Source organism: Pezoporus wallicus, unplaced genomic scaffold, assembly GCF_028554395.1.
Source record: "Pezoporus wallicus isolate ANWC-B61680 ecotype Strahan unplaced genomic scaffold, APGP_CSIRO_Pwel_v1 contig_7506, whole genome shotgun sequence".
Taxonomy (NCBI): domain Eukaryota; kingdom Metazoa; phylum Chordata; class Aves; order Psittaciformes; family Psittacidae; genus Pezoporus; species Pezoporus wallicus.
In genome coordinates, this window is record NW_026637546.1 from 2,770,667 (window position 1) to 2,914,845 (window position 144,179).

Genomic DNA, 144,179 nt, shown 5'->3' on the forward strand with positions numbered 1-144,179 from the left:
GAACACTTTTGAAGACTCTTGGCAGAACATGAGAAAGTTAAAACAGGCTCACAGTTACCTAGTCTTATTCTGTGAAGCTTGATGATTGTAAGGTCTAGGTAATCTCATTCCAGACATTTTAACATAATTACATGTGTCCTATGGAGTTGGTATTTCTGTGGTTTAGATATAACTTTTGAACATGATGCTTACAGCAGGTGTTGTTTCCCAGGCATTCTTATATGCACAAGTAGCCTCAGTATCCTCATCATCCTACATCCATTTGATGAGAATAACCTAAAAGGACACATTTGCTTGTTTTAAAAGACTTGCTTATGTACTCTCTCAGAATTTCTATCTGAGACTTTATTGTTCTTGTGTACAAAGGAAATCAGTGAGTTGGATCCTGCCACAGACCCCGTGTATTATACAAAGATTTAAATCCTTCATGGTGTTGGTTTGAATTTTTTAATCTTTTTTTAGTAGCAAACCTTTGTAGGAGATGAATTCACTGTTGGTGTAGTGCCTGGTGCGTTTACATCTGCAGCCAGTTTTTTAAAAAGAGAAAACAGTTTGTGAGTGAAAAGGTGTCACATGATAATAGGCAAGGCCTTGCAAGTTTCACATTCAACAGTGAGGGGAAAACAGATTTCTTAGGCGACCTGTATTTCAAAAAAGCCTGTTGCTTCTCTGCTCAAGATGTTGATTTGAATGATTTGGTTAAGCCCAAGTGAAGTTGAAGGGCTTGAACTTGGAAGAATGTGTAGTGTGGGCAAAGCTTCAAAACTTTCTTACTACAGTCAGTGTTGCATTTACTCTGGTTATTGATTTGCATCTTCAAAGCTCAGCATTATTTTAGTCTAATAGAGTTTAATTAGAGATCTGATTGCTGCTGAAAGTAGTAAAAATGAAACTGTTGATGATTTATTTGAGCTAAACATTTTCTGGCGATTTTCCCAACCTCCAGGGCATGTCTGAACATGGTTTTGCTTTCCTACCTGAAGAAGGAGCCACTTGGCATGTCAACATATGTATATTTTGACTTAAAGAAAAGACAGTAGTTTGGAAATACAAAAGACAGCTTCTGTCTTTTGTAACAAGTCCATGTGTTAAGATGTAAAAGAGATAATACATTAAATTAGAAAGAATTTGAAGTGCATAGTTGGAAGATAGCTAACTGATCACTTGGGCTTTCTTAAAGAAATGTATTTAAGGCTTTAGTCAACAGGCAATTTCCTTTTCAGAATCTGCTTTCATCTGTATGTAAACTCAGAATTTTGCTCAGATAGAATTACAAAGCCTCCTGACAGTCCACATCCAAATGACTGGAAGAATCACTGGATTTTCCTTAAAGGACTAATGGAGATTCAGTTGTAGAAGCAATCTTTGCCTATGCTGGCTAAAAGAGTAGAAGATTTCCACTAGTACAGTTCTCTAGACATCTTTTGAAATTGATGGTTTATTGCCATAAATAACCACAATTTCATATGCACATATCACAAGTATTCTGGACAGAAAAATACTTGCAAACTTTGTCATATCGCAATAAACAGATAGGGGCAGGGGCTGGCAGCCTTGAGACAGTGTCTCACATAGCAGTTGTCAAGCACACATAAATGTTTTTTTTTTTTAATTTGGAAGTAATAGTTTACCAAAATATCTAAGCAGATATTTCTATATACTCAGTAGCTTGCACGAAAGGCCAGTATGCTTACGGCATGCACACACACACACACACACACACACACACACACACACACACACACACACACACACACACACACACACAAGTCCAACCTATCGTGCACAAGCCTAGACAGAACTTGTGTTTCTACATCAGAGTATTGACATTTCTCAGCTAGAAATATAAAAATGAAACTTTACAGATGACTATATGAAAATTCATCAGATTTGGAAATTTGCCTTTAAAAATTTCTAAAGCAAATTGTACATGTCAGTTATTCATATGATTATTGAAAATAGGTAAAATCCTCAGTAAGTGTTAATCAACTGCCAGATTATCATGCAAATGAAAGCCGTGTGCATATTCAGCAGAATCCTAAAATTTGCCTACAGGATAAAGTGAAATCCTATGACTAAGGTACTTCGTAAAGACCTGTTTCTTTTTTGCTCAAGAACATTTCAAGAACTGCTGGGGGCTTTTGAATTCTCCTTTACCATTGACATGGCAGATTCCATACAGTTTCTATAAAAGCAATAAATAAAATTATTTTATACTGCTGCTCTGAGCAGGTCCAATGAAGACATGGTTTTGCAGGAGAGCTGTGTTGTCTAAGGGCAGAACAGTTTTAAATTTTCTAGAGTTGCTACTTCTTATTTCCCACCAAATAATATTAATGTGTGAGCTTCTAAAATGTGCATGAAGTAATCCAGTTTTTCATGCTAATGCATCTCAATAAACAGACTATAGAAATGAAAATACATTTAAAACACAGGGCTACCAGCCCATCCAAATATAAAACATTAAATTTTGTCCATGATCTTCAGAGCACGTTTAAACAAGGCGTCTTTAGACTACTTGTCATTTTTTTCCTCCTAGTGTATCCTAAATGTTCTACATATAGTCCTGTATGAAAAATAGGCTAAACAGAATAAAAATAAAAATAATAAATAAAAACCCAGTCTATTGTTTTAAAGGACGAAAAGAAAAAAAATCCTTTAATCATTTATTACTACAACAAGGTTCGTAAGAAGATAAAATCTCTTCAGATCTTCATTCTTTTTCTAGTGTTATAGTTACACAACAACTACTACCATGGAATTAGCATCACATTTGACTGATTCCTTGCAGGGGGTAACGCTTTAGACACCTCTTTTTAAACCAAGACAGTTGTCAAGTCTGGGCTGAATTCTGCAGCCATGTGTCCTCATTCTCCCTTGCAGTGAGGCAGGCCCCAGCCCCAAATCAGCATCTCTGCAGGCAGGGTGGGACATGAAGACACACCCTGTCTGACTGGGACACAAGCACATGGCGCCAGGCAAGCCAAGAAACTGCACGAAGCTCATGGGGTTTTATGTTAAACTCACTGTTTAGGCAACCCCTTATCATGAACAAACATTAGACATTTGAAAAGGGATTGGGTGAATCCTGGCTTTGTTGAAGACAGTAGATCGGAGATGTGGTTTTGTCTCACTAATTATTACAGAGCTAGGCAATTATGTTTAGTGAAACAGACATGCATTTATAATGCCAAGGCTCACAAATGTCAAACTAACTCCACCCTTTCCTCTTTAAATACATTTCTCTTTTATTCTTACTTGTGGTACAATTACTTATTCTTTATAGATAAACACATTCCAAAGGAACTCATGGCAATGGTATTTATTTCCTGTCTTGATTTTTGCATGTATATTTATTTCTCTTTGCAGATGCTTGTCTTGCTCTATTCAGGCTGTGTCCTATGTATTAACATACTCTTAGCTGCTCTCCTAGTTTAGCAGTATTTGCCCATAAAGGTAAAAGGAGCTGGAGAGAGGGAAGCCTGCCAATTGCACAGCCAAAATATACTCAGTCACACCCTGGTAATGGACTGATTTTGGAAGGATTGCACAGACTCCACCAGGTTTTGGTACCACACCCCCTATCTGATCCACTTACTTCAGTAAATCCCAAAACCATGGAAAGATGGGTCTGACCTGTTAATGCCTGCAGGCGTAGCTGCCCATTCTACCCTGATCTGAACCAACAGATTAACTCAGAGTTTCTGAAGCACGTTTTCTCAACATTATTCATTTAAGACTAAAACCCAGCTCCTGTGAAGTTAATGGGAGTTATGCCAGTGAACGTCAACGCCCCTGCTATTTTATTCCTTGGCTTCCTAAACAGGAACTGCCAATCATGCTGTATTACATAGTAATTTTATTAGGCATCTAATCATGCTTTCAGTGGAGACAAGTTATCCTTTGCCTTTGCTGGCAACAAAATCAGGTGCCTTCAGCAAACCACTAAATTCTCTACATGTTTCTTTTGTTGGAAGACACAACTCTAAATGAGTTCAAACCGTTCTGAATTCAAATCATTCTGACTTCTGAACTGAAAACCAAAAACGTTATGCCATCACACATATGTAGTATCATACACCTGTCTGCAAGTGTATTTTCTGACTTTGTTTCCCTCTTTCAGGACCTAATTATGTACCCATTTCCTTCTGAATAGCAAAGCCTGTATACTAGACATTGGTAGACTCTGTTATATCATTCTGTACAAATAATATGAAGTGTCAAGAAAGCAAAATAAAAAAAGAAAAAAACGCTTCGCATTTTTCATCAGAAAAGCAACTTTAGCATTATAAAAATGTGTAGTTATCACTTCAGAATCTTTGCCTAGAGGAATGTATTTTTGACTGAGGTGTCTTTCCATCTGATTGTTTAAGAAAATCTACATATGACAAAATATATGGTTAATGGTATTAGGCAATCTTCCTAAAATACTGGCACGTTGGCACAGCAGCTCTTGGCAGAGCTGAAAGGACTAGAGATATACGACTTTAAATTGTCTTGCTGTCTTTGTTTCCCTTTCTTCAGTTCCAGCTACAGACAAGGTAAAAAGCCACCTCCAAGCTTCCTTTCACAGTGTTTATGTTCAATAGGCTTCAGAGAAGGAAGGCAAAAAGAATAGCAGCACATGTGTGCTAGTCTAAGAACACAAAATGTGAGTAGTTCAAGTCTCCACCATCCAGGGGTTTGCTTTAAAGCCATTTTGCACTATCGGCATCATTAGCGGCAGTTCTAAGCACAGGGTGCCATTGGACTGCACATTCCCCCTATCCACACAATTGACTTGAACTTGAAGCTGGTTTTCCACTAACTCTTCAGTTGGCCAAACACAGTGTTGAATATTGACGTTGAAAAGACGTTATAGATTAGCATAGTCTACTTCTGATACCATTTATTCATAGCAGTACTATGAAGAACATTTACACAAAGCATTCCAGGTAATACAAGTAACTAACGACCACAAGAAGCAGGAGTTAAATAACATGATCTGAGCACTTCTTCTGACAAACTAAACTGCAAATACAATACACAAGCCTTAGAGCTCAGTGAACAAAAACGATTACTTACAGACCGTCAAAAAAAAAAATAAAATCAGTTATCTGTTACTGGGGTCTGTACAAAGAAAATATTACTGTTTAACTGCAATCAGAGCCATTCAGCAGTTCTTACAATTCACAGTTCACTTCAAACGTATTGTTTGGTGGTTTTTTTGAAACTTGATATTTTGTAAGGTTTTCTTTATTGCTTAAAAAAGCTTTTCTCCAAAATATTTCACAATAAATCTTGACATTCTTTTCAACAGGTCTTAGTATACTGAGCAATACTACTTACAAATGCCTTTTGGTTATATTGTGCTAGCTCTCTGGATCATGAACAGTGATTAGTCACACTGAGACTCTCCATATGCATAGCTTTCAGATCACTCTCAGCCTCCACACCATAATTCTAAATTAAATTATCACAATAAATTAAATGTTCACAGAACGATTAGGGGCTTCTGGAGGTGTGTGTATTGATAACTACGCTGCTTATGCATTACAGGATTTATCATTTATTTCAGGAATACACAGAAAGTTTAAAATATTTAAAATCTAACATTTTCCATGTGTAAAAGCACTTTTAAATTTAAACTCCATAAATTTCATAGAATTTACTCTGTACTTCCCCATTAACTGATTACATTAAATTTGAGAGCTGAGATCCCTCATCTAACCAAAGTATATCTATTATATCATTATAAACTATATCATACTATCTTCTTGATTGTGTCAAAATCATAGAATATTGGCTGGAAAAGGTCTAGTCCAACCTTTTGCTCAAATCAGCAAGTTAGATCAGAGTGATAATGGTCCTTTGAAAATCTTCAGGCAAATTCTGAGAAATCTCCAAGAATGGAAGATACTCACTTCCCTCAACCCACCGAAGAGGGTCAAGCGTATACTGCCCAGGATGCTTTCCACCCGTGTCACTGTAAGGTCACACTGGTGATGCAGGTTTAACCTGCTGTCTACCAACAGACACAGTTCTTTTCTGTAAAGCTGGTCTCTCACAAGTCAATGACCAGCTTGTACCAATGCATGGGGTTTTTCTGCCTTGGGTAGAGGACTTCACAGTTGATGTTGAAATTGTTTCTGCTTGTTCCGTGGCTTCAAGGCTCCATGGGTTTCTATACATACAGCTTATGTAAGTATTTCCTAATTTGATCCTCCTCTACTATGGGAAGTGTCTCTGTCCTCAAAACTTTGTTGGTAGTCAGAGAAACCTTATTAGAACAGAATAGAATAGAACAGTTCCAATTGGAAGGGACATACAATGATCAGGTAAATCCAACTGCCTGACCAATTCAGGGCTGACCAGTAGTTGCAGCATGTTATTAAAGGCATTGTACAAATGCCTCTTGAGACATCGACAGGCTCAGGGCGTCTACCACCTCTCTAGGAAGCCCGTTCCAGTGTTTGACCACCCTCTCAGCAAAGAAATGCTTCCTAATGTCCAGTCTAACCCCTCCCTGGTTGCAACTGTGAATCATTCCTGTGCATCCTGTCACTGAATAGCCAGAAAAAGAGATCAGGACCTCCCTCTTTACCACCTGTCCTCCTCAGGAAGCTGTGGAGAGCAATGAAATTGCCCCTAAGCCTCCTTTTCTCCAAACTAGACAAACCCAAAGTCCTTAGCATGAATATGTCATAGGACATTCTTTCCATCCCTTTCACCAGTGCTGTTGCCCCCCTCCGGATACATTCAAGGACCTTGACATCCTTCTTAAATAGTGAGGCCCAGAACTGCACACAATACTCCAGGTGAGGCCACACCAATGCTGAATACAGGGGGAGAATCACCTCTCTTGGCCACCTGGTCATGCTATGTTTGGTGCGCACCAGAATGCAGTTTGTCCTCCTGGCTGCCCGGGCACCCTGCTGACTCGTATTGAGCCTGCTGTTGACCAGCACTGCAAGATCCCTTTCTGCAGGGCTCGTCCCCAGCCATACTCTCCTAGTGTATACTTTTGTCCAGCATTTCCCTGTCCCAGGTGCAGAATGCAGTATTCGTTCTTGTTAAATGTCATGCCACTGATGATTGCCTAATGGCACAGTTTATCTAGATCCCTCAGCAAGGCCTCTTGTCCCTCAAGAGAGTCAACAGCACCTCCCTCATCAGCAAACTTACTAATGGTGCATTCAACTCCTGCGTCCAGATCACTCAATACCAGCCAAACTTTGGTCTGCTAATTCTATCCCTGCATGCCCAAGTGATGCTTCTATACCATGCCCAAGTGATGCTTCTATACACCTTCTTGGTAGTATATCCTGTACTTCCCAGACACCTCTTTTTTGTGTTTGATCTCAGTCAGATGGTCTTTGTTTGACCATGATGGTTTCCTGCGCTGCCTGTTGTATGACTTGAGTATTGCGATAATCTTATTGGCCAATAAAGATGTCAGGCACAAGCAGGTTGAGTCTGCTTTAAAACAGAGTTGGGGTGAATTTAAAAAAATAATGGTTGCAATCTGGGCTTTGAAAGCACACTAATATTGTACAGAACCACTTTGTGTTGTCCCTCATATCTGAATTACACATTAAGGCTGAGACATACTAGTGCCTTAGTCCCTCTCTGTCAGGTCTATAAATCATAAGTAAATCCATATGTGACAGTTTGCTTACTACTACAATCAAGAGGTTGACAGAAACACTTAGAATCTTGATCCTGAATGTCAGTCCTTTTTATCTAAGCCATGGTTTCCTTTTGCTTTCCTCAGTCTTGTTACTGAACAAAGCATATACAGCCACTCTTTATTGGAGACTCAAAATCAGAGGAGATACAAATCCAGTGAGAGTTATGGAAAGCAGAATCTTAATGTTGGACCTGAATTCAAAGATGCCTGGTGGGAGGGATGGATGGATGGAGAATACACATGAAAAAGTAATCTTAAGTGCAGTATTCTGGGTCTCCTGAAGCTTAAGAGTATAGGGATTTAGAAGAAATATAAAAGCAAGCTGAAATAGTTGAGACAGGAAATGATTCAAGAGTGAATAAGAATTTCAGCAGACCCAGGACTGAAGCAAGGAAGATGCCTTGCTGCGCTGTAGAGATTGTGAGAGGTCAGTGACACACAAGCAAACTGTAAGGAGGATGACAGACTTCAAAATCAGTTCAGGCTCAAGGATGGCGTCAAGATATTCGGCCTTCACTACTGCAGAAGATAATTAAGCAAATTGTTGCATTAGTTGGAGTGTTGTAGTCCTCTTACAAAGTTTAAAAAAAAAAATGTAAGATTTCATAGCTGCCAAAGAGTCTTTTGCAGGCTTTCCCCTCCTTTCAATAAAAGTTAAGTGGAGGAGGGATGCAGTGGAAGAACTATGGTGGTATTCTGGTTCTGACACCTGTCAAGGCTGTCCTCAGTGCACTTGCTCTAAAACAACCTATAACGTATATTTAGAAATACACATGTAGAGGATTTATTTGTCTGAAGAGATACTGCATAGAAAAAAAAAAAACACCAAAAAACAAACCTGTATGAGAGGTTTGACATTGACAGCTCTTCTAAGGAGCATGGAAGAGGAGGGCTATAGCAAATGCAGAATATTACAGGATCATCTTGTGTAGACAAAGCTCAATGGGCTCAACAGAAATGGGAATGGTAAATGAAAGAAAATCGTGGGTGCCATTCTTGAAAAGGCAGTCATGGTTCAGGCTGAAAATAGTAAAAAAATTGACAAAGGGTGGAGAGGAGAAAGCAGCTCAGTTACTTATTTCTCAGGGCTAGTTGGAAAGTGATGATGATGAAAGGAAGGTGGACAGGGTTCAGTGGAATCCCTTTCCCACTTCGCATGGAGGTATTGGGATTTGCAAGTAAGTTCACCTTACTTGAAAATAACAGTTCACCTTACTTGAAAATGCCATGCAAGACTGTAAAAATGGAGACCGTGCAGCTGGCTTTTATGCAAAGCTGTTGTCTTAATGAGAAAATGTGAAAGGCTAAAGAAGAATAAACGTAAAAGAATAATTATTTCATAGACCTGTAAATGTAACAGAACACAGTCCTAGAGAAGAAATAAACAACTCTTAGATCAAAAGATTCATAGATCACCTTCACTGGAGGAATAAGTAGAAATTTATTAGCTACCTTTTTTTTTTTTTTTTTTTAAGCCAGTTCACAATATGTATACAGCTTAATGTCAACTTAAATTACATCTACGGTTTTCTGACAGATTCATTTGCTTTTTCAGGTTTATGTCTAACACACTGACAGTTTCTAATCAATAGGAGACAATTCCCTTTGAGAGTTATTAAAATATACCTTGCATTTAAATGCAATAAAAACCATGACTGAACATGCCTCTGTTCCTCATAATACGTAAATACCACATCTGGTCCATAAAAAACATGCATTATACAGAGGTTGTATGAATGCCAGATACGTATTATTACATGGAGCTGTTTTATCCATCTAGTCTAATTTCCAGATGTTTTATTACTTGTAGACAAGAGTATTGTCAAAACTGCTGCTGGAAGTCCATTTATTTCAAGAGTGCAAGGGACAGGGCTAGTAAGTTAAGCTACAGGAAATGTTTGTGATACAGTTAATGGCAAGTCATGTGACTGAATCATCAGTGCTATCATGTTTAAAGAGATGCACTTAAAAATTCAATTGCAGACTAAAATTTCAGATGACTGCATTTTAAATACGCACTTACTTATTCTTCCAGCAGTAAATGGCACATAATTGCAGGTAATATTTACAAAAACCAGAGCAAGCAACTAATGGAAATGAAATGGAAACCATTTAGTGCAAAAGTTGCAGGTAACTATAACCATATCCAAAAACATATCAAGCAGTTAGCTAAAAATTCTGAATATATTGAAAACTAATATCCTTTAATCCTCCGATTTGGAACTGGGCTGTGGGATTTTTCTCAGTGTTTTTTGTTTTGGTTTGCTTTTTAGGTTGTTTTTTTCTCCGCAAAGAACAGAAATGTGTTTTCAAACATTATTTGAAATTATAATGACAGTTCTCAAGGAGCCATATGGCATCTGAAAAACTTGTTTGGGTCACCCACAGAAGCAAGGTTTCTAGTGCAATAGTTAAAATGTGAGGGATAAAAAGGCGTGGAGGTGAGCGCATAAAAGAAGGAAAAGCAGCAGACATTGTGTCATGAAAATGTTGTTTCACCAAGATGTCAGAAGAGACTGAACTAGGTTTAGTTTGAGCACAGCAAGGTAGAAATGAAGCAATTTTAAGAATGCCGCTAGGAAGTAGGCACTAACAAAAGGTTTGGACAGTATCCACTAGTTTTCCATGTAAAGAAAGTACATTTTATTAAACACAGGATTTGGTGTGGTGGAGAACAAGCTATACAGAGATGTGAAGGTCACCAAATGAAAACACACTGATTTTTAGAATATTCAGTGTATTAATGTGACTTTTTTGATTTTATCCCTGAAAAAACATAGAATGACTATAGTAAGATTACTTTACGATCCCATTCAAAATGGCATCATAATGTGATCTTGTAACTTCAGAAGTAACAACCCCAGACTCTTTTCTGTCCTGAAATACTTCCTATACTGTCACTGAAAACCTCAAAGTTCCTTTCCTCAATTTACTGTGAGTCCTGTTTCAGATTACATACTACTTCTCACACCTTACCTTCTTTTTCAGTAAACCCCAAGCAGGACCACATCCATTTAAAAAAAAACCCTAACAACTCAATGAGCAAGTAAAGGAGAGCAGTCCTAACTGTTCTCAGAAAAACCTGGCGACTATAGTCAATGATTCTAAGGTGGACTTCGCAGTTAACTGATTAAACAGATTAATCAGATTTACTAAATACCAGAATTTAAACCAGGTTGACACTATATTTACTAAAACCCTAGAAAACATTTCCAAACTGAGTTACGTAATGGCTAGGAGGGTAAAATGAATTTCATTTTTATGAGCACCACAACCCCATAACTTGTATTTACCTTAAACTGAAAACAGACTATAAACAACCCAACTATAAACAACCCTTAGATATGACTCAAAAAATAGGAAAATATTCATCATACTGTCCATGAAAAATATGATGGCTACTCCACTATCACTTGAATTCCTCAGAAATCAAGTTAGTATGATCATCAACCTGTCATCTTCCTGGACTTGTGCAAAGCATTTGACACTGTCCCACATGACATCCTTGTCTCTGAATTGGAGAGACATCAATTTGATGGATGGACCACTCGGTGGATAAAGAACTGGCTGGATGGCCGCACGCAAAGAGTTGTGGTCAATGGCTCAGTGTCCAGCTGGAGACCAGTAACGAGTGGCGTCCCTCAGGGATTGGTGTTGGGACCGGTCTTGTTCAACATCTTTGTCGCTGACATGGACAGTGGGATTGAGTGCACCCTCAGCAAGTTTCCCAGTGACACCAAGCTGTGTGGCTCGGTTGATAAGCTGGAGGGAAGGAATTCCATCCAGAGGGACCTTGACACGCTTGTGAGGTGGGCTGATGCCAGCCTTATGAAGTTTAACCATGCCAAGTGCAAGGTCTTGCACCTGGGTCGGAGCAATCCCAGGCACAGCTACAGGTTGGGCAGAGAAGAGATTCAGAGCAGCCCTGAGGAGAAGGACTTGGGGGTGTTGGTTGATGAGAAAATGAACATGAGCTGGCTGCAGTGTGCTTGCAGCCCAGAAAGCCAACCGTATCCTGGGCTGCATCAAAAGGAGCGTGACCAGCAGGTCAAAGGAGGTGATCCTGCCCCTCTACTCTGCTCTCGTGAGACCTCACTTGGAGTATCATGTACAGGTCTATGTCTTCAACATAAAAAGGACATGAAACTGTTGGAACAAGTCCAGAGGAGGCCACGAGGATGATCAGGGGACTGGAGCACCTCCCGTATGAAGACAGGCTGAGAAAGTTGGGGCTGTTCAGCCTGGAGAAGAGAAGGCTGCGTGGAGACCTCATAGCAGCCTTCCAGTATCTGAAGGGGGCCTTATAAGGATGCTGGGGAGGGACTCTTCATTAGAGAATGTAGTGATAGGACAAGGGGTAACAAGTTAAAACTTAAACAGGGGAAGTTTAGGTTGGATATAAGAAGGAAATTCTTTCCTGTTAGGGTGGTGAGGCACTGGAATGGGTTGCCCAAGAAAGTTGTGAGTGCTCCATCCCTGGCGGTGTTCAAGGCCAGGTTGGACAAAGCCTTAGGTGGCATGGTTTAGCGTGAGGTGTCCCTGCCCACAGCAGGGGGGTTGGAACTTGATGATCTTAAAGTCCTTTCCAACCCGAACTATTCTATGATTCTGTGATCAGTAACACACCCTGCATCTCAGGTTAAGGCCTGTCCTGCTGCAGCCATTAGCCCTCTTCTCTGAAGACAGCTCCAGTGAGCTGTCATATGCTCACTCCATATGCTAATCGATATGCCTTATTGATAAGCATTTCAGCAGGCCCCTTAAGCCAGTCAGAAAACGTGTGGGTTAGTGCAATGACAACTACAAGATCAGGACATCTAGAATTACAGATTGAGTGGCACAGCACAGGAGATTACCCCTTGTAAATATAAGACCCCTTGGTGGAAGTGAACAGCCAGCTGAGTGGCTTCTCATTGTGGTCTGGGGCCAAAGCCAGGAGGGTTCTTATATCCCTTCTCAAAATGATTGGGTATAATGATTGAGATAACTTTGATAAGACTAACGAGGTAATTAATAATTCTCACTGATTGCATCAGTCTAATCACTAAGGCATTCCCTCCCCTCTTTCAAACTCTTCATTCTCTCATAGTAAATGGAAAACAACCTGGATAGAGAGCATGCTTGCTTGTACAAAGGAGGACAGAACACTCAGAAACATTCTGTGTAAAAACACCACCAAGAAGAGAGAGACAATGCACTTGTGCAGTGTTGGAAGAAAAATATCCTGTGCGTTCTCTGCAATGTTTCTGTGTTGGAAATGGGTAAAGGTTGGACTTGATGATCTTAAAGGTTTTTACCAACGTAGTTGATGCTATGATCCTATGTAAGTGAATTTTTCCTTTTTGGATCCCACAAAGAAGCACTGCTTAAATTAATAGACTCTGCATAGCTCCTGCTAAATATCCTGACATCTTTAGGGATCAAATGTGTCATTTAGAATATGTCTATAGCATATCTAACAGAATTAAATTAAACTTGACTGAGTACAGCAATATAAACACATATTAGAGAATTCAAAACAAGCAGCTTGTTACAAACTTCACAAGACTTACACTTCTATGCTCAGAATGAATTTTTTTTCCAAAGCTAAGAACATAAGGACTATAGATACTAACAGTAGTGTTTATGTTAGGAGGTCTCCAAATACTTTGCAAAGGAGACACAGCTCTCCAAATATAACATGCTAGCCAAAGACATGCTAACAAATTCACAAAGATAGAACAATCCCAAGCTAAACCAGAACAGCTGCAAATTATATGGCAGGTAGAACTTGCCTCATCCTCCGTCTTCAGAGTAATTCATTCACCCATGTCCCACTATCAATTTTTATTGAAAGCATCTGCAAGCTCTCACTCCAGTGCTTTATTGTCCAAGAGAAAGATGAGTGTTGTTAAAAACAAAACAGTATCCTTAAAGTTCATCCCTCTGGGGATCTTTCAATATACAGTTACCCATATTACTGTCTAAAACAGGGTATTCCTTTTGCAGTTCTCATGAAATCCAAGGAGAAAAGGATATCATCTATCGGATATTTTTTGGACCAGGAAATGTGTCTGTCTTATATGTACCCTGGGTCCTGTTTGCATACATGCTGTAATCCTAACACATGTTCTTGTTTCATTTCAGAAGGACCAGTGAAAGAGTTTGTATCTACAGGCTTCTTTACTGCTCCTTAAAGCATGACTCTTCTGTAATCAAAGTTCATGATAAAAATTAAATTAGCCTAAGGAGGTTAATTTATACATCCTTCTGCCATATCCCCTATCCACTCCACCCTGCATTAAGGAGGCTCTATTTGACATTGCAAAAAAAGGCTTTAAATTATTTTCTTCTTAATAGACTACCCTGCATGCAGTTTGCTGCTTCTCAGGATCACAGTCCTGTTTTAAAATAACAGCAAATCTGTAAAAATTTGCCTGCAGTGAACAATGCACCAAATGTAGTTTGGGAGCACACTAGAACACATTAGTGAGGAACACTATATGATCTTTTGGATCTCCTGATACCAAATAGATGGCATAACACAAGCAGCCTCAAACATTTTCAGAACACCTCTGCCTTTCCCCTTTTGCTAATCCCTTTCTTGGTAGGTGATCTGACTGTTGTTGAGCCAGCACTTGACTTACAGGACTTAACCTCAATGGACCACTGAGTGACACAACCTTTTTCTTCTCTTTTACTTTCCCTACAAGACTTACTGCCTGTCTGGCACCACGTAAACACAGCAATAGGTCTTCTCCATGTCCAGGTGAGCTTTTCTTGCATGCTACTTACCCCAGTACGCCAAGACAGAGCCACAGTGAAGCAGCAGAGAGACACAGCTAAACCTAGTTAAAGGTGTCCAAGGAGGGCAGAAGACAGTATCATTAGGTATTGTGTGCAATCACTTTGATGTCACACACATTTACATCTTAATCACTGCATATACTTAATTTAATTGTAGTGTATAACAGATCTGCTGCAGCTGGCATTATGTCTCAGCAGCATTCATCAGAATGTTGGCAGGAAAGGACTTTTGCACAGGGTGGACTAACACCAACACCAGGTGAGGTCAGCCACAGCTTTACCTGGCCAAGCCTCAAAAGCCCCACTGTAGCCTTTCCGGTGTGTCCCTCTGCTGCTCCAAAGCTACCAGCCTGTACTGATGCACAAGACTATTTTATCCCTGCACACTTCTCATCATGAGTTTTCTGTTAGTCTGATCCTTGAATTTCTTGAAGTCTCTCTGAACTGAGTTCTGCTTATAGGCCTGTCATCCTCTCCTAATAAATTATACTGTCCAGCAATTGGACATCTCATCACAACAGGCCTATATAGCCCTACATAGCCCTCCCTAGAGAACTGCAACTGCACCTGAAACCACTGTGTTTACTGGGGACCTAGCACAGAGTAAAATCATTAGGAGAAAGAGATCAAACCCCTAAGTACCCAACAACTGAACTCATCCAAAGTTTAAGCAAGAAGGAAGGCAGGAAGAAAACAAGATCCGCTCAGGTCCTGAGAAATAATAATTCTCTTTCTTGCCTCTCTAAACATACCTAGGTTAGCTTTTTTGCGACTGGAAAATTCTTTCAGTGACCTTGAAGCACATGGGCTTACCCCTGTGCACTGAATTTTGCCCAGACTCAGAAGCTGGAACACAGTTTACTATTATCCTCTAATCTGTAATCAGTAAATTTGAATGTTAAGAATGTTAAGTACTCCGAATACAAGAAATCATTAAGTCGGCATCTGATTTGCATGGATTTCTTCAGTGACAAAACAGTATTTACCTTGCCATATATGCACAGAATGGAGGAGCTCGGCTTCTCTAATCAGCTAACAAAAGGTGCAGACGAGACTAACTGCTGTTCTATCACGCCTGTAGTTCCACTTTCAGGGTTATGTCCCTGGGGATGAGAGCCAAACGGTGATTCAGTGAGAGCATAGCACCACCTGCTGCCAAAGACAAGGATTCAGAACGGAGGAAAAGCTTTTGCCCTCTTCCCCTGTAATATTGCTAGAGTTAATTTTAAAAAGGAAAGCGAAAAAAGCTCTCTGTATCAGCTCTTCGATTATTAATGAATTCTCCTACATATAAAACTTGCAAGGGTTTTAAAACTCAGATGTTGTGTGTTTCTTAGCCATTTCAGTTATTCTGTCATGTTTATATTCAGTGCTAACAAGGTGCTTTTCTAGAAAACAAATCCCTTTTAGAGCTTATACACACAGGCAGTTTTGCCTAGTGTAAAGCAAAGGAAGTAGAAGGATCTGTGTTTTCAATGTGGTTTTTATTACAGTGATGCAACAGATAAGTGACTAAGGTGCTTCGACAGTAATTTAACCTCAGACAAATGTACTGTAATTATATTTGTGTGGGTCTGCCTTTGGTTCATAATACATTAGCAGGTGCCTTCCTGTACCGCACCTCTTCCTGATTCACCAGCCTGCTCTTGTGGATGCGCTATGCTCTTTCGGGATCTTAGAAGCCTGATCTCACCTCTCTGAAAAACTGCTGCTGTGCAGCTGGGTGTATTGGGTTTACATGGCAAGGGGTTGGTATAGGGGGGATACAGGGGTGGCTTCTGTGAGAAGCTGCTAGAAGCTTCCCCAGTGTCTGACAGAGCCAGTGCAAGCCAGCTCCAAGATGGATGCACCACCGCTGGCCAAGGCCAAGCCCATCAGCAGCAATGGTAGTGTCTCTGCGATAACAGATTTAAGAAGGGCTAAAAAAAAAAATAACAAAACTGTGTAATGCCAATTGCAGCCACAGAGAGGAGTGAGGATATACAAAAGCAACAACTCTGCAGAATCAAGGCCCGTGAAGAAGATGATGAGGAGATGCTCCAGGCGCTGGAGCAGAGATTTCCCTGCAGCCTGTGGTGCAGGCAATGGTGATCCCCCTTCGGCCCATAGAGGTCCATGATGGAGCAGATCTCCACCTGCAGCCCGTGGAGGACGTGACGACAGAACAGGGGGATGCCCGAATAAGGCTGTGACTCCACGGGAAGTCTGTGCTAGAGCAGGTTTGCTGCAGGACTTGTGACCCTGCTGGGGACACACGCTGGAGCAGTCTGTTCCTGAAGGACTGTACCCCGTGGAAGAGACCCACACTGGAGCAGTCTGTTCCTGAAGGACTGCATCTTGTGGAAGAGACCCATGCTGGAGAGTTTGTAAAGAACTGCAGCCCATGGGAAGGACTCACATTGGAGAAGTTCATGGAGTACTGTCCTGTGAGAGGGACCCCACACTGGAGCAAGGGAAGAGTGTGAGGAGTCCTCCCCCTGAGGAGGAAGGAGCAGCAAAAACAGGACAACTTTACTTAGCAGAAGGCCAGAACTACTTGAATGTTTGGGCCGTAGTAGTGAAAGATCTGGAAATCTTCAGGGAAGTGGCCACAGAAGCATAAGAAACTCTCCTTCTGCATGAACAACCAATATTGCTCTGTGTTCAAAACAGTGACTCATTTGCTGACTACCTTGCTTCTAACCCAGGACTGCTCTACCATGTCCTACCCTGCCAAACTGTGTGTGCAGTGATGGACAGCGGTCTGAGAAACCAGCAAGTAATGATCAGGCACAGATCATTACTTAGACTGTACAACAGCCCTTACTCGCTTCAGTCTTTTCTCCTTCTGATATCCTGTTGCAATCACTGCAGACAGAACCAGGATTGATAAAACTAAAGATCCCGGAGCAATCTACTTGGAAGCAGCAGCCCCTCACCAGAACAAGAGAATCCATCAGTCTGACATCCCCAAACCTGGAGTCAGCATCACTCCAAATCTCACATTTCGTAGACAGCTGTGAAGCAAACAGACAGATCAACAGAAAAGCACAAGAGGTTTTATAGCTAGCCAGTAGACATTTCTGTATCTGGCATATGCTGGCGCTTTCGCCCGTCATGTTCTTCACACTTTATAGGGGCGTAGATGCTGAAGCCACAGACTTGCCTCAGTATCAGAATCATTCAGATTTTATTGTATTCAAATAACACAGCAAACACCAAAACATTAATCAGACAGTAACACACAGTGAGGCTGGCATCCTAAACCACAATTCCCTTTACAAAGCAATATGTATATATTATGTATACTGTGTCCACAGTTTGCTTTGTAGCTGGTTCACATCCTTACACTCATCATGTACCTGGCATGTGCATCCATTCTGTACTTGCTATTGTTTGAAGCAGCTTTGGCTTGTGAGTTTTCTTCAAGTTACATCAGTTAAACATCCTGTTTTGGTTAGTTCTCATCCCTAATTACCTATGTGTGGCAACATCAGTACCAGCATTCTCAGTGTGTAGCTCACACACAGCTCCTGTTTAATCTTCTTCCATTTTGAAATTCTCTCCAAACAACAAACATACTTGAAGTCAACCAGTTCTATACCCGTAATTCAGCCACTCTCTGGTCACACACAGGATTTCTGGGCTGTAAAGGTTTTCCAGATTTCTAGATCTAATTGGTGCCTGAACACCCCTGATATATACAGGGTGTTCTTAAAATAAATCTGTACAAAGTGGCCAGGATAAAACAGAAGGTACGTCTGGCAAAATCTGGACATACAATCACCATACAGAAGATCATGTGTAAAATAGATTAGGAATTTATTGTGCAGCAAAAGAGTCCCTGCTAGAAGTTTATTCTATTTCCAAACTGCATAATCTTCACAAATTTCCCCTATAGGAAATTAATGTGAGCAGCTACTTTAGTATGAAATTGTCATCCTACCTTATTCAGTCACAAACCTCCTTGTAGGCAAGGTACCTCTGCTGAGGTACCCATGCCATTTACCTACAAAGCAAGCTACTGCATGTAAAGATACAGGCTCATCTGCAAAGGATATATATACTACTCATACTTAAATTGTATGTTCTGCTACTGACATAGTGGAACAGATGAACTGCTTACAACATCGGTGAAAACATTTACTTGTAAGTTAAGTCAGTTTCAGCTAACTTATGAATTTAGCTTAGCTTAGCTTGGGTGTGAAGCGGGTAAATTGTCACGTGGTTTCCATATACTGGGAAAACCACACTCTGTTAAACATGATAAATTTCATTCAAAAATTAATGTACTGGCCTTGTACTTACTCTAAAGATGTCTTCAAGAGACACCAATGTGGAATTCCCAGTCTGGTGTCAATTCACACCTTAGTTTAGGGGCCAGTAATATCCCCATATGTTCACCAGACTGCAGTGGTCACAGAATGTTACTTGGCTAATAGTAAGTTGCTATTTCCTCGCTACTGCTTTGTTATTTCCCAAGTACAAAGGAGAGTTAGCTGCAGAGAATACATAGTACGGTTCTTTGCATACCTGGAAATAATCCTGAGAGATCTCCAGTCACTTTGAAGTGATTGCTATAGCCACAGCAGAATTGGAGCAACTGAGACCAGCTTTACCACTTCCTCCTATAAGACACTGCTGTCAAGCCCTATTCCACCCTTTTATTTAGCAAGATGAACCTTTGAGATGCCTTAATGTCTGAAACTGCTTTTGGAGTTTTTTTCCTCCTCTTTAACATAGGGATGTGTGTGTGAAGGAATCTGTACAATTCTGTTGCAAAAGCCAAGTTCAGCTATAGCCATAGCACGTTTTATTTTTCACTGTAGCACTTTTTATCCCTTCTTTAGAACACCCAGAAGAGAGGGTTAGGCTGTAACTAATGGACACTTAACTTTAACCTTAGAGAATGGAAAAGCCACTCTGATAGAACCAGGGGATGCAGGTTCCTTATCTGAATAAGGATTCATGTTTCCACTTATGAGTTTTTAAAAATGTCTGTAAAAATGCATAATAATACTTCTAGCACTCATTCACTAGGCTTCTAGTAGAAGCACAGCTTTGTCATTTCATAAGCTATGAAGCTGTGTAAGTCTTTACAGGCATAGATAAGAATGTATTCCCATTCTACACAGTTTACAAGCTAAGCAAAAAGTCCACAACAAAAAAGAATCAAAATCCATTCCTCTCAGAAGCATGAAATCAAACTTATAGGACAGGCCAAGTAAAAAGAATGATGGATTTTCACATTCAAGATGTTAAGTTGGTACTGGGGCATAGTGATCTTTGAGAAATACTGTCATTGGTTTCCTAGGTTGTCCTATGAGTTAAGGGTATGAAGTCATAAACAATTCACAGACATTTTAAAACAGCATTTGCTAATCACAGTACAGTGTAGAAACATAATGGTACCTGTTATCACTAAAGTCTTAGCTATCACTTGATGTACCAGCCTACCTATAATTTAAAAAAGAAAACCAAGCAAAATAATGACACTTTGTCCCACTCTAATGAGCATGTAAAACACGGTGTACCTCTTACCTGAAATGTGCTTCCATTGTAAAAGCCTCCTTACACAAGTGAGGTTAAAATGTCTCAGCTGAAGTGTTTTCTCTGCCAGTGTTCCTAGCTGTTATGGCCTTATTTCCTTATTTCTACAGATAGCTGCAAAAGACTCCTTGCTTCCCAGACTCCTGCTTCATCCACATTTATTCTATTACATATGATCTCGCCTCTCTCCTCCACTGCCAAAATCCATATCTGATTCTCTAAAAAAGGCAAGCTAGAGACAACTAGTAATTCTGTAAAAGACAGAAAAAGTATTCAAGAATTAAATCCCACAGTGCATATTCTTCAGGAGAAGGAAATGACCGTGCCACATCCTGCCACTTACATGTTCTACTAATAACTTACACTAAGAAAGGCCTTATCTTTCGGACACCTCCCCATAAACTAATAGGAAGTAACAACCACGTAAAATACATTCCATTGGTGTTCTACTGTCCTCTGAGAACATAAGGAACCATTTCCTCTTCCAGGGCACATGGATGTGTTTCTATCACTGACACAAGGGTTTTCATTCACATGGCAGAGGGGGCATGCTGTGTTTGTTTGGGGAGGGGGAAATGTAAGAAAGCTCTTTGGGTGGTCATGGGGTGTGGTTGTGGGGTTCATAGGAGACAAGGTAACTACAACATGCTGTCTGGCCATGGAGCCTGTCATTTTCTTGCCTTTAATAATAATTTAAGTGTGGCTATTGCACATCACCTGTGTGTGCTTGGGATCTTCCAGGCTTTGCGTTCATTCCCTAATGAGAAAGTTCAGAGGGAAAGCACAAACATCAGCCTGTTGCTGTCTAACCTCAGACTCCATTCCACCTCTCTGCAATGCTAGTCCAGCCTCTTTGTTGCTTTTGAACTTCCCCTTGATATGCCTCTTGGATCAACTAAAGCTTTTAAAATTTAATTATTTATTTTTAAAGAACATTAATCACATTGATGTTTCCTCTCCTTGTGCACACATGGAAACAATTACAGTCCCAGCTCTGCTGTTTCATCAGTCTGCCATGCACAGTGAAAATCCCACTGAAATAAGCAGGCCTCTGAAGATTACATACTAGAGGACTGCAGTCTGCAGTCAGATTTTCTTCAATTCTAAAGCTCCCTGCTTATCCTCTGCTTCTTTCCTGTGAGCTTAGAACCAGGCCCTAGATACAATATAAAACTGGGTTACATAATAGTGTCTAAAAATACTAATGCAAACTCAGATTGATTGTGGTTATTAAAGACCACCATTGGGTTTCCTCAGAAAATGAGGATAGCACATTCATGCCTGTCTACTCCACCCTTCCGCCCTGAAACATTTAAATCCCAGTGAAAAGGCTCAAGCAAAACTGCCTGTGAGGTAGCTGTCTCAAAGATACTAGTTCCACAAGTTTGTCCGGTATACAAGTGGGTAAAAGAAACTATATTCATGGACTTACACAAGGAAAGACTACCTGCTCCCTTTATTCATCATCAGAAAATCTACCTAGAGAAGGAAAAACAAATGCAGAAATTACTTAATGAGTTTAATGTGCACAGAATAGCTTATTTAAAGACTGTCAATAATAAATAGGTATTTATTAGGTAACTAATAAATAGGTGTACTTAACTGGTATAGAATAGCCTTGCTCTATCAAAGCTACGACCACTAAAAAGAGAACTCAAAGCAAAAATCCTTAGTGCATCTAACAGCCACCATCAAGTGTGATGGCCAGGCTGGTTAACACTTATTTGTGAACAGCAGACTTTAGTATCTTACAGCTCCCAGCAACTTTGGTCACTCATCTTTGCCTTCTACTTCCCCAGCAGAGTTTGTTGATCTCTCATTTGTGCTGAAAAAACCTATGAAATAATCCCGATTTTCTAAATATGCCTAAAAAGATGACTAGAAGAAGGCAACATGAACAGTTGAGTAAGCACAGTTAAGAAGACAGTCACACCATGCAATGGGAAGGGTGTGTGTTAACAGGCAAAACCCTCTGCCATTACTTGAACAGCAAAGTGTAGCAGCTGAAGGGAATGAATCAAAACACCCTGGTTTTGTTAGTCACTGTGTAAGCTAAACTGCTAACCTGTAAATTAAAACCACTCTGTTAATTGTAAGTTAAGATGTTAGTTTATGAATTGGGACTGCTCTGTTCAGAGCAAGATGGGCCGGTGCAGCCTTGGGATATGTATAAAACAAGGGTAACCTTTGAAGATAATAAGGGCGGAGTAACCAAGATGGGGCCAGTTCACACAGTGCAGCCTGGCCCCTCAGAGGGCCAGAAAAGACTGCACTGCCATTTCTACGTATCTCATAGCATGCTGGTGTGCAGGAGTGCATATATGCAGGCATTATGTGCGGTGTGCCTGGCTGGTATCACGTAATACAGAATTGCTTTTTTACTTATAGCATGACAAGATTAAGTAACATTCTGCTATGTATAGCCTGCATCAGACAGCTTGATGGATGGGCACATCCAGCTGTTACCACAAAAGACAGTCGAAGAAACTCTGTAGGACTCGATTTGTAGTTTTATAAAGCAAGCATTTCTTATTACAGCACTGGGCACACACAAGAATCATTTTGCAAAGGTGAGCATTCCTGGAGTCTACAAGCAGCATCCATATATACAACAAACTTACGCATATTTACAACTTTTCTGGGAAATGCTTTACATATTCACTAGATTTCCTGGAGCTAATTGTAATATTTACAGTTTGATTACACATGCACTTTCTTGCTGAGTGGTGGTCTCGAGGGGTCTCTGGTGGTTACCTGTAGTCTTCCTCACCGTGTCCACTGATTGACATCTGTGCTTGTACATGTGCAAAAGATTCTTGTGAATTACTTAATAACTGTGTCCGTGTTTCAGGTCACTTTGTTCTGATTTGTTCCTTATCTTGAAGAACTGGCCCCGTCTATCTTGGTCACTCCTTTCTTATCTTCACACCTGGCTGACTACAGAGGGGTGAACTGGCCCCATCTGTCTTGGTTACTTCTTCCTTATTTTCAAAGGCTATCCTTGTTTTATACATACCCAAGGCAGCACCTGCCCATCTTGCTCTCACCAGAGCACTCTCAGTTGACATCTTAGCTTACAATTAACAGAGCAGTTTCAATTTACAAGTTAGCATTTTAGCTTACACAGCCACTAACAAAACCAGTGTGTTTTGATTCATTCCTTCAGGTGCAGTTCATGGGTCTAAACAAGCCTGGCATAGTCCCAACCATCCTCTCATCCTGCAGTTTATTCCCCCTGTTCCTAGTGTGCCATCACTTTTTTTTTGGCAGGGTGTGAGATTAGATCAGCTTCCTGGACCTGCTGAGTCCAGGATCTGGATCACATAAATCGGATTGTGTGACCAGGAGCAGCGCTGGGGACAGCCGGGACTCACCTCTTAAACGGCTGTGCAGCCCAGCCCTGCAGTGATTCACTAGGTGAGCAAACTACCAGCGTCTCCCGGGGAGCCTTCCTGGAGGAAATAAGAGCTGCTCCCACAAACTCTCAAAGGGACATAGGCTGAAAGAGGACAAACCCTACCTACTGCTTTTTCGTAATTCTGCAGCAAAGAGTGTTCTTTGCAAACAGATGGAAACTTCATTATGGAGACACTCTAGTTATTTTATTTTATTTATTTTATTTTATTTTTTAAGAGGCTATTTTGTAACCTAGACCATGTGACTATAGAGTTACCCTTCTACATTGCCCAGGGAACGATGGCTGACCAGCTCCTCAGTCACACTGCAGTTAACAGCATGCAGGTTTCAGCTCCCCCATCTCTAGGGGTTGAACTGGTGCATCAGCCAAAGCCACAGCCATGACACCTCAGAGTTTGCATTAATCGTTCAGTTAGAGCTGGCCTAAAGCCTGAATTCCTCCCCACTGTGCCTTCTAGCTTTCAAAAGCTTGATTTGCCTTCTGAACACTTCACAATAGCTTTCCAAAATTTGAATTGAGATATCAAAACACCTAGTTTGCTTGGTTAAAGTTGGAAATACTTCACTGCAACTCAGACTTCTGTTTATTCATGCTATAGCTTATAACACAGTCTGCAGCCTGTTTAAAAGTGATTTCTCCCGAGCCTGAATTTGTATCAGTACAAGAGATGTGTTGATTTCCCCTTCACGAGAGCGTAGCGACCTCTCCACACAGAAATGAAACCGCTCAGAATTTCGGGCCCAGCGCCGCTTTCTCGCTGCTCCCCGGGCGGTTTCACGCGAGGACCGAACTGTGTCCCTGAGCGACGAGACCCCCCGAGGGCCGGCCCCGCTCCGGCGGCAGGTACTTCGCCGGTGGCTCGCAAAGCCCGCCCCCTTCTGCCCCGTGCTGGCGGAGGAGGGGCCGAGCTTCCTTTCGAGTCTGTGGCCGCTGCTGGAGGAGCCGCCGCTGCTGTGGTGCTATGGGCAGAGCCATGGGTTTGGCCGGGCTGTTGATGGGGCTCTTCCTCGTGTCCGCAGTGCTGGTGAGTACCAGCCTTCGCCACGGCGCCCCGCGGGCCGAGCCCGGGCTAGAAGCGGCCGAGTGGGGGGACGCTTCGGGCGCTGGCCCCGAGGACTCGCTGTGGCCGCTTCCGCAGTGGGTCCGCACCTCGCGCCGTCAGCTGCAGCTGGCCCCAGACCGCTTCCAGCTGCTGCACGGCGCCGGCTCCTCGGCGGGGCCGGCCTGCGGTCTGCTGCAGGATGCCTTCCGCAGGTGAGTGGCGGCGGGATGCGGGGTGGGGGGCTGCAGGCGGCGGTCCGGCGGCGGGAGCTGTTACCTCGGGTTTCCCGCGGCGCCTGTGCTTCCCCGGCAGGTACTACGAGTACATGTTCGGACAGTCCCGCTGGCGGAAGCGGAGCCGCGGGCCGCTCGGCGGCCGAGCGGAGCCCGAGCTGTTGCAGCTGCAGGTGGTGATCGAGTCCCAGCGCTCCGGCTGTCACAGTTACCCGCACCTCGGCTCCAGCGAGGCCTGTGAGTACCCCGCACAGGAGGACACCGCGTGTCGATCTCCTTCCACTGCTCGCATCGTCAGCGCTTGTGCCCCAGTCGTGTCCGGTGTAGAAGCCAGCAGATGGGGTGTTTTTAAGGAACTGCAAACCACAGGCTCACGGTGGCGTTCAGGAGCGTTTAACAATAGTACCGACCGGAAGACAGGTCTTGCTCTTAATGCTGTGGGAGTCTCAGCCCGCAATGAATCATAAAGCTGGTTAGAAGGGTAGCCTGTGATTTCTGCAGTTTAACTAGGATTCAGTTCATTTACCTGCTGCTACCCTTCCTAGTAGCTGTCATTAAGAATCAGAGGTATTTTGCCATGCGCTGCCCAGTTATGTATGGTGAGATCTATTTGTAGTCAGGAGATCATCCCTTCTCTCAGTACAGGGTGTTGAAGGCCGGATTTACTTATTAATCTGCTGTCCTTAGAAATAACTATATTTGAAAGCTACTACAATGGCTCATGTACATGGTATTTCTGTTAAGTCAGGAAAACCAGAAAATACTTGTTGAACTTTATACTCGTCTTGTAGTGTTATAAATACACTTTCTATCAGCAGATATAAGAAAGGATTTAAAACAGGGCGGTTATATTGGATTTGTTCTGCTCTGCTTCTTTAGTTCTGTGGCTGAATTCCAGGCTGGAGAAGTACTGTAAAATCAAGTCCTAGTCGCCAAAGAAGTTTGACAGAAATAAGGATAAATTGAGTATTTCTTTTGGTCTGGGCAGGTTAGCTCAGAAATCAATGTATTCAACTCATCTAGTTCTGTCCTGGGTTAATCTTCTGTACTGTACAAGGTAGTTGTTTAGTATCCAGGATACAGATCTGTAGAAAAAAAATCCTTTTAATCTTAAGGTCATACATCTGTAGCAGGATTAATTCCACTAGACTTGTAATAGAATGTATTGATTTTAAATTTACTAAATCTTTTTTAGTCCATTTAACCAAGTTGTTGGGTTTTGTGTGCAAGTTTGTCGTGCATTTCAATGCAAATGAGGTAGATCAGCAAAACTGCTAACACTTTAGAATTTTTCTGCCACTGGTTATTATACTGGTTATATCTACTACTAATTGAATTTCAAACAGGTTTGTGAACTTTAAGCAAAACTGGTTCTTCTCATCTGTTAGAGAATCTGTCAGATCCTGTGGTTTTTAGGTTCCACTCTTCGGAACACTCAGTTTTTCCCTCTGCTGTAGAAAAGGAGTTTTCTGTTACAAATAACATAAGAGTTTTCCTCATGTAGTAAGATGAGCTCTCCAGACTTCAGCAAGGTTTTACTTTTCTGTTTGCTCAGAGGACATATGCTGAAATATGCAGTTATTAGTCATTTGCTGGATTGAGCAAGTTGAGAGTCTGTGGGTGAGAATTAAGGGGCAGGCTGGCAGGGGAGATACTGTTGTGGGTGTCTGTTACAGACCACCGGATCAGGGTGAGGAAGTTGACGAGGCCTTCTACAGGCAGCTGAGAGCGGCCTCACAGTCACAGGCCGTGGTCGTCGTGGGGGATTTTAACTTCCCTGATGTTTGCTGGAAGGACCACTCGGCAACCCAGCCACAGTCCAGGAGGTTCCTCCAGTGTATGGATGATAACTTCCTCCTGCAAATGGTGGATGAGCCGACCAGGAGAGGAGCACTACTGTATCTCATCCTCACTAACAAGGAGGGTCTGGTTGAAGCAGTAAGGGTTGAGGGCTGCCTTGGTTGCAGCGACCACGAGATGGTGGACTTCAGGATCTTGTGCGGTAAGACTAGTAGAATAGCAAGTAGAATTGCAACCCTGGACTTTAGCAGGGCAAACTTTGGCCTTTTCAAGCAATTGCTAGGGGAAATCCTATGGGCAAGGCTGTTTGAAGGTAAAGGGGCCCAAGATAGTTGGTTGACATTCAAGGATTGCTTTTTCCGAGCTCAAGATCGGAGCATCCCGACACGTAGGAAGTCAAGGAAGAGGGCCAGGAGACCTGCGTGACTAAATAGGGAATTGCTGGGTATGCTCAAGTGGAAGAGGAGAGTTTACAGGTCATGGAAGGAGGGGCTGGCCCCTTGGGAGGAATATAAGGCTGCTGCTAGAGGATGTAGGAAGGCAGCTAGGATGACTAAGGCCTCCTTAGAATTAAACCTGGCGAGAAGGGTCAAGGACAGCAAAAAGAGCTTTTTCAAATACATGGCAGACAAAACTAACACCAGAGGCAATGTAGGCCCACTGATGAACGGGATGGGTGCCCTGGTGACAGAAGATACAGAGACGCCAGAGTTACTGAATGCCTTCTTTGTCTCTGTCTACTCTGCTGCAGGCAGTCCTGAAGAGCCCTGTACCCCTTCGACCTTAGATGAAGTCAGGTCGACGGAGCGGTTTGCCTTAGTCGATGAGGAATGGGTTAGAGACCAGTTGAGCAATCTGGACATCCATAAATCCATGGGTCCAGATGGGATGCACCCGCGGGTGCTGAGGGAACTGGCGGAAGTCATTGCTAGACCACTCTCCATCATCTTTACCAAGTCTTGGGAAACGGGAGAGGTGCCTGAGGACTGGAGGAAAGCAAATGTCACTCCAAAAAGGGCAAGAAGGAGGACCCGGGTAACTATAGACCAGTCAGCCTCACCTCCATCCCTGGGAAAGTGATGGAACGCCTTATCCTTGGTGCCATCTTAAGGCATATCAAGGACAAGAGGGTTATGAGGGGCAGTCAACATGGCTTCACCAGGGGGAAATCATGTTTGACCAATCTCTTAGCCTTTTATGAGGAAATAACACGGTGGATGGATGATGGCAGAGCGGTGGATGTGGTCTAGCTTGACTTCAGCAAAGCATTTGACACAGTCTCCCACAGCATCCTCACAGCTAAATTGAGGAAGTGTGGCCTGGATGATCAGGTAGTGAGGTGGACTGCGAACTGGCTGAAGGAGAGAAGCCAGAGAGTTGTAGTCTATGGGGCTGAGTCTAGTTGGAGGCCTGTAACTAGTGGAGTGCCTCAAGGGTCAGTACTGGGTCCAGTATTATTTAATATATTCATCAACGATTTAGATGAGGGAATTGAGTGTACTATCGGCAAGTTTGCTGATGACACTAAGCTGGGAGGAGTGGCTGACACGCCAGAAGGCTGTGCTGCCATCCAGCGAGACCTGGACAGGCTGGAGAGTTGGGCAGGGAATAACTTGATGAAATATAACAAGGGGAAGTGTAGAGTCCTGCATCTGGGCAGGAACAACCCCAGGTTCCAGTATAGGTTGGGAAATGACCTGTTAGAGAGCAGTGTAGGGGAGAGGGACCTGGGGGTCCTAGTGGACGACAGGATGACCGTGAGCCAACACTGTGCCCTTGTGGCCAAGAAGGCCAATGGCATCCTGGGGTGTATTAGAAGGGGGGTGGTTAGTAGGTCGAGAGAGGTCCTCCTTTCCCTCTACTCTGCCCTGGTGAGACCGCATCTGGAATATTGTGTCCAGTTCTGGGCCCCTCAGTTCAAGAAGGACAGGGAGCTGCTGGAGAGAGTCCAGCGCAGGGCAACGAAGATGATTAAGGGAGTGGAGCATCTCCCTTATGGGGAAAGACTGAGGGAGCTGGGTCTCTATAGTTTGGAGAAGAGGAGACTGAGGGGTGACCTTGTAAGTGTCTATAAATATATAAAGGGGGAGTGTCATGAGGATGGAGCCAGGCTCTACTCAGTGGCAGACAATGATAGGACAAGGGGTAATGGGTACAAACTGGAACACAAGAGGTTCCACTTAAACTTGAGAAGAAACTTCTTCTCAGTGAGGGTGACAGAACACTGGAACAGGCTGCCCAGGGAGGTTGTGGAGTCTCCTTCCCTGGAGACATTCAAAACCCGCCTGGACACATTCCTGTGTAACATTATCTAGGTGTTCCTGCTCCTGCAGGGGGATTGGACTAGATGATCTTTTGAGGTCCCTTCCAATCTCTAGCATACTGTGATACTGTGTGTGTGACTCCTTTTCTTAATAGAGATGGCATGGATGAGCCAGTGACTGTATCCTATAGCAAGAATATTGAATATGTAACCAAAGTACAAGTTATCTGCCCTTCTCCCTGCTGTCTTCTTGCCTGTTTATGTAAAAAGTTTCAAGTAGTCATTAAAAAACTTGTTCCGCACTCATTTAAGGTATATGTTAGAGGTACAGAAAAAAAGTCTGCTGTCTCAGAAATAAATCCTGATTGAACTACAAATTAGCACAGAAAGACCTGTGGAGATTCCAGTAGTCTTCTAAGTTCTCTTTTCTTTCTCACCCAGAAATTCCAGTATAAGCAATCTGTGCTTAGGTTAAAATGGAAACTTGAGGTACTTTCTTCATGTCCCTGAATGGCTTTTGTCTGGTAACTGAGATAAATGTTTTAACTGTATAACTTATCTAGCTGTTCTTTCATTCTGAGGCAGACCAAATAAATCACTGAATAGCAATTTAATCCTTATTTTTTTTTCTCTGCCACTTTGAGTGTGCAACTCTGGTCTGTTTATTATTGCTTTGATGTTTAAATAATAATCTAAACCTATAGATTTGTAGATAGAATTTATTTTTTTATATATATGTATGTAATTTAAAAAGAATGGATTTAGAAGTTATTTCTTTCTTCACTAAAATTCTAAAATTTACTGAATCACTTTAAATGGAAAACCAAAACATTTTGGGTTTGGATTTTGGTGTTGTTTTGTTGTTTTTTTTTTTCATACAGTCCTTTGTACTGTACTTCAGTACTCGAACTTAAAGGAGGACTGTTACGGACACCTTCAGATAGCATTCTTCTTTTAACATACCTTACTTGATCTTGCTGCCCTGTATATATGCTCGTTAGATTGTAGGGTCTGTTTTGGGCTTTGTTTGGGTTTTTTTCCTCTTTGTAATTAGACCATTATACAAAGCACCTAACAATATTACATGACAAGCTATATCTCTAAAAAATTATGTAAGCAGAATCCATATAAAAGGAAGGTAAAGGAAGTAAACTTTGCATTAGGTCTGGCTTAGTTACCCAACCCTTATCACCTACGTCTTAAATGCAAAACTATTACCTGCTGTGCTTCCATTGAATAACAGAATATTTTGGGTTGGAAGGGACTTTAAGAGATCATCTGGCTCCAATCCCCCTGCTACGGGCAAGATCACCTTCGCCTAGACCAGGTTGCTCAAAGCTCCACCCCAACTTCTTGAGGTTTGCACTGCCCCACCTCTTGAGCCTGTTGAGGTCTCTCTGGATGGCATCCCTTCCCTCCAGTGTGGCAGTCTCACCACTGACAGTTAGGTTAAACTTGGCTGGAATTCTGGCCTGTGTGCCATTGACATTGCCATTATTAAGCACCATATTTGTTTTATCATTTTACTGATTAACTCTTGACTCTCTTGACTAGTAGCTTGCATTATTTCAGGAGCACATAAAAACAGCTGCACAGTATCACCGTTAAAAACAGCATTGATTAGAATTTAAAAAGTAAATGGAGATGTGGCACTTGAAGGATTTCTAATGCCTGTTAGCATCATCCTGTCAGTCTGTGCTTTCGTGAGGAATAACTTCTTTCTTTTCTTTAGATCATTTAACTGTAACTGAGCCTGTGGCTACACTGAAAGCAGATGAGGTATGGGGTGCTTTAAGAGGTAAGCTGATACTTTTCCTATAGAGCTATTTGTTTTGGGTTTATACAAACTCCATGGTGGACAAGACCCAGCTGACCACTGAGCCTTGCCCTCATTCAGTCCTTCATGGGAAGTATGCTTGGGCAGAGAGGCTGGAAGGGTGCACATACATGTGTTGGTCACACCTTCAGTCTGGGTGCTTGGCATCTCAGATCCAGTGGCACACTATCAGGCACTTGCTGTGCCTGAAATCAGTCAGACCAATTAAATCATGGGTGCTAAAAAGCTCTCTGATCTACAGTGTGAAAAAATTATTCTTGACATCACCTGACGATTGAACATGGTGGACACGTCACCAAGAAAACCATAACTCTGAAGTTTCAGTCTTCTGTGCTTACTGGAATGTTAGTCCAAATTAGCAGATTTTTTGTGCTCAATTAGAAACTTCACCAGTTGCAGAGATGACAGGAATAGATGCTGACAACACCAGAGATTCCTGCCTTACACTCAGTAACTTCCATACTGTTCAAGTGTTGATTTGGAACATCTGAGCTATAATGCTAATATTCAGTATTTGTGTATAAGGTAGAGTTTGAATGGTTCTCCCTTCAGAATTTAACTGTGGTGCTTGAGCAATTAAGGAAACTGCTGAAGAGAAACAATCTCAGCTACATTCTTTCTAGCTGCTTGAATGCCTGTAAATATTTATGGTCCTGTTTTTAACTAAAACTTGAAGGACAAGTACTGTGTTATACTCCAGATCTGTTTCTTGGTTTTCTTATTTCCCAGGTTTGGAAACGTTCAGTCAGTTGGTTCATGAAGATGACTATGGAAGTGTAAGTATAGCTATTAAACCACAGTCCTGATAAGACAACCACATTCCTTATTAGGTGCTTTTCTAGAAACAGCATAGCTACTAGGTTCATTAAATATTTTTTTCAGAAAATTAACTTTGGAAAGCTGTTAACAGGCTGAAAATTAAGTATGATGAAAATAAAATGGGAGTTCTAATTTTTAAATCTTGTTCTCGTAGTTTCTTGTCAATGAATCTGAAATCGACGATTTCCCAAGATTTGCTCATAGAGGAATCTTACTAGACTCTTCAAGACATTATTTACCAGTGAAATCTATTCTCACAAACCTGGTAAGTGGGTGATTTTATATCATTAATAATAAATGCTTTTTGTTGTGTTTTGCCCATTGAAAGCAGCTGGAGCTGGTGTGAAAGCAGAACCTGTCTCCTCTGGCTGACTTCTAAAAGGACAGCTTGAACTTTGCTAAGTGAAGGTCAGAACATACACTGGAGAGCAGTTGGGTGTGCAGACTCAGGATTAGTAAATCTGTAAAGGAGGCTGGGATTTGTGGTACCTTGGACTTTCTTTATTTTCTGTTGCCTAAACCAGCTCAGATATTTCCTGGGAGCATGTTTTGAGACATCTGACTTATCACCAAGCAATACATGGGAGACCTTGCAAGCCCGAGCTTCAGTGCCAGTGGCTGCAGGAAAATTCCAATCTTTTCAATAACCAGGTTTTGGTAGTCCTTTCTTAGACTGCTAAGATCAAGCCAGTAGTTCAGTAGTACAGAGCGAGGGGGAAAGTTGGAAATGTTCACTGAAAGCTACTGCTTTCTTTCACTGCGTCCCTTCAAAAAGAAAAAAAAACCACAACCAAGCAACAGACAGACAAACAAAAACCCAAATAAAAAGAGCTTAAGTAAGCACACTGAGAACTGCATGGTCCCGCTTTGATGCGAAGGTGATAAATTTGTGTAATCATAGCTTTGGGGCTTTTTGTTTTTTATTCCCCTTTTCTGCTGTTGAAACCCTTGTTGCAGGGCTTATTTGGTGGGTTGAAATGAAGAAACCTTTGAGTGTTGGAATATGCAATTTCTTGTCTTGTCTTTTCCAAGATGAAATAGTGTCAGAAATTTCCCTTTCGTGTTGCAGAACTCTACAGGGCAGGCTTAAGATGGGCAGAAAGAGAGTGCAAGTAAAACCAGTCTTCATTTCTGAGGTCCTTGAACTATGCTCAGAACTTGGCCCTCCATGGGTGTTTACCACTTGTATTTTCCTTTAAGATCAGCTCCTGTTCAGCAGGTAGTGTTTTGCCTAGTGTTCCATTTGCAGGGGAGGGTGCTTCAAAGCGTCAAGTAGTTACTTGTGTCAATATTTGTGGTCTTTTCTAAAAGACAGTGCCCAAAGAATAACATTACTTTTGAGACTACCAACCACTGCTGTGTTTCTGTAACTGTTGTTACTGTTTTGTTTCCTTAAATTATGTCTGTGACACTTAATACTTTTCCAGAGTTACACTTCATGTCATTTTGCTGATTTCAGAACAAGTGTGTGTTCTGAACCTGTACCTGCCTGAATCCAGACCATCCTAATAAAAAGTAGAAGTAATCCCTTCACTACATGTAGTAATTAGATGCTTAAGGCAGCAGTTCAAGTATATTTCTTGTTTGTGTTCAGCTGTTGTACTGTATTTCCAGGAAGGGCATTGTCCTTGAGGAAGGTGTGGCTGAGGTGAAGGTTAGGAGATACAATTTTCTATGTGGAAAGATGGTATCTGATAGAAATGCATGAAGACATCTGGTAATTAAAACTTATGCTGTCTCATAAAACAGACAAGATAATTTTGGGGGAATGGACAAAATAGAAGTCTTTGTTTGGATTTGATGGGGGTTCTTGTAGAGATTTGTCACTTCTTTAAACACAGTTTGGTGAAAAAAAAAGAATGAGTAGGGGTGAAAAGTAATTGTTTTGTGGCAAGGGATTGGAAGCAACTGTGTTGCAATTACTCAGTCATGAGCAATGTAGAGAACTTACTTTGTCTGCATGCAGCACACAATACTTGCGATAACTAATAAACCTGCATGAATCAGGGTATGTGTAACTGTCCATCTGGAGTCATAATTCTAAAATAAGTGTGTTAACATTTATCTTCAAGGTCAAAAAAGGGTAGTACTGACAGTGTCTGACTGAAAATACAAGGGGAATGCTATCTTCTGCAGGGAAAATGCATGTTTTATTTTGCATGCATTTGAAATGGATTCTGCAGAAGCCAGTAACGGGTAGGGATGTACCAAATAGTAGGAAACTCTCTCATGCTGTTTAGTTTTCAAGTTTCAAAGTTTTTAGGTAGAAAAGTTTAAGTTTTTCTGTAAGTTGAAATGGTGCAAAGAGAATTACCCAGATATGTTCTGAAGTGGAAAAAATTAATAAGCATTTGTAGCAGATCCCCTTCTACCAGCCAGTGTAGCATGATTGTTGACAGGAGTGGTGCAAATAGACGGCAGAGGAATGGAGCCATAGTACTATAAACAGGCTCATGTATTTTGGTGTATGCTTCTAGGATTTGTGAAACATGGTATGCTTTTTCTTTGGGTTTTGTTTTGGTTTTGTTTGTTTGTTGGGGTTTTTTGTTGTTGCTTTAAGCATGCAGGATATACTGGGACAAGACCACCATTTTCATATAGGTTTTCTGTGAGAGTGAGGTGTTTAACTAGACTGTGTTGTATTATTTGTTACAGGATGCCATGGCTTTTAACAAGTTCAATGTTCTCCACTGGCATATAGTAGATGATCAGTCGTTCCCTTACCAGAGCATTTATTTCCCTGAGTTAAGTGACAAGGTGAGCAAACATCATTGGAGCAGGGTGGGAGGGCAGAAATCAGGCACGTTTCATCAAAATAAAATGCAGAGCCTACCAGAATACATGCGCTTTGGCTGATAATGAAGCAGTACCAGAGGATCAGTAACCAGCAAATCCAAGTTTAAGATCCTACCCGGGAGTCTGTTGGACTGTGTTCAACTCTCCCTTGGTGGGTGCATGGTAAATGACCTTCCTAACTCTTCTTGTGCAAATCTGCTGGTGACAGTGATCCTTGGTGTTTGCAGGTCTTCAAGCAGTAGTGGTGTGCAAGTAAGTTGCTGTGGTGAACACTGCTTGGATTTCTGTTCTTTTATTTAACTGGTAGACTTCCTGCCACTCAAACAAATGTAAGAGATTTTCCTGTCAGCTCTAGGTTTAGAACCACTGCAGTATTAGTACTTTTGCCCTGTCTGAGATCTAGTTAACTTTACAAAACATGTCTACAAAAAGTCCAAAAGTGAGAGATTGTTTTCTAAAACATTTACAGTGCGATGTATCTCCGTATTTCCAGATTCACAGCAGATTTTGTTAATTACTGAAAGCTATCATGAGGTTCTTGTTCAGTCATGGTACAATAGTAGCCAGATCAAGCATGAATAATTAAGTATACTGAGTCTAAGCACAAGATTTGTGATTCTGTTTTAAAACTCTTGCAGGAGTCTGACCCTCATGAAAATTATGTAGGTAATGCTTGAGCAGATGCCATGAATAATTTTATAATTTGAAATTGTAAATGTTGCATGGTACAGGCACATTATTTTTCCTAGTACAGGGCTGTGGAGTTCTGTCCTTTTCCCCACTGACAGCTGGAGAGGGAGGTGGCCTTTGTCTTAATAGTCTCTTGAAAGGCTTCTTGTTTACCGTTATCTTTTTTGAGTAACTCAGCTGTAGAAACTGTTTCCAGATAAATGGAAGCTTAAGATGCTATTAATCATGAGGAGTCACGATGTAGTTTGGCTCTTTGGCAAGCATCTGTTTCACCAAACTGTAGCAGAGTGGCTCATTTGTCACATTTGTTGGCTGCATGGGAATGGAATAATGCTCAAATTCAGAGTCACAAAACAAACGTGCCCTGATGCTAAATTGGTCACTGTATCAAACCTGACAAGCAGAGGTGTTGGAAGAAGACACTATTCTTTCCGACTCGGCGGAATTTTTCCATTAGTCTTGCATGTCATGTAGCAAGGGCCCCACATTTCAGAATTGATGATGCGGAGGTAGAAGGGAAAACTAATTTGCCTCCGTACAGAAGAACTGAAAAATGTGTCTTTCAAAAAGTCTGATGGAATAGAAACTAGCTTTTCTGTTTTCTTCAGTAACTGTGAGCAAAGGAGGACAGGATGGCCTCCTCAGGAGATTTGGTTTAGTGTGGGAAAAGGGGTTAACTTTAATGCTTGTGTTTTGTTTTTCTCACTAGTAAACTGGAAAGTTCCCTCAAGTGCAGTTGCACGTGTGATAAACCAGAAAAGGACAACTTGTAAAACTGCTCTGTTGTCTAAATTATAACACTTCAATCCCAATTTTATGAACTGCTGGTATAACATTCTGTAAACTGCCTCTAAATGTGTTTACAGGGAGCATACTCCTATAATCACATCTATACTCCTTCTGATGTCCGTCTCGTGATTGAGTATGCCCGGTTAAGAGGCATTAGAGTTATCCCAGAATTTGATACCCCAGGACACACGCAATCTTGGGGAAAAGGTATGTCCAAAAAAGTATTAATGGTTAAGAGATTGTGGTAAGTGGGGTGTTGCAAGCAAATAAAATGTTGAAAACCAGCCTTTTAAGTGCTTCGAAGGCCCTGGATAAGAGGCAAGCAAGGGCCAGACTCAGTGATGGTCATGATATTTATGTGTTAGAAGAGCTAAGGTGAGTGGAGAAAGCTGACACTTCTTGTGCTGGATGTGTGTGTGATGCACAGATAATATCCTGTCTGCCTTAGACTTCCTGTTGTTGTTCTTCCCCATCCAGTACTCTAGAGTAATAAGGCAGTGGCTAGAAATACTGAGTTGCTGTCTCTAGTATAAAGATTTCTGCTTTGGAAAGGTTCTTTCGAAGTGGTTGATGTTTCTAGTACTAGTTGTTTCTATTATCATATATTCTGTATGATCATATTATCATATATTAATCATATATATGATGTATAGCATATATAAGATCTATATTATCATATATTCTATCATATATTCTATGATGTTTCTAGTACTGATGTTACTGTTACTAGTAACCTGGTAATCTGCCAGTGTAAAACACACAGCAAAGTTGGATGCCTCTTCACTCTGTCTTCTGGGTTTCAGAGTAATACTTCTTTTGATAGAGAACTGAATCCTGAAAGTGGTGGTGTTTAAGTGTACTCAAGGACCAAGCACTTTTTGGCCTTAATTCAAAGCACACTGACTGTGATTTCACTGCAGTTAATCTAAGATGGTTTTGACCAAACTGGAAATAATGAAGATTTTTCTAGCACTTGATAGCTTTAGCTTTAACCATGGGGTAAATCTTGTGCTCATCCAGTGGGGATGTGGCTACAATGTTGGAAGATGCCTCAGGCTCTTTCTCACGAATTTAAAATGAGAAAGAAAGGTACAAGGCAAAAACTAAATTTGCTGAACATTCTTTCTAAGACTTCATCTCATGTGGTCTTTGCTATTATAGAGCACTAAGAAAAGTCAGCAGCTTGCCTGGTGATACATGAGATTCTACATTCATATTGAGAGTAAGGTTCAGCTCCCTTGCCTAAAATCAATTGTTCCTGATAGCTTCTTGTAGAATAGCTTTTTTAACATGTTGCACAGGAGCCAGGCTTGGTTTTGCCTATGAACCTGGGTAACTATGCTTTGCCTACGTTTAAATTCAAGTTATTCCTGAGAAGTCTCAAGGCATGTGAGGATGGTAGTTAAAGCAATCTACCACTAGGGCTCTGTTTGGGGAAAACGTGCTCAGAGTAGGAAACAAGCAGCCAGGAAAGTGCTGCTGCTGGAACCACAGTTTACCAAATAAATTGGACTTCGGAATCTCCAACCTACATATAATAAACTTTTTCCTATTTTGTTATCCTGGCTCATGTTGCTTCACATATCTTGACTCAAGAGTCAGTGCTTAGTTTTGATCTCTGTCTAACCTTCCTTTCTTGTGTAAATTCCTGGCAGACCAGGGTAGCACATCTGTCTCAAGCCATATAGCTCCCACCTACTTAGGTGTTAACAAAGCAGAGTAATAAAAAGAGGAGAGGCCTCTGGAGCACACTCATTTTATTTGGCTTCCTTCTAATTGGCTTCCTTCCTAGATACATTAAAGGTTTTTTATTCAAGTAGTCATCCAGAAGCTTTGTTTAATGACATGCTCCATAAGTTAATGTGTGTTAAATCACAGATCTGAAAGTCAGAGTCTTGATTTCAAGTTAAAGGGTTCTTCAACTTTTGTCAGGTTATTTCATCCGACCTCTACTGATTATACTTAGAATAGGTGAGCACTTAAGTCATGAATAGTAACCTTTTAAATATAGGTAGCTGCCTCTTCCTGCTAGCAAAGTTTGTATACAAAGTACTGAATGGAACTGAATATCCTCTATTAATTGTTTCTATTAGGTCAAAAAGATCTTCTCACTCCTTGTTACAATGAAGAACAGCCAACTGGGTCCTTTGGACCTGTAAATCCGATTTTGAATACAACTTATGACTTCATGACTAAATTCTTCAAAGAGATCAGCAGTGTATTTCCAGATGCATACATTCATTTGGGAGGAGATGAAGTGAACTTCAGTTGTTGGTACGGTGACAATTCAAAGAGTAAATATATATAATGCCTCTTAGACCTGCCTAAATGGACCAATTGTGGAACTCAGTTGTGTGAAACAGTTTTCACTGCTTTACCCAAAGATCCCCACTCCTAGTTCTGTAAGTATTTACAGGCAGAGTGCTTGTGATCCTCAACAAGCAAGGATGCTGTGCAGAATTTTGCTTTGGCTAGTAGCTTCACAAAGGTTCAGGTACTCCAAAGGATTTCTTTATGAAAATTAACTTGGCAGGAAAGAGAACTAGCATCATAGAAAAGTACTATATAAGATAACTAACATTTAAATGCTTTGTTTTAGAGGAAAAGCAGTTCTTTCCATTGAGTTCTGCCTTCCAGAAAATCTGCTAACATTAAGTATTACAGGACTGACTCTTGTGTGCTTGTATAAGTAGTATGGCATATAGTAATAGGGTTCTTCAATTGGTTGTAGATTTTTACTACTGTGGTCGTAGTTTGAATATTGTAGAGTCTCTCTGCTAGAGTAACTAATAATACAGAATTTGGAGCAGATCTAATTAGATGAGTATTCAAATTGATCTTGTTAATATTTGTATATTCTCTTGAAACATCAAACCTGAACACTAAGGAATTGCTTTAATTTTTAAAAAGAAAATTTCTGACAAATGCTTTATCAGAAAAGTGTTGATTTGCTTTTGGGGGCATTTTCCCAAATGCTTTATGTAACCCCCTCAGATCCCCTGGTACTATCTATAGCTGCTCAGTTCCTAGATCTGCTGGCAATCTTCACGAAAAGTCACAGAGAAACCAGGAACCCCAGAGCTCTTAGGAGTTTGAAGCAGCCTGCCAGAGGCTGCTTCAGCACATGCACTCCAGCAGTTCCACCAGAGAAGGAGGACTGTTGGATGTATTTCAGATGAAGATGAAACTGTTTCAAAAAAAAACCCTAAATCATGTCAACCTGCTGCTCTATTGTGCAATCCAGGCAATGGTGTGCCTAAGGCATCAGCTAGTGTGCTGTAGGTAGGTGGAAAGGGCTGGGAAATCTGGTTTAAAACAAAACAAAATTATTCTGTCTGCTTTTAATTAATTAGTTTTGTTGTTGTTATTTAAGGAAATCTAACCCTGATGTGAAAGAGTTCATGAAGAAGCAAGGATTTGGCATTGACTATGCTAAACTGGAATCTTACTATATTCAGAAGTATGTTGTTTTTTTAATTTTTGCTCAGCTTTTCACAGCCACTGTTTGAGGGTGGTGTTGAGGTGCAGATACTGAAGCTGACATAGGTTAGCCTATATTGTTTTCAAAAATTGCTATGCCACTTTCTTGTATTTTAATACACTGAGTGTAAATTTAACAGCTTTAAAATGTGGGACACAACAAGGATAGGTAAGCTAGTTCTATGCACACTCTGGATGTATTGGATGTCTCAGACTGTATCTGCTGTAATGTTGGTACATTGGGGAGGAAAAGTCCTAAGTTTTTTGCAGCCATTTAATTCTCTTGGTCTTAAATAACATGTGTTTAGACATGTGTATGAGTTGCTGGTAGTTCTGAACATCAGTTTGTGTTACTGTACAGACTATCCTTATGCATGGGGCCACATGCTTTTTGAGGCAGAGCACAGAAAGCCAAAACCAGAAAAAATATCTTTTTTCTTGGTCCCCTGTACAGTGCTGGAAAAGGCCTGATGTACTTTAGGGTAGGCTATATTGCTACTTTGTGTGCCCGTACCGGTTTCATTGAAGTTCACAAACGTGATCTTATTTCTAAATTCTAGGATTTTGGACATTGTTTCCTCCTGTAACAAAGGATACATAGTCTGGCAAGAAGTGTTTGATAACAAAGCACAGGTAAGATGGGAAGATAAGATACTCTTGCATAACAGCAATATATTGTCAGAGGCTTCTGAAGCAGACTATTAAGTAGTTATGGTTGTGTCTGTTAGAGTTAAAGCAAGTCTACTGACTGTAGCAAGTGTCCCCAGGTGTGAGGCCTACCTTAAAATTATTTATTGAACATGTAAAATAGGCAGAACAGGAACACCAGCTTTAAAGGTAGACAGAGGTAGCACAATATGCTTTAGAGCATCAAACTAAAAGGTAGGGAAGTTTCTATAAGCTGCTTTTTTTTTTCTTTTCCTCCTCATGTAATTCTGCATCTGCACTAGTAACATCAGGTGCTCAGCTTTTCAGAGCTGATCATATAACTGGTCCATGTAGGAACCCTCTTAGGGCATTAACTGTTTATAGTATAACCTAGGCCTCACTCTAGTGTGAACTCTATTTAAAACCAGCAAAGAGCTAATCAGCTTTAGACTGGGGGAGGGGGCAGAAATGACAAAAGGAACTTCCAAAATATGCCTCTCCAAAACAAAATACAGAGTTTTGAAATCCATCATCCTTTTCCCTGATAACAGCAATTAGGATTGTCTTTAATGTTTTGGGGTTTTGTTGTTTGTTTTTGTTTTTTTTTTCACCTTTTAGCTAAAACCAGACACTGTAGTTCAAGTGTGGATGGAAAACAACTATGCTCATGAACTGAGCAGTGTTACTGGAGCTGGGTTCACTGCTATCCTGGCAGCTCCCTGGTACTTAGACTACATTAGTTATGGGCAAGACTGGAAGAAATACTACAGCGTCGAACCACTTAACTTCCCTGGTTTGTTACTTTTTTTTATATACAAGTTCTATGAATGAAAGTCTTTGGTAAGGTGTAAATGGAAAGAGTAAGGCTAATTAGAGTGGTTGTGCAGTCACTATGATCTGATACACTGCCATCAGAGGACCTTAAAGTCAGCTAGAACTCTGGAAAATTCTCAAATAAAAATGAAAACTGCAACTCTCCATTTCCACTCAACACAGGAGTGTTACCTTCCTCAAGAATCTGGCACTGGTGCTTGTATGAGGCAGGAAGCTGGTCTAGTTGGCCAGATGCATCGTGCATTAGGGGCAGAGTTGTGCAAAATGGCTGGTAGACAGACAGTGAATTCCTGAGTTAGCAAGCTCCTGGAGTCTCGGGCTGTTCTAGAAAAAGATGTGTTCTCTCCCTCTGGCTAAAGCTGATACAAACATCTTAACGCTTTTCCTGGGGGTTTCATTTTGTGCAAGGTAGGCTTTCAAAGCGGATTAGGAAGAACACCTGACTTCTTAGCTTTTTCAAGGAATGTGCTGTGTGTGATAGAATGAACAGTTTAAATCAAGACTGAAATCTCTGAAGAATGTCAGAAAGCTGAGGAATGTCTTCAGAGGATAAAGGGTAAAATCCTTTCCAACAAACAATGTAAACTGATTCTCTGGACAAATGGCCCAGTAGTTCTTGCATTCAGTAACAAGACTACCGGAACATCAAGTTAGTGCTCAGGATAGATATTTTATATGATAAAACAAGTAAGTGAACGTTAATCCTCTCTCAGTATTGGAAAATGAAATTGTTGATATATGCCTATTTTTTTTTGGCAAATAGAAATGATAACTTTCTGCTTTTGAATTCAGGATCTGAAAAACAGAAAAAGCTTTTAATAGGTGGAGAAGCCTGCCTATGGGGGGAATTCGTGGATGCAACTAACCTCACACCAAGATTATGGTATGAACTGCTTTATCATTAGATTTTATAAAGACAGCTACAGGAAATGTTAACTAATCCAGCAGGACTGTATGTTAGTGATAACAGTGCTCTGTGCTGAACCTGAGCAGGTATGAATATTGATGCTTCTGTATATACAAGACCTGGTATTAAGAACTTTAACCCATTCTTGGTTGCAGACCACACCTACTCTGAACCTTAGTATCTTTACAGGCCTCGAGCAAGTGCTGTAGGAGAAAGACTCTGGAGCAGCAGTAATATAACTGACTTAGAAGATGCCTATAAAAGACTGACTAATCATCGATGCCGCATGCTCCGGTAAGATTACTAGCTATAGTAAAGCTTGGTTCTCACACCTTATAGGTAAAATGGAGTTCAAGTACAAGCCTAAACTACTGGCTTGGAAAGGAAGGGAGGAGAGCTAGCAGTCTAATCTGGCTAGGTAAATGTCATCCCATAGGCGGTTTTGTATCCACAGAAGAGGAAGAACAGATGCAAAACAGTCTAGAGCTCCTGTTTTAACATAACTAACATTTTCAGAACCTTTTCTTCAGTGAAATTCTAGAATCCGTCTCTGTCTCCTTCAAGGAAAAACACCACCATAATCGGGATTAGGGTTTTGTTGTTTTGTTGTGGTTTTTTTTTCAGACAAAAATTATATTAAAGGGTATGTGGGAGGAGTACACAAGACAGGAGAGCTATTCTTTCATGTACTGCTATATATAAGGGACTGAAAAGGGTGGAGAAGGAGCCCCTGATAAAATTCTTTTTTTTTTCAAAAAGTCGGTTCACAATATACTCTTCTCTGTAGTTCTTTCCCAAAAGTACCTAGACAGGTTACTGGTTAATAATTGCTAGTGCTGTCTTCGTATGCATGCAGTTGTAGAAAGAAGTGATTTCTAAGTCTTAAGTCCAAATCTGACTCTGCTTACCAGGATGGTGCATGTCTTGATGGGGCTTAGAGAAAACACTGATCCAGCTGAACAGTGAAGTATATGGTGGCTGTACCTCTAGGATTAGGATTTTAAAGTGAAATAAACCATACTGTCCCTGGACCTGGTTAACTACTGCTGCATCTCCATCTTCTTGACTGGTATTGCTGTATAGGAAGCTTATACAGGTGACTGTAGCTGTCCTGGTAGTGCTAGCATGAGAGATGCAGAATGGGGAGGCAGACTGAGGACTACTCCTTGTACTTGTTGCATACTTTTGCCTTAAACTACTTCCTGGTGCTAAAACTGCTTTGCTGGCAGTGAACAATTCCTGTTATAAACAGACTATGTTAATAAAAGGACATGTCCTCCTGAAAAGGATTCATTCTATATTGGCTTTGAACCAGAAAAACACTAGAGAAACCATTTGCTTTCCCCAATGAAATGAGCATTCCTTGGAGCCACAATTCTGTTGCCTTTCATATATATGGGGCTTCCTTAGCACTGTGTGAACTCAAAAGCTTATTTAATCAGGCTGTTGTAGCCTTAGAGCATGAGCAAAGGACTGTGTCTCTACTGACATTTTCATACACAGCATGTAAAGACTGTGGCAACTGCAGCAGTCCAAAGAATCTTTCAAAAAGAGAAAGATACAACTCTGTCTTGCTCTGCAGCTGCAGACCAGGGACTGAGAGAATGGGTAGGTGGAACTTTTGTAACAGCTAGATCATGGTCACAGGAAGAACAGTAGCTCTGCCTATCCAAGTCTGAAGCCACTGCTGTTGAAACAATACCAGCTACTGTTTTCACAGTATTCTGATCTAAACTCAGCTTCCTGTAGGAGACAACAACCCAAATTGCAGAGAAATGATGATGGGAGAAGGGAAACAAAAAGGCAGACTTACATGCTGGAGGCCTAGGCAACAACCTTGTCTTTTACTGAGTTTTGCCTTGGGCAAGCAACCGTTAGGCTGAGCTATTTCATTATTCAGTTTCTTCCATTGCAACTCTTAAGTGCAATTTAAACACCAGCATATATTATCCTACACTGTAGCAGTTGGGGTCTAGCTCATTAGAATTTCAACTACAGTTACTGTAACTGTGAAACCTGTTCTTTCACTATACTATCTTACTGCACCATCACAAGCTACAGGGTTTTTTGTTTACTTTTTAAGGCTACATAAGAACAGAATAATTTATGATAATGTAGCTGGAAAAAATGATGTTCACCAAAACTGCCTCCCTCTGAAAATGAATGCAAATTATGTAATTAGAGCCACATATGAAGGAAACATTATAGGTAGGGTCTGCAGAAATTTCAAATGTCACTGAATTCATATTTCACATTCTTATGACTTCTCAGTGAAATCAATACACTTTGCAGAACACGGACACAACTAGCTGCTGAATTTAAGCTTTTCAACCTGTTTTCTAATGTCCTGGTACATCTGATTGAAACAGAACTGTACATAAGTGAAGTACAATAAACAGTAGAATAGGGCCCTTTTTCATGCTCTAAATAGGCCATCTGTTATTTCTTGGAAGTAGTTTTGTTTATACAAAGATTAAAATAGAGTGCCAGTATCTCTCTTCCTTCCTACACAATCAGCCAGTTGTTTGAATATAATAATACATATTCTACTTTATTTTAACAGCCGTGGGATATCAGCTGAACCTGTGTTTGTTGGATATTGTGCCCATGAAGCAAGGGGATAGTAACTGCTGCAAAGACTTCTTGTTAGAGCCTGAAGTGCCTCTGGGGTATGAATATATATATATATGTACATGCAGTTTGGTATTTGAACCAAGACTTAAGATTTTCACTTTTAGAATAAAGCTACATGACATTCTTGTTGGAGTTAAAATTATGGTTTTTAGCTTTCATTAGAAATGGGGATTCTTCACTGTGAAATACTGAAACCATGGAGTTACCAGTTTCTTTACATTCTAAACCTGAGGGAAAATAAAGCTATGACACTATTATGTTATTTAAATAAAAAGCAAACTGTCTTTTTATTTCAAAGTATCTTATCATTTGCCACTTTTCTATGTAACAAGATAATTGTAAATCAGAACTTTTTACACATAGCAATTCAGAGCCATTACAGCTTAAATCACTTATTTCTAAAGGTCAACAAAAAAAAATTGAAGGCAGAAGGTAGGGATCACTGTCCTAGGAGAACTCTGCCTTTCTTGTATTTTTTTGCACAGGTGTTACTGAATTTGCAGAAACACCCTTTCCATTTACTTGCTAAAGCAAACTTGGGTAGAAGTTACACCCAGTCCTGAACTCTGGTTCAAATTTGTTTCTAACAATATAGGAAGCAGCACTTACAGTTGTACAGTTTAAAATGCTTTTTAATGGTATTTTTTTCAACTGAAGACAAGTCAAGATACAGACTGCCAAAACTGTAGTTATTTCACTTACAGGGGTATGACTTGAGACTTACACTGAAGTAAGTAAACTTCAGGAGCTTTACTTAACTCCAGTAAATACACAGTCCTAATGGCATATTAAGGTGCACTTAATGCTCACTTCTGTGAAAAGGATTTGCATCACTTCTCATTACAGGTATCTGCAAGATAAGAATCTGCAAAGCAGCAAATTGTGGTTGCATATCTGGTTCAGCTGCTTTGCAATTACAAGGCTGTACTAGAAGAACATAGTCTTTTGAAACCTTCCTTGGACATTTAAAAGCACAGTCTGTTCACAAGGCTGCTAATTCATCATTCACCACAACCAGCTGGTCTCACAAGAACATACTGGAGTATATAAACAGGCTTCTGAAAATATTTAAGAGGGAGGACAGAAAATACCTTTATTGTTCTACAGAGTAAAGCAGTCACACCAACCCCATCCTCCTCTGAAGCAGTGCACTTTGTTCTTGACTGTTCAGGGCTTGGTAACTGGCAAGCTCCAAAGTGAAGGTTGCTGAGCCTGATGTTAGAGAACGCAAAACTGTTGAGTAGCCCTGGACAAAATGGAGAATATACATCGCTCAGGTTAGGATAATGGGAAGGTAAGTTAGCACAAAAGATGCTTAGGTGAGAGAAAGACAGAAGTATACTGCAACATACTAGTAAGTTAATTTGTTTAATATTAGTGTATTAAAAGCGCAATATATTAATGAGTCAATCTAATACACTTACAAAAAAAACTGTTCTCTGTAAAACCTGTTTCAGTACTATTTACTAATTCTCTGACTTACAATTGAAAACGTGCTGGTTTAACAACCTGAATCAGGCACAAAAACAGTACTCCATTTGTGGGCGCTTGCTTCAGACCTTCAGTAACTAAAATACTTTACTTTAAAAAACATTTCAAACTTCTTCACCCATAACAACAGGAATAGTGAACTGAATCCTAATTATTTTTAAGAATATAAAAAAAGACCAGATTTGTGTTTTACCTTTAGTAAGAAAATTACATACCATCATTTCTGCTAGTGGAACAGTAGCAACCACAACTCTATTATCCTGACGACTCTGGATTTCCTGAACACTACCTCTCCGTTGTGCAAGGTCAGCAAGTGCTGCACTGAGGTGATCTTCACTTACTGTGATTTCTAGGTTCATTAAGGGCTCCAGTATTTGAATACCAGCTTTTTTCAAAGCCTACATGGACAGAAGGAGAGTTACACTGAAGCCGTTTGTGGTAGTTTGATTTTTTTTTTTTTTAAATAAGTACTTGTATAACTAGAGCTAACACTGCCTCCCACTTTCAAAAGCTGTGAAGGCACTGGTGAGGGCATTTCACTGTCAGAGAACAACAATTACCAGATACATATTTTCCCAGTAGTATATCATGCTGCAGCATCGTACAGATGGCATCTGCCATCTTCTGCAGCAGCTTACAGTTTCACTGTACCTTTTGCATGCAACGGGAGACACAGGCTGATAGCATTGTATGGGAGGTGTCAGGATGCAGTGTCAGTGATTGCACTGTCACATCTATATCCTGAACTGGGAATCCAAGCAAAGGACCTAGGGAAAAAAGAAGGGGGGGGGGGGGGGGGGGGTAGGGATCACAAGAAAGAAAAAAAACTTTTTTTAACTGCAGGGTTAACTCAATTATAAGGGATGAATTACAGAGTAGGTTATCTCCCTCCAGCCCAGGACTCTCAACCATACCAAAAACCTGTATTAGACTGGATGGGAGGCCTGAACCACATCTGAGAAAAAGCATAAGAGTTTTTTCCCTACAGAGAACATGGCCAGATCTATTTTATTTATTTATGGGCTTTTTAAGTACTTAATGGCATGAATTTTAGGCTGGAGATGGCACAATCCTGAAGTGTCTTCAGGAAGCACAAAAAAAGCACACAGTCGAGAATCATTCTACAACCAGAGATGAGACATGCTTTCCAACTCAACACAGCAATACTGGAAAAAACCTCCTCATGCCGCTTCTTATAGAGGCATTCTTGTTTATCAATTCACTGCATAGTAATTTTGCTATAAGGGAGAGTTCCTTGGCCACAATTTCTTAAATGCTTTCTATTTTTAATCAAACATAAAGGATGCTTTTAGTCCTCTAGAAAACCTATACTTTGCAATTAGGTAAGGCTTTTTATTGTACCAGATTTAACATATTTGAAAATTAAAAAAAAAAAAAAATCAGTAATTTTATTACATTGTGGTATGTACATGTTGATCTCAAACTATTTCTGTTACATCACTGTGGTTTACATGATATCATAAAGTAAACACCTTATCTCTTACACCAGATTAAAAAGCAAACCAAAAGAACCCCAAATTCAGTGTTGAGTGACTGAGAAGAAATCAACCATAAAACCAAAGGCATGCTGTCTTCCATTCCTGGCACAGGGAAAAAATGTTTGGCAATTTTTGTAGTAAAGGAAATACCATTTTCCTTTCCATCTAGTGCTACTACCTGTTAGTTTTCAAGCTACCAAGGAGTCTTTCCTCCTAGAAACGTAATAAATTGCTTCTTACAGAAATGTCAGACCAATATAGCTGTCATAAAACTTTCTTTACCTTGAATGCATGAATTTGTGATTCCGTTTTCTATAGCTCCCTGGACTTCTTTGGGCAGTTCTTCAATGACACCCACAGCATACTCAATGGCAGGTTTTGTGGTTGCTCTCTCCCCTAACCTAGGCCTCACCTCTAACTCTGCAGTTACAAAATGTCGTTTATCTCCTACTGTTTTGTCCAATACATCTGGGAGCGTTGGGGGGAGAAGAAAGAAAAAAAAACATGAAACAGCCATTTGGAAACAACACTAATACATAAAATTCATCTGACAGTTACTCATAAGAGCATGTAAAGTATGGCATAAAGTGCCAGAACCAGAAAAAAGATGTTCCTTCCATTCACTTGTTTTACCTGTAGCTTGGGCAGCATTTAGGATTGTTTCTCTGTACGCTATTTGAAGAGGTCCCAAATAAGTCTCAATTCCATATTCACGTTTGATTCGGTCATGAATGATCTCTATGTGCAGTTCTCCCATGCCACAAAGAACAGTCTAATAAGAGAGTTAAGAGAGAAGAGGAAAACCATGCAAAACTCAGGTTTTAATATAAACTCTTTACACAAGGACTTGCATGCTGGTAATAGTCTCTCAGAAATATTTCTAATGCCAAGGTGCCTACAGAGAAAACAGGACTGCTTTAGATCATCTGACATAAACACCATGTAAGTGACAGGGTTATTACCACCACTGTGACCACTACAAAAAAGGTTATTCAATAGTAATTCATGCTTTTTTAAAATACAGAGCTGTCACAAACACGCAGAGCACAGGATAACTTCCTCTTCTCGGTAAAGGACTAGTGGACAAGGCTCCATTTTAGTCTGATGCACAGAACTTTGTAAATACATGTTATGAACAGCAAGTCCTTTCTATTCAAGAAAACCTGAGTATGTAAATGAACTAACTGAAGAGCAGTCTTGACAGTTCCAAAATAAAGCTTGGTTAAAGGCAGGCAATAGAAGTTTCATCTTACTTGTCCTGTGTCAGGATCTAGCTTCACTTTTAAGCTTGGATCTTCACGCTGAAGGCAGCTCAATGCATTATCCAAATCTGTACATAAATATCAAACATTATGTCTACAGAGACTTCGGTAATTTGAGAATCACAATGAATGTATAAACATCACTTTCTCATAAGGTCAAATCTTATTCTCAGAAAAAATCCAAAGGACACTAGAGAAGCATAGATTTCGGCAAAGTCAGCTCAAATTACAAACAACTTGCAAATTCTGATTCTCTCCCAACAAATTAATTGCATGCTAAGGAGTACTTTCATTTGACCATTGAAAATGCTATTTTTGGAGTGGTATTTTGTACTTGTATGAAGAAAGAATGGAGCCTGTGCTTGATCAAGTCAGTAAAAAGTACTGCTCCCTATTTACAGATAAGAAAAATTGTCAACTAACTAAGCATGACAGTAGGAAATGAAAGTGCTTCAATCTCTTCTGTCAGAATGAAGAACTACTATTTTTCTAGACACAAAATCTAGAAAAGTACTAGTACTGCTTGACATGGCAATAGTATATGGACATGTCCAGGATATGGACAACCATGATCTAAAATATACCATCTGTGCAGGACACCAAACAGGGCCTTACTGGATCACAGACTGATAAATTTGCGCAACCCATTCATGTCAAGCAGGTGAGAATATGGTTATGCTCGAGTACCTCATTTGTAGAATATCTTATCATATTCCTAGGTAGCTATGTTGTACCTTGTTGTTTGGCCATTGAAGGAGGTTCAATTGTACAGAAGAAGACGGGGTCAGGGATCTCCACGCCTGCCAGCAGAAGGCTCTCTATGTTACTGCTAGATCTTTTCTCTCCCCCAGCATCCCTTTCAGCTTGGCGTGCTGCAGCTACCGCTGAAGCCTTTGATGACACTATGGTATCTCCAGTGGCACTCTACAGATCAACGCTCAGTCACCCAACAGACACAGGATGGGGAGAGGAGGGAATATGGAAAAACAAAACAAAAACTCCCAAACAACACCCCTCCCCCACAAACTAAAACCACAAACCCTGACCCTTTCTCTTCCTCAAAACCACTTGTGCTAAACTCCACTTATACACTTATTAATGAACAATTATTGTAAACAATTACTCTTCAAATAACTAAAATAATCTGGAAGAGGAAAATCTGTGATCAAATTTAGACTAACCTTTCCTTGCACAGTTCACTGCACTTTAAAGTCTAACTTACCAGTCAAGATACAAAGCCACAAAGAACAGCACTGCTAAATTAAAATCTGCTTACGCATGACAAAGTTGATTACATTAAAAAAAAATCTGTGCAGATGAGATCTATGCAGCCTGTTCAGACAACAAAACACCGAATTGCTAAACTAACAGAAGCAAACTTGAAACAAACTTACTTGAACTCAAACTGTTGCTTTTGAGTAACTTATTTTAACATCACCCTCCTTCCCCAGAGATCTCTCCATGGCATTACAATGTATTTGAAGAGCTACAATATACATCGAAGATCAGAACCCCACTAAAACACAACTTGAGTTTTCATTCCTTTCCACATAATCAGTACCGCATCTCTGAGGTCAATTACTGACATTTGTACATTGTAATATTACATTTTAGGGGGAAGTACATGTACAAGTACTTCAAATAAAGCAAGTTTACATAAGTCACAATAATCATGAACACTTCTGAGATAAACCACCACAGAAGTAGAAAGGACACTAGTGAAACAAGCTCCCTTAACATAATCAGTATTTTCCATTACCTGTTTCAACCCAACAGTAAGGGCAATGTTGCCAGGCATTAGTGATGGTATTTCAATTTGCTGATCAGCAAAAGGCAGGAGCAGCCGGCTCATTCTCTCCCTGAAAATGAAATTCTTGTATTACATGGGACTTCTAACAGACGTTTGAAGGCTACATTAAGTCACACCTCTGTCTTACTCACGTGCAACTCTTGTTAATATTATAAACAGCTGACTGAGGTTTCAGTGAACCTGAGTAAACACGAATGAAAACTAGCGGTCCACGACATTTATCATGGAGAACTTTAAATGCTAGGGCACATAGGTCATCCTTGTACCATTGTCTGCAATATAAAAAAGTAGGATTAATCCACTCAAACTCACATTTACCTATATTTCCACTCATTTAAGAAGCAACAGGTTTCTTACTGTAACAGAGGCAGGATTAATAAAAAAATCATAATTTATACTAAAAAACATTAACCTAAGCAATTTCAGCTCCAGCAAGATACACAAAATATCATGTGGCTCAGCCAGTACTAAAGATGATTCCTAGACCCCAGTTTCGTAAAATGGCAGTATACTGAGATTAAAAATAGACTTTAGAACTCCAAAGTGCAAGTTTGATAACTGGAGATAAATGCACACAATTCCAGTAAAACTGAGCAAAGAAGGGTCATTAGTCAGGTGTGTTTTTTATATCTGCACATCTCTACTGTTATTTAATAAACAGACCAGTAAACATTTTTAAAGATATGGATGCTTTGTTAATATTTTTCATTTTCTCCTTTTATGCTTTCCTACTATGCTATTTATGCTTTTTCCTGACCCTCCTTTCCTCCCTCTACTTACAGAAACTCATATGAACGCTCATTAGGTGCAGGCAGGTACATAGTAACAGCATCCAGTAACGGCTGCACTCCTTTGTTCTTCAGTGCACTGCCACAGAGTACAGGTACTGCTTTCTGAGCTAGCGTGACTCTGCGGATAGCAGACTGTAACTGCAAAAAAAGAATTAGTTTCTGTTAACGTGAACTACAGTTTACCCTTAAACTACATTCCAGCTATCAGATATTGCTAACAAATCCCCAAAAGTTAAAAACCGTGCCTGCAAATACAACAGCACTCATCCAAACTCCTGTTACTGCTTTTAATGAGCTGCAAACCACAAACCAAATTGTTCAGGTTTCTAAACATTTCATGCAGATCTGCACCTGTTCCTGTTCTAACAGTCCTTTTAATTCAGAATGTTGTACCTCACCACTTTCAACATGCAGTGTCTGAAGATCTAACCATTCACAGAAGCCAAGATGCTACTTTTGTTAGTAAAAGTCAGCAGCTCAGACATGTACTGCACTGAGTCCACCTGGAAATTCCATTCACCTTTCCCTAAACTCTTTTGCAGCAGTTTAACTTTAAAAAAAAAAACAACAGACAAAATAACCACACAACCAAGCAGCCACCACTCCTGAACAAAGGTACCCTATTTTTAACATTGTGCCTAGCATGTCTAAGAATCACAGTTATTGCATTACTGTAAAAAAATTAAAGTAGTAAGCTTGACTGTATTTTCCTAAATTCAGTGCTGTAAATTCACTACAAAAGCTGATGCAATTTCTTTTTTTGTTGATAAAAATGCACATCTGCAAAATCATCAGCTGCATGTACCAGAGGAATTAAAAAAAAAGCCCTTCAGGATAAGAACCAGCAAAAACTTTTTTACGAATAATGTAAATAATGTAAAAATTACCTTGTCAGCTGGTATTAAGTCCAAATTTTCACTGTATTCTCCTAGAACCAGTTCAGCAAATTCATCATCCAGATCTGCAACCTTCAACAGAATAGTTCTTTATTTGGCATACAGCAGTCTCACAGACAAGTCACAAATCTCAGTTGTTCAGTATATATAGCTAAAAAGAGCAGGAACGAAGCCTTTAAAGACATCATAGATCATATACTCAAACCATAGAAAAATATGGGAATGAAGGTTCCAAGAAAGTATGGGGATGGGGGAATGAATTTGAAAGCTGCTGTCAGGCAAAACATCAGTGGGAGTGAGAATGTTTGTTCTCCCTGAAACCGAGAAAAACCTGCAGCCATACAGTGACAGCTATGCAGGGTACAACTGAATGTATTTCACATCCGCAAACAGGGCAAAGTCTGAAGTAAGCAGCAAGTAACCTCTGTGAGCTGGACAAAAACAGACAAGCTTTCAGGGCATTTTAACACCCCTCATATCAAAGGCTTGTAGGTCTAAGAGCTCACCTGTGTTTTCAAACTGTACCGCCAAGGCTGACAAATAAAACTACTCCTTTGCAGCGTCATAGGCCAAGGACAAGCTACATGCAGGAAGGCATTTTGCCCCCTCTAGTGGCTACGACAGCAATTGATCAAACACTGTATTGATACACAGCAGGGATCAACTAGGAAACAGCTCTGCAGAAGTCAACCAGAAGGTCCTGATGGACAAGTGAGCATGAGGCAGCAGCTTTCAGTGACAAAGGCTAACTGACCACCAGGCTGCAGCACCAAAAGCATGGCCAGTGGATCAGGGCAAAAGGTTAGTACCCTCTACCATGCACTTGTGAAGCTGCATCTGAAACATTGTCAGCTTTTAGGGTCCCCAGCACAAAAGAGACTGACAAACTGCAGCAAGTCCAGTGGAAAAGCACCCAGGTGGCTGGATTGCAGCCAGAGGCCCAGAGAGATGGGTCTCTCTAACTTGGAGAGGCTAAGGCAGGATGCAAATGCTGCCTCTTACTACTTGTAATGGTGGGGTGGTGGGCCAGAAAAACAGAGCCAGAGTCTTCTCACATGTACACAAGGAAAAGAAAAGTGTCACTGTCACAGGTTGCAACATGGTAAATTCCCACTGGATAAAAAGAAATGATGTTCTGCTACAAGAATGATCAAGCACGGGGAAGGCTGCTTAGACAGCTTGCAATGATCATCCTTAGGGATGTGAAAACTCAACTCAAGAAGACCTGAGAAACCTGATCTAGCACTGAAGTTAGGCCTGCTTTGAGCAGGTCAGGAGACACCTCCAAAGGTCCCTTCTACGCTATTTTTGTTACTGGTCTAAATAACGGGTGTAAATATATTACGCATTTACTTTAGAACTTTACTTGTTCTATTAAAGTATTTCTGGCATCCTGGACTTCTTGGAACAGGTTGGGATCATCAGCTTCCAGCAGCAGCTTTTGCTCAAAATATTTTCCATCATCCAAATCAGAAGTAGGTTTCCAAATTATTTGTTCCTTAGTGACCACATCAACCAGTCCTCTGAAGGTCTTGGCTTCCCCAATGGGCAACTGCAAATAGAGTGGAGATTTTAGACAGCTGCAAAGCACTAAGAAAGGAGGCCTATTCAAAAGATAGCAAGTAAGCATTTAATATCTAAGCTTACCTGTAAAAGCAAAGGTTTTGTCTTCAACTTTTGTTTGATACTCTCAACAGCATATGTAAAACTACGTAAAAAAAAGATACTAAGTTACACAAAACATAGAAAAATCAGTTTATCATTCCTTATTTACTGCAAAAATGACCATAAAAATATGCATCTGTGTAACCAAAGATACATATAGTAAATATAATTGCCTTACTCTACGTTTAACAGAAAAACTTTAACTGGATTAGATGCATTCTCTTACAAGATTTTTAGCAATGATTAAAGTAACTGTCCAAATACCTTGCCCTGCTTTTGTCCATCTTGTTCAAAAAGCATATTCGTGGTATCTGATGTTTATCTGCTTGTCTCCACACTGTCAGAGTTTGGGCCTAAAGCAAAAGGCAAAATGGAAACATTAGTGCTGACAGCTGAACTATACACTCGCCAGTATCGCTGAGGGGCTAAGTTCAGAGTACAGGAGGAAACTGTGCTGAAAGTGCTGCAACAACCCCACATCCAGCAGCACAGATGAACTCCACAAGCAGCTTTGTCTCATCTCATCTCTCAGCTATCACTACTCCCCCTCCCTTGCTAAGGGCACACAGGCATATGGGAAGGGAACATGGAGAGAAACTAAGCCTTACAATGGATAAATATGGAAAGAACTCAGTAATGTAGAGACTAAGGCTTTATTGATAAGCTACTTAAGCATACACAGACAAGCATTTCTGTGGCTACACAAACAACAGTAAAAATTGCTGTGGTTTTGGCTAGTAATTTGTGTACTGCTGAGCTATTTAAGATACACACTTTTGTTTTAAAGTTAAAACAGGCATATATGAAAATCAGTTCAGATTCAAAAACAGTCTCTTACCAATACATGGAAATTGTGCAAGAATTTCCTACACAGTTTCAGAAAAAACACAGCAGATCTAATTGGTTTGTTGTTGGGTGCAGGTGCTGTTACGCAGCTCAGGTTCACATATGATGGCACCTAAATGCTTTCCAATAGCAAGTTAAACCATGTGATTCACACTATCAAGAAGAGTTCCCTCATCAAGAAAAAAGGCATCTCCCATGGAACACAGCAATTTTACAACATGTAACTTATGTATAGGACTGAACTACTCAAATATCCCATGCTATAATGTCAAATTCCAGCCTGTCTCCACCCTTTCCGTACTACACCTCAAAGGGCATGTTGAATAGGCCACTGGGGAGTGAGAAATTCTCTATGAAAATTATTTTATTTTCTACATGACAACTGAAAATGAGAAATGAACAGGTATTAATTTCTTTCCACTGGTGGAGTTAGCAAGAAGCATTCACCTCAATGTCTGCACAGCACAGCAACAAAATAACCATCTCACCAGATATTAATGCAAATTCCATTTAGTTGTCCCTTATTAACATGGAAATACCGCTACACTGAAGGACTTTAAATAAAAAGCACAGCTTCCTGAAGCTGAACTTTGATCAAAGCATCAAAAGAGATAATGCAGAGCAACATCTCTGTACTATTATTATTTCGGTCTAAATCATTAGAAAAAACAAACAAAAACACAAAAATGGATTATTTTTACCTCAACACCAGCTGAAGCATCAAATACCGCTACTGCTCCATCCAGCACTCTTAAACAACGCTCAACTTCCACTGTAAAGTCCACGTGACCTAATAAACAAACTTCCTTTTATACCATCATAATTCAAACTGGTAACATCAACAGGTGATTACATTTGCAATTTAATCATATCAAAACAGCCCTGTCTTCATTTGCAGAGAAATCTACCATCAGTCCTTGAAAGACACAAGACTGTTACATTGCAATCTCAGAACTGAGAGCAATTTAATGTGGAAACGTCTGACCTCACCTTGAAGAAGCTCGATTAGGCACCATTAAACAATAATTAGCCAAAGCTGAATGGAGCTCAGTATAGGCCTTTTTACTGATGCAATCAAACCAATTAAATATTGCACCATATTTAAAACTAAGACACTCTACAACAACCCACCTAATCTACTCTTCCCTAATAATACGTGTACTGCTGAAGTGCAGTACCTGGGGTGTCAATCAAGTTGATTCTGTAGTCCTTCCAGTCGAACGTAACAGCAGCGGACTGAATGGTAATACCACGTTCTCGCTCCTGTACCATAAAATCTGTCACTGTATCCCCATCATCAACATCTATGAACAGAAAGCAGGATTATAGCTGGTAGATAAATAATCCAAAACCTGAAATTGTCACCTGATCAGATGCCAAGAGAGATTTGGAAATGCTATCCCTTTTATATATGTACAAATGATGAAAACTAGCCTTTTCCAAAAAATGGTCATGTCAGCTAATTTAAGCAGGCTCCCTTCCCAGGGAACAAACGCTCTCTAAGTTAAAGGCAAGCAATTCCAGCAACGTTTTCATTGTTCTTAATCCTAGTAACACCACACTAAAGTGAAATCCAAAAACATGAACAAACTACAGCTAAAAAACCCCAAAACAACCCAAACCAAAAAACCCACGAAAAAAAAAAAACAAACAAAAACAAAACAAAACAAAACAAACACACACCAAAAAAAAACAACAAAAAAAACCCAGACAAACAAACAAACCAAACCAAAAAAAACCCAACCCAAACCAGCTGCACTCATTGTATGGAATGTGACTTACATCTTGAAATTTATTAATTAAAAGGTAATTAAGTTAAAACTAAATTTAACTGGAATTCCGCCCTCCCACGACACCCAGAACAAAGAGGAGGTTGTGGTTCTGTTGGTTTTGGGTTTTTTTTTTTGGTGGGTTTTTTTTGTGTGTGTGGAAGGGGTTGTTTTGGGATTTTTTATAAAAAAGAAGCAGTTCCACATTTTTAAACAAGCAGGAAACAGACCACCAAGTTCAACTGCTCCATAAGCCTAACATCTACCATTCCCATACACAGTAGAAAATGCGGAATTATATTTAAAAGGCCAAAAAGTAGCACAAATGGAGACTTGTGTGACTCTTCCAATCTTGAAGAACTTTGTGAGAATTGCTGATGCAAGGAATTCTTCCTGTGCTGTGGCTTTCAACAGGAATGGCTACTTTTTGTTAGTCTAGTTTCTTTACAAGTCAAACCAGAACTGAAAAAACAGCTTACCAGAACAGGTGATGAGCATCAAGTAAAACAAGGAGATCCTCTAATTATATGTTGAATAAAACACAGTCCAACAAAAGTAAAATATGAACCTATGATCTCTCAAAGTACAACTGCCTTTGAACATAATGAAATGTGTATTAGCATCTCATTATATTCCAGCACAACTCTGGAACATACTCTTACCAGTAACCTCTAACTGCACTGCAAGTTACTGTATACTATTAAATGACATTCAGAAAGTATTTCTAACCTCCAAGGGTTCTTATGTATCCAGAATAATACAGCATTCTCTCTGTTGTGGTAGTCTTCCCTGCATCAATGTGGGCCATAATGCCAATGTTTCGGATTCTGCATAAAACAAAAACATTGCTTTTACTGTGGCAATTTTTTATTCCGTGATATTGTTATCTGCATAAGCAATTAATATTCACTTAGAATAGCACACCAGATTAACATTTTTCTTCTGCTGCATATTTGAGACAGTGTACTTTCTGAAATAGAAGCAGCCCCTCCACCATCTCCTCTATTCCAACCACTAACCCTTGATGCCTGAAACAATCCATCATATACACACCCTTTACTCACCAGCAACTTCCAAAGTTGCTTCACTACTTCCCTCCATCACAGGCTTGCCATCAGCCCCCATAATCACTGTTAATGCTAGCTGAATTCGCCTTCAGGACAGTAATAGTCTTCTAAGAGAAATTCACCCCCAAGCCATTCCTTTGGCAGCTCACCCTCTAATTACCTTGGCCTCCTTACTAAGGCCCTCATCTAACACAGCTGAGTGATCCCATGAACACAAAGTTCCCTGCCCACAGCCATTGTCTAGATCCCCCAACATCCCTTACCCCTTGTTCAGCTTCCTGCACCCATCATGGATTTGGAGCTTCCCTAAGAGCCCAGTTCTGGTTCTGATAATGTAAAAAAGAGGCAGTCCAAGACCCCTTTGACACCAACAACCACTCCGTGTTGAAATGTCAGAAGAGTAAGGTAAATAAATACTAACTTCAATGTAGAACATGCACTTGAACTATGCAGGTGATAGGCATAGCAACAACCTATGAGTTTTCATCACATCAATTGCTCTGACTGCCAGTTATACCCAAAAAAGAAGCCAGCTTGACGTACCTGGATATATGAGGATTAATAACAGAACGCAGAGACTTAACATCTCCTAGAGACAAATAAGACAACAATTTTTAAGACTTATCTCAATGCAGAAATCATTCTAACAAAATTAAATATATTTAAGAAAGCTCCTAAAAACTTGCTAAAACAAAGATTCAGATTCAAATTTCTACAGATACATATTTTCAACAAATTGCTCTCTTGCTCTTACAAAAAAAAAAAAACCAAAACAACAAAACTCTTCAAAACAGTTGTAATTCAGAAACAATAGGAAAAAGCCAACACCTAACAGTACCACCAGCACAGCAAAATCTTACTCTGCAGGAGCAATAACAAAACTTGTCACAGTTCAACAACTGTAATGCTGACATTCATCTGAACCAGCTATAAGCAAATTTCAAAAGTCATTTCTCCTTCAAACGCTGAAGCTAGACAGCATAATCCTTCAGAAGAAAACACAAACTGACCTACGCTAAGAAAACATGGGAGTGCGTTTTACATTAGTGTTTTCTTAAAATGTATTTCCTTTCTCACACGCTATTTAGTTGGAAAATCAGCTGTCAGATGTGGGTGGTGGGATAGAAATAGCTAACAAAATGGATCCAGGCGTTATCGCCCTGGTCCAGATTAAGCCTAGGGAACAGTGAAGAAAACACCAGGTGTTAATGCCCTGGTCTGGCCTAAACCTTGGGAACTGTAAAGAGAACAATCAAGAGTAAAGATCAGTTAGCAAAACAAAGCAGGTGGTTTGCAAGATAAAGCAGGATGTGCATCTCAAAGACAGACCAAACAGTAGTTTTGCTAAATTGGGATGATAAGGGAGTAAAAGAGTGGAAAGTTACTGCTTAGCACTTAGTAGACTATAAAAGGGATGCGAGATGCGAAATAAAGGTCTTCAGATTTCACCAGAACTGGAGTCCGTCTTTGAAACGTCACAGACAGGCTATGTTTTTATGAGACTAATCCATAATTCAGTGACTTAAATCATTTAAGTGGCGTTTCAGAAAGGTGTCCTGCTACTTTATCTTTAGTACATCAAACTGAACTCAACAATATTTAAACTAACATTCCTTCACCATATACAATAGATCATCCCTCTTACCAGAAAGACATTAACAAGGCATCTTAAAGGTTAACACTTTGATGAGGAGAAAGACTGATCTTAGGAGAAGCATGGTATCAGGCTGGAAATTCACCAACACCTACCACGGCCCTAAATAAAACCTGCAAATAACACTTCCTTTTTCCCTCCAGTTTCTAAAATAGCCCATAAAATAACACATTAGTACATTGCACATTTCTTGCTTGCCTAAATCATGATACCTTCTTGTGTATGGAATGAAGCTCTGCCTCCATGTGACACACTGAGATACTCAGCACAGCAAAACAGAACATAAATACAGTAGGCAGCAATGACATTGCAGAAACAACTACAGAGAAACAGTAATACATGGCAACTGAGACTGTGCTGACATTAGCTATTAAGAGTAAGTCTTCTCAGGTCTGTGACTGTAGGTTAAAAGCTTTTGCTAAGATACACAGTGCTGAATTCATTAACATTTTGTTTTTAAATAAGCTGGTTACCCACCAGTAACCAATATTTTCTTCCCATCTCCACCTTGAAGTAAAGAAAGTGCGGAAAAAGAAGCCCCTTACTCTAACACTAGCTTCTATCAATTCATTTCCATTCATTCTCAGTGTAGTTACTCAAAAAATAGAAAAAATCCCTTTTAACTGAATTTTTGTTTTCCAAGTATCTTATTCTTTTTACTTTCTTTTATCCTGAAAAGAAAATACATTAATGATAACGTAAAAATTCCATTTAATCAGGTTCCTGTCTTTGTCCCCTTGCCCAAGATGCTGGTTATCATCAGTTACTTGATAACTGATTAGTACTCCAGGCAACTGGACAGGAGTTCCAGCACACTTCAAAACTGACCTGACTTCTTATATATCTGTATCTTTCTGTATTATTATTTTCTAAAAGCTTTATACCATACATCTGAGAAAAGAGTAGCAATACAAAACACTTCCGTCCTTAAACCTTTTAACTGCTTTCATTGTGCTTCATACACCAAATTCTATAGATAATGACCGGAAGAATTCAATAAAACACAATACAGAAAGTATTCTTACTCATTTGTTGAGTAACACTTACTATTAAGAAAATAATTTAAACTTATACCTGGTGGAGAACTGTAGCTTCTTAGACAGCAGTTTTGCTGTACCACACTTATGACTCCCATTTTTGTGTTCCTGAAATATGTGTGCTTAAAAGAGAGAAAAAAATCATACAGAATATTTATCATTATAAATGTTACTTCGTAGCTACATATTTGCCTGTAGAAAAATAAACTAAAAAACCCTAAACATCTATAGGATTGGATACTCTTGCTGGCTACTTAGATAAGCTTAAAATACCAGATATTTGGAAGCAGAAGCATGAAGGCAGTAGCACTGAGATTTAAACCAAGTCCAATCCCAACATTATTTTGCAAGTCTAGTAAAAATCTATGATAGCATCAAAACATGCTGGTAGCCACAATATTTTAAATAGGTCTAATTATTTATGTAAATAATATAAACTTAACAATGACAAATGTGAGGTAGTCAAAATCACAGATAACTAGAAAAGTTTACAGAAAAGTTACAAATTCAACTTCTACCCTCTGACTTCTGTCACACCTAATTCCAACATGAAATTATAAATTCTGTTTGCAGTTTACTCAGACTAACCTAAGTATTTTGTTTGCTCACAGATTAAACATCAAAATTTGGGAAAAAAGTTTACCTCACTGCATAAACTTGATGACTTCAATGTGTTCACTGAAAATTTCCTTGTAATTCTTAACATCCTGGCTCCTGTTTCTAAAGCTGTTCCCTGCCAAGATAAGTAAACATTATACAAAATGTTTATGACAAGAAATGGGTAACTGTATTACTTCCATATATATCAAATATAAAATTTCACTGTTTTTTAAGTTGTATCATGTTACTGTTCTTCAGGTTACTGCTCTGCAGATTAAATAGATGTTATCATCTGTAAAAGTCTAACAGATTTTAAGTAATTATTGATCTACATCATTAAGCCTTAAAAATGCAGCATAAAAGCATGTCCACCAACACTAAATATGTGTCATAAAGAAATTAGCAAACAGTAAAGCAGAAAAATTAACATCAAGAGTTCACACTCACACTCAGATAAACTCCAGAGTATGGGTTACAAATCTGTGAAGTGCAAACAGCTCTTCTGATCTAGAAGGAACAGACGATGGGCAAGGAAAACTACCTATTTGGGACATAAAAAAAAAAAAAAAAGCCAAATATTAACCACCGTAAGTTTTTAAACATTGCCCAAGCCACTGTGATACAGAGCCCAAAACCAGCAGCTTCAGCCGCATTCCTAGCTGGCTGCTGCTTATTTTGGAAAAGACCAATATCCGATGCAAAGGGTTAACCAATATACAGGGGGGTTAGGATTAAGCCACTTGTCTGACAATGTTACTGCTCGTTCACGCTTACTGTACTCGCCGTGTATGCTAGAACAAGTCGTAAGGACATGGCTATTGTTAAGAGGCAGGGACCGTGACTTGGTTCCCATCCTTTGGACGCCCAGGCCTGCTGAAATTGGCTCTGCGCTTTGGACAATGACCAAGCCTCCGGGGAGCATACGTAACGACTGGAGATGAGAAGTTCAGGGTCGAGAAAGACTCATTTACTTCATCTTGAGACCATCACCCACGATTATTAGGAGGCACTGCGCAGGCGCAAAGGACTTCTCAGCTCATTATAATACAAAGCGGGGATAAGACACGAATAGGTATAGGCGTGTTGTGCAACCTCATGCCTATGTATAACTTCAGAGGATAAACGCAAAGGGGAAACGATGCTGAGGTGCTCATGCCTTTGGAGGAGCTATTCCCCATGCGCCTCAGAGCTGAATAAAAGCATGCCTACTTTAACGAGTTGTGGAGTCTATCCTAGTATAATGTCCAGTTGCACCCCCACCTTACCTTACGAGCCACAACACACTCGATCTCCAGAGCCGCAGCCGCAGGGCGCTGACCCGCGGGGCCGGACGGCAGCCGTGCCCTCAGGCTGCCCCTCGCCCGCCGCCGAGCCGGGCGGCCGCTGTCCCGCTGCGCTCCGCACACCGACAAGTCGCTCCCGGCCGCGTCAGTCCGCAGGGCCCTGCCTCCGGCCGAAGCGCCTTTAACACGGCCAGGGCTGGGCTTGCTGCGCGCGCCCACTCCCGGCCGGAACAGCCTCCATACCGCCGGAAGGCGCGCTCCTCTTTCCTTTCCCCGCCACCCAACCGCCCTCCTACGGTTCCGTCCTCCTGCCCTGACCCGACAGGCCCAATCTGCAGACAGCGCTGCTCCGGCCTCCGCCGCTCCCTTTCCCTCTCCTCTGGCCCTGACAACTCGGGCTCTTAGCCCTCGGGGGCCGCAAGCCGCTTCTCCGCCAGGAGGAACCAAAGCTCCGCTGAGGAGCGTTTCCAGCCGGGGCCGCTTCCCCTCCGGCCCGGCCTTTCCGCTGCGGAGGAAGCTGCCGGACGGAGAGCTCGGCGTGGCGGGAGGGGCAGAGCCATGGTGGGAGCTGGGGCGGCTGGGTGGGGAGGGACGGCGGCCACCGGGCGCGACGGGCCAGGGGTGAAGGTGGCCGAGCTGGCTCCGCCGCCCTGCGCTGAGGGTGCCGCCGCCAGGCCGCGGCCTCCTCGGGCTCCTCCGCGTGTCGCAGCGGCGCCGGGTCTCGGCGAGGGTGCGGGATCAGCTCGGCCGCCCGGTCTTCGCTCACCGCGCTGCCTTGTGCCCACAGCCGCAGAACGAGTACATCGAGCTGCACCGCAAGCGGTATGGGTACCGCCTGGACTACCACGAGAAGAGGAGGAAGAAGGAGGGCCGCGAGGCTCACGAGCGGTCCCGGAAGGCCAAGAAGATGATTGGGCTGAAGGCCAAGCTCTACCACAAGCAGCGGCATGCCGAGAAGATACAGATGAAGAAAACGTGAGTACCAGCCTCTGTGGCGCCGTACGGGCATCCTAGCATTTGAAGGATGAGGCGGGACAGTAATAGCGTAACTAAGAACCAGTACCTGTTACTTGGTGTATTTTTAAATGGTGCTCAGGTTGTAGAAGAGAGTGGGTTTTGCCACATTGAAGACATTTCAGGTTTCCACTCTTGTCAGTGGATGTTAACAGTTCTGCTCGTAAAAGCATTCTTTAAGATAGGTGTTAAATAGCAATAGCACTGACTAATGTAGTTAAGACAAAAATATGAATGCATTTACTTGGGTTTATATCAAGTGCTGTACATTACTACAGCAATAGGCAGCAGGCCGTTTTCTAGCAGTGTTAATACAAAACATACAGTAACATGGACAGTATTTCATCAGAACATGAGGCTGGTTTTACAGGATAAACTACAGTATCAGGCATAGATAAACAGATGCATTTTCCTGAAAAATTATTATTAACTGTTATTAGAAACTGAAATTTAAGCTGTTAGCAATATTAATTATTTCTAATGAACTCAGTAACTATCCACCATGTTGCTTTGCTAGTTTTCCAAGTGTAGACAGTAATTTTCCTCTGCTATTTGTAAAGGTGTTGGATTTGTTAACTAGTTTGTACATCTTCTCCCCCCTCCCCATATGGCCTCAAAATGAAAAAACACAACTCCTATGCACATATATGCCTCAGATTTGCAAGCACTGCTATCCAATCTGAGGAGCAATTTGTTATTTTTTCTTGGAGAGGAAGGCTGCAATCTCTCAAAGTACTTGGCTGCTTGCTTTAAGTGATTCAGAAATTCCTTCATAAAATGTGTATCTTATGTTTCAGTCTTAACAGGAATAGACAGGCTTTTATGCACTGTGGAGCCTGTCAGTTGTTACATTACATGAAATTACTCTTTTACCATGAAAAGAATTTAGGATTATTCCTTAAGTATACATACGCACTTCTTTACAAATGTCTCTTGAAATTTTCAGCTGGCACAAGCTAAATTTATATCTAAAAATAAGTGTGGTTTTTTTTCCCTATTTTGATACTGTTTTTCTTTCATTGCAGCATTAAAATGCACGAAAAGAGAAATGCAAAGAAAAAGAACGATGAAAAAACACCTAAAGGAGCTGTACCAGCATACCTGCTGGACAGAGAGGGCCAATCCCGGGCTAAGGTTCTATCTAACATGATCAAACAGAAAAGAAAAGAAAAAGCCGTAAGTAATTGTATTAAAATTCAGATACTTAGAATTACTTGTGACAGTGACCACTTTGCGTGGCTGATACTCAGGTGACTTACAGCCTATAAGAAATGTCTAAGTAAAACCTGAAATATTGAGCAACTGAAAAGTAAGTGTATGCAGTATCACAACATTAATAACTTTAAATGCTGATTAAAATAAATTGGCTATGAGTTGTATAAAAAGTCTGGTCTACCACTACGCTTTAGGGTTGTTTTTTTTAATTCTTTGGTTATTCCTTCATTTAGCAACCTAAGACTGTTGACTGTTCTAGGGGAAATGGGAAGTTCCTGTCCCAAAGGTCCGTGCACAAGGAGAAACTGAAGTTTTAAAAGTGATTCGTACAGGAAAGAGAAAGAAGAAGGCCTGGAAGAGAATGGTCACAAAAGTTTGCTTTGTTGGAGATGGCTTTACCAGGAAGCCTCCTAAATATGAGCGATTCATTCGACCAATGGTAATGTCCTTGAGCCTTAAAACATGTTTAATTCTTTGACTTACTGCTTTGAGTTCCTGTGGGAGGAAGCTTTCTTCTATGATAATGCACTTGATTACTGTTGATGTAGAACACTTCTATTAGTTCCCTTGCAGAAATCTAAACTTCTGATAACCTGAGGGTAGGGAGATGCCCCTGCAGCCACAGCCTATGCTGAAATACCTCTGCTCATACTCCCCTAACTCAGGTGATGCCAGTAAGTCAAAGCTGCAAGCTCTCAAATTAGCACAGAAGGCTGTTAGCAAAGACACACTGAATAGCTTTTAAAGTTGGAGGCTTCTTTTTCAAGCTGCTATGGTTCTGTCAGCTGTAAAAGCCATCTCTCTTCCAGAATTCCTTCAGTTTGGCTTGTTAAGTAAGCTTGAAGCACAGTCGTGACTGTACACAAGGGAAATGCTGTGTCTCCAGCCTGACCTTTTCTTACACACCTGCAGAACAGTGCCGGGGCTCTAGCAGCCTGGTGGTGTACAGGAGAAAAAAAACTGATTCACCAAGACACTGTCTTCTAAAGGTCTTCTAAAGTACCTGTTCCTGTTTTCTCACAGGAATCAGAATCACTATGCAGGCTGCCTGTTGGATCATACCTCATTACTATTTTTATGGTCTTACATGGAAGACTAGATTTTTAATATCATGAAAGATTTTCTGATATTTAATGGTGAAGTACCCTTTACAAAGCACAGGTCACTAGATAGTGTTATAAGAGATGGGCATTTCATATTTTACAGCATGTGAAAAAGATTTTTCAGCTTTATAAGAAGGAAAAAATTTTTAGTCTTAAAACCCTGTAGCACTCTTAAATGCATTACCATAACTACCCCATTTCTTAATGGAACAGAAACCATCTGAGATAGCAAGCATTATTCTTATACTACGACTGAAAATGGTCGTTCTGAAAACATATGTGGATAACTTTATCTTGTTATTGATCCGTTTTTTGAGTAAATCTGGTCTTACATAGTAAGCAGACAGCATTCTATGTACTAACTCATTTCATTCTTACCAGTATCTCAAAACATAGGAAACTGAGAATATAAATTAAACTAAGATTAGTCATGAGGCCTTAAAACAAATACTAACTCATTCTAACATTCCTTACGCAACAGGGCTTACGTTTCAAGAAGGCACACGTGACGCATCCTGAACTTAAAGCTACTTTTTGCCTACCTATCCTTGGTGTAAAAAAGAATCCTTCTTCTCCTTTGTATACCACACTTGGTGTAATTACCAAGGGTACCATCATTGAGGTGAACGTGAGTGAGCTGGGCCTCGTGACACAAGGGGGCAAAGTTATATGGGGTAAGTACTTTTGTATGTTTTTAGGTCTTTGTTGCCTGGTGTATCATTGAGCCCACAGCCTATAGTCATACGATCTTTGCTAGGTGTTAGCAGTTGTTTCAGCTACGGCCCAAGCCTATGCAGCTCTAAAAATGCAAGCTTTAAGTGTTAATCTTAGGCTTTCCATTCACACTTTCAAATTAAGGGAAGTTCAGAATAAATATTCTGCTTGTTTGCCTGTGTCTCACACTAAGCAATGCTGCAAGTGTATAAAGACGTAACCTTGTAACTATGAACAATTATAATGTTTTCAATGGAAGTTCCAGGTAGAAGCATCTTCATAGGACCAGGCTGTGAAGGGTCAGCAGAGAGGTTGACTTGGACAGTAGCAGAACCTGTGTTGGTTTACCGTCCCCGCCCCATCTACCCAGAACTCTAAATGATCCATTCATAAAAAACAGCCTAAATAAAATATTTTGGGAACCTAAGTTTGCAGCTCAGCAAAGATAAGATTTAGCTTTCAAAATGCGTTTCAGGTTTGTAACAGGAATTCCCTTAAAAGAGACACATGGACTGCACTTGCAAACATGGACATTTAATTCCCTTTTCTCTCCAGGGAAATATGCACAGGTAACAAACAATCCAGAAAACGATGGCTGCATTAATGCAGTTCTGCTTGTTTAAGTTGTGTTTGATACTAAACACTGGACATGGGCTCCTGCAAAATCAGTGGAGTTTCAACAAGTTTGCAAGATCTCTGGAATCTTCAACCATTCAAGAATGTTGACCCCCACCAGCTGGTAAAGAACTTAAAGATGCCATAAACAACTGCTCGGGTTTTTGTATTTAGTATGTTTGTTCAGCTGAATGCTGTCCAAATAAAAGGATGCAATTTTCATGTTTTGCTAATGTGGTATGGATTTGATCTGAACTTTAGTGGTGTTTTTACAGTAGCAGTTTCCTGGCTTAGATATATTGTATAAATTCTTAATTCAGCTTACATTTCTAGTGATAGGAAATACAACCACTGTCTCACATGATGTCCTACTGTAATAGCTGAAGGTATAGAAGAATATATTAACTTGTACTCTGCTTCTGGGAAAGCAGAAGAGCTGGATGAATGCAGCTAGAATCTTCCTGCAGTCTGACATCAGAAATTAAACACGCAGTTTGATACTTGCCTTTACGGAAGCATGGGCTATTTCCTACTCCATCATTACCTCAACATCTTTCTCCCCTCTGCCTCCATGGCTGCATTAATGGAAAGAATAAGGGCTGGAGAGTTCAGAACTGTAGTTCTAGGTAAGAGGAGAATAGTTTCATAAGTTTAAATATATGAAGGGGTTTTAAGATGTGAAATTTGAGAAAGGTATGACAGTCCTGATCCTACTTGTAGCTATTTTGGTGGCATTCAAGAAAAACTAAAGATCACAAGCATCAACTGATCAATATATGTTTAGCTTGTGTCTTTGAAATACAAGAAACAAAAGCTGCTTCTAAACTGGAAGCTTTTGGTGATTTATATAACTGCATCAGTAATATTCGTGTCAACAATTTGGTAGCAGACAAATTCAGCACAATCTATGACTACAAATAAACATACTTGCCTACTTAATACTCCGACTCTTAAATAGTACTTCATGCCAAGGAGCTTTTTAACACAAATTCCACATCAAATTAAAGCCTTACAATCTTTCTCTGGTTTATGAGGGCACTCCAACCTCTTAATATTGTAAGAAGGAAACTTTCAAAGAAAACTTTCAAGATACTTCAGAAGCCAGAATATGAATACATTGGCATTGGGGATTTTTGTATTAACATGAGTTCAAGGTTAGAGGTGGTCACACTTGCAATAAGTAAATTGAGTGGCAGATTATAGAATCACAGAGTAGTTAAGACTGCAAGGAATCTTAAAAGATGGTGTAGTGCAAGCCCCCTGCTTAAAGCAGAGTCTGCTACAGCAGGGTGTCAGGGCCATATCCAGTCAGGTTTTGAGTATCTCCAAGAATGGGTACTCCACCACTTCTCTGATGTTTTCAGCTGATCCAGTGTATGACCACTTTTGCAATTTAAGACATTTTATGTTTAAGTAAAACCTATATTCTAGGTTGTCCTGTAAATGGGCACCACCAAGAGTCTTCGTCCACCTTCTTTATACACTCCACCACCTCCTCTCCCCCACCTGGTATTTGTACACAAAGATCAATCCTCCCGAGCTTTCTCTTCGCCAGTCTGAACAATTGCAGCTCTCAGCCTCCTGTATGACACATACTCCAATCCCCTAATCATCTTCATGATGTTTCAAATCTCAGATAATGTTTCAAATTTCAAACTCTGGCCAGTAAGTCAAGATAGGTGCTTTTGAACCAGCTTTCTTAACTTCTCTTACACTATATAGAGGCAGTACTTTAGCTATACCTCACCACCTTCTCCTCTTAACAGGCAATTTTGTTAGTTTGACAAGTTACCCTAGTATAAACTTAATAACTTGCTATGATTTTTATTTCTTTGTAGTGACAAGAGATTTGAAACTAAGAGAAGGCTGCAAGCCAGTAAGTCATTTGCTTGGAGAGAGGGCATTTGTGGAAACATAAGCCTCCACTGAAGTTCTTGTTACTTTAGCCTTTACTGAACATTAACAAGTCACATGAACAGAATACTTCCATTTTGTACAGCTGTCTCAAGAATGTTACTACATTTGTGCTATAAATATGTGACTTCTTGGCTGAATAAACATTGCTGCACTTAAGACATTTTAATCTACCATGCTGGGGCAGTGCATTAACAGCATTTCTAGTCGGCTTGTATATAGCAAACTGCCTTAACAACTGTTTATGTCATCTTGCATAGCTGGTATAAACAGCAGAACATACACTGTAAACTTCAGAACAGCCTATTCTACAGCTTTTATTAAAAAAAAAATGATCGATAAGCTAACTAGGTACAGGGAATTGTTTTAATTGATAGAATACATTTCAATTAATAATCTTTTAAGCTTTTAAAGCTCCTTGGTAGCAGGCAGATTGCAAAATCATGGCCATTCTAAGAAAATCGAACCACTTCAAAAATGCCTCCTGTATAGGAGAAAGGACTCTTACTATAAACCAAGCAAAAAGTAATCACAAAATATAAGTTTAATTACTACTTCAAACATTTCAAAAGCTGCCAAGACAGTACTAAAGAAAAGGAAAAACTGACAGTAACAAGACTTCAGTACAATACTCCAGAATAGTAATACAGCTTTCTTAAGATTCATAAACAGCATATCACTAGTTTAGAAAACATCTACCACCACTTGGAAGTGTATCCTTTTGGAAAGTTTCATAATGATCACTTAAAGCAGAGAAGCTGCAACTTGGGCCTATCTGTTGCGATGTTTAACTAAGTAGCATTCATGACATGGTAAATGACCAATTTGATTACTTCTGCAAATGATGCTGTATAAGGAGCAAAACAAAGGTCAGACGTAATTTCAAATTACTTAAGTACTTTTGAAATAAGACTTGAAATAAGACATGTATACACTTCCACATAAAGGGCTATGAAACGTAAGAACAGCAAACAAGAACCCTACATGAAATGAAAACAGACCAAAAGATAATAATGAGAAAAGTAAATCCTGTTAACAAGCAGTAAAAGACATTTGAAAAAACTCTTGTATTCAAATCCAGACCATTTACCATTTAAGTTTAAGGCTGAAGTCACAAATTCTTTAAACTCTATTCCTAGGCTAAATAAAGCTCAAAAATAATCCTCCTTGCTTTCACTGTACACATGTAGTTCCACAGCATGTTGTAATCTCATTTGGTACAAACCTGTATAAAATTGATGTTTTAAATATTGGTTGCTGGTGCAATAAGATCTTAAATTCTGTGAGTTTGATGGCAGCAAGACAGTTAATGGATCGAAGAAAGAAATCCTCCAAGCCTAAAAAACATTTTTTCCCCAAGGTAACGTGCTTCAGTCAGTATGGTGGTCAGGTATGTTCCCTTGTATTAATGGAACAAATTATACACTATTAAACTACTGTTCCAATGAGACAGTCAATACAGCAATAAAAACTTATTTAAAGTCAGTATTCTGATTTTGCTACTGTATTTACTGCATGACTGATGCCAAAGAAGTTGTTACAAACTGCACCCTTTAGTTCAAAGTATGGTTGCTACCACAGTTAGAACAAATGTCCAGTTTTCAAGACTGTACTAGTTACGTGAATTGCTAATTGCACCCAACTGCCTACATTCCATATGTGACAGTCTGGCCATCAGCTACGATTTCGGGTACCCCAGATCTACAAAGATACCTACTCAAGAGTATACCTGGAGATGTGAATTTAAGTTCAGTACTTAAAACTGACTCACTGAAATGCAATCAGAAAGCTGACTGCTCATACTAGAAACCAAGACTGACCTAACCTAATGATCCTGTTATAGTATTTGTGTCTTCAAGATGCAAATATCTTAAAGAAAGATAACTGAAATCGGCTCCAACTTAGCCATGAAAAGTAAAAGCCAGGTGAGTGACATTACCTTCTCATGAACAGTTTTCCAACCTCAGAGAACACAATCAATGAACGTATGTATCGTTACCTAGGAGTAATCGAAATAACTAGGACTCACTTTTCATAAACGAAAGAATCCTTAACTTTTTGAAAGTGGATACATTTGCAATTGAACTATGTGGCAGATCAATCTTTAGTGAAGTCTGCTCTAAAAATGGACGGTAAGTCACAATACACTGTATACAACCACACTTTAAGCCACCAGCCCTCACAATTGACGAATTCTTCACAATGCAATAGATTTGCCACCGTCTTCAGTTTTTGGTTTTATGTTTGTTTTTTTGTTTGTGGGTTTTTTGTTGTTTTTTTTTTTAATGCAATACATCTTGGCAGTAAAAGAAAACCCATACAACAGAACTTTTGTCTTATGTGTTTTATAGAAAATGCTGGATTTTAGAAATAATTAAGGTTCACTTGAATATGTTTACGATCATGAAAGATCTTGAACATTTATCAGTCAGTGGCTTCATAAGGAATACCTGTATGTACATTGATAGGAAGTTACAGCTACATGCAATAGTTAAAGAAACCCAGATTTAACTCATGCACCCCCTGAATCTACAGTTTACATATTTTAAAAAAACACATTTTTTTTCCCCTACAAGCTGCTCTTACCAGATTAAAAAGGGGCACACTACTTCACCAGCTGAAAGAAATGGTATGAATCTATCTTATACAGTTAAAATATCTTATAAATACAGTTAAACTGTATAAGCATAAAAACCAAAACCAGGTTCTTGGATTAGATTCAGAGGGATAACAGTTAAGACAGCATTGCAACTATTCAAGTGAACCCTGTACTCATAAGTCCTGAACAGCAATTTCTAGACACCTCTGGTTTTGAGACACTGTGGGAGACTAGTTCACCCCTCTTAGCAAAGACATATAGCATGACAAATAGTGCTGTGATTTCCTGTTCTCTCAACAGGAAACAATAGGAGCTTCCTTTATTGAAAGAAGGACTTTGCCCGCTAAGTAGTAAACTTACTCTAGGTGTGACAAGTTAAGTACATGGTTTGCCAGGAGAATCTCTCAAGGGGAACATGCATGAAAAGCCTGTTTATATTTCTGTTTGCTTACAGCAAAGTTTGGTTGCTGCTGTTAAGGAAAGCTGTGAACTGAAAAGCTACCATTTCAGGGATTACACCCAAATTAGAAAAAGGAAGTGGGAATCAAAAGTATTCAGAAGCAATCTTCTGCTAACTCCTAAAGGCAAGCCAGCATTTGCTGAAAACACCAATATTCACACCAATGAATGTCACAACCACCTGATATGCCAGTGTTTACAGAAGTCACACTTGGCAGACAATACATTAATAGTTATCCCACAGGACCAGCCAACTATTTGGAAAACAAAGCACTGCTTCTGTTCAGACAAAAAAGAAATCAAAAGTTGTCATACTCTTCCTGTAATGTAACCAGTATTCAAGTATCCACTCAACACATGCAAATAGTTAGGAAGGTAATGTATGTACTGGAGCCTATACTCCACACACTCTGAAAAAAGCCTTAGACTTACTCAGATGCTTGCTTTGGAACCTACCAGTAATTTACTGTGTAGGCATCTCTTAATCCCCAAGTGAAAAAATTTCATTATCAGACACTGTGCTGACCATGCCTCTACTGACACAGCTGTTTCAAGCAATTCTTACAAAAGACACATGCTGCTTATGTTGTTTTTATCTACTGAGTTTTACCACCTTATGTATTTTGAGACCTAGATTTACAGGATATTTTTCTTTCAAACTCTTGTGAGAAAGTCTGTGGGGAGGGAACAAGCAGCAAGGAAGGATTTTCTTTTTCTGCTTCCTCCCAGAGGAATGGGATGTTTCCTTATGTTACTTAAACATAATAAATGCTAGAGTGATCTCTGGCCTCGTGGAATTTAGGGAACCTCAACAGGGCCAGGATTTCAGGCTACATTTTTTCTTGCACGACTACTACCTCAAATAAGCCAACTGTTCCCTTTGCTAGCATAACTGTATTCAGCATGTATCCTTTATGAAAGGAGGAAACAGGCTGTTTACTTCCATAATCTGAAGCTCAATGTCTAGTATTTAAAAATTCAAGAAAACTTCATGAAAGTTGATAAATCCCCAAAGGATGTCCAACCCTGAATTTTAAACGTGTGTCCCATGTCCCATATGGTTTAGTTAAGCCCTAGTGTTTTACACAAAACAACTTTCTTATAAATAGATGACAATCAGTATTCCGTTTCTAAAGTGGCTTTCCTTTTTTCTTGGGTGGACCTTTGTAGCTTTTCACCTTTCTTCGCAAGCTTCTCCGATCTACAACAGGTACCTCAATTTCTGCTTCCTCAGAGCTGCTGTCAGCAGCCCGCTCTGCTCCTGTCTGCGTGTAGTGATCCATCTGCTCAGTCTCTTCTGACTGCTCTTCCAACTGGCTCTTCTGTGCTTCCTGTCCAGAAGGCTGCTGAAAAGAAACCCCATCAAGTTCAACCATTATCAAAGAACTCTGACTCAGGGCAACAGGGGCCTCCTGTGAGTTGTGCCCTGCTTCCTCATTTTGATCTTCCAATGAGGAAGCTGTTTTGGGAGAGACATTTTCAGAAACAGACTCTTCTGCTGCTTCAGTTACCATGGAGTTGGGCAGGCCACTGTCAGAGGGCTCTTCCTTTGATGCTGAAGCAGCTGTATTTTCAGTGGCAGCCTTTTCAGGTTCTTGCTGTTCTTCAGTGCCCTCCTCTTTCGATGTACTTTCTTCAGTCAGCATTTCTGAATCACCCACAGTTGCTCCCTGTTTTCAAATTCAAATTATTCAAAGGATTACTCAGGTACAATAAAAACATTCTGAAATTAATCCCAGGGTGTGGGTGGGAAGGCAGTTTTTATTTTGGACATATACAATTATGATTTTGGTAGTATATAATAATCTGCTTTTGCACTATAAGCAAAACCCAATAAAATCTCTTTCTAGAAGGGTATTTTACTATTAATTGCTTGCACACTTCAGGGTGAAATTGCTAGACAAAATAAGGATGTGGCTTTTCACTCATATCTAACTAATATTTTAGTGAGAAAGCTGTTTCATTACTGTCAAGGCAAACTGGAGCAACATATCCTTCTTTTTGGTATCACATGGATATTTGACCCACTTCTGCATATCAAAACAAACGTTAGTCTATTCTGTTCAAAGATTCACATCATCTGGTCTAATAATTACTTTTTCCAAGAATTTCATATGATGGTGGGGGCTACTCTGAAAGAAAAATTACTTCAGATTTTGTTTCAATTTTCTCACCTTCTCCGATATAGTGTCTTCTGAAGGCTTTGCTGCAGACTCAAGGATTAACGGAACAAACAGCATTAAGGGTTCTTCTTGACTCTCAGACTGCAATTTTGATTCACTATTTCGATCTTCATTTGCTGTTTCCTCTTCAACCACAGGAAAAGTCTTATGAGTTTCTTCTGTTATTTCACCATTTAGAGGCTCTGATAGAGTTTCCTAAAAAAAAAAAACACAAACACAGACAAAAAAAAACAAACAACAACAAAAAAAAACCCACACAAAAAAAACCAACCACAACCACCCACCATTTCTACGTCAAGATTACAGTCAGCCATTGTTCCCCAAATATAGTGGATGTATCTGTGATCTAAATTTGTAGAGAATTAATGTGAGAAGCAGATAGCTCAGATACCTAGATATGTGTACAAAGAAGGCAGAGTTTAGAGCAGAGTAGCTAATGTAACCAGTTTATTAATCTGGTGGTGTCACCTGCACTAAATTTCTAACCATAGGTTATAGCATTAGGAGCCAAGCCAAGCAGTTTTTAAGCATCCCACAAGTACACCTACTGCAGTCATTCCTTGAACCCAATATAGTGTAAGATTCACTTTCTCATCCATCAGAAAGAACATGCCCTAGAGGCATCACTAGGCACAAAGGGTACTTGGATTTAAATTCAAGCTGTTAACAAGGTACAGATAAAAGTTGCATTTAAACAGCAAAGGAGGCAAGCTCTATGTGAAGAAGAGCCAACAGTAGTAACCAAAGCATATCAGCTACTGGCTTTTTCAAAGACATTTTTATTTTTTTTTAATAAATCAGAAATACTGGATCAGATCTTGACCTTACTCCAGTTCTCTGGAATATGCAAGCAGGAAAATCAATGAAGAAATTATGTTGGTAGACAAGCTAGAAATTATGAGGATCCTATGAGCTCTATTTTTCAAAATAAATATAATGGAATATTCCTTAAAACTAATTCCGTATTAGCCTCAGTTTCTCAGCTATCTTTCTCAACATAACATCAATACGAAAATCAAGGAGTTGACAGTCACATGGATCAAAGCAGCAAGGGCCATATTTAACAGAAACTGTAGCTGTATTGCAAACTTATCTGCTATCACTATGACATCCAAGCTCACCTCCTCCTCACTCCGCTTCTCAGGGTTTGATAAATGCAGTTCTGCCTGTGATAAAGACTGGCCCTCATTTTCATCAGTCTTTTCCTCATTCTTCTCAACAGTATTCTCAGATACTTCTACTAAACCTTCAGAGCTTTCAGATGTGTGGGCAGGAGGTTCCAGCCTGCAGCAGGTATTAAGATACAGCTTTTAATCTTTTATATTAATACATGATTTTAGTGATCTCAGCAGGGAAATTCTTTCATGACCAATGATGAAATGCTGTACCACATGCTTGCCATTCAAAATAAGAGCCCAGAAAACTAAATGCATCTAAAAATGACTTAACTCATTAGGGAAAAAAAAACCAGCCACTAGGAAAAATTGCTTTGCCAATTAAAAAATGAAGACTTCTATCTCATGCCTGCGAATAAGATGAAAGTCAGAAATTTGTTTGTTATCTTAAAGTTAGAAAGCAGTAATCCACTGCATATTTGGAAGCCACAAAAAGGTGAGAAAGAAAGCAACTTCTCCCACCCCCACTGTAGAAATAATTTAAAATTATGGAGTTATAAAAGCAAATATGTTTGTATAATTATTGAATATTACAAAGAGCATGACCAGAAAAGATTTAAGGCAATAAATATATCATGTCTGAAGATTTAACGAGCCCGAGACTGAATTAGCAAATAGCTGAAGATGAAGCTCTGATGCACGTGATAGGTAGGAATACCATCTCAACATAAAACTTACATTTAGTATTACATACAAGCAATAGACTTGCAGGAGGCTACTTTACCATTTCATAGTAAAGGCAGTATTGGAGGGTTTTATATCAGATGTCAGTCTTGAGATGAAGGCACTTTACAGGAGAAAGTCCCTGACGTAAAACCCTGCTGTATTTGCTAACATGCATGAAAGGAGAGAACCAAGCTGATATCCTGCCTTGTTACCATCAGGATTTCCCTTAGATCTGCTCATATGCAGTGTTACATATCTTACTCAAAGGAGCTGGGGCACCTCATTGGCTTCATTTTGCAAGTCCCAAAATACTAACATTCAACAACAAACAATCTCAAATATCAACTAGCAAAATAGTAGTAATAGGACAAAGGATTTTTCAGGCTGTGGCAGTATCAAACCATGCCATTTGGCCTGTCTGAACCAGCTTTGGGCAGCACACTGACAAGTGTAGGACATCAGTGCTGTATCTTTGCAGATCCACAGAGGAATTCAAGCACAAAAATTAGGCTGTATCTAGCTGAAGACAGCTTCACACAAAAAAAAACACCCAAACCCACAACTACTTTTAGTTGAAGAAGGCTAAGTGAACAAGTTTGAGGGATTTCCTAGAAAATAATCAGGTTATCTTCAGTTCTTCAAAAGAGGCTTTTAGTGTTGAGTTTTGTTTTTTTTTTTGCAAGTGAACAACAAAGGCTGAGAGACACACACACAGTGAGGATAACAGTATATGTCTATGAAGAGTATATACTCACACAGGAAAGAAGCAGTAATTTATTTATAATAGCCAAAGTTCTGCTTTCTGGAAGACATCACAAATTAGTACTACAGGCCCTGTCTTGTATGAATTGTTGCATGCAAGCAGTATAATTCTTCATATCCCCAGCTGACCATTTTACACAGGATAACTGGAGATGACTTCCCCACTACCCTGATGTAGGTTTGGATAGGATGGTTTTAAAAATCAGAATTTGTGTAAAAGGGCTTTACTTTGAAGACAGGTGGCTTCCTATAACTTTTGTTACTAAGTGACAAGCAGTAACCAGCTCCCAGACTAAACAGTTGTACATGTCTCCAAAGATCACACATAGCACTGTGGATACCTGTTCAGTTATATTATCACAAGAAACTATGCTGCATGAACACAGATATTTTTACCTTCAGGCAAACTAAGTTCTAACAGAACACCCTCAACCTTCACTGTTATTATTTCCAGTATTTGCTGAGCTTTCAGACATACAGTTTGGTACAATCACTCTTCAAGTAGTATCTCTATTTTCTTTCCCACATCATGCATTATTTTTAGTTATTTTAAAATCAAGCAAGGACAGTTAAGAAAAAAGGAGAAATATTAAGTAGTCCACTGTGAGACACTGATGTAGCTTATGATGGCCCAAGCAACGAAGTAAGAAATCAGTAAAGTACAGGCTTCTCTACCTGCTTTCTGACACAAAAGCGTTTTCCTCGTTTCCTTGGGAAGTTCCAGATTCCTGCCTCATCTTTCCTATCCTGGGACGTTTTAAATGACTGCTTCGAGTTCGAATGGAACCAGGAGCTGTGTTAGGGTCTTTGGAAGAAAAAAAAACACAAAACAAAAACAAACAAAAACACCACCAAAATAAAACACCAAAATAAATGCTAGTGAACAATGCAGTATAAGATCTGCATATAATTCTTCCCCCGAGTACTTCATTAAAGCTGAGTGCAAGTAGAACAGCATTTCATTGTAGTACTTCTTTTCTGAATACGCATGCGTAGCGTCTTTAGCAAGACTCATAACAATTTTATCCAAAGTCCTCTGAAAGGTTTGAGTTGAGCCCCAGAACCTTGGAGGAAAGTATGTTTTTATACATTTTGCAGATGATTATGTGGAGATTGAAAGCAGTAAAAGAGCCTGCTAACCTATTAATCCACAGTAATCACGATCCTGGTAATCAAGGTTATTTTTACCTTCAGATGTGCTTGCATGGACATCTGTTGATTCTTTACCTTTTTGAGATTCAGACTGTGAAAAAAAAAAAATAAAAGCTAATGTTACTCTAAAACTTCCTGAACTGATTGAAATACCTTCATCTCTCTATCTGCATCTTTCTAAAGCACTCTTTTGTAGTAAAGATCCTATGGAAGAGCAGCTACAAGCATTCATAATTTAAAATACTTCCATGTATTTATTTTATCTCAAGAGATTTTTATTTTTTTTAATTATCTTTATTACAAGGATGGTTTTTTTCTGCATTTTACTTCTGGCCTCAACACATAATTCAAGCCTCCAAAGTAACATCCCATTATAAACAATGATGCCAAACTTTTTTTCCTAACCATTCTATTTATAGCAGGTGCCCACGTAATTAAATGCTAGAAGTCTTTTTTTTGTTTCCCCTTTCAGTATAAACACAAGGGCATACACTACAGTATTTGACAAAAAATAGCAGGAAAGTTTACTTTTTACATTTGTATTCTATTTTTTACTGTGGCATGCAACAGAATACAACAGTTCATACATAAATAAAGAACAAACAGCAAAACCAAAACCACAACAAACCAAACAGAAAAACAACCTACAGAACTGGGTGAATCAGCAGTACTGCAGGTTATATGCACAGCCAGCACAAGACTCTGTTTATTTCAGAGTTCCCTCTCCCTAGAGTTCTTTTGCCTCTTGTTCTTCCCCACCCTCCCAATGCTGCAATTTTTTTCCTGCAAGTAGCTGAGGACTCAGTGGTCAAGCACTTCATACTCTAAAGTGGATACAAAGCTTTACACATTTACATAATGATATGCACGTTGCTCTCAGCTGCTGGAAGTAGTCTAGAACTGGCAACAATCAGCACCCATAATGCTGCTGCATTTCCAGCCTCACTTCCAGTGCCACCCAAGGAGGCCAGCAGGAAGCAGCCATATCTACATTCTGCTGCTTGAAGTAGTTTCAAGTGGGTTTTAAATATGTAAGAATTTGTAGACTAATGACAAGTTATTCTAGCATCAAAACACATAAAATAAGCACTAAGTAAAGAGCAAAAATGAAAGTTGGAGAATAGAGTATTTTTTCCTGGTGCATGAGAAAGTAGGGTATTTTTTGTTTGGCGGTCCAAGAGTTTTCAAAGCATTGCAGAACTGCTGGTAGACAGTGCAGATGCCAACAAGAGAGCTGTCAGCAATTCTACCAAACTATGAGGAGTTGAAGCACTTTGGAATCTACCTTCTTTCTCTTCTGGAAGAAGGTAGAGACAGGGCTAGAGTTCCTAACTCACAGCAACAAAATTCCTAAGAACTACTGTTCTTCTGCTATCTCCTCCCAAGTATATCAGTTATCTACAACCAAAACATGCATGTTTGTCCTGGCTTTGGCTGGGATAGCATTAATTTTCTTCCCAGCAGCTGGTGCAGTGCTGTGTTTTGGCTTTAGTCCAAGAAGAATGCTGGTAACACACCAATGTTTCAGTTCTTGTTAAGCAGTGCTTACCCTGATCAAGGACTTCTCAGTCTCTCATGTTCTGTCAGTGAGGAGGGGCACAGGAAGCCAGGAGGAAGCAGAGACAGGAACCTGACCCAAACTAGCCAAAGGGGATTCCATACCACAGCACATCATGTCCAGTATATAAATGGCAGGAGGAGCTACCCAGAAGGGCAGACTGCTGCTCGGGTCAAGCTGGATATCACTCAGCAGCTGGTTAGCAATTGTATCATGCATCATTTGTGTTTATTTGGGCTTTTTTCCCCTTTCTTCTTTTAGTGTTATATTTTCTCCCTTTGTTATTTCCCTTATCATTATTAGTATTATATTGTACTTTAGTTATTAAAACTGTTCTTATCTCAACCCGTGGGTTTTGCATTCTTTCAATTCTCCTTACCATCCCACCCAGGGTGGAAGGAAAGAGGGGGTGAGCGAGTGGCTGCATGATGCCGAGTTACCAGCTGGGCTTAAACCACAACATGTTTTAGATCATTTTGCCAATCTGATCATTATTGGAATCCAAATCGAGAAGTCAGTAATGATGGTCAAGACACTGTTACAAAAGACAGACAACTAAGAGTTGTTTCTTCTGGTCATTTAGAGAGACTAAAAACACCACTACTTTGCTGTCAGTTTTGCTTTGGGAAATGCTAATTTTCTCTACTAGGAAAAGTGACATTGGAGTTGCATTTAAAATCTGAAGTTTAGATATCAATTAGCTGGGAGTACTGATACAGCCATTATTTCCTATTTTTAATTAAAGCACTGAGGTCTACAGGAGCATACTCATGTCAGTACTACAGACAGTCTTAAAGCACACATTATTTGCAAGGGAATTCTGTGTGGCCTCAGAATACAAATGAGTGAGAGGAACAGCTTCATAATATTCAAAAGATACAGACATATTCATGACCACATATCCATCTGTAGCTGAAATCTGACTGATATTTCAAATAAGTAGAAATAAAAAAATAATAATTTGTAGAAAGAAAGCTGCATTCCTCCTCCATGGACAATATTTAACTCTGAACGCCAACCAAACACTCCATTGTATTGAAATGTGATGCAAATATGCACTTTTATGAACACTTTTCTTCATCCTCTCTACTCTTGAGAATAACTCTCTTGTTTCAGACTCTATTGTTCTAGACAGTTAAATCTCAGAGCGAGTTGAAGTACTCTCCCTTCTCTTATCTGCTAGCAAACAGTTCAAATTATAGACCCTGACAGTTGTGGCACAGACCTTCTACATTCATGGGGACACCCCATTATTGGAAATACTGGGGAAAAAAAACAACAAAACAAAACAAACAAAACACAAACACAAACCCCCCAAAAAAACCCAATCCAGTATTTTTAACCCCATCAGTGTTAAATCAATGGGAAACATAACATTCACCCAAAAGAAGTAACAAAACCATCTGTATTTTATATACAGTGTGTACTTGAACCAATTAGAGGCAAACAAAAGCATTCCTCTGGTTTTCAGTAATAATGTAATCAAAGAAAAAAAAAAAGTCATAGTCTGTGTACCTACACTTAACTGTGTTTGTAGCTCAGGCTTCTGTCCACCTGCTTCAGACACTGCTGCAGACTCCAGAAAATGAATCTTTGCTTGGCAGCTCTTTTCTATCTGTGAAGCCTCTGCTGTTGAGATTTGAAAGAGGAAATGGGAAACAGAAAATTATAGTACCTTAACAGATCAATTAACCATTGCAGATACAATGTAACAGACCTCAGGACACGTTAAAAAAAATAAATAAAAAAATCTTTCTGCTAGTTTCCATGGGCAGGGTTCACAGAATTCACTGTTGTTCTTGTAGTGTTTGTTCAACATTTGCAACATTTCTCAGAGACACTTTCCAGAAAACAAATCAAAGCATCCATACCTGCAAATTGGAGCCTTTCCCTTTGCACTCTAGTTGCAACACATGTTCTCTGGAACCAATATCCTGGTCCATTCACTTCATAAAGAAGGCTTTCATCTGAAGGGTACTTCTGAAGATACTGCTTACAAGCTAAACAAATATAAGAAAACCCACCCTATTATATGTACTTGACTGTACTTCAGTTCTTCAAGTTTATCTGAAAAAACAATTTGCAATCTTCCATCATACCCATAAGCCAACACAGAAAGAACTGTTCAACAAAAAGGGGGGTCTGAAGTCAGGGGTTAGATTAGATGAACTTTGAAGGTCCCTTCCAACCCAAATTATTCTGTGATTCGATGAAATAAACATAATATTGTTTTACCCTACTCATCATTCTCAGTAAATCCTTTCTTCAGGTTTAAACACTTTCTATTATTATCCTAAACTCCAGACAGAAATGCCTCTTCTCTAGGCATCCACTTCAGAGTTTTACAACTTTACTGGTCACTGCCCATGCCAACCACAAGACCCAGCCAAGAATAGAATGGAGCTCTTTGGCAGGTTAAGTCAAGTGAGTTTTGTCACCCCATATTATTATAGGCACTCATGAAAAGCATTCTTTGAGAATGTACGCATGTTCTCATTCCATGGTTTATCATCTACTCACTGTTCACTGCTGGAACTCTTTTCTTCCCTGCTGTCCTTCCACCTTTTTTCTCTCAAATACACATATTAACCATACACATGGAGAGGCGTGCTTTAACATTTTTCTGTGGCAGCAACCAGGAAAACTACTATTTTTGTCTTGGTTTAAGCCCAGCTAGTAACTCAGAACCATGCATCTCCCACTCATTCCCCCACTTCTTCCCTACCACCCCTGCTCCTGGAGGGATGGGGAAGAGAATCAAAGGAACGTAAATCCCATGGGTTGAGATTAAGAATAGCCCAGTAACTAAGGTATAACACAAAACTACTACTGCTAAAACCAGTAACAGAAATAACAAGGGGAGAGTATATAAAACTAAAAGGGGTAAAGAAAAAAATAAACACAAGTGATGCACATCACAATTGCTCACCACCCACTGACCGATACCCAGCCTGACCCAAGCAGTGATCTGGGCCTTCCAGGTAACTCCCCACCATTTCTATACTGGGCATGACATGCTGTGGCATGGAATACCCCTTTGGTTAGTTTGGGTCAGGTGTCCTGTCTCTGCTTCCTCCTGGCTTCCCGTCCTCCCTGGCAGAGCAGGAGACTCAGAAAGTCCTTGGTCAGAGTACACATTACTTAGCAACAACTGAAAACATCGGTGTTATCAGCGCTGTTCCCAGGCTGAAAAATCAAAAACACAGCACTGCAGCAGCTACTAAGAAGGAGAAAAATGACTGCTACTGCTGAACCCAGGACAATTTTTCACTCAACTTAGCAGTGATGCATTATCTCAGTGGACAAGATCCTTGCCATATCATTCCTTGACTAGGGAAATGGATTAGTCATTAATTTCTGCGCAGTACAGTTTGCTGGTTTAAGCCTAACAGGCCTAGTGAAATCTGACAACAGACAGCAGTACCTGAAAAAGCAGAAAATTTCCAGTGGCTAAGGCAGTCAGATGAAAATGTTCACAGAAGGAAGACTGGCAGATGGCCTAAGAATAGGACTAGCCTTGAGAAACAGGACAAAGAATCATGCTCCTTGCCTGAACACAGTCCCAGCTCACATTGTTTCCAGAACTGTGTATCACTTCCTAGGTGACACAGCCCTCTTGGGGTGCTAATGGAAAAGCCATGTTTCCCTTGTACATTAGAACTGTACCTTCTTATACCCAAGTTAAAACATACCCTAGTATGTACATTTGATCATGAAGTTCTGAGAAAGCATGAATTAAGTGGTCAGAACATTTAATACAGAAAATGAGGATGAAGACACAAACATGGAACTTGAATGACAGCACTCATTTGGACATGTAAAGAAAGCACAAAGATCAAAAGAATAAATTAAAGAGCTTGCCTGTGTACATGAAAGATGACAGCGGGTATCGTAGGCCAAGACATTTTTCAGTGAAGGAATCCACAAAGTCTTCCAAAATGATTAGCCCAGAATCTCTCTCACGATGTCTGCGTCTTACAAATGCTGTGTCTAGCACTGGCAGCTTATAATTCTTATCACAATGAGAGCTACAAATACTTCCTGAAATAACAAGAGAGTGAAAAATATCCATTGGCATGCTGCAGCACAGATTTTAGCATATTCAAATACAGACTTTCATCATTTATAAAAATTATACCAAACTATATAATTGTTAGTCATATAAAATGATAAAAATCTGTGTCTTCTCTTAAAAATAAGTAATTGCTATCAGCCTTTTACTGGTTCTTTGGGCAAGCTTCATAGTTTTGCCAAGATACATCAATAGATTAATATGCTAGAAAAAATCTGTAGAAAAGAATAGCAGGGGAAATGCTCACTTTGTAAATCTAAGTACACAATTCCACAGGAAAACTAATAAAAATGAAGCTGACAGAGGAGGAAAAAGGAGACAAAAAATATTGAATTTATGTAGATCAAGACAAATATGAAGATCATAATTCAGCTCTGAAACAGTAATTCCAATTTTTTAAATAAAAAAAATAATAATCCTACAACACTACACTGAAATTCTCCCATAAACAACACATTATCCATAATCAAAAAAAGATGAAACAGACTGTCATAACACAGAGGCACTTCAGTATCACAGCATTCAAAGGGTAGCTATGGACTCAGTGGTGACAAAGGGATGACACATAACATCAGTAAGATAGCCCATCAACTATTCAATCCATTTTCAGGACCTCATTTGCCCTTTCCTCTAACAAGGCCAAAGAGAAGCATACAGTTGTCTATACAACATAGTTAGTCATTGCACTGCACCAGCTACTAGGAAGAAAATCTCTGCAATCTGGATCTAGATCCAAAGAAAAGCTAACCCAAACAAACCAAAAACCAAAGTCTCCTTCCCTGGAGACATTCAAAACCCGCCTGGACGCATTCCTGTGTAACATTATCTAGGTGTTCCTGCTCCGGCAGGGGGATTGGGCTAGATGATCTTTCGAGGTCCCTTCCAATCTCTAGCATACTGTGATACTGTGAAAACACCAAGCACAGCCCAAGCCAACTGCAAGCAACTGTTCTACAGAAAGAAGACAAAAAAAAAATAAATCTTTCTGACCTACCTAATCCATCATCCCTACAGTTTTATCTTGTATAACGTGAAGATTGCTAAAGCATGTAAACATTTAAGATAGAAATTTTAACATCAAAATTTTGATGTTAAAAATTCTGATGTTTGCCTGAACACTTATGATTTCAGGAAACCACCAATTCATTAGGCCTGCAAGGCTTACAAAGTCTACTAAATACAATATTCTCCAAATAAGCTATCTCCTCCCCTTTAGCCCCTTCAAATCCCACAATACTCAACCATTTTACCTGTAGGCTTAACAGAATAGAACCCAATAGCCTCTCCTCCTTTCCACATGATCTTAGCATATTCATTGCTACGATGACAGAGAAATGGGATCTCATTTCTTTCCATTTCTTGTGTCCGATAGATAATTCGATTCAAAACATAGAGAACAATCCTCTCTCCGACAGACTTAACCTAAGGAAACAGAACATACAGAAGAGTAGTCAGATCAGTTAACACTTGCATATCAAGGACCTTATTTTTCAAAGCTTCCACTTAGCACTGTTGCAGATGGAGTCAAGAAAAGCTGTAAGTGCTAAAGCAGGATGAAGCTCTGGGGTTTGTCTGAAGGCACAAAGATGCTTGGAAGCCATAGCAACAGGTCAAGTAAAAGGACTACCACAGACAGAGGATATTTCACAACTTCAACATCACTCCTAATACAATGGGTAAAGCTGAGAGAAGTGCTGGGAGTGTAATGGTGGGGGGAATGTTCTGATTTCAATGCAAACAAAAAATCTGGATTTAAGAAACATTCACCAAACACAATCAACATCATCAAGATGGCCTGACTTCACAAATGAAGATTTGGGAAGTGCTTTACCCACGCTTACTACAAACACGCTGATAACTAAAAAGGCCAATGTGGGATAGGCAAATCTGGTTGCAAAAAGCACAGCAAAAGGTCTCCTTGGGTGGTATAGGCGGGGTGCAATTCTTTCTATGTTGCCTTTTCTCCTAGAGACAAACTCTGCATGTGTTCTCAAAGGAGACAACAGCGTTAGGTATGGTGCGTCTCAAGTCTCCCAACTGGAGGCCAAGGTGGACCACTGATGATAGTCAATATGGCCAAGGGAGTCCTTATATCTCTTATATCTCTTCTTTGGGCACTTCTCTTGAGGCAACCAGTGGCGAGTTCACCATAAAACACAATCTTCGGGAGGTGGTGATCCTTCATCCTCGATATGTGCCCTGCCCAGCGCAGCTGCGAGTTTAGCAATATGGCCTCGATACTGGTGACCCCTGCCTGTTCAAGGACAGTAACATTTGACACATAGTCAGTTCAATGGATGTTTAGGGTTGTACGGAGGCAGTGCTGATGAAAGCGTTCGAGGAGTCGCAGGTGATGGCGGTAGGTAACCCATGATTCAGACCCATATAAAAGAGTAGACCGTACAATGGTTCTATAGACACTAATCTTTGTACTTTTCTTCAGGTGTTTATTGCACCAGACTCTTCTACGGAGTTTTCTGAAGGCTCTATATGCCTTTGCTATTCTGTTGTCTATCTCTTTGTCAATCGTGGCATCCGAGGAAATACACTTCCCAGATAGCTGAACTGACTTAAGCTCTGACTCGCCAATGGTAATGTTGGGATGATGATAATCTTCTTGTCATGCAGGTTGGTACAGAACTACTGTCTTCAAGCTGACTTCCAGGCCAAAAACCTTAGCCGCCTCTGCAAAGCAAGATGTTAAACGCTGCAGAGCTGCTTCTGTGTGGGCAACAATGGCAGCATAGTCAGCAAAAAGCAGTTCACGGACAAGATGATTTAGGGTCTTAGTGTGGGCCTTCAGTCACCTTAGATCGAACAGGTTCCCATCGGTGTGATATCGAATATAAATGCCATTTTGCTCGTCGAGGTCTACCATAGCCCTTTGGAGCATCATGCTGAAGAAGGCTGTGAATAAAGTTGCGAGAACGCAACATTGTTTCACGCCACTGGTTATTGGGAAAGGCTCAGAGAGTGCATTGCCATATCTGACTTGGCCGTGCTGATCCTAAGGTAACAGAAGAATGGGTAATGCTGAGAGAAGTGACAGGAGTGTGATGGTGGGGGGGAATGTTCTGATTTCAATGCAAAAAAAAATTTTGGCTTTAAGGAACATTCAACAAACACAATAGCAGTACACTAGCCTCAGACTTCCTAGGCTAGCAGGTAACTGGAGTCCCACAAAGCAGGATGAGTCCCATGACATAGCAGGACTTGGCACACTCAATCACTGCCAATAGAATGGCAGACAAAAGGACACGATGCAGTTAAAAAGCTAATTACAAGTTTGAGGTACGAAATAAGGAACTCAATATCCTTTTCTCTGTCCTGCAGGGTTCCTCTTACACATGAAATTTAAGTTCACCACTGTGAAGGAAGAATGGAGGGACCATGCTTTCTTCCTAATGCTAAGTCTCAGCTACCCTACCTGTAAAGGATTCAGCTTTCCTGATTTAATCACCATGCTACCATTAAGAAGCACATGGAAAACAAGGCTGATTGTGAAAACAAGGCTGATTGTCAAAACCTCTAGACTAAATTAAAAAAAAAAAAACAGAAATCAGACAAGTGCCCAGATTCCATGAGCAGATATAAATGACACTCTTGGAAAAATACAGATATCCAGTTTCAAGAAAAAAAAAATAATCAACAAACAAAACCAAACCTCCAAACTCCATGCTACATAAGTGCCAGTAATGGTAACAAAGGTCAATGACAAGCAATAAAGCAGATACCTGGGAACTTACTTTTACAAACCTCATATATTGCCACTGCAAGACACCAGCTCCAGCTCGCCTCTATCAACTACATTCCCAATAATACTTTTAGCTTACTAGTCTCCCGTTAAGACCAACAGGTACTACTATTGTACAGTGCATCACCCTAAGATGTTTCAATACAGCCACATACACAGTGTTCTAAAAAGTAAAGAAAAAAACCTGTTTATCATTAACATCTAAATAGCCTACATGTGAATTTACTGTATATGAAGCACTTCTGCTTTAGACACTATCTTCATAACCAAGTTCCCTTCCCCCTACTACCTGTTCTCCTATTCCCACTGACCTTGCTTTTGACTTCAGCCAGCCAACTCATTTCTAAATGAAATGAAAATATGTAATCTCCCACACAGTAGCTATTTGCCATTACTTTTCACTACCTTGAAAGGTAAGAATAATTACGAGGTGCATGCTGGAGCACTTTACCTGATGAAGCCCCTGTCTAGCAGAGACAGATGTTCTCACAATGTCATCAATTGACCACCACTTGTCAGCAAGATACAGGGCTATAGCTTGAAAGAAACAAGGGGAAATAAAAAGTTAGTGATTCTTACCATACCAAGAGAAACACTCATTAAAGCTGCTAAACAGTTAAGAATAACACTGTAGTAACCAGGCATTACTACAGTATTGTTCAGTAGCCATAAAGTAACCATGAAGTATACAATGATCATCTTCTAGCTGACACTACATTAATGCAGCTCTTACTACACTAACACAACAAATGTTGTTATATATACCCCCCATATGCAATACTCCCCAGTCCAAAACTCATTTGAAAACTGAGAACAATAAAACCAAATACAGATTTTTGCAGTATGACATACGAAATCCTGTTTTTCAGACATAGGAACTATTCTTCACGACTGTGCTCTAGCACATCCTCAGACTAGAACCTGGGCCTGCCAAGAGGAGTATCATTCACACATGTATTTTAGTTTTGGGTTGCTAATAGATATTGTTATTGAAACTGTGTAAGTTTTAGGGAGTCAGATGAATGTAAAAAGGCTGTTGGCATTGTGATTAGCAATCATGAAAAATTTGCACATAGCACTAAATAGGAAAGAAAGGAAACATGAAGGACTGGAAGGGAAGGAAGAAAGGGAGAAAAACCCAAAACAAAAAAAAAAAAAAAAACACAAAAAAACCCCAAACCCATGAGATGTCACAGAATCATAGAATGCTTTTGGTTGAAAGAGACCTGAAAGATCATCCAGTTCCAACCCTCCTGCCACATGCAGGAATGCCTTCTCCACTAGACTAAGTTGCTCAAAGCCCCATCCAACCTTGCCTTGAACACTTCAAGGGTAGGGCAGTCACAGCTCCTCTGGGCAACCTGTGCCAGTGCCTCAAATCTACCTTCTTTCAGTTTAAAGCCATTCCCCCTTGTCCCAACCCTACATGCCCTTGTAAAAAGTCTCTCTCCACATTTCTTACAGGCTGCCTTTAGGTACTGGAAACTGCTCTAAGGTCTCCCTGGAGCCTTCTCTTCTCCAGACTGAACAAGCCCAGCCCTCTCAGCCTGTCTCCATAGCAGACATGATCCAGGTCTCTGATCATCTTCCTGGCCCTCCTCTGGACTCACTCGAGCATGTACATGTCCTTCTTTGTGCTGGGGCAATAGAGCTGGATGCAGCACTGCAGGTGGGGTCTCACAAGGGCAGAGTACAGAGGCAGAATCACCTTCCTTGACCTGCTGGTCACACACTTTTTGCTGCAGCCCAGCATACGCTGGCTTTCTGCGCTGCGAGCACACATTGCTGGGTCATGTTGAGCTTTTTGTCAACCAGCAGTCCCAAGTCCTTCTCCTCTGGGCTGCTCTCAACCCAGTCTGTGCCCAGCCTGCATTTGTGCTTGGGATTTCCCCAAACCATGTGCAGGACCTTGCACTGGGCTTTGTTGAACTTCAGGAGGTTTGCACTGGCCCACCTCTCAAGCACGTCAAGGTCCCTCTGGATCCCATCCCTTCCCTCCAGGATCTTGACCACACCACACAGCTTAGTGTTGTCCACAAACTTGCTGAGGGCACTCAATCCCACTGTCCATGTTGCCAACAAAGACGTTGAAGAGCTTCAGTCCCAATACCAACCCCTGAGGAACACCACTTGTCACTGATCTCCACTTGGACATTGAGCCAGTCACCACAATTCTCTGAGTGTGACCATCCAGCCAATTCCTTATCTACTGGGTGGTCCATCTGTCAAATCCATGCCTCCCCAATTTAGAGACAAGGGTGTTGTGCCGGGACAGTGTCAAATGCCGGGACAGTGTCAAATGACCTCAGCCTCTCTTCCCTTATTCACCACCACTGTGGCCAGCACAGTTTGCTCTTCATGAAGCCCTACTGACCATCACCAATCATCTGCTTATTGTTCACATGCCTTAGCATAGTTTCCAGGAGGATCTGCTCCATGATCTTGCCAATCAACATGAGACTGAACCGTCGACAGTTCACTGGGTATCCCTTTTTTCCCTTTTTAAAGATGCAGGGTTGTATTTTCCCTTTTCCAATCAGCAGGAACATCACCAGACTGCCACAGTTTCTCAAACATGACAATGTTCTGGCAACTTCAGCTCCCAGTTCCCTCAGGACCTGCAGATGCATCTCATCAGGTCCCACGGACTTGTGCACTTTCAAGTTCTTTAAATCATCTTGAACCTGATCTTCTCCTACAGCAGGCAGTTCTTCATTCTCCCAGTCCCTGCCTTTGCTTTCTGCAACATGGGCAGTGTGCCAGCAAAGACTGGCACACCGAGGCAAAAACTTTACTGAGTACTTCAACCTTCTCCACATTTCAGGTAACCAGGTCTCCCATTTCCTTCCAGAGAGGGCCCGCATTTTCCTTTTTCACCGAACCAACTAGATTGGAAAATACCTTTAAGATCATCAAGTTCAACCATTACCCCAGGATTGTCTAGACCACCACTAAACCGTATCATTGAGGGCCTCACGTACACAGTTTTTGAACACTTCCAGGGAGAAGCATTCCATCACTTCCCTGGGAAGCCTATTCCAATACCTGATAACTCTCCCAGGAAGAAATTTTTCCGAAGTGAAGAAATTTTTCCCAAAAATTTTGCTTCCTTTTATCCACAGTGTACCTATAGAAATTTTTCTTGTTGCCTCTTGATTGATGTCCCTGGTCAGATTTAATTCTACCAGGTCTTTAGCTTTCCTAACCTAATCCCTGGCTATTTCTCTTTATTCCTCCCAGGCTAACTGCCCTTGCTTCTACTATCTGTAGGCCTACTTTTTACACTGGAGTTTGTTCAGGAGCTCCTTGTTCATCCACACAGGCCTCCTCATGTTTCTGCCAGACTTTCTCTCTGTTGGGATGCACTGCTCCGGAGTTTGGAAGAGGTGATCCTTGCTTGGGCTCCTCTTCCCTCCTGGGCTTTACCCCATGGCACTCCACCAAGCAGATCCCTGAAGAGGCCAAAGGCTGCTCTCCTGAAGTTCACAGTAGTGAGCTTGCTGTGCACACTCCTCACCACCCTAAGGATCTCAAACTCCAGCATTTCATGGTCATTGCAGCCAAGGCTGCAGTTGACCTTTACATTCTCCACCAGCCCCTCCCTGTGGGTGAGGGCGAGACCCAGCATAGCCTGTCTCCTCACTGGTTCTTCTATCACTTGTAGAAAGAAATTATTGTCAACATGTTTCAGGAACGTCCTGGACTGCTTATGCCCTGCTGTGTTGACCCTCCAGCAGAATGTCAGGGTGGTTGAAGTCCCTCATGAGGACCAAGGCTTGTGAACATGAGGCTATCTGTCTAGAGGGCCTCATCCACTCAGTCCTCCTGATCAGATGGCCTGCAGCAGACCTCCTTAGCTAAAGCTATGTTATGGCCTAATGCTAAAGACGATTTTATACTTCATGCTGACCAATAACTGCTAATAAAGTGCCTCTAAATTTATGAGAGAATTAACAGATTCTATGAGTGCTTCATAAATTCCTTTTGGAGACATGAGATGTACACAAAAACACCAAGAGATACACATTGTACTAGAATTCAGACAAGCACCATGCTATTTTGCTACATACCTTCTGAATTCAATGGGTCCATCTCTACTCTCATTAGCATACAAAGTTCTATCACTTGTGTATATAAATCCACAGCAAAAATAATAGTATGGGAACAAGAACACAGTGAACAACATATGCAACAGTGGCAAAGTTATGAACTACACTAGCATGGAATGAACAAGGACTTTGTTATCTGTCACAGAAAAATAAACAGCAACACAGATTAAAATCTTAAAATGAAACCTGTGATTGAGTCCCCTGGTGAAAACAAAGCAAGAACTTTGTGTGTCTGCTCTTCACCATAAAGAGGAACAAAGCCCACAGTTGACAACTTAATAGGAACCTGAAACAAAAGCATACAACACTTCAATAGACTCTTGCTAAAACAACATTATAGTAAAACACAAAGATTGTTTAGCAGGGTAAGCCTGACAAATGTTAAAACCAGACTGCTTAACAAGTTAACTGTAAACGACATGCATTCCTGCATGCCTCACTTTAGACATTTCTTCCTAAAGACAGACTAAATTATAAAGATCTCTGGCTCTCAAGCTCTTGCAGTTAGCTACAGCAATTTATACTGTTACAGCTCTCTGCTGTCAGCAGTTTGCTTTTATGTGCACAACCAAAATAAGTTGTACAAAAAGCCAGCAGTATCTCCACTTCAACTGTCCCAGCTATGCAAGCTGTCGAAGCCAACAGGAGAATGAAGAAGGCAGTCAAACACAGAAACAAACTGCCACAGCAAAACTGTTTGTTAATACTACCCCTAATGTGCTATGGTGGGAAGGCTGAATTCAAAAGGGTCTTCTTCCCTTAAACTGCACACATTTTAGAAATTCCAAAGTTGTCTGCTTGATTTCCCCTCAAGAACAACATGAGAAGGGTCAAATCAATCCATCTTTCAGGAGTTTCTTTGTGGAAATGCATTCTGATATTTAAATTCACATGTTTTTCTATATATAATTAATGCATAAAGACTAGAGAGACATTGATGGTGTGGTAAATAAACTTTCTTACCCAGTTTAAGAAGGTTATGATACGCTATGCCACAAACTAGGATGTCAATAATAAGTATTTAGGCATACAGCACCTGCAGAAATGCAGGAAAGGACTCAAGACTCTGTGTCTGCCACAGAATCTGCAGCAGTGACCTTCTTTTCCCACAGAGAATCCTCTCAGGTTACTTCTCATTAATGCTATACACCATTCTAGTGTACTAGTTCTAACAGAAATGCTCATTAAGACAAAACCAGCACTGACCAACTCACCACACAAGTGACAAAAAGCGTCACAGAATATTTCACATGAAAAGAAAAGAATCATTTCTGAAATTAGTGAAACTTGCTGATCAAGAACTGAACTCAACCATGAAGAACACAAAGGACTGATACACAAAAACAGCCAGTTAGCTTCAGTAACTCATGAACTCATTAGTTCACAATAGATTTTTGTGACTTTTAGGAAAGAATGACTCATTAGTTGAAAAGGTTTTGGGTTTTTTCTGGTGGTGATAGTGTTGGTTTTTGTTGGTTTTTTTGTTTGTTTTTTTTTGTGTCTTAATGCACAGAGATCCATTGCCTAGAAGCAGCGAATAGTCACTGATATAATGTGTCAGATTAAATGCCCAGATTTAAGCCCAACTGCAGAATGAAAAAAGGTATAGCTTAAAGTAAACAGGAATTTGTAAAATACAAAAGCTTTGCTAAAATAATTATGTCAGTCAATAGCTGTGGACTGGGTATTTTAAATCTTTTAAATCTACAGGTATATCAAGAAAACTGGGAGCAAGGTATTGGCTGGTTCTTACTTTGCCGTGGGCTGGCAGCGACAAGAATTCAGGACAGTATGGACTTGCAGACCGCAGGTTAGACAAGTACTTGTCTGCTGAGTTCTTCAAGTCTTCATGACTAGAGTTAACCAATATATCCACAGGGAATGACACCCTCTTGAGAAATAAACAAGATTATTACTGTAGGTAATTTGAGAGGTATGATGCACATTTTATCACATATTCCCCTCTACTAATTTCTAGAGCCCTTTATATCCAAACCAGAAAGGAGAAACACTCCAAGCATTATATTAGGATTAATAGCCTGTCTGTAAAGCAAAACAAAACCCTGAACCCAGCCTGTTTTTATAAGCAGAAAAGAATGGTTTAGTCCATAGATTCCCCCTAGACCCTAACATGACAGCCTTCCAACATACAAATCCCTGTTTGCAGAACAACTACAGTAGATCACATCCTCTCTTGAGGTGGCAGGCCAAGTTATCTCCCTCCCAGCTGATATTAGGCAGTAAGTGTCCAGTCAAATAAACAGCGTGAAACGTCACAAAAAAGAAGTTGATTTATTTTGGAGACTGCATTTAAATCCATCTCCGAAGAAGCCACAGCAATGTTCAAACTTTTCTCAACAACTGGCCAGTGTGCCTACCAGCTGTTTGTTTCAAAAAGTATGTCAACTATGAAAAAGATTATACAAGCTTGTTAAAAAGAGAGACCACAATAAACTAAATAGACACTTCGAGGAGGTGAGAGGACAAATTAAAGCACTGAAGATCAACCATAGTGGCAACAGCTCCTTTGAAAGCTCTTAGATTCAAATTTTCATTGTCAAAGAGGTATAAAAATTAAGATGAACAAGAGCTCCTGGAATCCACTGTGTGCTCTTCAGCTAAGGCTCTTCCAGGTCTATAAAATCATACACAAAACAGACCCCTCAGCTTCTTTCAAACTACAAGCATAAAGTACCACAAGACCATGTTCTGGAGGAACACAGCAATCTCTTTATCCGTCTCAGCTCCCAGGAACACATAGAATCATAGAATCGTTAGGGTTGGAAAGGACCTTAAGATCATCTAGTTCCAACCCACCTGCCGTGGGCAGGGACACCTTACGCTAAGTCGTATCACCCAAGGCCTCGTCCAACCTGGCCTTGAACACCGCCAGGGATGGAGCATTCACAACCTCCCTGGGCAACCCATTCCAGTGCCTCACCACCCTAACAGGAAAGAATTTCCTTCTTATATCCAACCTTAACTTCCCCTGTTTAAGTTTTAACCCGTTACCCCTTGTCCTGTCACTACAGTCTCTAATGAAGAGTCCCTCTCCAGCATCCCTATAGCCCCTCTTCAGATACTGGAAGGCTGCTATGAGGTCTCCATGCAGCCTTCTCTTCTCCAGGCTGAAGAGCCCCAACTTCCTCAACCGTCTTCATACGGGAGGTGCTCCAGTCCCCTGATCATCCTCGTGGCCCTTCTCTGGACTTGTTCCAACAGTTCCATGTCCTTTTTATGTTGAGGACACCAAAACTGTACACAATACTCCAGGTGAGGTCTCACAAGAGCAGAGTATCACCCAACTCTCATAATGGCAAAGCTTTTCACAGGGGATCTATGGTTCCTAGTTTCCCCTACAGAGTCTTTTTTTTTTTTTTAATTTTAAATATTATTTTCCAATGTTTAGGTTTTTTTCCTTTATATTCAGTCCCCCCCTTTAATACACCAGTGTTCTACTGACACAGGTAAATCAAATGCAAAGGAACTTTTTATTTTGACTAACCCAGTAACAGTTAAAAAGTCTGCATTTAAAAATTGTTTTGACAGCAATAATGTATTACTATTAAGGTACTTGAACAGCTGAGCAAGCTCCTTCTACAGAAGTGGGGCTTTTTTTCTGTTAAAATATAAAAACTTCGACATGACTTCACTGAAATTTACAACTGCTACTTTCATTGCTTTTGCTGATGAAGACACTACTGCTTTCTGTGAATGTTATTTAGACATACACACATTCCCCGCAGCCATTTCTTCTCAAATTCAGCTCATTCCTTCCTTTTATCAGACACACATTCCACACAGCTATTTCCTTTTGAATTCAGCTCATTCCTCCCCCTTACACTATTTCGATTTCCTCTTGCCTTCCCCTCCAGTCTCTCACATTCCTTCTGTTATTGCTTATCTCTTTCAGATATACTTAACAGCATCTCTTAATGTTCCACCTGTTTCTTCTCATCTTCTAGATGCTGCCCTTGCTAACAGGGCAGAAGCAGGCAAGAGACACCTGATACCAGCCAGCTCCATTTGCTCCTACAACTTGCAAGCAAAAGGACTTCAGGAGCCAAAGGTGAAGCATGTATGTCTTCAAATCCAGCAACAATGCACAGCAGCAAGAGGAGCTGCTGCCAGGAAGAAATTCATCCAATGCTGGCCTACTTACCTCGAGCAGATAGGGTTTATCCACCCATTTACGGTTCTGAAACACAACAGCAACACTGTAGTAGATGTAAATGGACTAGCCTGATAAAAGTATATTGCAAGAGGCACAGTAAGAGGTAAAGTGTGATACTACATGTCACTGCTTCTACAAGAAGGTGAGGCTTTAGCATCCATTTAGCTGCAACAGGCCACGTAAATTCTGGAATAATGGAATACAGACACATGAAAAACATTAAGTTTTATTTTCTGTTTGCTGGCAGAAGGGGGAAAAACCCCTCCACTACTAAAGAAATTCCTAAGCACTTCGAAAACTGAAAATAACAGGCAAATTGAGCTGAGCTTTTGTTACTACATGACAAACAAGCCACAAGCTATAACTAGAAGCCTAGGTAATAATTCCTGACATTTTTTTTTTAATAAAATAATGTAGAACTGGAGCAGAAAACACACAAAAGGTCAGCAGATCATTCGAATTCCATTTACTGCACCGCTACAAAAATAAAAGCATCAACCTTATCTTCGCTTTATAAGCAAAACAGAACACCTAAACACAAAAATGTCTATTCTGCTAATTAAGAAATTCTTTGAATTAGCCTCAAAATCAAAGGCCTCCTTTCTGTTTAGCTGTTTGAGTTACTCACCACTTTCATATAGCATACTTTGATTTTATCCACTCCCAACTCACTTCTGTTACTTACTTTTGACTTTTCATCTTACAGCATTTACAGAGAACGGTTTACATAGGAAAAAAAAAAACCAACAAACCATCCCAAAAACCAATACAGATCAAGACTGAACCAAAAAAAATCTACTCTGCATCCCTGCTAATATCTTAATTTGTACCATGCAGCAGACTAGTGACCAAGTATGTAAAACTACAAGCTCTCAAACACTTGTGTGACACAATTTATCTCAGTGTTGATAAGATCAGAAATACTTCATATGTAATCTCATTAGATCCCTGAAGAAATTAGGAACTATACACAAAGTTATCAAGTTACATTAAAAGCATTAAACAGGTGATGAAAAGAGACTGTTACATGCCAATATACAGCCAAGCATGAAGGAAGTAATTCAACAGTCCAAAATGCAATCATCATTTTGAAAGGCAAAGTAACCTACCAAAGACAAACCAAATGGCCTTCAATAGCAATGAATTAATACATTTTCCTCACAAAACCACAACTGTTTTGTCAGCGTCTTTAAAGTAAAAAAATTGTCGTGGTTTAAACCCAGTCAGGTAACTCGTTCACTCACTTCCCTCCTTCTTTCCCTCCCCCTACTCCCAGAGGGATGGAGAGGAGAATCGAAAAGAATGCAACTCCCACGGGTTGAGATAAGAACAGTTTAGTAACTAAGGTATAACACAAATCACTACTGCTACCACCAGTAATAACAATGATAAAGGAAATAACAAGGGAAGAGAATACAACACTTCACCACCAACCGACTGATAACTTGCCCCCCCCAGCTCGACCAAGCTCCGACCGATACCTCCTCCAACCCTGCAGTCTCCCAGCCCTTCTAGGTAACTCCCAGTTACCTCCTGGGCATGACGTGCTGTGGTATGGAATACCTCTTTGGTCAGTTTGGGTCAGGTGTCCTGTCTGCTTCCTCCTGGCTTCCCCTCCTCCCTGGCAGAGCATGAGGCTCACAAGGTCCTTGGCCAAACCATAACATCCTTGTTATCAGCTCTGTTGCCAAGCCAAAAGTCAAAACACTGCACTGCACCAGCTACCAAGAAGGAGAAAAATGACTGCTACTGCTGAACCCAGGACAGAAATACAGATGGCCCCACATCCAGCCAGTGTCATATAATGTAGGAGAGGAAAAGAAGAAAAGGAGAATACAGGTTTTCAATTTTTCTTGACAAGAGCATTGTCTCTTCAGGAACAACACAAGTCTCTGCCACAGTTACTCATGCCTCCTTCTTGCTGCTCTAAGCCTCTATGCATTGCACAACTGTAAAACTGTCAGGTCAAATCCTTGTCACACCCTGGGATTTTCTGCTCTGTTCATGAGGTACCACTCCAATTGGGTAGGACGGTCAGGTTGACTGAGTGCATGTGATGTAGCCTTAAGCAACCAAAGTCATCATGACTGTTTCTACAGAAGGCATTGACGTGTGTTTGAAAAGGGGGAGTAAAATCTATTTTATTAAATGAGGAAAATTATGCTTTTCATGTTTCAAGTGAAAGAAAATAAATCTTACACTCTTCATAACTGTATCATTTCACATAGTAGTCTTAAAGATTGTATGTATTAAACTCACACATGCAACATTTGCTTTAATGAGGAATCATATGACTTTCCCCCTTGTCAGCATTGTGCAAACTATTATGCAAAAAATGGCACATCTTTTTTTAGGAACACCTGCAGCACCAGAGGGTAACAGACATCAATTCAAGGAACACCAACAAACCCCACATTTAACAGGATGAGTGAACACATTCCTGTGCAACTGAGGTAGCTCCTTATTCATGAAGTCTTTATTACCATAAGCTTATTAAGGTTAAAAAAAACCAAAACAATTAAACGTAGAGTAAGTGTGCAATGTTGAAAATTGATTTAATTACAAATTATAGCTGCAACCTCTATTTCATCTTAGAAGTGCATGAAGGAGAGATGCACAATACATGCAGCTTCCAGCCCACACTTGGATTTCAGGAGGAATCAAGAGATCTCTTCATCCCCTTGCAGACCCACAACACTGAGTGCCATGAAATAGCAGAAAGAAAAGAAGCCAAAGCTATGTTGTTTCTTACACCATTTCAGAGGGCTTAAATACATTTTAAAACTCCTTGTAGGTGCCTTTATCTTAAGGGAACTGAAGTCTAAGCTGTCAGCCAAGGATTTAGAGCAATCAAGATGAACTCCCAGCTCTAGCACAGATGTCATATGACTGATCTGCCCAAACTCCTCATATACAAAACACTAATAATTATTCCAGAGACACCAGTATGAAAAATACTTCTCAGAGACTGAGATACTTAAACACAAGTTGTATCAAACCTTGTCCAGTACTGGAACAGATGAAGACTTACACAGCACAACCTCACTGTGTTGATAATTTTCCTTTTAAAAAAAGGAATCACAACCCATCCACCAAGGACTTTTCAACCTAAAATAACTGGGACGGATAAACATGTCTGGCATAACAAATACGTGCAAAACTAAAGCAGGTGAGCAATCTTCAGATTGTGTTTAACAATAAATAGTAGTAATTTAATTAGTCAGGGTTTGAGGTTTGTTTTTTTTTTTAATTTTAGTTGGTTAGTTTGTTTTGGTTTTTGTTTGGCTAGGGGTTTTGTTGGGTGGTTTTGAGTAGGGTTTTTTGTGCAGGGTTTGTTTTGTGGTTTTGTTGGTTTTGTTTGGGCTTTTTTATTTTTTTCTTACAATAATTTGAAGTTTAGAGACCAGACACTGAGCTGTTCAACTATGATCTTCAGAACTCTTCCGCTAAACCAGGACAACCAATCCAGCCCCAGCCTGCAGTATGTCAGCTCACAGAACTCCTAAATGATTGTCAGGTATTTATTATTCATCATGGACCTTGAACCAAGTTCTATTTTAAAAATATAATCCTACCATGATCTCCCATACTAGCCATAAGGTACATCTGGGGTAACATCATGAGACAATCACATGAATTAAATATATACCCCATATACACACTAGCTGCTGATGTTCCAGAGAAAATAAAGCCAGGACTGCAGAAGTGCCAAACCATGCTCCAGAACGAGATCTAATGATGCACCATACCAGCTTCTCAATCAGAGCTGCAGGAACATAATTTCAGGTTTTTTTTACATTAGTTTACCATCTTGCAATGTGCAGTTGCTGGTTTACTGTGAAACTACATAAAAGCTGGAAGAAAAAAAAATTTAAAAAATTTAGAAATAGTATTTTCAGTCTTCTCAACTACAAGAAAGGCATCACATCTGCTACTTCTAAAATTGTTAAAATCTACTAGCAGTAATTCTATTAACAGCAGATTACGTAAATGTTTCTTTGCTTAGACTACCAGCTGTCCTATACGCAAAACATTTTCATTGCTTTTATTTCTTCTTTATTCACAAATACATTAAATTGGGAGGGGTTGCTTTTAAATGTTGTTTTATCTTGTTTGTATCCAAATATAATCTGAAACATTTAAATAAGTAAAAAGGTTGTTCATCCTTCTCCAGTATAGAAATTAACAGATTTTAAACCTATTCTAAAATACATATAAAAGTACCATCTGACTTATTATGAGCTTTTTAATTTGAAATACATAGAGAAAACCTGCCCCATAATTACATATTTAGACCACTACTGTGGCCTAAAATACAGCTTTTATGTTTTATGAATATCCCCAATTCTTAAAAAAAAAATCATTTTTATTTGCAATGTGATATATGTCTACCGCAGGAAGAGAAAGGCATTTTATGAAAGGGAAGTTATTTTTTCTAAATAATAGAGTATATAATTAATGTTTCTTTAAGGTTTGAGAAAGCTACAATAATATACTATTTGATCAACTCTAACTGTTCTTTCACAACTACTTAGTAAGGGAGATTTTCTTGGGTTTTAATTAAAAGCTTGGTTTTGTATACTCCTAACTAGTCTTCAAACCATTACCTACACTATACCACTAAGGCACATAAATAAGATTTCCCTTCAGTCTGGCTTTTGCTCACACTTTTAAAGAATATAGACATATCCATCCTAAATACAAGTTCTTGTCAACTCAGATAAATTTAGGGTTTTTTCCTAAAAGGAAAAAGTTGTTTTTTTTTTTTAAAAGAAAAAAAAAAAAGGAGCATAGGATCCCAATTAACATCTACTCATACCCTAATAAAATTCTAAATAGAAAGTTCTTAAGGAAACACAGGCCAGTGACCAAAAAATCGTTGTAAACATCCACCAAGGGCTCTGGATTAACCTGCCAACCACATTATCCGTAATCTACATGAATCAGCTTATGCAGCTTTGATTTTCTGTCAGAGATGCAAAGCAAAGCTGCCAATTTGAATGCAAATAAACAAAAATAATCAATCCTTTGCATTCATTAATTATCCACCCTAATTTAACTTTAGCTGTACAACACAATTATGAAATCTACATAAAGGACCAAACTCCCCAGTCCTAGTATGAAACATAACTGCTGTGGAGATCAGCAACAATTATTGTAGAAAGGTCTATGTACTGAGTTCAAACAATCTCCAGTCGAGTGAAACATGTAACAGGAAAGGAAAACATCCTCCACATTAAAACAGAAAAAGTATTTGCACATTATTACTACAAGTACTAGCAAAAACACTAAAGAGTGCTTTTAATCAACTGGTAGTTAGATTTGCAGAAAACAATCTCTATTAACAACTACAAACCTATGTCTTTAATGACAACAGAACAAAAAACTAGCCAGTTATAAAACTGGCTGTGACAGAGTAGTAGTAGAAAGACACACTATGCAACCTCAGACTCCAACCCATCTTAGGTAGGTGAGGTTGTTAAGCATATACATGATTCATCACCTGTGTACCAGGACTAGCATTTTGCTCAAGTGATTAACTATGTATTTGATTAGATAGCCTATTTAATTAAAGGCCAAGTTCTTAGGTATACAAACTACTAACATGGTATTTACATTTTTCCTACAGTCTCACATTTTAACGATATTATAATCTGGTTTCTTGAAGAGCACGTTCTCCAACAGAGAGTTTTGGGAAATTAATGAGAAGCCTTTCCTATAAGGAAAGCATACTATAGCTTTACTAAATTGAATTTTTGTATTTGAGACCACCCAAAATAGCCACAATTAATAAATCTGGAGGGAAAAAAACCAAAGTTTTTCTTAAAGGATTCATGCCTTCTCTTTCAGCTTCTCAGATTCAATATCACAAAATTAAATCCATTCCAGTTGTGCTTGAAAGTAATTAACATCTAAAAGACAAATATAATACTGTGATTACTTCTTCCTCAGTCTGCCTCTTTGACATATATCTGATCTCCCCTATGCTCAGCACTCGCTCTTCTAATACCCAGTTTCTTCTATCTCCCCTTCATTACACAAGACAGAACTGTTTAGTCTTGAAGAATAACGCCGATAAACCCCACACAGATACCCCAACAACCCACCTTTCCTCTCTGCTCACTGTTCTTTCTCCCTTCCATGCCTCAGCATTGAGAGCAGCTGGTTTGCAGTTCTTCAGCCCTATCCTCAGTTCCCTCCAGTTTTGCTCCTACACTTCATACCCCACAGCATCTGCCCTTAAAGATCTTAAAGGCCTTCTTTGCACACAGCACTTGTAGTCCACACTCAGCCTCCCTCCTCAGGTGTCTGGCCAGCTGGCCACCCAGGACATAACCAGCCATGCTGCTCTTGCCCCTGCTCATCTTCCACAACTCTGCACCCCTAAGTTTGCCTCCAGCTTCTCCAGCCACCTCTTCAATAAGGTGACAAGAGATGCCCCCTCTCTGATTTTCTGCAGCTTTATTTCCCACTTGGTATCAGCAGACCACCACCTACTCTCTCTTGGCACTCATGTTTCTTGGCAACTGGCTCAGTTTTCAAACCTTTGTACCTTCCTCTAAAGTCATCCCTTCGGTTTGGAAGGGCCACCTCAAAAAGATCTAGTAATGTCAGACATAAGAACAATAAAGCAAGCTTTTCTATGGTTAGACAGATGGGCGACTATCTAAACAGTGAGACTGGCACTGTGACCATTGTGACACATTAGCACAGACTAATGAGTTAGTGCTCATCAGCAAAACAACAGCAGCCCTAAAGAGAGTTGCTTCGGGAATTTCCACATGCACATTCAAATGTGATGGTGACCATGGTTACAAATGGTGAGTAGATCATTAAATTTTGCAATCGTACCCTCCATACCCAAGGAGTTGCTAAAACAGTTGCCTGAGCTACAACTATGCCACATGAAATCTGTGGATATCACAGCTTTCAGCAGAGGAGCTGTAGGAAATTCAAGAGTTAAGTAGCATTCAAGCTGTTTTTTCCTTTAAAAAAAAAAAACAACATTTGCAGCAGCAGACCTGTAACTAAGAAAGTAGCAGTTGCCTTGGCTTTGTGGGGGATTTCAAATGAAAATGCAGAAAGAGGGATAGAAACCAACACGGGATCTTCCCAGGAGTAGGAGGAAGTCACAGAGCTGAAGCTGGGAAAACAAATAAGGAAGACTGCAAAAATAGATGCCTGGCAATCAACCCTAATGCTTGCAGACCAGCAGGCACACAAAACTGAGAAGTTTCAGAATCTCACTATATGGCCCTACACCCCATTTACAATAACTTGAGGATCAGAATCCTGAAATCAGTGCTACATTAAGTATAATGTATTTGGAGCAGTGAGAATTTAAAGAATTTTTTATAGCAAGAACTTCATCTTATTGTAGATTAAGAATTGCATTTTTTCCAAAAAGGGACTAAGCAGCTTTCTCCAACTTCCTGATCCAACTCCTGTATCTTGAAGATATTAATCTTCAGAAGATGATAATGTTTAATAAAAATGAATTCTGAATTTTACCTGCTATTTGCAATCAGGAGTTCTACAGTAGCAGCTTCTTTCACCTGCACACAGCTGAAGGCTTGACAATACACAACCAAATTATGAACTTCCCAGGCAATGCAGTTCGTGGACTTACAAACACAGGCTGGGATCAAAGAACACCAGAGGAGCGAGGTATACAGGTAACCACAAAGACCTTTATGTCACGTTTCTTAAGGGAAAGGTAGGGTGAAAGTCAGATGACAAGAATGCCACAGACATCAAAAACACTGTTCAAATGAAGTAATTAGAGCTTTCAGACACCATCCTTGGGCCACAGACATGATGAAGAAGTCATTACTGAGCGTCAGTCTGAGCCCGGTCACTTTGTGAAGAGATATTTCAAGGTACCATCCCCGTCCCACAAATACAGTGGGTAGGTGTAAGCATTTCTGTATGTCTATGCAAAACAGCACCGCTACTTCTTTACTTTTACAAAGGCCACACAGACAGACTACCCCAATCTAGCTCACAACTGGACTCAGCAGTACATTTGCCTTCCTCATCCCATCTTCAGAAGGATAGAAAAAAAGCACAGGTGAACTAAAACTGCAAAACTAGAAGTAAACTCCATCCTCTGAAAAAAAAAGCATTTAAGAACCACAAATTCAAACTTAGCATCAAGACCCCCAAGAAGCTAGGAAAATGTTTGGCATCTTGTAGGCTATTCCAGCTAGAAGAAAAAAAGCAAGTATCAAGGTCTGGTATTTCTTGTTTATGTAGAAGTCCTGTTTGCAAAAGAAAGGAAGAATAAAACATCAAAAGAGTATTTCATTGCTCAGAGCCCTCGAGAATCTGTTTAGACATCAGATGACTTACATCCCTCTTCTCTAAGCTTTCCAACAGGATCACACCATAAGCAGCAGCTCAGAGCATACCACCTTCCCCACTGTCAAAACTTACTCCTGTCAGAACAAATACTTAGCAAAATCCTTAGTAGAGAGAGTGCACATTCCTGAGCAGCTCTGCATTTGCCTTTGCCTTCAGCAGTTTTGTACTTGCAGATGGTTCATTGCTCCTCACAGCTGTCTGCATATAGCCACTGCTCGTTTAGTTCAACCTTTCCCGGTTGCATTATGAGAAAGCCCCAAACATTTGGTAGCATGCATTCGCTAGCTATAAATAAACATGTTACTACAGGTCTAAAGTTCTACGTCTGAGAATGTTAACAAGAATGTGTCTAGTAGTGGAAAGGAATTCACACACAAACACCTCCCTGGTGTCATCCTGTCCTTATAGCCATCATCAACCATCTTGACATCCTTTGAAAACCACCTTACACATTTCTGTAAATGGACCACATCTCCCTTGCTTCTCATTGTAATATGTACATAATATGCAAGTTTCAGACTTCTAAGCTACACCACCAAGTACCTAAGATATCCTATTACAGATGTACTTTATTTTTTTTCCAGAAGTGCATTAAAAGCTTCAATAACTAATCTTTTCCAGAAAAACAGACATTACTTGCTTGTTAGGAGTGGGTTTAGAAAAAAAAAGATAAGCGAGTCATACCTCTGGACAGATCACCATACACTACTGTATTAAAAAAACCTGGAACAGCATTAACATTGCCAATTAGTTCTACTAGCCCTAAATTAGTGCTCAGCTTTAAGCCTCAGTTGCAGGCATCAGTTTGTTTCCTCCCATTTCTTCTAACGCCATTCTGCGGCTTCAGAGTAAAGGCTGACAACAAACTTCCACTGCTGCAAAGATTTCAAAAGAAATACTCCAACATTTTAAAACCCTTTTAAGTTGTCTGTGCTGCACTGTAATAACATTTACATTGTTATTGTTAACATTCCCAATATCATTATCAACTCGCAAATCATTCAAATTCCCCAAAGTTATGTCTATTGTTGGTTAATTCTACAACAGCTGTGACAAACATTATCCAAGCTAGAAAGCCTTTACAATTGCAGGATTTGCTACCTGCAGAATAGCTAAATAAAAGATTGGTCTTTTAGCAATACATTTGCTAACCTGAACATGTTTCTTATTTTTATAGTTGGTGTATTAGGAGTATAAAGTCAGGTAGGGTTAATGCAACATTCCATACAATTCAAAGCTTATTAGTACTCAGTGCTTGGGAAAGGCTGATGCAGCAGCAGGCTCACAACCACTGCTACACTCAAAACTTCTGAACAGGGTGCAATCTTCAGGACTGCCTCAGGGGCTAAAGATTAGACAGAGACCATGTCTTTTCCAATTATTTGTTCTCTTCAATGATCCATAGAATTAAAGAAACCTATCTAACCAACTTACTTGTTTTGATGAAGCCTAGAAGAAAGGGTAACAATGAATTCAACTCATCCTGGCCTATAGACAATTCATAACCATGAGCAGAAGGTTAAATGCACTGTAAATACGCAGGTCCCCTGTTCTACAGTTTATAATAAGCTCATAAAATGTTACCTTACAACAAAACAAGGTATAAGACCAAGAGAGGCACACCTAATATTTGAAAAGGAATAAAAAAGCCTAAAATGTTACTTTGAATAGCTAACACACAGTTTAGTACACAATTCAGACAAATACATCTTCCTAGATTTTCAATCCAAAGAATCATTTAGTACATACACATATATATTTAAAACACTAGTAAGTTTTCCAGCTAACTTTGAAAACAAAGAAAGTTACATTAATCCTGACTATCCTCACTAATTCTAGTGAGATTTTAGGGAAGATTTGAAAGCTCATCACTCTTTTGGAACAGGGTTTACACATTTTACAGAGGTATTTAAAAATTTATTTGAAATCAGAGGCTCACTGGAGAACACCAACTAAATATATATAAATACACACTGTCACATCCTATTGTACATTTTTTTTTTTTTTTAATTCAGCAGAAGCAGACAAAAAAAAAATAAAATGCGGGAATGCCACAGCAGATCTAAGAAGACCCTGCACATGCCATTTCAGTCCTATTTAAAACAATGCAATAGAGGGAACACATTAAAACAGGCTTTTCCACTCAGGATTGTTTAATCTGCTGTAACAGCAGAAAGCAAGCATTTGAGAGACGGGGTGAATTTTGTTTGACCAATTTTTTTTTTCCAGAACCTGTTTCTACTGTATGAAAAAGGTTTTTTGTTTCTAAACAATCTATGAAATGATTACTCAAGAGACATTCAATGATGAAAGCAGTTCCAAAGAAATCATGCACCTCTAACATTGTTGCCCCAAACTTTACATTTCACAAATCAAAGGATGATTATGGCTGTCTAGAATATATAGCTGGTACAATTTAATGACAAGGTTACAACCTTGCAAGTCCTGAGGAAGGTATTTATCTGTTTAGGAAATGAGAAGCTAGTAACTTGAATAGAGAAATATTTCAGGAATAGCAATGTGAAAATAAGCCTAAGCATGCATTATTTCAGCTGTAATGTCATGTTTTTATTTGAAGTTTAGAATCATAATTGGTAACACCTTTAAATGATTACTACTACTAGATACTCACTGATTGGTAGGAGATGAGATTAATAACAATGCTAAGAGTGTAAGCAAGGCTCTTCTACTCCGAAGAGTTTCTCTAACAGCCCAAATTTCCATGTTCTTCTTTCAGTGACTTCTTATCAAACATTTTCACTTTTCAGATTTAAACATGAAAACAAAAGCACCAGTAAGTGTCAGCCTGAACACTGAAGTGAATTTCCATCTTTCACTGGCAAAGATTCTGCACTGCAATAGGTATGCAGTTACCTGTTACCCTGTTACACATAGGTAGCTATTTAAAGCAAAATGCACAGATAGGATGTTTAGGTAAATAAGAAGAATTTAAAGTCCATTCTGAGTTGCGTTATCTTCACAATACTAATTAAAAAAAAAAAAGCCCACACAAAAAGACATGGTTTTAATTATTACATTGAAGAGACTTTATTTACCCAAATATGCATACAGAAGAAATTACAAGTATTTTCCAAGTAAATTCTCAGAGTAATGCCTCTTTGTAAAGAAGCTTGTTATGAAACACTCCAGAAAGACTTTGCACTGTGTGTCTTGATCACACAGTACTGGAGAGAGTATATTGGAAAAGCACAGAAGAATCCCATTTTAATTATGTATCTTCCACAAGAGTAAGGAAAGGCATGTTTTGTCACAGAGCAGATGTGAAGCAAGATTCAAGGTAAGGGTAAGCAACACCCATCTGCTATAACAGAGCTCTCAGCAGCTTTTCGTTCATAAAATAGTACTGAAATTGAGAAGATGATTGAGGTTAATATCACCTGAATTTTAGCATTTAAAGTATAAACCACTCTCTGCCCTAATGCTTCCTTCCCCTCGATGAAATAGAAATGTTTTCTTGGTAGCCATCATTAAGGCAAGGAATAAGAAGTTCTTCAGTATCTAAGTCAATCAGAGGTCAATTTAACAAGAAAGGTGCCAGTGCAGTTAAGAAAACAGAGAGAAGATGCAGTACAGGAGGAGTGTGAAGGAGAAGTGAGACCATGATGAATCACCTACAGCAATCTTTTATAGGTCCTCCAATGAGGCAGCACTGATTTTATTATACTGATCATGCTGTCACAATACTTATTCCCCTTAAAATCTGGTGGGTTATATCCCAGACTATGACCAGTGGTGCAGCCGAACACACACACAAAAAAAAAGCAGCTGCACTTAAGCAGAATAGTTCCCTCCTTTCTCCTGCACACACATACAAAAGAAAACTACTATCAGCTGGAGACTGTCTTCACACCACAGGCTAGTTTTCCAAATTTCTCACTATTAATACTGAAAACTCCACAGCCCAGAGGAGCTTAAAGATCACTCTTTAATGGTTTCCTCTAAAAAGTACATTAATATGTATATAAAATAAACGACATAGTATATTTTGGTTTCCATTGATGCTAGTAAAATCTTTTGCTCTAGCTCACAGAGTAACCCACTTTCTCAGGCTGGAATTAACACTCCGTAAGCAGGATAGTAATGCTATGTCAACAGATATCTTAGACATGGCGTTTCCCCTTGTTTTAAGAGGGAAGAAACAACCCCACCTCAAAATAAAATTCAAAATACCTCACATACCACATACAGGAAAACAGAAGAGTATGTGTGTGTGACTGTGCATGTACTCACTTATCTGCACATACTTGCATGCACAGAGCCATCTTGGAGGGGAGTACTGTAGCATTGCAAAAACCACTTCCATAGATATGCATAAAAGTGTACGCATGTATGTGGATCTTTTCATACGTATGTGGCTGTAACCCGCAAATTACAAAGCTACAGTAGATACCCCCACAAAAAAATGGCTGGCCCTAGGCAACACAGAGTGGTCTGGACCAAAACTCATACCTAACTTGATACCACTCTAACCCCAGGTGGACCCCGGGGAGGGGAGGCGAGGCGGGGCCAGGCCACGCGAAGGGTAGCGGGCCCGCCCGAGGGAAGGCCGAGCAAAGCAGCCCCCCGCCGCGGGAGCCTGCCCGGCACCACCGCTTGACAGAGCCGCCCCCGCCTGCCTCCCCCCTCCCGCGGCTCTGCACTCGCCGCAGGCACCCCGGCCCGCCCACCCGCCTCCTGCTGGGCAGCGCGCCCCGGGCCCGCCCGGGCCTGCCACCCTGCCCCCGGCCGCTGCAGCTGGGCTCCCAGTCACTCCGTCCGCCTGCCTCACCAGGTTACCCCTCACACGGTGCCCCGCTCACCTCAGCCAGCCGGGCAGCCATACCGCGGCGGCCGGCAGCAAGCAGCAGGCGAGAATGAATGGAAGAGAAGGAGGACAACAACGAGGCGGCGTCCGGGCTCCCTAGCAGCTACCACGCAGCTTAGCAGCTCAGCTCCAGCTTAGCTCAGCTCGGCTGCCGGCGCCTGATATCTTATCTCGCGGCGGCCGCCCCGCCTCTCGCCGCTGACGCACTCGAGCCGCTATGCCTCGATTCGCCGCCGCTCGCTCTGCATCGCTCGCCATGGCGGCTGTCGGGACCTCCGTGCTATCGCTCTCCGACATGGCAAGGAGTGCGGTACCTGCGCGATCGCTCACTGCGGGCGGCTGACGTGGGGTACCTGCACCATCGCACCCCTCCGTGGCAGCTAGAGTGGTGCCCGCGCTGCCATCGCTCACCACGGCAGCAGCCCTGGTGCCAGTTTCAGGATATCATCGAGTCATGGAATGCTGTGGGTCAGAAAGGACCTTAGAGATCATCCAGTTTCAACCCCTCTGCCATGGCCAGGGAAACTTTCCCCGAGACCAGGTTGCGCAAAGGCCTGTCCAACCTGTCCTTGAACACTGCGAGGGATGCGGCAGCCACAGCTTCTCCGGGCAACCTCTATGAGTGTATCACCACCCTCACAGTCAGGAACTTTCTGTCATCTAATTTATAGCTATCTCCCCTCTTTCAGTTTAAAGACGTTACCAGTTATCCCATTCCTACATGCCATTGTATAAAGTCCCTCTGCACATTTCTTGTAGGCCCCTTTAGGTATTGGAAGCTGCTCTAAGGTCTCCCCAGTGCCTTCTCCAGGTGTAACAAACCCAGCTCTCTCAGCATGTCTCCATAGCAGGCATGATCCAGGTCTCTGATCATCTTCCTGGCCCTCCTCTGGACTCACTCGAGCATGTACATGTCCTTTGTGTTGGGTGCCTCAGAGCTGGATGCAGCACTGCAGGTGGGGTCTCATGAGAGCAGAGTAGAGGGGCAGGGTCAACTCCTTGGAGCTGCTGGTCACACACCTTTTGCCACAGCCCAGCATATGCTGGCTTTCTGGGCTCTGAGCGCACACTGCCAGCTCATGTTGAGCTTTCTGTCAACCAGCAGTCCCAAGTCCTTCTCCTCAGGGCTGCTCTCAACCCAGTCTGTGCCCAGCCTGCATTTGTGCTTGGGATTTCCCCAAACCATGTGCAGGACCTTGCACTGGGCTTTGTTGAACTTCAGGAGGTTTGCACTGGCCCACCTCTCAAGCACGTCAAGGTCGCTCTGGATCCCATCCCTCCCCACCAGCATGTCAACTGCACCACACAGCTTGGTGTCTTGGCAAACTTGCTAAGGGTGCACTCGATCCCACTGTCCATGTTACTAACAAAGATGTTGAACAGCACCGATCCCAATACTGACCCCTGAGGAACGCCACTTCTCACTGATCTCCACTTGGTCATTGGGTCATTGACCACAACTCTTAAGAGTGCGACCATCCAGCCAATTCCTTATCCACTGGGTGGTCCATCTGTCAAATCCATGCCTCTCCAGTTTAGAGACAGGGATGTTGTGCAGGATAGTGTCAAATGCCTTGCACATCCAGGCAGATGACATCAGTCACTCTTCCCTTATCCACGCATGCCATGGCCTCATCATAGAAGGGCACCAAATTTCTCAGGTATGACTTGCCCTTGGTGAAGCCATGTTGGCTGTCATCATTCACCCTCTTATTGTCCATGTGCCTCTACATCATCCTTTGCTCTGAGCCAGGAAAGTACTAGGTATATAGCTGTGGTGATATTGGTGGGAATGAGGAGGCTGGCACAAAATGGTGTCACTGCCCACAAGGGGGACAGCAGTCGTTACATGGACTTCTCAGTGCTCTCTGCCAAAGGCAGGTTTGTCACTCCAGATCCAGGGGAGCAGGGATTCAGGATCTTAATAATGATGACATGCATGTCTGAAATAATGTAACTTTGCTAAAACTATCAGATTACAAGCCATTTGGGGAGACAGCCTGAACAGAACTTTTTAAATTCAGTGATTACCTTAGAAATCCATTTATGACCAAGCTTTGACAAAGGTCTCTTGTCTACAGAAAGGGTGCAGGGGGACAGGGAATGGGGGTTGCAGTCAGTTCATCATGCATTGTTTCTGCTGCTCCTTTCTCTTCCCCTGTTCCATTGTGGAGTCCCACCCACAGGAAACAGACCTCTATGACCTTTCCTAATGTGAGTCCTTTCCACAGGCTGCAGTTCTTCATGAACTGTTTCAGCACAGGGTCCTCCACAGGCTGTGGGTGGGTTGTGTTCTTTACCATGGACCTCTATGTATTGCAGGGTGACAGCCTTCAGGTCTTAACCAAGGGCTGCAGGGCAATCTCTGCTCCAGCAGCTGGAGCACTTACTCCCCTTCTTCACTGACCTTAGTGTCTGCAGAGCTGTTACTCTCACATATTCTCACTCCTCTCAGTTGCTGTTGAGCAATACTTTATTCTTTCTTAGATATGTTATCACAGAGCTATTATCACCATCACTGTTTAGCTCAGCACTGGCCATCTTTGGTCTGTCTTGGAGCCAACTAAAAGTGGCTGTACTTGACATGGGAGAAGCTTCTGGCATCTTGTCAAAAAAGCCATCTCTGCAGTCTCCCTGCTTCCGAAATCTTGCCAACCAAACCCAGTACATCCACAGCTGCATAACAAAGTTTGCTTCTGTCTTCTTATATTGCTGTAGTAAAGATAGACACATCAACCTTTCTGGTCAGTCTATTCCACATGCGGAATAATTTTTCTGTGTCTTCAAAAATTTCATTACACAACAGCATGTAACAGAAATAACAGTTTCTAAGTTAACACCTCCTTTTCAATTTCCAGTTTCATAACCTGAAATCTCCCTTTTCCCTCTAAGTACTGTATGAGTTTTGCTTTCCCAGTCTGAACTTTTTTTGCCTAGCCCCTACTCTCTCAAAGACTCCATGTTCAGCCTCCATGTTCTGTGTTCTGGTATGAAACCATTCTTGTGTAGTTATAGTAAGTTTTACTAGGAGGTGAATATTTTTGGATCATCTCAGGATTATTTCATAAGTTTCTTTCATCCGCAGCTTCCATTTCTTGGCAATCTTCTTGCTCCCCAAGTACAGAGTGGGCATTTATAAATAAACTAAAGGTGCTGTAAATAAACCAAATAGAAAGCTTTCTCTTTGTCATGGTTTAATCCCAGCCAGCAATTAAGTACCATGCAGATGCTCACTCCCAGCCTCCCTCCTGGTGGGATTGTGAGGAGAATCAGAAAAGGGTAAAACCTGCAGGCTGAGATAAGAATAGTTTAATAATAATAATAGAAATAATAGTAATAGTAATAATGTTATCATAATGGAGAGGAATAAATCCTGAGAAACACAAGTGATGCACAATACAATTGCTCACTACCTGCTGATCGATGACCAGCCCATCCCTGAGCGTCAGTCAGTGCAGTGGCTTTTTGCCAGCTCCCCCCCAGTTTATGTACTTGGCATGATGTTCTGTGGTATGGAATATGCCTTTGGCTAGTTCAGGTCAGGTTTCCTGCCTCTGCTCCTTCCTGGTTTCTTGTTCCCCTCCTCACTGGCAGAGCATGAGAGACTGAAAAGTCCTTGATAAGAGTAAGCACAACTTCGCAAAATTGTCTCATTCAATTTTGCAGACGCTGGTGCATGGTAGGGGATGTGATATACCCACTCAATGCCATGCTCTTTGACCCAAATATCTATGAGGTTATTCTGAAAATGAGCCCCGTTGTCTGACTCTGTTCTTTCTGGGGTTCCGTGTCACCATAAGACTTGTGTCTCAAGGCCCAGGATAGTGTTCCGGGCAGTGGCGTGGGGCACAGTGTATGTTTCCAGCCATCTGGTGGTTGCCTCCCCCATGGTAAGCACATGGCACTTCCCTTGGTGGGTCAGTGATAAAGTCAATTTGCCAGGCCTCCTCATATTTGTACTTCAGCCATTGTCCTCCATACAGGAGAGGCTTTAACCGCTCAACTGCAGTTCATGTTCCACATTTATGGATAACCTGTGTGATTGTGTCCACTCCTTCATCATAAACCCTATATGTTCATCATGAATCTATATGTTCCATCTCTTCCTTGGTGGCCTGAGGTGTGATAGCCCCACTGAGATATAAACAATTCGCCTTTATGTCGTCAATCCAAATCCAAAACAATGGGAAGGTGAGAATAAAATATGGATAATTCCTCCTTACATTGTTTTGAAGAGTCATAATAATATAATATATATGTGGAGATCTTCTGACCTCAAGCAAATGGAACTGCATTGTAAACCACCAATACAGACCTCCTCTTGTGCTGTGTTGATACTGCAGTCAGATGTGTGATTACCACACAAGCAGACATTAATGGCATTAGTGTGCAGGCCTTTACCCACAGCAGTGCTGCTATTCATAGCAAAAGGGCATTAACAATGGAGAGACCTGTAAGTGTGTTCAAAGAAGATACCATGTGGAATTGTAGATGTAGAAAGTTCTCAAGGAGGGCTCTACCATCACAGAGCAAACCAAGAGAAGACACTTCATAGAGGCAGAAAACCAGCTTTACCATTCTAAGACTGCCCAAATTTGCTTGCTCAAACATGTAGATGCTTTATTGTTTCGCCCTCTACTATTAGGACTGCCTGCAATCAGTAGTCTGCCCTCAGCAGGATGCATATCTCTTATCCCCCCCATCTGCCTGTACAATGCGCTTATTATGCAGTTAATTTGAAACCTGGCCTTGTGGCCTCTGTCCTCTTGCTGGCCTGTCCTGGGTTCAGCAGTAGCAGTCATTTTTCTCCTTCTTAGTAGCTGCTGCAGTGTTGTCTTTTTGACTTTCCGCCTGGGAACAGCGCTGATAACACCGATGTTTTTAGTTGTTGCTCAGTAATGTTTACTCTGACCAAGGGCTTTCTGAGTCTCATGCTCTTGCCAGGGAGGAGGGGAAGCCAGGAGGAAGCAGAGACAGGACACCTGACCCAAACTAGCCAAAGAGGTACTCCGTACCACAGCACGTCATGCCCGGTATATAAACTGGGGGCAGTTACCTGGAAAGGTTAGATCACTGCTCGGGTCGGGCTGGGCATTGATCGGGCTGGGCATCAGTCAGGCTGGTGGGTGGTGAGCGGCTGTATTCTCTTCCCTTGTTATTTCCCTTATCATTATTATTATTGGTGGTAGCAGCAGTGGTTTGTGTTATACCTTAGTTACTGGACTGTTCTTATCTTAACCCGTAGGAGTTACATTCTTTCAATTCTCCTCCCCATCCTATCTGCTCTCTGCAGCAAAAAGTCAACCAGGCATTCACTAGCCACAGTCTTTGGGAGTTAGAGAGGCCCTGTGCAGGGTACACATGGAGAGAAAGAGGGAAAAGACACAAATAGAACAATTTACAGTTAAATTGTACTGAAAATGTAAATCAAATTTACAAGATATTATTTAAATGGTGAAGAGGAGAAACAGTCAGTATAGGCAAGCTCAATTTATTTTAATGTGTAGTGACAAGAACAAGTTAGTGTGAAGCAACTCTTGGTGTGGATTTAACTAATTTACAGTAACTACTCATGAGAATAGCTTTACTCAATGGTGAGTATAATGTAATTACAAGGGACTTTCCCCTTTCATTTTTTTTAAATGAAACAAATTTCTACTTTGCTTTTACCCTAACTTCTGTCAGAAATTCACACACTTCCTTTCCACTTTAGAGATTTTTTTCAGTAAATACCAAAATAGGCCTCCACGCCTTCCTTCACATCCTTTCTTAGCATGTTCTTTGTCTATGAAAGCTGCAAACACCTGATAGCAGACAGGTAGATGCAGACCACTGAAGGTCTTGAACTTCGTGTCAGGTTGGTCACTACTGTGTCCCTGTTACTTGTGCTTTTTCTGTCAGCCCATACACCCTCATGTTTTCTTTCTTATCATGAGACTCTCAGTTCTCTGAATAGGAATAATTTTTCAATCGTACATATCTAAACCCATTCCCCATCTGTTGCAGGATTAACATTTTATGGCAGAAGAGAAAATAGGACAGCTTTTATCCTAAAATACCACAAACACATTAACACAGATAAATGGTAATCCTAAACCAGGATTTTACCAGCTGCCCTGGGTTTAGCTTCAACATATCCATCGCTTCAACACATCCAAAAGAACCATAGGCTGCTGTGCATGTGACAGGAATGTTGCCTGTACTATGCTTTTGCAGGTAAAAATGTCTGACAGCCTTATCTTTTCACTTGTCTAATACAGTGATTTTTAACATGGATATGTATGTCTGTGGGTTTGTAACAACTTTTAAAGGATTTCTGATGGATAACCTAAAAAAAAAAAAAAAGGCAACTTTGTTGTCCTTATACTTAATTTTACTACATAGAAGTGAACATTGCAAAGCAAAGGTCTGCAATGTTGGAAGACTGAAAACAATTGTTTTACTTGAATACATTTTTAATGTCAAAGAATAGAAACCAGCAAATTCTATCTTTCATGCTCAGATATATCTATGTGCATTTATTACTACAAAACAGGAACTTGGTAATTGTTCTGATTAGTTCTTACCAGTTATTTGTTTAGGTGTTTTTTCACTTAAAAAGCAGTGGCCTCACCTACTGGATAGTCACATTTTCAGAAAGAAAATATTTTCTGTTTTTTTTTACTCCCTGAATTCACAGCAAAAAATGCTTTTAAAAATCACTTGCAGCTCTCCCTGTGTACCACCTGTTTCTAGATGCTGATTCCCCTGGGGCTGGGGAGGGTGTGTCTAAAAATCCTGATGGACTGAACAGTGGCAGCACTGGCACTCGCCGCTGTGACCACGCCTATGTTCTCGCACTCCAGAAGAAGTGATCATGAGAGGAGAGCTGTTGCTGCAGTGTGTTTCTGAAGTGAAGAAATATGAATTTCAAGTCTTCATTTCTTTCAGTCACTATTGAGTATCATTCTGTTTGAAAAAGAAGAGGGAGGACTCGGGGAAATGGAAGGGAGAACTTCTAAGGTTGTGTATGGAAACGTGGGTAATTGCCCTCATCACTCTGAAAAAGAAGCATTTAGATGACAAAAGATTGTTTTGCAGAAGGGAAAGTCCTAATAAAGGCCAGAAAATCACCAGTGAGCATGAAGAAACCCAATGCAGCTCTAATAATAGACCGGCAAGGTTGCAAAGATTAGTATTTAAGACCTTTGTGGGTGTGTGAGAGGGACAGAGGTGGTCTGATAATCTTGTATATTTTAGACCTTTTTTTTTTTTCCCCCTTCTCTACCTGATAGCAGCAAGCCCTGTCTCAGAAACATTGTACTAGAAGGATCCCCAGTCCGTCCCCATGTACTGAGGACCGAGCCTAGTCTCAGCTGTGGTAGATACTTGTTTAAACTTATTATTTTAACCTCTAGTGAACAAGAATCCACACAATCAGCCTTGTAGTTGAAAAAAAAACAACAGCCTTTCTTTGACGTCTAACCAAATATTGTACCAGAATGAGTCCGCATAGCCACCGCACCCCTTCATGCTTGCCTCAAGGATTATGTTTCCTCTCTCAACATTGCAACTTGTCAGGATATTTTTAAGTTCAGTACACCAAAATTATAAATAATACTAAATATTATAGAAAATAATATAAAACCTACAAACTGTAAAACTGAGACTCCATCAGCACAAGTAGACCAGAATAATTACCATAGTCATCATCACTTCTGTTAATGCATCCTAGAAAATTGAAATAAGAGAGATTCTGGCAGGATATAAGGAAAGATTATTTTAATTATAAAGACAGGCTTTGGAACAGGTTGACCAGAGAGGCTGTGCAGTGTGCACATGGGGATCTTCACAGTGAGACTGTGTAAGGCCCAAAGCAAGATGGTCTGACCTTCTAAGTGTCCTTGCTTTGAGCAGGAAGTGGAACTAGAGACCTCCTGATTTCCAACCTGAATTACTTTATGGTCCTGTGAAAAAAATTGCTTCCCTGTCAGTAACATACTATTGCTGACCTATATTCAGTTTGCAATGTGCTATAATACTCAGGTCCTTTTCTAAGAACTGCTATCAGCCCCATTAGTTACAGACGTACATTTGAGTTCTCCTTTCCAAATGCAGTGCATATTCCTCTTATTATTGTTCCCAAAGAGCTCCTTTCTGTCATTTCTTAAGTTTACTGGTGCTTGCTTTTTCTGAGGTCCACTGGTCATTCTGTTGCTACATTTCACCTTGCAAGAATCCCTAAGCAATTTTTAAGACCTTTCTCCAACACTGCAGAGAACTGCTTCTGGCACCTCATTACTTGTGATGTGGAAGCCATGTTACTTGCAAGCTTTTTGCTAAGTCAGCTTAGTGAGTCTGGAAGGGTCTGAAGCACAATAATGAGGGGATACTTCAGCCTGGAATGCCCTGTGGAGTTCCTTGAGAAGCAATGTTGCCTCCACAGGTAGGTAGGGGCTGAGGGCTCTGTGTTGAAGGTGACAATTTGAATTCCAGTGTCAAATTGATCTTCATGTTCCAATCTCTTCAAATTACATACATCTTTTGACGCTTCCAAATACCAGTCTGAAATTTTTGTCCTGCAAAATCAAACATTCAAGAGGATAAGCAAATTTAAACATAGAATAAAATGAAACTGATGGGTATGTGACTCTGAATATGCCTTACCTTAAAATTACATAATACCTGTAACTTTAATTAAGGTCTTCATTTTTTAAGGACAAACTCTTAAGGAAACTTTAAATAGAACCTACTCACCTGGGTAAAGGCAGATCTCACTACGTACCAAGGGGGATTTTTCAGCTTTCTGAGGGCAGTGATCTGCAAGAAACTGTTCTGCTTTGGATCATTTGTGATCAAGAGCCCTGGACTCCAACTTGTTTACAAAGGAATTAAACGTTTTTTCCCTAAAACAAGGTGGTCTTTAGGGATATTTGTTCTGTGATCAATATTCATGGCAAGTCAAACAAAATCAGCTTCTTTCTGGATTACTAGGAGCAAGTAGAGATTTACTGCCTGTGTTTAGTGTGAAGAATATTAAATAATTAAGTACTTGTATGCATTTCTGCAGGACCAGGAGCTGTATTTATTTTAATTCTTCATGCTATACTCTTTGTACAAATAACAGTTATATTATCCAGTTAGAAAGGTAACATTTCTTCAGCAAGGTATTATTTTCACTGAGAAATGTTATTTTTTTTACATTTCCCAGTTTACCTTTAATTCATACTATCAATTACAAAATAGGCAAACTACTGAAGTGAAAGATATTACCCAGATAAATTCCAAACAGGGTCCAAAGCAAGAAGGAGAGGGCAGTTGAATTTTTTCATAGTAAGTGGTATTGGTTTTGGATTTGTGGTAAAAACAATGTTGATAACACAGGGATGGTTTTGTTGTTGCCGAGCAGTGCTTACACTAAGTGGAAGACTTTTCTGCCTCTCACACACCCCACCAGCGAGTAGGCTGGGGGTGCACGAGAAGTTGGGAAGGGTCACAGCCGGGACATCTGACTCCAGCTGACCACAGGGATATTCTGTTCCATATGATGTCACAGTCAGCAATAAAAGCTAGGGGAAGAAGAAGAAAGGGAGGATGTTTGGAGTGAGGGCATTTGTCTTCCCAAGTCACAATTTTACATGATGGAGCCGTGCTTTCCTGGAGATGGCTGAACACCGGCCTGCTGGTGGGAAGGAGTGAATGAATACCTTGTTTTGCTTTGCTTGTGCATATAGCTTTTGATTTACACATTAAACTGTCTTTGTCTCAACCCATAAGTTTTCTCACTTTTAGCCATCCCAGGGAAGTGAAGCAAGCTGCCATGTGGGGCTTAGCTGCCTGCTAGGGCCTGCTAAGGTTAACACACAACAGAGATACTGGGAAAAACAATTGGGGGTTGTTTGATACTTACTGAAGGATGTTTAGGGGAGAACCAAGGCTGGGGAAAGCAAGGGATCAAGGAAGCTTGGGGAGGAACAAGTGTGGGAAATCCAGGGTTAAGGGGATAAAAGGGGTGCTGACATGTAAACACGGTGCTTCTCAGTAACCTTGTCTTGCTGACAAGCCTTGCCTGGCTGTACTATACACCTGGTCATCACAGGCTGTCCTGTATTCTCACTAAAATCAGTTTCTAAGCAATTTCCTGGGTGAGGGATTCTGCATGCACATGTGGGCATGGGTGTCAGTGCCAGCAACTGGAACAGAGACCCCCGGTCATAGTGACTGGCATGAGTGCAGGTGTGTGAGCAAGTATGTGAGCACTAGCAAAGGTCATGCTGGACTAACTGGCAAGCAGGGGTGGCATGAGAGCTGGGGCTGTGTGCTTCTGTGAGTGAATCCACAGAAGGAGTTGGCTACTGGAGGAATCTGAGGTCCAATGCAGACCATGGGGGCTGGGGTTGACTGAGAGATCTGCTTACATCTTTATGTGTGTGTCTGTGTGGGGCAGCTGGAGACAAGAAGATCCAGGTGACATAAAGGTACCCACAGCATGCTTATGCCTGTGAGTGGGGCTGCAGGCACTGGTGTGTTGTGTGCACAGGTGGAAACTGAGGATCCAGGAACAGTTAGTGGGGGTCTCAGTCAACTACTGGAGCAGTCCAATTTTATTGTTACATATAGGTATGTTTCCCACCAACTGACAATCCTGATGAGCCACTGAAGGGCCATGGGTACAAGGCCATTGGTGTAGCTTGTGTTTGCATGAATGGTGCATTTTCTGTTCTGTCATGTTCATCAGTGTGAGGCCAAGTACACGTATGTGTGTATTGTATACATGTGTCTCTGTGTGTGGCTTTTGGGACTACTATGGCCTTGCTTCTGATTGCACCTGTGAGTGTGGAGCTGCAATAGCTTCAGCTGTCTTGGACTACCAGATGTCTCCTCTCCACCACAGGGTTTTGACATTATATGAGCATTGTTTTCATCTCATGCAACCAAAGAGGTTTCTAATAATAAAATAATTTTACCTCAGTCTCAAACTGCTTTGATTAGGAGAGAGTTCAGCTTCTCATTCAAATTCAGAAGAACAAAAATCCAAGTATAGAATTTTTAATGGAGAAAAATAGTTCCTCATCTCTTGTATCTCTGAGAGGCTCTGGCAATTCCAGAAAGGGTAAACAAATTACAGGAAATTCTTCATTTGTACATGCTTGTTAGTCTATATTTGAAGTAACAAAGAATTGCCTAGATTGAACTTTACAAATAACCCCACAGTACACTTATGAAATATTGGCATCCACATATCTCATCATTTCAAAAGGCTCAGGAAGACCTGAGGAGAATATCCTCATTTTACCTCAGTTATGCTGCAAATGAAATGTCATTGTCCTAGTTCCACAGCAATTAAGACTCTGCTCGTTATCCCAGTGAAGCTTTCTCCTTTGACAGCACTCCTTCTGTGCTATAATAACGAGGACTAGAGTGCTCTGATATTGTATTTCTGTTAAATGGGGACCAAAACACAGTGGGATGTCCAATATCCTCTTGCTATTGCTGGAGTGTTAGGCCACTGTGAACACAAGCAGCAGTTGAGGACAAGAAGTGCCTTATGTCCTATCCAGCTGGAATTGTGTGGCAGAATTTAGATTGGCAGAATTTAGATAGGCAGAATTCATCCATCCAAACTGGTTAGTCTGGGGTTTTGTTCCCCCCTAGGGAAAATCTGGTGACATCTAAAAAGCTTTAATAAAGACTGGCCAGAAAAAGTTGAACTTCCACTTTGTAGACTTTAGATTTTTTCCAAGAACATTTTAGGTTTCTGAGGTACTGTACAGATTTTAAAATGAATGCAGGTATTAAACACAGTAGTTAAAAATTTTAGTTTACCATCTAATTCTGCATCTAGAGCTATTGTGAAAGTCACAGGGTGCTGTCTAAAGAGACTGATTCAAGAAGACAATAATTGTTTTCTTAACTAAACCAAAGTGTGTTACAAAGCAGAAGTCTACAACCTGATAGTTTATAAGCTCTTGTATATGCTTAAATTTAACTTGGAAAGCTAAATGTTGACCAAAATTAATCCTTAAATTAAAAAAAATGAAATTTAAGTGTTAATATAAAATCTTACTCTTGCTTAACTCCATGTCCAAGCATGATCTTTTAGAGTAGGTCAATATCACCTGATTTTTGTGGATCAAACATAATAGTAAAGTTGTCTTTAACAGTACAAACTGAGATCTAAATCAAGGCTTGCAATTACTTATGTGTAAATGTGACATAATACCTGCATGTTGTTTTGGTTGATTTCAGTAGTTCCCTGATCATTCCTGTCTTCACCTGTGTTCCCAAGAAATTGGTAGAGCTTAAGGATTTAATAATGACTGTAGTGTAATAACCTTACATGAAAGCAGAGGAATTTCCTGAGACACAGCTCACTGGTCCCTCTCTTCTAAACATCAAATCTATCCAAATTTCTTCACCTTTACACTGGAGCTCATGCTGTGCCTCCAGGCAGAGCTCACTCTCTTGTCTCTCCCAGCTGATTCCTGCACTGACCGTCACACTCCTCCTGCTGCCTCCCAGTTTGCCTGGCAGAAAGGGAGGGTCCTGCAATGTAAATCTGGCCAGCCTGGCAACTGCAATTGCTAATCAAAGTCTTGAAAAGGCAACAGTGGACCATTGTGGCCTTCTGCACCAAAACAAATGCGCAGTGAATTGTGATCATCCTCCAGGATGGTGTAGGTCACTTTACATCACTTTACATAAGTAATGATGTAGGGAGAGAGAGAAATTGAAAGTGACACAGAAAGGAGGAAATTATTTTTTTACATTTTTCCTGCTAATTGTTCCTTCCCATCCTCAGCTGGTGCCTGGGTTCAGCTCATGTTTCTCACTTGGCAACCTTGTGGCTTCATACCCTGCAGGTCAGCCATGAAGCAGAAAGTGCTGTTCTCCATTTGTACCACCAACTTTACTGGTGTACTTAGGCATGTGTTCCATAGTACTTCCTCTGAGAGATGCCTTTCAGTACTCAACAGACAACAAGCCAGGTTGTTTGCCATTTGTCACCGAGGTGATCTCTTTTTACACTTGCCTGAAGAGAAATCACCTTTCACCCCACTCCATTATCTGGGGTCAGCTTGGAGGAGAGGTCTTGCCTGCGTAAGTGCTCAGGTCGCTTTGATAGGTGTTGTTTAGTGCATACAGGAAGGAAGTAGCTTCATCCTGCATTCTGCTTTTCTCACTGTCTCCCCCATCTCAGAGCAAGCCCCTTGCATACCTTGCTGTAGAATTCATGAAGCCAAGAACATTCAGAGACCTTAACAGCCAGCATCACTCATTGCACCCTTCTGCCTGTTCATCCTCTAGGAATCTCTAATGTACTTCTCTCCATGCACCATCATTCACACTGAAAAGTCCCTAATTGGGTCCCTAATTGAGAAGAGACAGTCTCAGTTGTTCCGAGTGAAAAATTATAGCAGAGGTTACCAGTAGCAAGCAACACATGATAGCACTTGTTAGATCCCTGAATATCTTAATATACATTGTGTTACACATGACTAGTGTCCACACGTTTGGTTTCTCTAACCCTGACCTGGGTACACTGCCATCAGTGTGCTTGGGCAGGATGATGACAAGTACTGCATGGGAAGACATGCAGAGCAGGTACAATACGAGGGGCTGTTTTGTTATCTGGGTGCTAGGGCACAGAGGCTACACAGATCACTTTCTGCTATTTGATAACTTCTCTGCCGCCAAGCAGCTACTGGAATTTCTCTTTTTTTTTTTAATAAATACATTTATTTAACTAGTAACCATACATTCAGCCTCCTCAAGACAGGGCAGTCATTTCTAGAAAGACTTTGGGCCTAGCAACACGATAGTTTTCCTTAAAAATATTTTTATTTCACCTACAGGAAAACTGAACTCTTATTTTCTCATCCTGTACCAACAGCTATCTGAACTCCATGTTCAACCCACTATGCATCTGTATATTGTAAAGTGTGGCAAATTATTTTCCATCATGAGTGGAACATGAACGATATTGTTTTGTTAAGCAATCTATTCTTTATTCTGTAAGCCGTGGCTTATTAACAGAGGCAGGTGTAGCTCATATGACTGACAGCAGTGAAAGCACTAGCTGAACTCAGATTGACCCTGGGTTTAGTTTTAACCTGATTTAACAAATAATTTGAGCTTGATCTGGGGAAAGAAAAAAAATAAAAATTGAGGCATTAAACAAAACTGCTTCCTCTGTTCTTGAGTGGAATGTTTTGTTGGGGATGCAAGAGAACAGAATGCAGGTAAAAGTCTTCTGGGAAGGGTCATGCTGAGATTCACAGAATCAGACGAGTGAGAAACAGAAAGAAGTTACAGTATTGAGGTATGGCCATGAAAGTTATAGCTGTATGCAGAGATTCCAAATGAACTATTACCAACTTATCAATAATTACTCCTGGAAAAAAATGTTACATTGAGAATTATGCAGTTTTCTCTCCGCTGTTTTAGAATAAGCAAAGAGCTGACAATTTTTAATGATAGACCCTAAGATACTGAAGGATTTTCTGTTTTTTTAAGGTACTGTTTAAGGCCATGCAAAGCCCATGTGCAGATCTGAGTGTCTTAATACTTGTAACATTATGCATTAAAGCTAACAAAGCAGAGCATATTGTCCTATTGCCGCAGACAGCTGCTTCATCTGCAGGCTAGGTATCATCTGAAAAGAAAAAGATTGAGTCATATCTCAAGCTTTAAAAAGTCTAGTGGGTAATACATGGAATTGTCTTTAATTCAGAGTGTGGGCAAAGATGTTAAATTAAACATTAAGGTAGCTGCAAAAGAAAAGGCTGTAGCAAAGCAGTTTACTACTAGGACAATTACTCTTCAATAGTGAGAAAAGTATCACCAACTGAGGTGATATAAATACAAAAAGCAGAATGAATAGAAACAATATAGACAATTTGAGATTTCAATAGTAAAATTTTATGTATTGCCAATGATAACATTTCCAATTGCATTATTAGAATTATTTCTACACATTTAATAATCAACTGGCTATCAGCTAATGTTCAAGAGGTTTGTATGTGTTTGTGTGATAATTTATACGTGATAAAGCACTGGTGTAGCAAGGTTTGCCAGTCTTTGTCCAAAACATGTCACTTATCTAGATGTTAACTACTTTCACATCTGTTCAAGTGAGATAATACTGATGTTCCTTAGGAAAAATCTCTTACTGTGATACCAGAGCAGCATGTTCATGTAGCAGTAGATGGAGGAAACATGTATTGTGGCTGTATTTATAGGAAGAAATATTTTGTTGACATCCTAAATCTGTTCCTAACAGGAAATGTATAGTTTCAAGCTTATCAGTTAAGACTCAAAACTATATAAAGTTATAATCTCTTGTTTCTTGTTAGGTTACTTTGCCGTTTGATGTGATTAACACTGTGAAGTTTTAGTTTAGATTGAGCCTGTTGTAGCTGTAATAGAAAACTACTAAGACAAGAAATGTGCCTCTGGATTTTGGGTGTTCAGCAGTGCAATGCACTGATATGAGACTGTGCTAGGCTGCAACATGAGCAGCACGTGTATGGAAGCAAGGGAATTAGAAGTATTCTGCTGCATTGGAGCAATCCTGGGAGATCTCTGTGAGATAACATTATTGTAGTGGTTTGACCTTGGCTAGCCACTAAGTGCCCACCAAAGCCACTCTGTTCCTTCCCGTCCTCAGCTGGACAGGGAAGAGAAAATACAATGCAAGGCTCATGGGTCGAAATAAGGAGAGGGGGATCACTCACCAACTACTGTCATAGACAAATCAGAGTTGTCTTGGGAAAATCAATTTATTACCAATCAAAGCAGAGTAGGGCAATGAGAAATAAGAACAAAACTCACAACACCCTCTTCCCATCCCTCCCTTCTTCCTGGGCTCAACTTCACTCCCAATTTCTCTACCTCCTCTCCCCGAGCAGTACAAGAGGGTGGGAGATGGGTGTTGTGGTCAGTCCATCATGTGCTGTCCCTGATGCTCCTTCCTCCTCACGTGCTTTACCTGCTCCAGTGCAGAGTCTCACCCACAGGACATGAGCTTTTCCAACACGGTCCTTCCCACAGACTGCAGATCCTCATGAACTGCCCCAGCGTGTCTCCCTTCCATGGGTGCAGTCCTTCAGGAACAGACTGCTCCAGCATGGGTCTCTTCCACGGGTGCAGTCCTTCAGGAGCAGACTGCTGAAGTGTGGGTCCCTGGAGGGTCACAAGTCCTGCAGCAAACCCACTCCAGTGCAGGCTTTCCACAGCTCACATCCTCCTTTGGGCATTCCCCTGCTCTGACACAGTGTCCTCCATGGGCTGCAGGTGGAGATTTGCTCCACCATGGACCTCCATGTGCTGCAGGGGCACAGCCTGCCTCACCATGGTCGGCACCATGGGCTGCAGGGGAATCTCTGCTCTGGCCTCTGCAGCACTTCCTCCTCTCCTTCTGCACTGGCCTTTGTATCTGCAGAGTTGTGCTACTCTTACATATTCACTCCTCTTTCCGGCTGCAATTGCTCCCTTGCAGTGACTTTTTCTCCCCTCTTAAATATGTTACCCCAGAGGTGCTATTGCTGTCACTGATGGGCTTGGCCTTGGCCAGTGATGGGTCCATCCTGGAGCTGGCTGGTACTGACTCTGTCAGACATGGGGGAAGCACCTTTTCACAGAATTTAATTTCACCCCTGCAGCTCCATGCTACTAAAACCTTGCCACACAAACCCAATAAACTTTGATTTTTATTTTATTTCTGACTTTGAGATAAATCAGCTTGCTAATGATAACTTTAGAGAAAATGTAAATGTTAGTTTAGCTGAGATTGCAAACCCAAAGGGTTTCAGTTAGCCCTCAGAGGCATCCTGGCGTACCCTTTTGGCAAATATGATGTATCCTCAGCTTTTACACGGATGAAACTGCCCTAAGCATGTGTCACATTTGGTTCACAGTGCATAGGTGTTCAACTATTGCCAAAGCCTGGGAATACATTAGCCAAACACCTGTTTGGTAGTAATAGGGTGTATGTTAACCAAGCTGTCTGAATCACTAAAGTTGTACGTGAGAAAGTGCTTTCGATCAGCTTAAAAAACCAAAGCTATATGAGGAATGTCCAGGAGATGGTGCTATTCTCAAGCCTCTTGCAGCTTCTCGGGGACTAGGCTTGCTGGATCACCTGCTTGCTATTCCGTGGTAAATTCCGGGTTTGAATCATTTATAGATGAAATAGCTGGCAATTTTATTAGGTTCCCGTATTGCAAGACTGCATGTTGAAGGGTTCATTCTGCCGAACACCCCTCAAGAGATGCCCCGTGTCATCAGTCTGCAGACGTGCCTGCTTGGGGTAGAGGAGACCTGCCACATGGAGAAAATCCCTTCTGCTTCTCCATCAGAAAGGGAAACTTAAGGAAATGAGCCTCGGGGGTTTTGTTCTTTCCTTTTCTTCTTCATTGTACCTTATTCCAAACAAGAAATTTAAGCCCAGATCCATAATGGCAGTGGGGCACTCACTCTCACAGAATCAAAGCTATAACCACTCACATCTGCAGAGGAATCCTCTGCACCCAGTTCAGTTTCCAGATAAATGTCCATAGGGATTGACAGCTTCTGACTGGAAAGCTCAACAGGCAGCATGCTGGACGGGGAGCTGCTGAAAATAGCTTGAAAAGGTGATGCCATCCAAAAGAGTGTGTCTCAATCTCTTGCCCACGCTGAGGCTTCACCACCTACACTGTGCCTTCAACACAGCTCCTGGGACTGGGATGCCCTTCCTTCAAATGTCAAATGGCTACTGCTCAGATGAGTTATAGGCTGCAGTAGGCTCAGCTCCTATTCTCGCTTTTGCTTGCGGTTACTAAACAATACATCTCCAAAACGTGTCCTAGACATCTACTACAGGGTGTTTTTCAGGAGAGAAGCTGGTTTTGTATTCCACTTAAAATCAAGCAACAGTCGTGACAAGGGCTAAAAACTGAAGGTTTGGGAAATCAGCTGGAAATTTGAGATTTGGTTGTTAAAGCTGTGTAGTTAGGCTTTGGAACATGGATACCTATTTCCAAAGAATATCCCAAACCACCTGGCTGCAGTCCTGCTGTCAGCCTACATCACTCTCCACCTTATTTGGTTTTGCCAGCAGCATGGCTTCATGTGGAGACCTACGTCATTTTCCCCAACTTGTGATTTAAGCCAAAATACTTGTGGTTCTGTGGTTAGAGCAAAGCTGCCAGGCACATGTGGGAACTGAGACCAATCCTCCAACCTCAAGCCATGAAGAAGACAGAGGTGTTGCCTCACCCATTGCTCCAGCAGGAAGAACATTTTGCATAGAAGCCAATTCAGCAGGTGTCTCTGTGCACATCTGAGAAATGGTTCTTAAAAAGACTAGGTGAGAAAACAACAGTGTGAATCCCAACAGGCTTAGGCTTGAGGTGCAAGCTGATCTGTGCAGCAACAGGAACAAAAAGCATCTAGATGTGCCTGGGAGAAGTCTTTCAAGCACCAGAGGAATTTGAATTTCAAAATCTCAGATGCTGGCAAACTCAGACAGCAGACAAGGTGGCACCTAGGCTTTGGATAGCACTGCCTAAACATTCTGATCTCTCTGAGACTTGGTCTTTCGGGATTCAGGCTCTGAAGAATGTCCATCAAATTTGAAAAATCACGGCAGTCAGATGAAGTTCCCAATGACTGGAAAAAGGGAAATAATAACCCAAATTTTCAAGAAGGGGAAAATGGATGACCCAGGTAGTTACAGACCAGTCAGTCTCACCAATGTGCCTGACAAAATCTTGGAGCAGATTCTCCTGGAAGGCATGCTAAGGCACATGAAAAACAACAAGGTGCTTGGTGACAGCCAGCATGGCTTCACTAAGGGGAAATCCTGCCTGACCAATTTGGTGGCCTGCTGTGATGGGGCTACAGAACTGATGGACAGGGGTAGAGCAGTTGATGTCATCTACCTGGACTTGTGTAAAGCATTCAACACAACATCCTTGTCTCTAAACTGGAGAGACATCAATTTGATGGATGGACCACTCGGTGAATAAAGAACTGGCTGGACGGCCGCACGCAAAGAGTTGTGGTCAATGGCTCAATGTCCAGCTGGAGACCAGTAACGAGTGGTGTCCCTCACGGATCAGTGTTGGGACCGGTCTTGTTCAACATCTTCATTGCTGACATGGACAGTGGGATTGAGTGCACCCTCAGCAAGTTTGCCGATGACACCAAGCTGTGTGGTTCGGTTGATACGCTGGAGGGAAGGAATGCCATCCAGAGGGACCTTGACATGCTTGTGAGGTGGGCTGATGCCAACCTCAAGAAGTTTAAGCATGGCAAGTGCAAGGTCCTACACCTGGGTCAGAGCAATTCCAGGCACAGCTGCAGGTTGGGCAGAGAAGAGATTCAGAGCAGCCCTGCGGGGAAAGACTAGGGGGTGTTGGTCAGTAAGAAAATGCACATAGGCCTGCCTCAGTGTGTGCTTGCAGCCCAGAAAGCCAACCGTGTCCTGGGCTACATCAAAAGGAGCGTGACCAGCAGGTCAAAGGAGGTGATCCTGCCCCTCTACTCTGCTCTTGTGAGACCTCACTTGGAGTATTGTGTGCAGTTCTGGTGTCCTCAACATAAAAAGGACATGGAACTGTTGGAACAAGTCCAGAGGAGGGCCACGAGGATGATCAGGGGACTGGAGCACCTCCTGTATGACGGCAGGCTGAGAAAGTTGGGGGTGTTCATCCTGGAGAAGAGAAGGCTGCATGGAGACCTCATAGAAGCCTTCCAGTATCTGAAGGGGGCCTACAAGGATGCTGGGGAGGGACTCTTCATTAGGGACTGTAGTAATAGGACAAGGGATAACGGGTTAAAACTTAAACAGGGGAAGTTTAGATTGGATATAAGGAGGAAGTTCTTTACTGTGAGGGTGGTGAGGCACTGGAATGGGTTGCCCAAGGAAGCTGTGAATGCTCACCTGGCAGTGTTCAAGGCCAGGTTGGACAGAGGCTTGGGTTGCATGGTTTAGTGTGAGATGTCCCTGCCCATGGCAGGGGGTTGGAACTGAATGATCTTAAGGTCCTTTCCAACCCTAACTATTCTATGATTCTTTGATTCTATGACTGTATGTAGTTTTACTCAAAGATTAAAAGTTGCAAGCGTTAGTTTTGTTTAAAGAAAACTACCATTTTTAACTCCACAACTATCAAACACCAGCAGGTGGGTTTTTTACAAAAAGTCTGAGAAGCTTAATTCATGATTACCTTTAAATCAGGTTAAATCATCTTTTTTGGCCGAAGAGATTTCACTGTGTCCAACTGTTAGAACAAACTTTAGCAATCCAGACATGTTGTTCAAGGACATTCAATGCCTTATGACTGAGCATTTTTGGAGGACATAACAGATGGGCTGGTGTACTTATGGTAATTTCTTTGTTATATTCATTACTTTTTTTTTGCTGCTGTGTGTTTTGTATGTGTAACAGAGACTCTTGCCTTCTGTTTCCCTAACTAAAAAAATGCACTAAAGAGCTAAACATGTTTTAATTTAGGTGTGCTGTAGTTCGTCTTCTTCAGTTTCTTGGTAGACAAGCCCTTCTTGACTGGTTTTGGCAGTAGTTTAGAAAAACGTCTTTATTCTGGGAGAACATTTAAACATATGCTTCAGTTTTAAAATGTACTTGAGGCCTGTTGGAGATGTGGTTAAACGTTTCCCTGCTGAACTCAGCTGAAGAATTGGGGTTTTTAGCTGGTTTATATTTTACTTACTGGGAAGGGTCTTGTAGGAAAAAAAAATAAAGCCTTGTCTGCAAAAAGAATCTATGAACAGTGAATTAGTGAATCAATGTAATTTTAGACCAGGAAGCTGCTCTGAATTATTTTTTTCAGCTTTTGGAAATTGCATTAAGATCTGCAAATGAGCCGTTGGGGATATAAGAGTGGATCATAAAAATCCATTATGAATATATTAGTTGCATTGGGTTTTAGTGTTGTAAAAAAATAGTTTCACTGCTTGGTTGAAGACTTACTGAAAAAAGAATACAGAAGCATCTGTTACTGTGTTCTATTGCTCCTTACACCATGTGCGGATGTGCAAACAAAATATGAGATTGATTTGTGTAATTTGTTCAATATACTTAAATTCATCCATGTAGTTGCTCCATTGACTTAAAAATAAAGACTGCATTTGGCTCTGTATCAACAACAGAGCAGTGGATAAATGAGCAAAGCTTTTGGTGTTTTGTTTTTTTTTCTGTGCAGTTATGGGGAAATTAAGAACAAATGAGTTTGTTGTTTATTATTGATGTGACTAGCAGATGGAAAGCATTATAGCCACCTTACATGAAGCTCATTTCTGGTACTAAGGAGTAAGAAGAAAAATGAAATTAACTAGCGTTTCTGTCAAAGAACCTGTTGAAAAAAATAGGAATTATATATAAAAAACATTTGCAACAGGCATCTGTTAAGTATTATATATAACTTTCATAATAAGCACTATGGCTGCATTATTGCAATGCACAACACTACAGGGGACAATTGCACCTGCACAAACTGGGACCCTCTGCACCCAGGCGATGTGGAGGTACTGGAAAGACACTGTTTCTGCCGAAATTATGGCCCTCCTCTGTCTCCTCCTGACTATGCATTTTATGACAATTTATGCGAATTTACATATTGTTCTAATAAGTAAATAAGACTTCATTAAACTAAACAGGACTTCCACTGATGTGGGAGATATTGAGACAATTCTTTTATGCCAGGTACTAGCCTTTAGGCTAGATCCTCTTTGCAAATCTGGCCCTGTTTTAAGTGAAGCTTCACAGAGATTCAGGTGCAACTTCAACTGAACTTCAGTATAATCAAACTCCTTTGAAAATTCCAGCTAAGACTTTTCCACTAAGGGTGGAAATAGACAAGCTGCAGATTTACATGCAAGAAAATAGGTGTGTATGATGTGCCTATTTGCAAGCTATACAAAAAAAGATCTGTGTAAGAAATCCAACTACGCTATCACCACTAGTCCACTAAACCTCCCGTAATCTGAATACTTATGCTTCTGAATGAAAGTAGGGCCAGCCCAGCCCTTTCAAAAAGTTTTAATTGTTAATCTTTATTTTGTCCTGACAGCATCCTGCTGATCAGCTCCTTATGTCAGGGTTTGCACAGAAAGACTCAGAGCCAGATCTAGAAATACTTACTAGCTAAATAACAGCAAAATATAATAGCAACAGAAGAATTTTGATCAGAAGGGATCACTAAGAGCTGTCTAGTCCAGCCACTGCTCAAAGCATGTCCAAGGAAATCATGCTGTGCAAGGCCTTGTTAAGTTTTGACTATCTCCAAGGACAGAGACTGAAACCTTTTTTGGCAACTTGTTACTTCACTAGACAACCCTTGTGGAGAAAATATTTTCATTATACCTAATAAGACTTTCTCATATCTAACTTATGTCCATTGCCTCTTGTCCCATCACTGTGTGCTTCTGAGAAAAATCTGTCTTCTCCATAGTGTCCCATTCGGTACCGGAAAAGAGAAAAAAGGTGTCCTCTGCCTGCTCTTCTTCAGGCTGAAAGATCTTAATGTCTTGTCCCTTCCTCATATGCCACATTTTCCAGCCCCACACAAATAGGTGAAAACTGCAAAACCTTTTCCATCTTTGCTCTGTTTGCCCCCTTCCACTGCACTGCTTGGCCAGATACTTCACACACCTTTGCATGCCAAATACCTTTTTGCCTTCCCACCTACACACTCTTACTCCTCAAAGCACATCCTTCTCCTTAACTTTCTTTCTTTGCTTGCTTTCCTCCTTAACTGCTTTGATTAGAGTCTTTTTGGGCACAGGATAACATATTAATATAAAGCCACCATACCAGTGTGTGGGACCAGCATGAGTCCAGCACTGGGTGTGAATCTAACAGATCCTTTCATGGCCAAGAAAGAGGTGCTTTCCCAAGTGACTGAAGGTCCACTCAGTCTTCCCTAGCAGGTCAGTCCTCACCAAGGTGGAGCCACCCCGTCCTGAATCCCCCTGTTCCATAGGTATGGACACCAGCCCTCTCTTGTGCTGGCCATCAGTCAAATGCAACGTGATGCCAGGAGGCAGAGACTTCATGAAAAACACCAAATATTGTCAGGCTTGCATTGAAATGCTGAGTTTTGGCAACATGGGGATTCTCAGAGAAGAGTTTATGAGAGACCTGTCCTGCTGGCTCCAAGCTTTGCTCCATAGGTCAGTACAAAAAGCTGCCCTAACAGGCTGCTCCTCCCACCAGCAGAAGCTCAAACACAGCATATTCCAAGTTACGTAACTGTTTCTTGACTGGAGGAAGTGTAGCAGAGCATTACGGGTGTTCTCTGGAGGCCAGTACCCCTGCTACACATTTCAGGACCCTCAAAGCATGTTCTGAAGAATAGAAGTAACAAAAAAGTTTTAAAGCAGTAGAGTATTCTTTATTCTTTTAATTAACTAACGGACATAAAACACACTCAGGCAGGAAGGCCACCCTATGCTCCTCATGGATTCATTCTGTGGAGACTTATAGAAAGACTTGGTAATTCTACATGAGTGGTTTTAAATGAGTTTTAATGCATGAGCTACATTTCAACAACCATTTCTGTTCTGCAGCTGCTTTACAGACTTCATACATTACTCCCATCTTCCCATCTTTAGTCTGCTGAAGCCAGGCAGAGCCTTGCTGTCACTGCAGTGGTAGTGGCACTAGTTGTACAGATTGGGACAGGTAACATGACACGAAACTCACTCATGAAACTCTTTTTAATCTCATCTCATGAAGTTATGGTGCTCTTCATGCCGCACATCAGACAATGCTGCCATCTATTAGCTCTGCTGGTGCAAAAATGGTTTTAAACCAGCAGGCGATGGGATCTGGTTGCACACGCATGATTTGACATCAGGCTGCAGAGGAGTGGGAGTCACTTTGCTCCTGCTCTCTCTAAACATTGTCTGATGTATCTCACACTATCAGCAAGTTAAGCAAATTCAGCACAGTGTCAAAGAATTACTACTTGCTTCAATAAAAACTAAATCTACTTCCTTCAGCTGTTTTTAGATTTCATAGCTTTTATCTTTCACCATAAGCTTGTGTCAAAAGGCAGTTATGGGGAAATTAAAGAATAAATGAGGTTGTTATTTATTATTGATGTGACTAGCAGATGGAAAGCATTATAGCCACCCTACATGAAGAGTCTCTGGCATGTTCCTAGAAAGTTAAAGCTACACAGTTACAATTGTTGGTTATTTCATAAGGCCTTTATCAGGCAGCTAGCTTTCATGTTGGAGGATTTTTTTAACTGAGTTTCTTGAGTTTGTGTGTATTCTCTGATATAAATCAAATTACAAGCCAGTTTATAATTTCCTAAAGGATGACAGAAATAGTAATGGACATACTGCATTCAGAAAATAAACTAGCCACTAGGGGACAGCAAAAATCTTACTATTATGACACATAATAAATAATATTCAGCTTAATGCAGCTAATAGATGTCAAAGCCAAATATATTATTGTATCTGCCTGGGCTAAGATACCTCTCAGTTTTCACTGGGGAGCAGCTCATCAAATTTAGCCAGGTGGTGTAACTAAGAATTATTTAAGATACTGCAATAAAAATGCAATAATGAATGTTAGAAATCTTTAAAAAAATAAAGTATGGTCCTATGCTTAATTCTATCAGAGACAAAATACTTTCTTCTATACCAACCCACAGACAGAGAGAAATTAGACTGGTGTGTAAATCCCTGGGTGTGGGAGCTAGGGTTGGATTTGCTGAGAATAAATTAACAGTATCCAGAGAGACTGAAAAATTTCAGCAGCTTTAAACAGAATAGTCTGAAGATGATTGTGGACAAAAGGACTTTTAGAAGAATCATTTGTCTAAAGTATTCATTTAAGCCTCATGCTGTTAGTGGAATAGACAAGGGGTCATAGTTTCCTGATGAAAATTTCTGCCAAGTTCAGCTGATTCTGTGTTCAGATATATTTTTCTGAGATGTATTTTTCTGAGATGTATTTTTCTGCAGAAAACCTAAAAAAGTCACATATACTGGCAAATGCAGCTCAAAGAGACTCAACATAATTGTCGTTTGAAGGTGGTGGTAAACTCCAAGCTCTCATTTTCTGGCTGCTACAAACCTGCCAGCCCTTTGCTGCACAGATCTGTTCCTCCAGGAAGGCTCTTTCCAAAGACATGCTTTGACCAAGGTTTGCATTAATTGGTAAAACATTTTGTTGCTCTGTAATGGATATTTAAACAATGGGGCCTTTGCTAATGCATTTTGCAACTGCATACTAAGATCAGTGCCAAATCAATACTACAAACATAGTCTGAAACCAGCAGACAATAAATAATCTATAGCTGCTCCCGTTATCAGATATTGGCTTGCAACCTAATAGCTTTTACGGTTTCCCATTAGACTTGCTAGCCATTCATTTAGTTTTCAGGAAAGAGGTACTGCACAAAACAAAAGAACAGGGATATCTTTTCTGGATAGTTTCTCTTGTACAAAGGAAGCCTAACTGGTTGGTCTGACCAGAAGGCTCTTGATGAACACCACCATGGCGGACACCCACCAGGCAACATTCAAATACATCAGCGAGACAGAGTGAATAAATACAAAATGCTATTGCCCACTAATGGGTTCAAAAGAAAAAGCCTATCTGGGCCCTCCTAGTCATAGGAAGAATGGCTTAAAAAGATTGTGATATGAAACAACAAGAAAAAGGAATATTTACACCTGCTTTGTGGTGTGGGGGACTTTGGCATTTCAAGTCATCCCCCACAAGCAAGGATATTCCACACAGCTGCCGCATTTGGGGCTATAAGGTCAGTACCAAATCCTCACTTTTGCCATCAGTTTAATTGTAAATTAATGATACTGCAAAAATTATTTCAAAATCCTAGGGTGCCTTTTTGTGCAGTGTGCACACTGATACGCAATCTAAATGAAATCTTTAATTTATATGAAATATGTTTTAAAATATATTGCTATTTCTTATAACCATAGTTATGAGCTTAACCTTTATGAGACAGATGCTAATGAGCAGGGAATCTTTTCTGGAATCCCCATATGATATTATGATAATGAACACATTTTTGAAGGCTGGGAGTTAATGGGAGCAATAACTACTTCCTTTGCTCCAGCCCCAGCGACTCCCCATCAGTTTGTCCTCTGAAAAACCCCACACCCATATGAGAACTACTGACACTGGAAACTCATCATTACATATGATACAAGGCTGTCGTGGGTTCAACAGTAGCAGTCATTTTTCTCCTTCTTAGTAGATGTTTCAGTGCTGTCTTTTTTGACTCTCAGCCTGAGAACAACACTGATAACTCCAATGTTTTTAGTTGTTGCTCAGTAATGTTTACTCTGACCAAGGACTTTGTGAGTCTCATGCTCTTGCCAGGGAGGAAGGGAAGCCGGGAGGAAGCACAGACAGGACACCTGACCCAAATTAGCCAAAGAGGTATTCCTTACCACAGCACATCATGCCCGGTATATAAACTGGGGGCAGTTACATGGAAGGGCTAGATCGCTGCTCGGGTTGGGCTGGGTATCAGTCGGTGGGTGGTGAGCGGTTATATTCTCTTAGAATCATAGAATCATAGAATAGTTAGGGTTGGAAAGGACCTTAAGATCACCTAGTTCCAATCCCCCTGCCATGGGCAGGGACACCTCACACTAAACCATAGAATCATAGAATCATAGAATAGTTAGGGTTGGAAAGGACCCGGAGGGATGGGGAGGAGAATCAAAAGAATGTAACTCCCATGGGTTGAGATAAGAACAGTCCAGTAACTAAGGTATAACACAAACCACTGCTGCTGCCACCAATAATAATAATAAGAAGGGAAATAACAAGGGAAGAGAATACAATTGCTCACCACTTGCCGATACCCAGCCCAACTGAGGAGTGATCTAACCCTTCCACGTAACTGCCCCCAGTTTATATAGTGAGCATGACATGCTGTGGTATGGAATACCTCTTTGGCTAGTTTGGGTCAGTTTCCTGTCTCTGCTTCCTCCTGGCTTCCCCTCCTCCCTGGCAGAGCATGAGGCTCACAAAGTCCTTGATCAGAGTGAACATTACTGAGCAACAACAAAAAACATCGATGTAACCAGTGTTGTTCCCAGGCCAAAAGTCAGAAACACAGCACTGCAGCAGCTACTAAGAAGGAGAAAAATGACGGCTGCTGCTGAACCCAGGACATGCCCCTAGCCAATATTTCAATCTGGTGAAATTTTGGACTTTTTAGGTATGATGTTCCCCACAAACAAAGAATGTTGCTAAATTCTCTCGTGCTTTTGAAAATCTTCACTCCATATAGCCTCTTTGCCTCAGTGTCCACTTAACATAATCTTCTAAGTCTATTTTAAACCTATATGCCAATTTAATCCAAATTGAAAGGAGCATAGTCCTATTAAGTTCTTACATAATTTCTCCAAATTAACAGAATTGAAAAGAAAAAAAATTATAGAATTAAAAAAAAAAACCAAAACCAACCAATCAAAATAACCCCACAAACAACCCAAACCAACAGTGGCCAATCAGTCATGTATATAGGTGTTGCCTATTGGTGCAGCAATTTTCCAACCAACCATAGGCAAATCAGAAAAAAAGCAGGAGAATTACAATAAGAACAGGAACAAGATTCCTTAGCGCTGAGAGCATTAGGCAGCTCTATTTCACTTCGTATCTCCCATTTATTTGGAAGATAAAATGGGAATTCAGATGTGCAGGCTACAAGAAAAGCACCAATACAAGAAGTTCTTCTTTTGTTCCACACAATCTAACCCTGAAGGCACAGTCAGCAACTGAATGCACTACAGATACATAGGAGGGCGATACAAGATGGGTACCAGAGACATGTAAAGAGAGTGAGGGGATGTATATGCACTGAGGTACTGGGAGGCAAGGGGTGTGTATGGGAGAGGAGGGATGGAGGCAGTGGGATGGAAAGGGGATCAGGGTCCTGAGGATATGCTGGCTGTACTCCTATAGAACATGAGACCTCAGGCTCCTAGACTACCCTGACAAAGTAAGACAACGCTGAACATATTGGGGTAATGCCAGCATTATTCATGGTTTTTTTTCAGATATTTATGCTGAGAGCTTTTCATCTAAGACAAGAAGAAAATGCCTAGAAAATAGAGCCTAGGGGAAATCTCTAATGCTTGACTATCTTTCAGCATCTGAATACTACTGGATTTTGAACTGTTCAAAATTAACGTACCTTCAGCTGTGAACATCATGATCTATATTTAAGATGCTCTAAAAAGTTCCTAGCAACCAGTCTCATTTGAGCAATGAAGCACCATTCTTTTGTTATAGTCTCAAGACTTTATTATATGTATGCTGTGAGTCAACCTATAAGCCATGGCCTTAAATAGTCAATGAGAATGACCTTTACTGTGATAAAATTCCTGCATATAATGACTGTACAAATAAATGTCATCCTATTTTGAGCTAATGTAAAATCTCAACTTTCTTTCAAGTTAACACTGGTGAAGCCTATTTAATTTATCAACTGTTTCTTTACAGGAAATATAGTATGAATGATACTAGGAATGTACTTAAAGTATTAGAAAAATACTTAATTATTAAGTGGAATATCTCAAGTGATTTTAGCATTAAAGAAACTGTAAAACTCAGGTGTGCTTTCCTTTAGGCTTTGAATTGACTTACACAAAAGGAAATAGTCAGAAAATCTCCCCAGTGCAGTATGGCACAACCTGTGAGACAGTTAGCCACATCACAGTGGGTCATGCATTCCTTACTTTTCCTATATTTTCTTTGGCATATGCTTCCAAAATTCTAAAATTTCTGCCTTCTCATCCAATGCCTGCAAGCCTTTCAAACTCCCAACAGACCAGTTCTTTAAACAAATCTGTCTTTTACCTTCGTGGCAAAACTTATGTCAGGTGACCATACCAGAGAAAATTCTGCGCAAGACCCAAGAAAAAGGATAATGCTTTTAATTTCTCATTTTTAAACTGTTACCAGAAACTTCAGATTCACAGATTCAAAAGTTACTATGATATGATTTCTTCTACAATGCAAGATTCCACAAGTAGCTAGCAAACCAAATATTCCTTGCTCAGTTATAGCATATTTTTCCAAAACATTTCCCATCTCAGTGTAAAGCCCACAGATGGGGATAAAATCTTCCTCAGGGAGAGAAAAAGACTACACTGAATTGTTCAAATAGTTAATTATTCTCACTTGTAAGGTCAGGCTGGTGACCCTCTCTTCTCCCCCTACAACTAAGATATTTTTTATGCCAATTTCAGCCCTTGTTATGAGTCGGCTGTTAAATCCTTACCCTGATCTAATTGTTAGACAAATTTGATTATGCCCAACTATTTTCTATCAGGTGACTTGTGTTACAGGGCTTTACTGCATTTTTTTACTAAATCACAGACAGAATCCTCCTTATGAAGAGAGAGTTAATTTCCCTGGAAACCTGGCATGGGTTCTTTAAGGACTCATCTTCTGCCTCTCTGCAGTTTCAAAATTAATTTTTTAATTTCCTCAAAACATGAGTCATTACTCAACAGAAGTCAGCCTGTCCCAGTGTCTGAATAATAGTTCTTGTGAAATAGCAAAACTCGTTCATTTTTAAGGACTAAGAAAGAAAGATCTCTGTTACATATTTTGCTGTAACCATTATCTGTATTTCAAATGGACCTGAAGTGCTATTATGACTTACCTCATTATGAAGCTTATTCAGTTGAATTGTGGTCAAAAGGCCATTGTGATCATACTGGATTTATCTAGGCTCAAGAAGCACAGCGAGTTAATGTCTGTGTTCAAGAACCACTTCTGGACATACTTTTGATGAAATTTAATGAATGAAAATGATTTAGGAAAAAAAAAAAACAAAACACAACCATAGACGAAAGTGTAGCTCCAAATCAAATAAAAGCTCCATGTAACTTTAAACTGATTGCAGATTGTTTGGGCCAGGCAACTTTTGTCTTTGCGACATCAGACACGATAATTTTGGGTTGGCTGTTCTGACACAAGCTCCTTAACATTGCTGTCATTATGTGTGATTATCTTAAGTGCAATCACTCATTTATCTAAGATTGCCAGAAGATACATTCTCAGCCAAGAAGTTTTCTCTCTCCATCTAACATGATTTCCAATAGCCCTGCTCACAATGAGCATTGACCAGACCATGACACACATACTCTTAGGGAAGAGACAGTTAACTTTTTCTCTTCTGTCTCAAGAGAGGCTGGCTTTGGGGAATTCACATGTGACAGCAATCAAAGAAATATGGTCCTCACCAGTAATATACTTCTTGAATAATTAACAGGGGCAGTGGGTCAGCACTGAAGGAATTCCTGAGATGCATTCTTCAGTAATGCAGCTGCAAAGGCCTCAAAGTATTCAGAGGTTTCTGCATGCAACTGATTGATGTAGCTTCTCTCTCTCAGTGGCACAGTCGCTGACCTGCTAACACAACTGCCAAGAAGCTAATCCCTTTTACCTTGACCCTTTACAGTTTACAGGAGTGAGTTTAAAAGCCAGCTGAAAGATTTAGGGACAGAAGCCCTACTGACTTCTAGAAGACTTCATGTTCTTATCATAAATTATCCGAATGCTTCTGAAAGTATCCCAGCATGCAGTTTCTCCATGGCTGAAATAGTGAAACAATGCACCTAGTCCAGAATAATGTTGACATCAGAAAAAGTCAGGTCAAACATATTTAACTGTCTAGTTCCCAGCTCCTGATACCCAGCTGTATGTGACAGATACCTTGTCTCTGACCTGTCTTTGAATGCTGGCTGTCTACTGTTTTCTCTCATTCTATGGAAAAATGCTAAAATACTGGATTCTAGAAGATATCTGTCCCCTAGTTCATTTTGGCTGGTCATCACATCTGTGGATGTGCTTCCCAGAAGGCGCATGTTACCTCTGTCAGCAGAGGACATTGACCTGAGATATGAATGCACTGGGAAGGAAGGGTGCAAGAGCCCTCTTCTCTCTTCCTAGGGACCACAGAGGGACGTATGACAGGAGGAGACTGTCAGGGCCATCAAGGCAGTTGCCTAGTTTGCCTGGCAAATTTATGATGCAATTCATTCATAAGGACTATACCTACCAGACATCCACTACACGTATTCTAAGTATACCTGTTCTTGGTCCCAAACACTACCTAACATTCCTCAAAGATGACCCACAAGGAACAGAGGCATAGGAGTGTAAAAGTCAGCACTGAGATCTCAGTTTAGGGCTAAAAAAGCAGCACTGAAATAATTATCAGCAACTTTGGTCTCCTAATATCACAGCACTTCACTAGTACAACAATACAGCACTTCTGCAAAGTGGGTAATACCTGGGGGGGGGGGGGGGGGGGGGGGGGGAGGGGTGTTAACAAATATATTGAAACACTGATATGCTAAGTCATTTGCCTACCACAGATCATACCATGATTCACAGAATCGCAGAATGGCTGAGGCTGGGAGAGACGTCTTGAGGTTATCTTGCCCAAACCCTGCTCAAGTAGGGCCACCTAGAGCCAGTTGCTCAGGACTAGATCCAGGTGGCTTTCTAGTATCTCTAAGGATGGAGACTCCATAACCTTTCTGGGCAACCTGTGCCAGTGCTCAGTCACCCTCACAGCAAAAATGTGTTTTCTAATATTCAGGCAGTTTTCTGTGTTGAATACTCCCTTGGTGAATCCATACTGACTGCTCCTGATGGCTTGCTTGTCCCTCATATGCCTGGAAACAGATTCCAGGACTACTTGTTCCATCATCTTCCCAGGAATCAAGAGGAGGCTGACCAGCCTGTAGTTTCTAGTCCTAGTGACATCACAGGCCCTTGGTGACTTCAGCAGGCTTTAGTTCAAGTTGTGAAGAAGTTGAGAATAGACCCTGCAACTTCGCCTTTTGGTGTTAGCCACCAAATGCTGCTCTTATTGTGAGGGTTTACCCTGAGCCAGTAGCTGCCTTCTGGACACAGGACAAGTAGAGCTCATTGTTTAAAAAGCCAAGTAGTGAAGTGCCTTCCAGTATCGCTTCTGAGGAAATGAGCAACAAAAAGGGTGTACTAAAACAGACTCACTAGGAAAAGGCACAGGACAGCAAGCCTTTCACAGTACACAGTTCAGAGGGATTTCTGTAACTCTCTGGTTAATGCTTAAGCTAAAATATTTCTCTCAAAATACAAAAACAGCCTCTCTGCAGTTGGCTGGCTTTCTCTTTTTTTTTTTTTTTTTTTTGTCTGATTGCATGTTATCTCTCACTTGCATTCCCTCCTCCTTTTTCATAACCCTGCAGTGAACAGATGCGCTCTCACCCTCATATTCCTTTTTGAGGCCTCCTGGTATTCAGCCTCTTCTATTAAAATCTCATCTAACTTCATTATTTTTTAAATATTAAAGAGAAAAATCTATTCCCCTTCCATTGCATTAATTCATTTCTTGACTACACGCATCATTCAAATGCATAGTCCAATCGTACAATAGCAAGATGGAAATTCAACTTGCACACCATATTACAACCCCTTCTGGGTTGTGTGGCAGGGAAGAGATACTAAATATAGAAATTAAATAGCTTCTATAGTTAATCTAGATTAAATTAAAAGTTTAATATTGAAATTAAATATCCAATGTGGCATTTAATCAGTATACTAATGGCATTATATTTAAAAATATGAAACAGAAAATAGAACATTCGATATTTTCCACCCTGGAGCCTGACTCTTAGGATCTGCATCAGTTTTCACATAGGTGCCTGTAATTCCTTTCATACACCTTAGCAGACAAAGCAGTTTAAATTACAGGAAGGCTTGGCCACAGCCCAGCTGAAGATTTACTGCTGGGTCTCTTCTGGCGTGTGCAACATCTGGCACAGGACCCCACTGGCTGAAAGTCAGCTAGGGAGACACTGAAAAAGCAAAGCCTCTGCCAGGCCAGCAGCAGGTTGCCACCTGGCACAAGCTGCTCCATGCTGATTTAAGTCCAAATCTCCTAGAACAGCTGCGCTCTATTGAGGAGTCTTACTCTTCACTTGAATGCTGGCAATGGCTTGCTCTTCCACAGACATCTGCTGCAAACAGCAGATCAAATAACAGAAGACCGTTTACACCAAGAACCGCTACAAGTGACTCTCAACTAGGGAGCAGCCCTTTATGTCCACTCCCCAGAAGCTGCTGTGTCTCCTTCCTCACCTGAGACATCTCTGCGCTTTGGAAGCACACCCTCATCTCAGAATCCAGAACCTCTCAGCTCCCATTAGCCCTGCCTGCCCTACAGGCAGCAACCACAGAGCCCCGAGGCAGCTGGGCATGGCAGCAAGCTCGAGTGAGCCTGTCACAAGGACCCAGGGGCTACAAGTAGCAACTCTCTCTTCTAAAATGTTTCATGGACTCCTTTCCATCAGCACTCTGATAGTATTAGTGCACAAATCTGGGAATCCTCACATGCTTTGCACCTGTATATACTTCAGGGCTTCTGCTCACTGCGGTTCAGATAATGGACACATTCAGGTTCTCCAAGTAAGCTGTATTCCTCAAGTTACCAAAGCTCCCAGGTTATCTTGTCATAGTTTTGCTAATGCCAAAGGACCACACAGCTTTCTCTGAAGTATATTCCTGCACCCAGATGCTTTAATAATTCATAATGTCAGCAAATCACAGTGTTGGCACAGAAATGCTTTAATATTAAGCTGCTGTAAATCTGGACCAGATACATTCTGCTGAGCCGAATGAAAGGAAAATAGCAATAACATGACAAGACCGCTGATATATTCAGTACATTTGGAAGGATGCTTGGAAACCCAAATACTTAACAATTTATGCATCGCTTCTGCAGATGCTTAAGGAGGATTTGATTTATTTGAACACAAAGGTAAGCTACTAATAAGGTCAAAAACATCTATGTATTTACAGTACATAGCACAGTGTTTTATAAGAAAGCAAACCCCTCAAGACCATATGCATTTCTTTTACAACATGCTATATAATTGTGTCCTGGGTTCAGCAGTAGCAATCATGTTTTTTCCTTTGTGTTAACTGGTGCAGTGCTGTGTTTTGACTTCTAGTTTTGAGAACAGCGTTGGTGAAGCCGATGTTTTTGGTTGTTGCTAAGTGATGTTTACCCTGACCAAGGACTCTGTGAGGCTCATGCTCTGCCAGGGAAGAGGGGAGGCTGTGAGGAAGCAGAGACGGGGCGCCTGACCCGGGCTAGCCAGGGAGGTATTCCATACCACAGCACGTCATGCCCGGGGTGGGGGGTAACTGGGAGTGACCCGGAAGGACAGGGGCTTCCGGGTGGAACTCGCTTTCTTGGCCGGTGGTATCGTATTCTCTTCCCTTGTTATTTTCCCTTATCATTGTTTTAGCTGATAGTAGCGGTGGTGATTTGTTGCTGGACTGTTCTTGTCTCAACCCGTAGGAGTTGCACTCTCTCGATCCTCCTCCCCGTTCCTCCGGGAGCGGGGAAGGGGAGAGCCCCGGTGCAGGGAGGGGGGGAGACGAACACGGACCTTGATTGTTGTCAGCTCGGCACCACTCACTGGGAGTGAGTGAACAAGTTACCTGACTGGGTTTAAACCACGACAAATTGCAAAGTAATTCCTCTCACCTACTTCCAGTTGTCAGACACATGACATGGGTAACAGAAAAGAGAGGGAAAAAAGTCCAGCTGAAAAACCTCACATAATCATCCCCATAGAGGTAAAATGTCAGTCACAAGCAGATCTCTGTGGTAGAATGCAGCAGGCTTCAGTACCACAGAGAATCATTGCATGTATGCTCTGGAATGGGGAATGGACATGTATAATGTTTCATCTAGAGTAGTGAGAATCTACCAAACAATTGCAATGAGCTGCAGCACCTGAATATAAATATGCCTTTCAAAGAGAAGGACATTTAAGCTTTAATACTAAAATAGCTTGTGCATATTGATATCAACACAGCAAAGTAGTGAAGCTTAAAGCATGCTTTGATGAAAGCTGCAGCCCAACATAAACATTGCTTGTAAAGGCAACATTGACAATACCCCATTGACATCAAAAGATAATTTTTTCAGTAGGACTCAGAGGTGACCCTCATTCACAAGCAGTATCTATTCACAAACAGCCTTTGTTAATCTGTACTTTGCACCACACCCTAGGACAGGCACAGCCTTAGCCTATCTTTCTGCTTCAAGCCTCAGCGTGCCTGCTGTCACCAGCATCCTGTTCCCAACCTCATGCATTGAAGAGCTGAGGGAAAAGTCTCTAAATATCTGTCGTGGTTTAAACCCAGTCAGGTAATTCGTTCGCTCACTTCCCCCCCTTTCTTGCCCTCCCCCTGCTCTCGGAGGGACGGAGAGGAGAATCAAAAGAATGCAACTCCCACGGGTTGAGGTAAGAACAGTTTAGTAACTAAGGCATAACACAAATCACTACTGCTACCACCAATGATAATGATGATAAAGGAAATAACAAGGGAAGAGAATACATCATCTCACCACCAGCCGACCGATAACTCGCCCCCCCAGCCCGACCAAGCTCCGACCGATACCTCCTCCAACCCTGCAGTCTCCCAGCCCTTCCGGCTAACTCCCAGTTACATCCTGGGCATGACGTGCTGTGGTATGGAATACCTCTTTGGTCAGTTTGGGTCAGGTGTCCTGTCTCTGCTTCCTCTCAGCTTCCCCTCCTCCCTGGCAGAGCATGAGGCTCACAAAGTCCTTGGCCAAACCAAAAACATCTCTATCAGCTCTGTTCCCGAGCCGAAAGTCAAAACACTGCACTGCACCAGCTACCAAGGAGGAGAAACATGACTGCTACTGCTGAACCCAGGACAATATCCACATGCAGAGGGAATTCCCCCACAGATGCACTTCTTTTTTTCTCTGCTCTTTGTAAATGCTGTTCCTTGAAATGAGGTAGGGGTAGGGATGGAGGAGCCTTGCAGCCAGGTACCTGAATGCCTTGCAAGCTTCCACCATGATGCATC

The 144,179-nt window shown here is 40.8% G+C and overlaps 4 protein-coding genes across 5 annotated transcripts; 2 read left to right on the forward strand and 2 right to left on the reverse strand.

The window, feature by feature from the left end:
- The first annotated feature begins 24,340 nt into the window (after positions 1-24,340).
- On the forward strand, positions 24,341-44,300 carry HEXB (hexosaminidase subunit beta). Of its 2 annotated transcripts, XM_057406130.1 has the most exons (13): positions 24,498-24,656; positions 30,473-30,538; positions 31,307-31,353; positions 31,551-31,661; positions 34,052-34,153; positions 35,749-35,878; positions 37,765-37,945; positions 39,045-39,131; positions 39,712-39,784; positions 40,418-40,592; positions 41,426-41,516; positions 41,730-41,834; positions 44,104-44,300. In XM_057406130.1, the coding sequence occupies exons 1-13, from the start codon at positions 24,644-24,646 to the stop codon at positions 44,162-44,164; spliced, it is 1,242 nt and encodes a 413-aa protein (XP_057262113.1). In that variant the 5' UTR covers positions 24,498-24,643; the 3' UTR covers positions 44,165-44,300. The 2 variants fall into 2 exon arrangements, 1 of the variants encoding a protein (XP_057262113.1); XR_008971790.1 differs by lacking the exons at positions 40,418-40,592; positions 44,104-44,300 and adding an exon at positions 24,757-24,914 and having other exon boundaries at positions 24,341-24,656.
- A 930-nt stretch (positions 44,301-45,230) lies between these two features.
- On the reverse strand, positions 45,231-61,114 carry GFM2 (GTP dependent ribosome recycling factor mitochondrial 2). Its single transcript, XM_057406126.1, has 21 exons — positions 61,009-61,114; positions 60,605-60,694; positions 59,999-60,083; positions 57,814-57,859; positions 56,933-57,030; positions 55,613-55,738; positions 55,136-55,224; positions 53,853-53,941; positions 53,571-53,631; positions 53,290-53,475; positions 51,915-51,995; positions 51,017-51,165; positions 50,368-50,508; positions 50,186-50,285; positions 49,161-49,350; positions 48,418-48,494; positions 47,798-47,936; positions 47,447-47,632; positions 46,317-46,432; positions 45,881-46,063; positions 45,231-45,420 (listed from the first exon to the last, which is right to left on the reverse strand). The coding sequence occupies exons 2-21, from the start codon at positions 60,665-60,667 to the stop codon at positions 45,292-45,294; spliced, it is 2,334 nt and encodes a 777-aa protein (XP_057262109.1). The 5' UTR covers positions 60,668-60,694; positions 61,009-61,114; the 3' UTR covers positions 45,231-45,291.
- Positions 61,115-62,472: 1,358 nt separating this feature from the next.
- Positions 62,473-66,727, forward strand: NSA2 (NSA2 ribosome biogenesis factor; the record flags this gene model as incomplete). The annotated part of the gene is made up of 5 exons (XM_057406146.1): positions 62,473-62,819; positions 63,884-64,034; positions 64,333-64,512; positions 65,658-65,850; positions 66,446-66,727. Coding segments are annotated over 5 exons (939 nt in total), but the record flags the coding sequence as incomplete, so codon positions are not given.
- Positions 66,728-72,233: 5,506 nt separating this feature from the next.
- On the reverse strand, positions 72,234-108,323 carry FAM169A (family with sequence similarity 169 member A). The gene is made up of 13 exons (XM_057406137.1): positions 108,267-108,323; positions 92,662-92,799; positions 91,095-91,194; positions 87,251-87,336; positions 84,296-84,467; positions 82,835-83,014; positions 80,845-80,973; positions 80,493-80,602; positions 77,452-77,506; positions 76,939-77,068; positions 74,782-74,944; positions 73,652-73,855; positions 72,234-73,147 (listed from the first exon to the last, which is right to left on the reverse strand). The coding sequence occupies exons 1-13, from the start codon at positions 108,285-108,287 to the stop codon at positions 72,608-72,610; spliced, it is 2,028 nt and encodes a 675-aa protein (XP_057262120.1). The 5' UTR covers positions 108,288-108,323; the 3' UTR covers positions 72,234-72,607.
- Between the last annotated feature and the right edge of the window lie 35,856 nt (positions 108,324-144,179).

Coding starts and splice junctions, on each gene's coding strand:
- HEXB (XM_057406130.1), top strand. Junction 30,539..31,306: donor GGTATGGGGTGCTTTAAGAG/GTAAGCTGATAC, acceptor CTTATTTCCCAG/GTTTGGAAACGTTCAGTCAG. Junction 41,835..44,103: donor CATCGATGCCGCATGCTCCG/GTAAGATTACTA, acceptor TTATTTTAACAG/CCGTGGGATATCAGCTGAAC.
- GFM2 (XM_057406126.1), bottom strand. CDS start 60,667: ATGTTAAGAATTACAAGGAAATTTTCAGTGAACACATTGAAGTCATCA. Junction 57,031..57,813: donor ATTAATCCTCATATATCCAG/GTACGTCAAGCT, acceptor TGTTTTATGCAG/AATCCGAAACATTGGCATTA. Junction 53,942..55,135: donor ATGCTTCAGCTGGTGTTGAG/GTAAAAATAATC, acceptor CTTTTGCTTTAG/GCCCAAACTCTGACAGTGTG.
- FAM169A (XM_057406137.1), bottom strand. CDS start 108,287: ATGGCTGCCCGGCTGGCTGAG. Junction 84,468..87,250: donor CTAGACAGGGGCTTCATCAG/GTAAAGTGCTCC, acceptor CTGTTTCCTTAG/GTTAAGTCTGTCGGAGAGAG. Junction 83,015..84,295: donor CTATTCTGTTAAGCCTACAG/GTAAAATGGTTG, acceptor TTGTTATTTCAG/GAAGTATTTGTAGCTCTCAT.